General features: G+C 44.7%; 1 protein-coding gene, 1 long non-coding RNA gene and 1 pseudogene across 15 annotated transcripts in view; 1 reads left to right on the forward strand and 2 right to left on the reverse strand.

The window, feature by feature from the left end:
- Window positions 1-9,314: 9,314 nt before the first annotated feature.
- Window positions 9,315-38,889, reverse strand: LOC132230891 (uncharacterized). 2 transcript variants are annotated; one of them, XR_009451952.1, is made up of 4 exons: window positions 38,786-38,889; window positions 33,162-33,329; window positions 29,558-29,664; window positions 9,315-10,678 (listed from the first exon to the last, which is right to left on the reverse strand). It is a non-coding gene; the product is annotated as an uncharacterized LOC132230891 (long non-coding RNA). The 2 variants fall into 2 exon arrangements; XR_009451953.1 differs by lacking the exon at window positions 33,162-33,329 and having other exon boundaries at window positions 38,761-38,832.
- Window positions 38,890-88,324: 49,435 nt separating this feature from the next.
- The window catches only part of SSX2IP (SSX family member 2 interacting protein), a 58,148-nt gene continuing 2,293 nt past the window's right edge, over window positions 88,325-144,179 (forward strand). Inside the window, exons 1-14 of one of the 13 annotated variants that reach the window (XM_059689025.1) lie at window positions 88,342-88,483; window positions 107,825-107,870; window positions 117,313-117,444; window positions 118,044-118,213; window positions 118,628-118,840; window positions 122,381-122,491; window positions 125,325-125,460; window positions 127,308-127,383; window positions 127,453-127,642; window positions 131,566-131,716; window positions 133,125-133,267; window positions 133,598-133,771; window positions 141,107-141,221; window positions 141,594-141,756. In XM_059689025.1, the coding sequence (XP_059545008.1) occupies window positions 117,402-117,444; window positions 118,044-118,213; window positions 118,628-118,840; window positions 122,381-122,491; window positions 125,325-125,460; window positions 127,308-127,383; window positions 127,453-127,642; window positions 131,566-131,716; window positions 133,125-133,267; window positions 133,598-133,771; window positions 141,107-141,221; window positions 141,594-141,756 (1,685 nt within the window). In that variant the 5' untranslated portion in view covers window positions 88,342-88,483; window positions 107,825-107,870; window positions 117,313-117,401. Of the gene's footprint in view, window positions 88,484-107,824; window positions 107,871-117,282; window positions 117,445-118,043; window positions 118,214-118,627; window positions 118,841-122,380; window positions 122,492-125,324; window positions 125,461-127,307; window positions 127,384-127,452; window positions 127,643-131,565; window positions 131,717-133,124; window positions 133,268-133,597; window positions 133,772-141,106; window positions 141,222-141,593; window positions 141,757-144,179 lie in introns of all 13 variants that reach the window. The other 12 variants (XM_059689033.1, XM_059689024.1, XM_059689027.1 and 9 more) reach the window with 12 other exon arrangements.
- Window positions 112,853-113,513, reverse strand: LOC132229735 (large ribosomal subunit protein eL6-like; annotated as a pseudogene).

Consider the following 144,179-nt stretch of genomic DNA (forward strand, 5'->3'; position numbering starts at 1 on the left):
GCTCCATGGCTTCCGGACACCACATTCTCTTGGTTGCCACTTCTCAGCCTCTTTTGCTGGTTTTGTTCTCCTTGGCTAGAGCGGCTGGAGGGTTCTGCCACTGGCCCAGTTCTCTCTTCCATCTACCTTCACTCTCTTGGTCACCTCATCAAGTCACATGGCTCTGAATACCATCTATCTGCTGACAACTCCAAAATTTCTACCTATGGCCAAGACATCTCTCTTGCTCTCAAACTCTAAACTCATACAGAAAATTCCCACCCTGGATGGTTGGCTCAGTGGGTAGAGCATTGGCCTGCGGACTTCAATTCTGGTCAAGGGCACATGCCCGGGTTGTGGGCTCAAGGCAGCCAATCAATGATTCTCTCTCATCATTGATGTTTCTATCCCTCTCTCCCTCTTCCTTCCTCTCTTTAATTAATACAAATATGTTTTTTTTAAAAAAGAAAATTCCCCTTGAATATCTAGTATTTATTCCTTCCCACCTCAAACCCACTCTACTCATAGCCCTGCCCATCTCAGTTGATGGTAACGCAATCCTCCAGTTTGCTTAGGTCACAGTGTTGGTGCCTTCCCTCCATGTCTTTTCCTCACACCCCACATGCAATCAGCCAACTGATTGCCTTAGCTCTTTTCAACATAAAAGCAGAATCTAACCACCAGCTTCAGCGGTGCCTCCTGGTCTGAGCTACCTTCATCTCCTGCTCGGATTCCTACATACCATTTGATTGGTCTCCCTGCTCCCACCCTTCCCCTCCTCCATCTATTCTCCACACTGTAGTCAAAGTGCGCCTTTTAAATTCAAGTCAAATCATGTCATCCCTCTGCCCTTAACCTTGCAATGCCCTTCCATCTTATAAAGTGATGCCAATGACCTCCGTGTCTACACTGTCACCTCCCTGCCTCCTTCCCTCTGTCTCCCCCTCACTCACACCACTCCAGCCACATCATCCTCTTGTTTGTCCTTGCACATGTCAGGGCCACTCCTACCTCAAGGCCTTTTCACTGTTGGTTCCTTTGCCTGAATTACTGTCTCCTCATATATCTACATATAGCTCACTCCCTCACCTCCTCGAAGTCTCCTTCTCTAAAAAAGAAGGAAATCTTACCTTGGGAGACAACCTAGATGAACCTAGAGGGTATTATGCTAAATGAAATAAGCCAATCAGAGAAAGACAAATACCATATGATTTCACTTATATGTGGAATCTAATGAATAAAATAAACAAAATAGAAAAAGACTCATAGATCCAGAAAACAGACTGACAGTTGTCAGGGTTGGGGAGGTTGGGGAACTGGATGAAATAGGTGAAGGGATTAAGCACACACACACACACACACACACACACACACACACACACACCCTCAGGCACAAGACATTCGTATGGTGATTACCAGAGGGGAGGAAGGCATGGGGGGAGGTAGAAGAAGATAAAGGGGGAATAAATGATGACAGAAGGAGACTAGATTATGGGTGGTGAACACACAATACAATATACAGTTGAAGTATTATAGGATTGTACACTTGAAACCTATTTAATTAACCAATGTAACCCCAATATATTCAGTAAAAAAATATTTAATCTTAAAAAAAGTCTCCTTATCCATTTGATCTGCCTTAACCATCCCATCTAAACTGCAACCTACCCCACTCTTGGCACTTTGGAGTAGGTTGAATGGTACCCCCCCAAAAAAATAATAATAGTAAAGATATGTCCATATCCAAATCCCTAGAACCTGTACTTGTTACCTTATTTGGAAAAAAAGATCTTTGCAAATGTAATAAAATTAGGACTTCAAGATTATCCTGTCTGGATTACTCAAGTGGGCCTAAATCCAATGACAATTGTACTTATGAGAGGCAGAAGAAGAAACACACAGAGAGGGTGATGTGTAGCTGGAGGCAGAACTTGGAGTGATGTGGCCACAAGCCAAGGAAATCCGACAGCTACCACAGCGGGAAGAGAGTAGGGAGTCTCCTCTCAAACCTTCAGAGGGGCAGGGCCCTGCTGACACCTTGATGTAGACTCCCAGCCTCCAGAACTGTGAGAGAATAAAGTTCTGTTGTTGGAAGCCAACCAGTTTTTAGTAATTTGTTACAGCAGCCCTAAGAAACCAATACAGTGGTTAAGCATCACTTAACCCCAGGCTTGTTTAGATTTAAGTTTGTGGTGTTTAAGGAAACCAACCTATTGTATATTAATATTTGTGCAAAGGAAAAGCACATATTTGGTATTTTATGGGCCTGTAATGTTTAAGACAATTTGGCCTAATATTAAAATTAACATTTGTGTTTTTAATTCTCACCTGAGGATATGTTTTTATTGATTTTTTAGAGAGAGGAAGAGAGAGAGAGAGAGAGAGAGAGAGAGAGAGAGAGAGATTGGTTGCTTCCCATACTTGTCCCAACCAGGCATCAAATTCAAAACCTAGGTATGTGTTGAGTACTCAGGAAGTTATGTTAGTTCAATCAAAACACTGAAATAATAAAAAAATAAAAAAATAAATAAAAAGAAAGAAAGAAAGAAAGAAATAGAAGACATCTACACTAATAAAAGAGAAAGATGCAAATTGACCGTACCTTCATGACACTCACCAGCCAATCAGGAGTGAGTATGCAAATTAACCCAACAAAAGCTGGTGGGTTAATTTGCATACGCAGGTGCAGAGTGGCCAGGGGCGGGGCAGGACACAGGTGTTCCACACTGCCCCAGCCACTCTGCCCCTCTGGGCAGCGTGGGAAGGTGGAAAAGTGGCTCTGGGCTGGAGCGAAGGCAGTGCCAGCAGCCAGGGGAAGGAAGGCCCATTCTTGCGCAAATCTTCATGCACCAGGCCTCTAGTCAATTTATAAAGCTTGAAATCATTAACTTAGTTAAGTTTAGAAATAGGATCACATACTAGTCAAAGGCCTTTAACATAGCTTTCAAAAGTGTACAACAGGCTGTATCTAATATACAAAGAACAATAATATTTGATGCAGAACTTAAAGCTTCAGGAAAAATAGTTTTTTTAATCTGTAACTTTAATAAATTAAATATTAATTTTTAAAGCAGCATTAAGCTCTGAATGGTTTTTACTGCCTCAAAACCACCCAAGGGCACTAAAAAGCTCACATTTAATAGAAGCAACATAAAAGAAACTTTCTAACTTCAGGCCAGGGCCAGGGGAGGCAGACAGTGTGACAGTGGCCTGTGCTGTGGTGGGCAGCAGAGGGCCATGAGCTTCGCTGGTGGGTGCCACTGCTCTGAGCCAGAGTGTTCCTTGTCACAGGAGGACCATCAGGTCCAAAGGCCTCTAGTGACTGAACAGACAGCATTTTGAGTTCCATCAAAGCTCTACTCTGACACCCCTGTCTTTCCTCCCCAAGACGTTGCCCTAAGTGTGGCATTCAGGAAAGCATTTGATGTTCTGTTTCTTTATTAGCTTAATTTGAGGCACCAACTTTGTCCCCACAGAAGAGTCATTTTGAAATGGCAGCCATTTCGGGTTTTAGTGTGTTCTTTCCCATGCATTGCTGCAGGCACCATTGGTTTCTTCATGTGTGGCTGCTGGTCCCGAAGTTTCCCTCTGCTCCCCGCGGGCCCATCGGTCAGGTCCAGGTAAGACAGCCCTGGCAGCTGCTGTCCTGACCTGGCATTACATAGCCTTGGTCTTAATGTTGCCATTATCAGGCCTCAGAAGAATCACAGCAAATGGCTTAAGGCCTGTAATGTGTGAACCATAAAGAAACAAAAATGATTTTATATGAAAGAAGAAAAACCTAAAAAGAGACTTGACAATGATTTGGAAATATAGAGGGTGGGACAAAAGTAGGTTTTCAGTTGTCTGTAAGGAAAATAATACTAATTAATTAATAATAACACAAGAGTAAAGCTTCGTGTACTCACAACTGTAAACCTACTTTTGCCCCACCCTGTGTAACCAGTTTTAAAACTGTTCTTAGTTCTGTCCACTTCCATCTCATATTCACTTCAGAGCTCCCAGGGCACTCCAGGGACTAACAGTGGGGCAGTGAGAGAAACCAGGTGGCGGGAGGAGCATGTCGCTGGCACTGTGGGATGGCGCTGTGGGATGGCGCTGTGGATGGCACTGTGGATGGCGCTGTGGATGGCACTGTGGATGGCGCTGTGGATGGCGCTGTGGATGGCACTGTAGATGGCGCTGTGGATGGCGCTGTGGGATGGCGCTGTGGATGGCGCTGTGGGATGGCGCTGTGAGATGGCGCTGTGGATGGCACTGTGGGATGGCGCTGTGGATGGCGCTGTGGATGGCACTGTGGGATGGCGCTGTGGATGGCGCTGTGGGAGGGCGCTGTGGATGGCGCTGTGGATGGCGCTGTGGGATGGTGCTGTGGATGGCGTTGTGGATGGCGCTTTGGGAGGGCGCTGTGGATGGCGCTGTGGATGGCGCTTGGGATGGCATCCATCCCTCAGCAAGCCCTGAAGAACGTGCACCCAGGGCTGGATGCCATCCCAACTCGGACTGCAGGAAGCTTAGTGCCCTTTCTCTGCTCTGGGTCCAACCTGCCAGTTCCAGAAAACTAGGAAACACCCCACTTACTGCCCCCCATGACCACATTCAGAGAACAAGGACACTGGTTTTAACTGGATTGAATCAACCGGGTGTTTTTGTTTTTATCTCCATGGAAACCAAAGCACAATAAATCAAGGTTTGTATTACATCTCATTGGAAATTGTTCCTTTTATTATATGTCGTTGGAAATTATTCCTTTTATTGCTATTATTCCTTTTATTCCTTTTATTCCTTTTATTCCTTTTATTGCTATTATATGTTGTTGGAAATTGTTCCCTAAGTCCCTTTGAGGACGTTCAGTGTCCAGTTAGAGCTGAGTGACAAGGAAGAGCATAAGGTGCCTCCTCTGTGATGCTGTCCCCACACGTCCTCCCGGCTACTCCAGGTGAGCTGGCTGCAATGTCTCCCATTTGTCTGACAAACACTTGCTAGGCACCTGCTGTGCTGGGCTATAAAAATAAGAGCTTCCGTCTCTGGTGGCTGCCAGAGGGGAGGGGAGTTGGGGGACTGGTTAAAAAGTGAAGGGATTAAGAAGTAGAGATCGGTAGTTACAGATAGTCACAGGGGTGTAAGCACGGCACAGGGAATGCAGTCAGTAGTATTGTAATAGCTGTGCAGGGTGCCAGGTGGGTACTGGAAATACAGGGTGGAGTGTATGTTTGTCTAACCCCGTGGTCGGCAAACTGCGGCTCGCGAGCCGCATGCGGCTCTTTGGCCTCTTGAGTGTGGCTCTTCCTAAGCCTTAGGAGTACCCTAATTAAGTTAATAACAATGTACCTACCTATATAGTTTAAGTTTAAAAAATTTGGCTCTCAAAAGAAATTTCAATCCTTGTACTGTTGATATTTGGCTCTGTTGACTAATGAGTTTGCTGACCACTGGTCTAACCATATGCTGTCCACCTGAATCTAATGCAAAATAACATGGAATGTAAACTGTAATTTAAGAATAAAATTAAAAACAATGCTTACAATAAATAAATGTTTTAGTCTCTGACTTCAAGGAGCTTTCAGTAGAGTGAAGAGAGGGAAAAGTAAACATAATCACAATGTATTATTTTGAACACTGGTGGAAGTGCAGGGCTGCTGGGTGTGGTTATATAAGCAAGTGGTGCACTACACAACTCCAGGTGGGGCAGGGGCCTTTCACATAGCAGTCAGGTGAATGCACAGCCACCTGTGGCAGCCTTAGTGGCTCTGGAGGCAGATGGGAGGGGGCGCTAACCTGGGCACACAAAGAAGAGCAAAGGGTGGTAGGTGGACAGGCTCTAAGCTGCTTCCCAACCTCTGTATTCACATCCTTGAGTGTGGCCAGACCTGTGACTTCATTTTGACCAATATAATATGGAAACGGTGATAGGATGTCCCTTCTAGATTGTGTTCCTTAAGACTTTAATGCCCCGCTTGTCAGGAGACCTGCTCTTTCGCCGGCTTCGGAGAAGCAGGCTGCCATTGGCTTCCCTATGGAGAGGGCAACGTGGCAAGGAATTGAGGGCAGCCGACAGCTGACAGCCAGCAAGAAACAGGCCCTCGGTCTGACAGCCCAGGAGGAACTGAATGCCGTCAACAACCACAGGAGCTTGGAAGCATCTCCTTCCCCAGTCGAGCATTCAGATGAGAACCCAGCCTTGGCTGAGACCTTGATTGTGAGAAACCTTGAAGCAGAGAATTCAGCTAAACCTGGACCCCTAATTGCACCGATACTGTGAGAAAATAAGTGTGTGTTGTTTTTGGGTGCTCGTTGGATGCTAATATTGTTGTGCAGCAGTAGCTATCTAGTATAGGTGGTAAGGGACAGCATCTCAGGTCACATATACACTATGTTCCCATGGCACTTTGGAAAATCCTCAGAACAGTGTATTGCAAATGTTCGTCTTCCCTCTTGAAGCTGTTGTCTTATTCACCTCTGAGTTTCTTCATCTGTAAAATAGGATAATACTAGTACCTGCTGCTGCAGGCTGCAAATTATGCCTGATTTAGTAAGTGCTCATTAAAAACTACTTCTAACTCTTTAGGGCTTAGCACAGTACCTGGCACATGCCTTATACATACTTATTGGATGAATGATTACCTAAATGCAAGACTTGATGGAGAAGGCCAGTGTATCAGCACCTTATGGAAAAAGAAGCCAGAAGGAACCAACGATGTATAAAACAGCGTGCAGGAGTGACTAAGCAAATCCAGGCAGAAAGCAGGCCTAGATAAGGTGGTACCTGTTAGGAAAATCCATTAGGAATCGCTGCTTCTTTGGTTTTGCCCTCTCTGGACATGAAGAAGACAATCAACAGAGTCTGGTGTGACTCTTTAATGCCTCTTTTCTAAGGATCTGGTAATAACCTTTACAATCCCTTTAGTATTTCTTTCATCCACGATGCATTCATGCATTCCACCCACAAACATTTACTGAGGACAAGTCTATGCCAGCCACTGGATTAAGCACAGGGAATAAATACAGCATGAGCTGCTCACAATCCCAGGGCTTGTTAATGGCCTATCTGGTAGGAATCTCCTCTTATGTCCTGAGCAGCCGCCACACCCCACCCCTTGCTATTAGTGCTATGCTAGAATTCCCTACTCTTGTTTTGGGGTTGTCAGTATTCTGTGCAAAGTCTTTACCCTCTTCTTATGCACTTGCTTCAAGAAGAGTCTTTAGATATCAATGAAATGTATGGAAGGCTTTTCTCCCTCCAGTAATCTCCTTCCCATGGAACTAGGCAAGTGATTTTGCAAGTAATAGCTCTTTAATCTGGGTGTTCTTTGTGATCTCTTTTCTGATGTGTTTCTTTCTGAGGAACTGGGGAGATACCAGGGCCCTTTGATAGTTAAAAAATCTTTTATGGCTTGGAACATGACCTTAAAGTGTATCTTGCATTGCATACCACCTCACACTTCCAGACACTGTAAAAGGAGGATGGTGGGATAGCCTACCTAACTGATTCCAACAGCTGCTGTTTAGTTGTGGGGTAGAAGAAGTAATCACCAACAGAAGCACAAAGAGAGCAACAAGGAGAAAGCCCCACCACAAGCAATTTGACGCATCCCCAGGTGGCCAGGGAGGAGCAGCACCTGACACCCCAGTCTTCGCCTACAGCTACTGCTAATTTCTTGGCAAAAGCTTTGGATCCACCAAGAAGAATTATAAACAATGACAGACTTGCTTTAATGTTTGTTGGTTTGTTTTTTAAATAAAACAATAAAATGAACAGCCATGCGCCTACCACCCAAATTAAGAAATAGAATGTTCTTTTAAAAAAAACTTTTAATAATTGATTTTGAAAGAGAGAGAGAGAGAAAGAGAGAGAGAGAGAGAGAGAGAGAGAGAGAAACACCAATTTGTTGTCCCACTTATGTATGCATTCACTGGTTGATTCTTGTATGTGCCCTGACTGGGACAATGCTCTAACCAACTGAGCCGCATGGCCAGGGCTGAAATAGAACGTTCTAAGTATCACCAGAACTCCCTGTGAGTAAAGTTGCCAGATTTAGCAAAAATAATAATAATAATAATAATAATAATAATAATAATAATAATAAAAATTAAAAATATATTAAGTTGTCAATCTTTTCCTTTATGGTTTATATTTTCTGGGTCTTGTTTAGAAAATACTCCTTACCCCAAATCATAAAATATTCCCTATATTGACATATACAATTTTTAAAGTTTTCCCTTTCATGTTTAAGTTTTTATTTCACCCCAACTTTATTTTCTATATAATGTGAGGAAGGAATACAATATCATTTTCCCAATATGGATAAACTCTTGTTCCCACACTATCTATTGAACAATTCATTCCTTGTCATCCCCTGTATCTCACACATGCACAACACACACACACACACACACACACACACACACACACTGCTCACTATTTTTTCCTTTGGTCTGTTTTTCCATCCCTGTTTCAATACTATATTGTCTTACATACATAGATATATCAATCTTGCTATTTGTCAGGGCAACCCCCCTCCACCCCATTACAACTCAAGAATAAGAACTATTTGTGGGCCTTTGCTCTCCCATGTAAATTTTGGAATCAGATTATTAAGGTCTATGATAAACTATTGAGATATTGGTTGAAATTGCATTGAATTTGGGGAGAGTTGACATATTTATGACATTGAGTCTTTCTACCTATGGACACAGTATATCTCTTAGTTTTAACATTTTCAATAAAGTTTCTCTCCATTTAAGATCTTGCCCTTATTTATAGTTTTTATTATAATAATATCTTTTAAAAATTATATTGCTATAATTTTTACGACTGCTGTATGAAAAGGCACTTTTCTAAATTATTTTCTTAATCCTAATAATTTGACTATAGATTCTTTTGTATATTTTCTATAAGCGATTATGTCATCTGCTAATAATGATAATTTAATTCCTTCCTTTCCAATTTGTATGTCTTTTATTTATTTACTAGAGGCCCAGTGCACAAAAATTTGTGCACACGGGGGGGTCCCTCAACCCAGCCTGTGCCTTCTCGCAGTCTGGGACCCCTCGGGGGATGACCACCTGCTGGCTTAGGCCTGCTCCCCGGGGGATTGGGCCTAAACTGGCAGTCAGACATCCCTCTGGCAGCCAAGGAGCCCTTGGGGGATGTCCACTTGCCAGCGGGGAGCAGTCCTAAGCTGCAGTCAGACATCCTTAGCGCTGCTGAGGAGGCAGGAAAGGCTCCCACCACCACCGCTGTACTGGTAGCCATCAGCCTGGCTTGTGGCTGAGCAGAGCTCTCCCCCTGTGGGAGCGCACTGACCACCAGGGGGCAGCTCCTGCATTGAGCGTCTGCCCCGTGGTGGTCAGTGTGTGTCATGGTGACCAGTCATTCCCAGTCATTCTGCTGTTAGGGTCAATTTGCATATTACCCTTTTATTATATAGGATCTTTTAAAATTTTACTAATGAGAATAATGTTGAATAGAATGATGATATTGGGCATCTTCAACTTGTTCCTGATTTTAAAGGGAATACTTGTAAGCTTTACCATTAATAATATTAGTGTCTGTCATAAGCTTTTGTTTTGGACTTTTATCCTGTTAAAGAAGTTACATTCCTAATTTTTGTTTTCAGAGTTTCTGTCACAAATGAGTTTGCTTTTCTCAAATGCTTTTTCTGCATCTATTGAGATAGCCAAATGGTCTGCCTTCTCTAATCTGTTAATGTAAGGAATTATATTAATGGCCTGTATAATGTTAAACCATTTTTTCATTCCTGGGATGAACCCAATTTAGTATGATTGATTATCTTTTTCATATTCTCCTGGATTTGGCTGATAATAGTTTGTTTTGAATAGTTTGTTTTTGCAACTTTGGTTATGAAAAAAATTTGCCTAAAACTTTCCTTCCTAGTCTTTTAAATTTAATTTTAAGACCAATGTTACACTAATCTCATAGGTTGAATTGGAAGAATTTAAGATTGGTGCAAGAAGATGTTCAATTAAGTTTCATTTGAAGCACTAAGATTTAAGAGATATGAACTTCCAAAGTGGAATGGTAGGTCAAGAGAGCCTTTTCGATGGAAATACCCAGGAATTCATTCCTGAACATTGTCAACTCCTCGTGTAATGTAATGTCTTGAGAGCAGTTGATGGAGATTTTTCAAGATTTGGGGGGAAGTGTTACTGGCTCATGTGAACTGAGCAAGATGGGATTCAGTACTTCCTCTCGGAGAGCCACGTATGTATTCTCTGCTGCTAGGCTGTCCAGTGGACTTGTGTCTGGCTCTCATCTAGCACACAGAAGGCAAGAACAGGCTGGCTGGCTCTTTAGGTGATGGAGAGAAAGAAGGGCGCTGCTGGGCTTGAATCAGCTTGCTGCCCCGAATTTGTCTGGGCAAAGAATGCAGTAGTGTTTCCTTGGCTCCTCTGCAGCCAGAAATGCACAAAAGAGCTGGCATGGGGTCATCTTAGATCGCATCCCATAGAGTCAGGTCAGTGGAGAGGTGAACAGCTTTCATTACAGGGAAGCTGGGGGTGGAGGCTGCTTTTTTTATTCTAAATGGGGGTTAATAAGCAACTTCCAGAATGCAGTGCATTCATTCAGGTCAGAGGAAGTCAGCAGCAATGGGTAGGAACATAGATTCGCACGAAAGCACTCCTGAGAGGGAGAGTCAGCTTCCACAGCCAGCAGGTCCTGAGAGAGCAAGGCACCCTAAAAATAAACAGCAGCAGTTCAGTAAGGGCTTTCTGTCTCCCTCCCTTCCCCATCCCCCAGACCTGGAGCAGAAACAACTGTGAGCGAATGGGGCTGTGCCAGCCACAAAGTTACTGTCTTTCAGCCCAAACCTGCCCTTTTATTCTCTGTCTGTGATGCTGGGCCACAACCCTGCAGGCCGCATTTCTGCTCTGCCGCCTGTTCCCGTTGGCCGCTGCTGATCAGGATGCTGAAGGGGGGCTGGGAGGCTGGAGGATCTATCAGGAGGTACTCCTCCCTGCGTCTCCCCCTGGACGGCTTGTCTGCTGGCGGTCCCTGTGAGGGCTGCTGCAGCAGCATTTCTTCACCCCGTCACTGGCAGCTCCTTCCAGAGCAGCAGCCAATCCCACGAGCAGTGTCTACAAAAACGTGCAGGCCCAGGCTCCTGGCATCCACGCCTGCATCCTGAGGCGGCACTGCCTGCCGGCCAGCACCCCCTTCCCAGAGTGTGGGTCCCACCTCCCAGGCTCAATTCTCTGAGCTCAGAGACACCAGCACCAGCCGGGCCCCCCTTCCTCCTCGGTGGCAGGATCCCTGGTCTCAGCTCTGAAGTGTTAGAAACTTAAACCTCGTTCTTTTATTCCCTCGGGCCCTGGGGGTGGTTCTTGAAATTGCTACATTGATGAAACTTTAGAATTCTCTTCCTGTCTCCTCAGTTCCCTGGTTAGTAACTTGGCATTTAGTTAATATTCTTTAAATTAAATTTGTCCTCAGGTAACTGGTGTGTCTTCTGCCTCCTGCTTGGACCCTGATTGATAGAGGGAGGGCGGGAGAAGGGTGATTGAGAAGGTGGGAGAGGAAAAGAGAAGACAGTGACCTTCTTTCCCCCCAAAGGGGTGGCCAGCTGCACAGCCCTGGTTGGGGGAAGGGAAGGTGGAGAGGTCTCAACTTTCACGTTGAAAGCCTCGCTTATCATTTTAAGTTACTAATTTGAGTCGGGGTTTATGTCTAAAAGTAAACATAGGCATTTTTATTACTCAGTAATAACCATAAAGTCAAGGGCTTGCCTGAGTTTTCATCCAGTGCCAGGGTAGGGATTACCTTTACTGAGGAGACTTAAAGGGGCAGCAGGAGACAGAAATGTAGTATATCCATGAATTCTGCTTATTTAATGCACTGGTTAGAATCTGCAGCTATAATTGAAATGTCTCAAAGCCTCGGATGTTTTTTGTGGGAAGATTGTTTTTTATGCTGATTATGTTCTATTGCTTTTTCAGTCAATTTTTGGTAATTTATATTTTTCTAGGAATATTTCCATTTAAAATGCACATTTTCAAATTTACCAACATAGGTTTTGCATCTTATAGGTCTATTATCTTTTTGTTATTTGTATATTTTTCTCCTTTGTTCTTAATACTATTTGCACCTTCTCTCTCTCTCTCTCTCTCTCTCTCTCTCTCTCTCTCTATATATATATATATATATATATATATATATATATATATATATGTGTGTGTGTGTGTGTGTGTGTGTGTTATTTACTGATTTGTTTTTAATTTTTTTGTTACTCCTCACCAAAGGATATCTCTTCCATTGATTTTTAGAGAGAGTAGAAGGGAGGGGGAGGGGAGAGAGAGGAAACATTGATGTGAGAGAGACACATCGATTGGTTGCCTCCACTACATGCCCTGATTGGGGCTGGGGAATGAGCCTGCAACCCAGGACTGTGCCCTTGACTGGGAATCAAACCCACGATGCTTCGGTGCAAGGGCTGATGCTCAACCACTGAGCCACACTGGCCAGGAAAATATATATATATATATATATATATATATATATATATATATATATATATCCTAGCTAACAAAAGAGAAACGTGCAAATTGACCATACCCCAACCGCTTCCCATTGGCTAATCAGCAGGATATGCAAATTAACTGCCAACCAAGATGGTGGCCGGAAGCCAGGCAGCTGAAGCAAACAGGAGGCTTGCTTGCTCCAGTGAAGGAGGAAGCCAAGGTTCCCCGTCTGCTGCTGCCAGCCTCTGAGCTGCAGTCTAAGCAACTATGTTGCAAATATAGAAGCTAAATAAACCCCACACTTTCAGCCAGCCAGCCCAGCTGGAGTTGCAACAGTGTTTCAATTATAGAAGCCAAATAAACTGAGGTCTCAGAGCTGGAGCCAAGCCTCAGAGCTAAAGCTGGCTCTCAGCTCTAGTGACAGCCATAGAAGGTAAATAAATCCCAGAATACAAAAGAAAAAAGAAAAAAAGGAGAGGTTGGGAGCTTCAGTCACCCGCCAGCCTGAAAACGGCCCTCAGCCCCTCACCCAGACTGGCCAGGCACCCCAGTGGAGACCCCCACCCTGAAGGGTGTGTGACCAGCTGCAAACAGCCATCATCCCCTCATCCAGGCTGGCCAGGCACCCAAGCGGGACCCCTACCCTGATCCACCCTTCAGGGCAAACCAGCTGGCCCCCACCCGTGCACCAGGCCTCTATCCTATACAGTAAAAGGGTAATATGCCTCCCAGCACTGGGATCAGCAGAGCCGTGAGGCCTCCTGGCCCCTGGAGCAGCATGACAGGGGGCAGCGCCCAAACCCTCTGATCGCCCTGCGGCTCTGTGTGTGACAGGGAGTGGGGCCACAACCTCCCTATTGGCCCTGCTCTGTTCATGACAGGGAAAGGCGCCCCAACCCCCTGATTGACTCTGCTCTGTGTGTGACAGGGTGTGGTGCCCCAACCCCCCCCCATGGGCCCTACTCTGTGTGTAACGGGGTGGAGCCACAACCTCCCCATCGGCCCTGCCCTGAATGTGACAGGAAGGAGTGCCCCAACCCCCTGATCAGCCCTCCCATGGGCCCTACTCTGTGTGTAACGGGGTGGAGCCACAACCTCCCCATCGGCCCTGCCCTGAATGTGACAGGAAGGAGTGCCCCAACCCCCTGATCAGCCCTGCTCTGTGGGTGACAGGGGGTGGCGCCCCAACCCCCTCATCGACCCTGCTCTGTGCCTGATAGGGGGGAGCTCCCCAACCCCCTGATCGACCCTGCTCTGTGTGTGACAGGGTGCAGCGCCCCAACCGCCCCCCCCATGGGCCCTGCTCTGTGGGTGATAGAGGGTGGCGCCCCAACCCCCTGATCGGCCCTGCTCTGTGCGTGACAGGGGGGAGCTCCCCAACCCTCTGATTGGCCCTGCTCTGTGCGTGACAGGGGGCAGCGCCCCAACCCCGATTGGCCCTGCTCTGTGTGTGACAGGGGGTGGCGCCGCAACCTCCCATCGACCCTGCCTTGAGTGTGACAGGTGCCCCAACCCCCCAATCGGCCCTACCCTGAGTGTGACTGGGGGTGGCATCGCAACCTCCTCATCCGCCCTGCTCTGTGCATGACAGGGAGCGGCGCCCCAACTCCCCAATCGGCCCTGCTCTGAGCCCGACCAGGGGCTGCACCTAGGGATTGGGCCTGCCCTCTGCCACCCGGGAGCGGGCCTAAGCCAGTAGGTCGTTATCTCCCGAGGGGTCCCAGACTGCGAGAGGGCACAAGTGGGGCTGAGGGACACCAACCCCCCCCCCCCGCCAGTGCACAAATTTTTGTGCACCGGGCCTCTAGTATATATATCATTTCCTTATTCAATCTTTCCAGGGATTAGTCTCTTCAAAAAAACAACTTTTAATTTTGTTGATCATCTTTATTGTATCTATTATCTGTTTCATTATTTTAAGATTATTTTCTCCTTTTTACTTTATTTGAAGATATTCTATTTTATTTCTACCTTCTTATGTTTCATGCTTGGCTTATTAGTTTTAAGCCTCCTCCCCACCCCCCCTCACCCCAAATAAACATTTAAAGCTGTACATTTACTTTCACGTGCACCTTGGACAGCTCGTCATCCTCTATCATGGCTGATATCTGAATGAATTCACTGAACATCATAAATTTTGAGTGTAGTGTCATGTAGTTCTTGTTTTTTATACTTACAGTATGACTTTTCTTGTTGACCTATGAGTTAAGTATGTGTGTGTTTTAATTTAAACTCTTTATTGAGGCATAATATAGAAAGCACATACACATGTATGATATAGAAATGTGCCTAGGTCAGTGATGGCGAACCTTTTGAGCTCGGCGTGTCAGCATTTTGAAAACCCCTAACTTAACTCTGGTGCCATGTCACATATGGAAATTTTTTGATATTTGCAACCATAGTAAAACAAAGACTTACATTTTTGATATTTATTTTATATATTTAAATGCCATTTAACAAAGAAAAATCAACCAAAAAAATGAGTTCACGTGTCACCTCTGACATGCGTGTCATAGGTTCGCCATCACTGGCCTAGGTCATAGTGTATAGCTTGAAAAAGTTTCACAAACCACATACCCACGTATCCACAGATTAGGATTTATACACAGAGATAGGAACGCCTTTTTAAATTGAGTGACGTGCACGTACACAAAGGTAAGCATATTGAAGTGTATAATTTAGTGCGCAACCACCACCTCTATCTAGTTCCAGCACATTTTCATCACCCCAAAAGGAAACCCCTGCCCCTTACGCAGTCACTCCACAGCCCTCTCTCCTCCCCGTCTCTGGCAACTACAAGCTTTCTGTCTCTGGATTTTCAAGTGACGTGCTTTTAAATTTCAGAATGTATGGAGGTTCTAACTTATCCTTTTCACTGATTTCTAACTTAATTGTATGCAGTCTTATGATACAGATTTCTGACATTTGTTGAGATGTTTATTTGCTTTGCGCCATACCTAATGTATCATCAGTTTTCATAAGTGTGATGTGATTTTTGGAAACGGTGTACACCAGTGTTTGAGTGCAGTGTTCTATGTAAGTCCTGTGCATCAAACTTGTTAATCATGTTGTTCAAAACCTTTATAACTTTGCTGAATATTATGGCTGTTTGACCTATCAATTACTAAGAAAAATGTGCTAAATCTCCCACTCTGGTGACGAATTTGTCAATTACTCCTTGAAGTCAGTTTTTGCTTTAGGGATAGACTTTTCAGGCAACACGGAGAGGCATCAACCAAAGCAGAAACCTCAAACGTGCTGTGTGTGCAAAAGTACTATTGGCTGCCTCCACCTTTTCGGTCACCCTAACCCAGTTTGGTCAAAGTCCTCCCAGGACAAGGTGGTCCTTGCTCTCGCCCTGTCTCCCACCCCTCTATTTTCTTTCCTCCCATTCCAGAAACACATGATTTTTTTTATTGATTTCAGAGAGGAAGGGAGAGGGAGAGAGAGATAGAAACATCAATGATGAGAATCATTGATCGGCTGCCTCCTGCATGCCCCGCGCTGGGGATCGAGCCTGCAACCCAGACCTGTGCTCTGACCAGGAATCGAACCGTTACCTTCTGGTTCATAGGTCGACGCCCAACCACTGAGCCACGCCGGCAGGGCAGAAAGACATATATTTAAAATAAGAAAATGAAGATGTTGAATAAAAATACTCCAGGTCCCTGGAGTTTCCTTATTTCATTTCAGCAATAGAGCCAAAAATATCTCTAAATTATCGTTTCACTAACTACCATACAACCTCGTAGTTTTCCATTTTCTGCAAGGGTCACTGAGCACCCGGGGCAGTACTGGACCCAGGGTGCACTGGGCCCTGCTGGCCTGTCACATCCGGGAGGCTCAGGGCTGTGATGAATTCTGCTCCAGTCCGTGGCGGGTGGAGGGGGCCGCTGCCATCCCCCGGCTGCTTCACGATGCGTTTCTGTGCCACCTTTGCCAGAACAGGAAGCATATGTGGGCCCAGCATCTTCATTCCTCATTACCTCCTGCATCTAATACAATTGTCACTTGAAATAATTACTGGCTTTGCCTGAGCGCGAAATTCCATTTTGCTTAGGAGACAGGTTGACGGATGTGCTTTGCAAAAGCAGCACCACGTCTTTCACGCAGCTCGGGCTCATCCCCCTCAGCAGACGGGCCCCGTGCCTTCACATCATTCTCCATCGGGGAAGTGGAGGGGAGCCAAGGTTGGAGGGACATCAAGCTCGTTCCTCTGAGTGGGACAACGCCTCGGAGGGTGAGACAGCTTCATTTTCATGCAGACATACGTGCCCTTCTCGTGCCCGCACGGACCGAGGAGCCTGGGTTTGCTCAAGTCAGCTTGTGGTGCTCCTACTAATTGGCTGTTTGAAGTGGGCCGCCCGGCTGGCAGCCGGCTGGGCTGCGGAATGGCCCTGAGGAGGCTGACTCACTCCTCTCCCCAGGACTGAATGGCCTATTATTTGGAAGGGAGAATGGAGCCAGCCCAGTGTGCCCCAACTTGCTGCGGATGTTGGCCTGGGAAGGGGGCCGCTCCTGCAGGGCCTCCCTCCACTCTGAAGAAGTCACTTGCACCTACCTCAGCGCAATAAACAGCCTGGGGAGCCTGAGCTGTGTGCCTGGTTCCCTTGAGGTCACGGTGATTAACTGGGGTGACAGGTCAGCGGGCAGCTTACAGTGTTTGGGGCTGGTTATCCTACCCCAAGACCCTCATCCTGCACATTTTCCTGAGGCGAGAAATAGGGGCAAAGAAAAGGACTGTGGAGCAGGTCATCACCTGCTGAGTGCAGTGGTGATTAATGCTTTAATATTCATTTATAAAGCATTGGATGCAGCTAGTCCGTCTAGATATATGCCTTGATCATCTAGTACAGCGGTTCTCAACCCGTGGGTCACGACCCCTTTGGCGGTCCAACCACCCTTTCACAGGGGTCGCCTATGACCATCGGAAAACACATATATAATTATATATTGTTTTTGTGATTAATCACTATGCTTTAATTATGTTCAATTTGTAACAATGAAATTGGGGGTCACCACAGCATGAGGAACTGTATTAAAGGGCTGTGGCATTAGGAAAGTTGAGAACCACTGATCTAGTACTAATACTGCCTATGGCAGTGATGGCGAACCTATGACACGCATGTCAGAGGTGACACGCGAACTCATTTTTTTTGGTTGATTTTTCTTTGTTAAATGGCATTTAAATATATAAAATAAATATCAAAAATATAAATCTTTGTTTTACTATGGTTGCAAATATCAAAAAATTTCTATATGTGACACGGCACCAGAGTGAAGTTAGGGTTTTTCAAAATGCTGACACGCCGAGCTCAAAAGGTTCGCCATCACTGGCCTATGGGCTAACCTTCATTCCCCCCAGAGGCCTAGGCCCAGCCCCCTCCTCGCACTGGGGGAGGGTGAGAATGGGAGGAGGTGGTGCCCACCTAAGTGGATCAAAGATGAAGATGGGGAAATAGGAAGGATGGAGGTGTGAGTCACAATCCAAGATGCTATGGCTCCTCGTGTGAGGACTTGTATAGCGATGGCTGTCAGGAAGCCCAGTGTGGAACGCGAAGGGACAGAGTCCCCCAAGTCCTGTGGCCTCTGTCTGCCGGCGGTCAGCGATGACAACACGAGGAGAACAGTACACCCTCCTGGAGGGCTTTCTGTCGGCGAGGCATTGTTCCAGGCCCTTTACATTTCCATCTGGCAGGACCAACTGGGAAAAAGGGTGGGTCCAGGTCTGTGCAAGGTCCTCTGAAACACGCTGACCTCGCAGAGCAGACGGATGGGCTCGGTTTCAAGCTCCTCCTCAGGGGGGGCCAAGGCAGAGCAAAGGAGAGTGTGTGTCACCCCGAGGTCAGCCTCGAAGAATTAGAGAAGCCACTGGCCTGTGCCCCGAGCCTGGCCCTGGTGGGGGACCTCCGGGGCCTCCTCTGGGCAGCCCTTCCTGCTGCACATCTCAGTGAGCTCAGGGACACCCGCCGATGCGGCCCCTGGACTCTACCTGGCAGGACCGCACTCCCTGCTGGGAGGAATATAAATATGGATGAAGCCTGGCATTGTTCAACAGGGTACGAGCAGAGCGACAACCAGATCCAAAGGGTAATATTTTGAAAAGCCACAGGGAGCCCTGCTGCTGTTGAGTTAGGATCGCTCCTCTCTCCGTGATGAAAGCAGCCTCCTGGGTGTTCCCTTCCTTAGAGGCATCCCAGCCTCTCCCCTCCCGCTGCAGCCGGAATGCTCTTCACGGTTTCCAGTGCACTGCATTCCCATTCACCACTCATTCTCCAAGGGAAAGGCGGGATGCACACATCAGCAGCCCCCTGGTCACTGCGGCCCTCGGGGAATTAATGAAGGACGATGCCGCCTGCCCTTCGCGCTCCTCCCGCTCCTGGCAACTAGAGAGGCCAGGGGCTCCTCCACGTGGGCCAGGCGTCCATCCAGCGTGTCTCAGCCACGGCACCACGTCTCCTGGGCACATGTAGGGTTGCTTTTCCAGCAGGATCCCGTTTCTCATGGCCGGGGACTGTTTTCCCGTCAGCCCAGTGGTTTCAGCTGGAAGACCCTTGAGTTTGTCTTGTTTTGTTTTGTTTTGTTTTGTTTTCCTCTTCTCTTTCATTTGTTTTTAGACACCAGTATCAAGCACCAACACTTACCTGGTCCTTTCCTTATAATAATAGCCCACACTTACACGTTGCTGTTTGTGGTGTGTGTGTGTGAGTCTGTGCACATTTACTTGTTAAATCTCACAGTAACCCTGGGGTAAGTGCTATTATTATCCAAAGGGTGAAATAAAGGTACAGAGAGGTCAATTAAGTCCCTTAAGGTAACACAGCAAGTAAGTGGCAGAGCCACAGTCTGATCTCAAAAGCATTGGCTCAACATCTATATCTTAGCCACAAATCACACCCACAGCCACCCACACATATATCTGTATTTTAGGTCATTGGGGATTTTCTAAATCCGAAATGTGTTCACTGAGATAATTTCCTCCTCATCTTGACTCAGGGTACTTTCCAGGCTGCTTCTGCCTAAAATGACACCTCCGTGACCCTGCTCTCCCCCCGGCAGACAGAGAAGAGCCCGCAGCACCCACAGCTCCTGTTTGAACACGAATAGTGACCATCTGGGGCAGGACCTGGGCTCCGGACTAGGCGCTTCATCTGTGCCCTCCCGGGGGGAAAAGGCAGACGGTCACCACTGCTGACAAGGTGGAGAGGCGTTGGCACGGTTATTCCGTTTTTCAGATGAGGACTCAGGCTCAGGGAGGATTCCTGACTTATTCGCTCAGGATCACGCAGACTTTTTTGTTGTTCTTTCCATCTGACTCTGCAAAACTGCAAACTTACGGATTCCCAATGGCTGTTCTTTCTGCCGCACCGCACTGCGTCCATGTTGTTCTGCTGGGCGAGGCATTCCCCGAGTTGGCGCTCCTTTGCGAGTCATCTCTGATCTCGTGGCCAACATATGAATGGAGAGACCCATCCACGGTGAGTCCCAGATCCTAGGTCCTTGGAAGAGCTGGGCAACGTTTTGGCACCAACAGGAAGCCCGCAATAAAGCTGAGCGCCAGAGTGGCACCCGTGGGCATCCTGGCAGCGACCACGGGGACGTCACGGCACGGTGAAGCAGCACCGACTGGGGAAGCCACCTGGGAAGCTTTGTCTGGTGGGACAGCGTTTCCAAGTAAGAAAGAGAAAACTATGTCAAAGAAAGCAATCTGCCTGGTGAGCACGCACCTCCGGGGCATCCGGCAGCCTGGACACGTCTGCCCTCCGCGCCAAGCCTGGCCTGGGCGCTCTCGGAGAGGGCAGCACGGCGCACCTGATCTTAGAATCAGGGGCTCGGCGGTTTGGAATCAGACTGGGCGCAGGCTCAGCCTCAGTGGGAACAACTGGGCCATCCTTCAGCCTCTGTTTCATCGTCTATAAAATGGGGAAATAACTGCACCTGTGTCACAGGGCTGCCGTGACAACGAAAGGAGACTCTGTGCGCGGACCACACAGTGTACGCAGCCTCCCCGCTGCATACGCAGGAAGCACTTCACAATAGCAGCTGTGCTCCGTGTCCACCGTGCTCTTGGCCGGCTTCGTCCCTCTAAGCGCCTGCTGCTCCCTCTGAACGCTCTCCCGTCAGGATCCTACTCAATGGCAGCCCATTCGAGACCTTTCCTGAACCCACCTCCCCACCCCCAACCACAGCAGCTCGGGTCCACCCACCCGCTTTACGCTGTTCATGGCACCACCGGTACCAGGTGCTATCCTATGTGTTCCTGTGCTTCTTTGTTTATCATCTGTCTCATTCCAAAGGACATTAGCCCCGTGATGACAGCAACTGTGTTGGATTTTCCGTGCCTAGAGCTTGTCTGCCCTGGGGGGGGGGGGGCGGGGGGGGGGGGGAGAGGGCACCAAGTAGCTGCCTATTGACGGCATGCGGGTACAAGGCCTCTCTGCTGAGTAGGTTATGATCCATACGGTGACACAGCCTAAAGCTGGACTTTGGGCACAGGAGCTATTGGACATCTCGGGGAAGCCTTGGGTTCCAGAGCTGCCAGCAGAGTGCCGGAGAAGGCCTGGCCCACGGAGGCCCTGCGCTGCCGTCCAGGGAGCCCTACGGCCCCGCAGTGCAAAACAACCCCTGCGCCAGGGGAGGGGATCCCACCTGCTCACTGTTTCGTTTGCTCAGAAAGTTACAGCCGGAAGCGACTCTGCAACTTTGCAGAAGCTCCCCTCCCCAGAATGAGTGTTTCCGGCCCTTAGTCCTCCCTGCCACTCTCCCTCCAGGATTGTTATTGGTTAATGAGTGCAACTTCCTTGAGAACTAAAAGCATGTCTTAAAAGTAGCCTGTGGCAATGGGGAGGCAACTGCTTTAAGCCCAGGAATTGTCTCTTAATGGCAGCCCGCAGCCAGGAGCATGGCTTTCAGTCAGTAAAAGCAAAAGGGAGGTTTGCTCCTGGCTCTACCTGGCTGCCACTCAGGTGCAGCCACCTGGGTTCCTCTTGTCATGCCCTGCAGATGGCACCTGGTGGGGTCGGCATGGGGCATCGTGGACAAAGCGCTGCCTCCTTCCGGCTGCTGCCTGGGGAAGGCCAGAGGAACCGGGGCTCGGAGCAGTAAACATGCTGGCAGCTCCTGGCTGGGGCTCCTGGGACCCCAAGAGAGGGTCAGCTGGGCACAGTAATGCGCCTGAGAGCCGTCAGCAGAGACTGACTTAGAGGCGTCTCCAATGGGCATGAAGTTTCTCCAAAGTGCAAAGCTTGTAAATTCTACGCACTGTTAGAGATGGTACGAAGAGACATGTGGCTTCCCAAAGCCTGCAGAGAGCAGAGAAATGCAGCAAGAGAAAAAGTAAATGAAACAAAATGACAAGTGGCAAAAGGGGGAGCATGCTCCTTGAACTCTAGCAATTGGCATATTTCACGTTAGAATTTGGTTTCTCTGTATCCACCCTGAGCAGTGACCTTGGAAGGTAAGGAAGGAGCTGCCTTTGGATCTTAGCGGAAAGGTATTGTCTATGATGTAGACAGCGTTTCCATGGTAATGTACATGCTACATAATGTAACCATGACTGTGATTCTACTGGATAGGGCGGTGCAATCAGTAAGAGCTATAATACCCTGAAGATGAAGATGGGTGCTGGGAGAACCCAAACTGTCATGATGATGCGGTGGGGTGGGCCGAAAGTATGCACTGGAAGTATCCTGAGCCGCCCCCCAGATATCACAAGTTTGTGGCTCACTATCCCGATTCCCTGGGCAATGTTCAGGTCTCTGGTCGTGGGTGAGATGTTGCTTCTGTTTCTTTTATTTACTTACTAGTGGTCTGGTGCACGAACTTTGTGCACGGGGTAGGGGGTGTCCCTCAGCCTGGCTTGCACCCTCTCCAATCTGGGACCCCTTGGGGAATGTCCGACTGCCAACAGGGGGATCGGGCCTAAACGGGCAGTCCGACATCCCTCTCACAATCCAGGACCACTGGCTCCTAATTGCTCACCTGCCTGCCAGCCTGATCGCCCCCAAGTGCCCCAACCCCCGCCAACCTGCTTGCCCCCAAATGCCCCCCTTGCCGGCCTGATCGCCCCTAACTGCCCCTACCCCCTGCTGGCCTGCTCACCCCCACTGCCCCCCCCACCAGCCTACTCACCCCCAACTGCCCCCCTCTGCCAGCCTGCTCACCCCCACTGCCCCCCTGCTGGCCTGCTCACCCCCAATCCCCCTCTGCCAGCCTGCTCACCCCCAACTGCCACTCCCCCCAGCCTCCACTGGCCTGCTCACCCCTAACCACCTCTGTCTCAGCCCTGCCACCATGGCTTTGTCCAGAAGGACATCCAGTCTCCCGGAAGATCTCCCGGTCTAATTAGCATATTACTCTTTTATTAGTATAGATTTTCTGCCCCAACTTGGAGTGTTTCTTAGATAAACATAACTCTTAATGAAAAAAAAACTCTGTTAGGGATTTCCTGGGCAAGGTTGTGGCCTCTCTCTGGACGGCTATACTCTCTGATGGATAAACGGAGCTCCCACTGTGGGAAATTAGGGTCCTGTTGTCCCGACCATGCCCTGGGGGCTTGGAGAACTGGATCCATGCCCCAGATGCTGGTCCCCACCAGACCGGGCAGTCAGACAGCCCGTGACCACCAGGGCTGAGACCTGGCAAGCGGATCTAAGGGCGTGTGGAGGAGCTCCGTGTTGCCACTTCTATTCCCCAAACAACTCCAGGCAGTGGGATGCACCCCTGCCTCCTTCAACGCCTCCCCTGCGGGGCGGGGGGGGGGGGGGGGGGGGGGAATAATGGTTCCTACTTTGTGCCCCTCCCCTGAACCCAATACGCCCTTCCACGTGGCACAGCCTTTTGTACTGTGTTGTGGCGGTGGGTTTGCAGGTATGAAAGCCTCTTGAGGACCCATGGGGGCCCTGAGCCTGGCACAGTGCCTGGAACAGACTGGTACTCACTACATGTTTGCTCACTGATTTGTCTAAGGATAGGGAGCAGCCTCTTCCTGTAATAAAATGCAGAGAAGTGCATGTGGATCTGAACACGAAATGGGGACAGTGGATACAGAAACCTGGAAAGATGCCTTGGGTCAGGAATGCTGACACAAATGTCCTGATCCCGTCCCCAGGGCAAGGATGGCTCAACTAGAGGGGACTCAGCTTAGCCTGAGCAATGGAGTGAGTGTTCCCTCCTCTCCTGCAGGGTGTGGTGGAACCCTTGGGGACAGGAGGGTCGTCCCAGGAGCCACGCCCCTGCGGAGGGAGGCGAGTGTGTTGGGGAAACCCCTCGTGCTCAGCCAGGCCAGGCCTACCTGGAGAGGGGTCACGGCCCACGGAGCTTGAGGAATTCCTCCCTAGCAGCGTGTCAACTGCACTCCTTTCATCAGGATTTTGGCAACGCGGATGGTTTTTTAAAGAGTAGATTTTATTTCATTGCGGACAGAAGGGCATTCAGGGTCCAGGGCCATGGGTGGGTGCCAGGTCTCCCAGCCCAAGGCCCAGGCTGCCTGCTCCACCGGCCGCGTTCTCCCTCCTGGGCCTGGGGAAGGGCGCCCTGCGCACCCTGGGCGGCTGCGCTGCCTGCAGATGAAGGAGAGGGAGACCGATGGAGGCCCGCAGGCACGCCCGCTCGGTGGGAACGCGCAGCCCAGGCATCCGCTCGGGGCAGAAGCTCCGGGGCGCCCGTGAGAAAGCCGCCAGGGCCCTGGGTGTGCAGTCAGGGGCGGCTGATGGGCCGGCACTCGCTGCCAGCCGGGGAGCGCGGAACGTTCCTTCACAGAACAGCGAGCCCACCTGGGCGGGGCCTCCACGCAGCTCTCGGCAGGTGCCTTAGCCACGCGGAAGCCCCCACTGCCCATGCAGACGCGGCCCCTGCCTCCCCTCTCGTGGGCCTCCCACCTGCAGCCTGGGGCCCTTCTGCCGCTGCTGCGGGCCAGTGGTGCAGCCATAACTATTAGAAGTCTCTCTTGGACCTGGCCGGGAGGAGAAAGGCCCCTTTTAGTGGGAACATGAGTCTTAAGAGCAGTGGTTCTCCACCTTCCTAATGCCGCGACCCTAATACAGTTCCTCATGTTGTGGTGACCCCCAATTTCACTGTCACAAATTGAACAGAATTAAAGCATAGTGATTAATCACAAAAACAATATGTAATTATATATGTGTTTTCCGATGGTCTTAGGCGACCCCTGTGAAAGGGTCATTTGACCCCCAGAGGGGTCGCGACCCACAGGTTGAGAACCGCTGGTTTAGAGCCTTCATTAAAGTCTCCCAGACAAGCTCCTGTCGAGTGTTGAGGCTTTCTGTCCCACAGGAAGCAAGAAACACATCTGTGGGGTGTGCACAGCAGAGAGCCTGGTGCCTCCGTGCCATTAATCTTATCAACGTCATCATCAGAAAGCACCTTCTAAGCACCCGATTGCCGTGACACCCAACAAGAGGAAGGCTTGGGTGGGAGGCAGCTGAGCTCGGAGGGAGGAGGCCTGGATTCCCACCTCCTCTCTGCCTGTAAGTCGCGCTGTGCCTTAAGCATGGCAGGGTTTCCCTGGCCCTCGCGAATGCTGCGCTGAGTCATAGATACCGCCCTGCCCTTCCACATGCACCCAGCCCGTGCCCACGGCAGACATGGCTCATCGATCACTCCTGTGGAGCCTTAGAACACCGTTAACACCGAGCTCCTGACAGCCAGTGCTCACTGGTTTGAAGGGCACTCAAGGTGAAAGCTACCTGTCATCATGCCCTAAAGGAATTTTAACCTGAGAATGAAGTTCTGTGCCAAAGGACCAGCCAGGTCTCTCAGAGAAAGAATAAAGAGAAAGAGAGAAAGAGAGAAAGAGAGAAAGAAAGAAAGAAAGAAAGAAAGAAAGAAAGAAAGAAAGAAAGAAAGAAAGAAAGAAAGAAAGAAAGAAAGAAAGAAAGAAAGAAAGAAAGAAAGAAAGAAAGGAGGGAGGGAGGGAGGGAAGAAAGAGAGGGAAAAGGAAGGAAGGAAGAAAGAAAGGAAAGAAAGATTAAAAACCAATAAAGTAATAAACCCACCTAAATGATCTGACTGGCCAGGTAAATGATACATAATTACTAAGCAAAGATATCCTCACTGAATCGTTTTATTTGGGTAGATCGTGGTTACCAATATTGAAACTCACAAATCAGAAATGCCCTTTCCTTACACACAAGGAGTGTTGGAAGGCAAGGAACATTTAACAGTCCCTTCCTTTCACAGACGAGGAAATGAAAGCCTCAGTGGTTGGAATTTCCTGAAGCCTCACCGTGGTGGTGGCCATTTCGCAAAAGAACCCATGCTGTCCGCTTCCCAGCCCCATGCTCTCCACCCTCTGACTCTATTGTCTTGCTTGGCACGAGAAAAAAAAAAAAGACAGCTATTTAAGGCACAGGCAATTGATAGTTTTCAATAGTGTCTGTGGTGAAAAGTAACTAACCAATGGCCCCTCACTGAGATCATAAAAAAATAAATTCTGAAACACCCCAGGGAGTGAGAAATGGGAGTCAGAACTCCTTCATTCTATTGTAACTCAGCCTCTCCCTGTTTGGATAGCTGGGGAGAGTCACCTCACCCGTTTTTGACCTTGTTTTTCGTGCCTGTACAATGGGCTCCAATAATGCTGTCTGTACTTGCCTCCCCAGGATAGAGAAAATAAAAGCAGAGTCAGGGAACTTCCCGCCCCAGGAAAACAGCAGTCATCATGAGCAGGTGATGAGCAAGCAGGTAGGGGCTGCCATTCTGGGATCAGTGGCAACACCTGGCAAATGCCAGGATGCGTAGGAAAATGTACCACGGCTCTGGGGTGACACAGGGATTCACACGGGGGTCAGGCAGGCCTCAGAAGTGGTCTTTGTTGAAATGGGAATTTCAGGGAAAGGAAAACCCAGGAGGACCGTCCAAACGATGAAGGACTGCGCCAGGGTCAGCAGGAGGCCCAAGGGGTCCCTCCTCCTCTTTCTGCTTCAGACGCCTGGAGGAGGGTCTGACAGCAGGGGAGGGCCCAGCAAGCAATGCTTAATGAGTGTTAACTGGGGAGCAGCTTAAAGCATTAAGGACCAGCAGGTAGCCAATTAGCACGCAGGGAGTAACCCAAACACACCTCCTCCTGATTGCATTCACCTGGGCACCTCACTGGGTGTACCTGACATTGGGAGCCTAGCTTTGTAGCCATATGCCCACCACACCAGGCCTTTGCCATAGCACGTGGCAGTGTGTTCACAGAAAATATCTTTCTAGGACGTGAGTGAAACATGTGCTTCTCCCAGGTCTGGCAGTTTGCCGCACTCCAGCAAAGGAAAGGCTGAACCGGCTTTGTTCTCTTGCTTCAGTGGAGCCCAGATCTGTGGGAAGTCATTCTAGGGAAGAAAGAGGCCTCTGTGTTGGCCACTAGGTGGCGAAAGAGTTCTACCAATGAGACGCCGGCTGGCCCAAGGCCCTGGTAGGGAAATTCTGAGAGGAAATGTGAAGCTTCCAAGAATTTCAAAGCAGGATAGGGTCTTAGAGGTCATCTAGTCCAAACCAATCATCTCAAGGCCAGGTAAGTGATGCTCAGAGAGAGGAAAGATGTTGCCTGGTGTAAATAACTTGTTAATGCAAAACTGGGCATGGAAACCAGGTCCCCTACCTCTGGATCCATCTCACTCAGCCCAGCCACCATGGTTTTCTCTCTCTAGTTATGTGTGTCTCCGATTCTTGGTCACTCCTGAAGCAGGAGGCAGCTTTGGTGTTGAGGATTAGACACAGAAAAACAGGAAGGGAGTGGAATTGTTAGGTCTCCTCCCCAGTGTTAGGTTTGCTGAAGGAGGAATGCAGTAGCCCAGAAGTGATAAGATGACCTATACATTTATTAGGTTACCTACACACCAGATGGGCTGGGCCCCAAAATGGTGCCAACACACAGGGATGGGGAGTCAGAGATTTTAAAGGACTCTAGGCAGGCTTTTTCGGCAGGGAATTCTCTGGGCGGGAGCCTGGACAAGTCCGGAGGGGAGAGGTAATAGTCTTAGCAAATGGAAGGTGGTCTGAGCGAAAGGGAAGGTTGGTGGTGAAGTAGACTAAAGGTCAGTTCCCAGGGAAGAGGGTATCCATTCAATTATTTGATCAGACCTAACACCCAGCAGTGTGGATTGGTCCTCACAGATGACCAAAGGTCAGAGAATACCACAAGGTACAGAGAAGTCTCCTGTGATCCTGCCCAGGCTGTGCCTCTGGGGTACGTCGTCCTACGTGGAACTGTAATTGGCCAGATCATAAGGGTCAAAGGCAGGTGGGGATCTTAATGCAAACTCTGCTCTGCTCACCACTCACCAATGTGAGCCGCTCACATCCCCAAGCCTTGGTTTCCTGGCTTACTAAAGCAACATGGCAAAGGGAGGGTCAATTTCTGCCATCAAGTTTTCCAGCCAAGACCACGGGGACCCAGAAAATGAACCTGCCATTGTTTCTATTTTTCTGTTTTTCACATTTTTTTTTTCCACATATGTTCTACCATGTTCCAGAAGGAAAGGAAAGTACAACTGAACAGTAGGGATAGTTTATTACTAGAGATAGAGATCAAGAACTATTTAATGGTAATGATGATTCATTGAACAAAATAGATCCAAAAGTATTTATTAGGTGCCAAGTTTGTTTTGATATATGAATCTATTTTATTTGACATTCTATCAACCAGAAGTCACATTTCTTTGGCATCTGCATTTTTTCTGCGAAGTAATGATTCCTATCTCTCTATATAAAAGGCCAATATGCTAAGTGTCCAACCATCCAACTGGTTGCTATGACATGCACTGACTACCAGCAGGCAGCTGCTCAATGCAGGAGCTACAGAGTTGCAGTGACTTGGCAGTGGAGGTTCTTGGGTGACACACCCAGAAATCAGAGAGGAGGGAGCCCAATTCCTAAAGGGCCACAAGATTTCACCTTCAGCCATGGGTTATATTGTTGCTGGGGCACACTTTCATTTGTGTTCCACACTCTGTACGACAGCAACTTTGCAGAGTGCCCTCTTGCACTCCGGGAGCCCTCAGGGAGTGTTGGAGAGCCCCACAAGCCAGGCCAAGGGGTCCCACCTGCCAGAGGGACCCAGCTCACTCTGCAGACCACGGGAGGTTGGCTCCAGGGCGTGTCCAGCCCTTCTTGCCCAGTCCCACCCCGCCGGCCACCTTCTAATTAATTTCCTTTCAATGTGCATGAATCCATGCACCGGGTCACTAGTTTATAATAAATGAGGCATTCACACTAGTGGAAGGTCCAGAGTGCAGGCTGTGCCCTGGTTTGAACTTTTTCTGCCACTTGTGACCTGGGTAACGTTGGGCAATCCTGTAACCTCACTAATTTCTATACTTCTCATCACTGAATTGGAATCACACTTTGATTCTCAACTATCTTACAATGACATAGAAGGCCACCTAGCATGAAGAACTTGCTTCCTAAATACCCTTCTCCAATAAGAGGGACTAGGGCCCCTTTGGAAAAGTGGATGATTATAGGATCAAAGCAAGACAAATCCAGGATCAATCTGGAGCCTTTGGTGTGTCAAAGGAGCTAACCTGAAAGGGTCCCCAATGGCCAGAGCTGGAACGATTTGAGCAGCAAAATAATGATAGTATTGAATTATAATTCAAAGAATAAAAGAAATATCCTTAAGTCAATACTGATATAAATAGTTGAATAAATAGCATTAATAGGGGAGAAGGGGCAGATATTCTTTACAGAAGAATTACAATTAATAAATGAGGGAATGAGGATAAAATTCATCTTTAGAACACCATAGCTAAGATCCACAAGTGGGCGCTAAAATTAGTGGGCAGAAGTTTGAACAGGTTATTTGAAGGAGGTTAGTGTCAATCTCTACCAAGACGCTTATCAATTGCCAAGGGGACAAATAATCACTTTACAGTGGGAAAACCCAGCAGCCACCACTCTAACAAATGATCATGGTCAACATCACCAGTGATAAGGCATACTAACATCACGTACCCCCACATATGATAGACTGAGATGGGCAGATGGCATTCTTGACATTCTTGATAAAAATGCATCATGTCAATCTAGCCATAAGAAAACATCCAACAAACCCAATCTGTGAAATATCCTACAAAAATAACTGACCAGTACTTACCGAAGTGTCAAGGTCATGAAAGACGAGGAAAGACAGGAGCTGTCACAGATTGAAGGAGACCAAAGAGACAGGACCACTAAGTGGAATGTGGGATCCTGGGCTGGAGCCTGGAACAAGAATGAGCATTAGTGTCGCTTGCCCAGGGGGCAGTGGGAGGTGTGCCGGAAGGAGACTGGCCCAGCCTCCATGCTGTACAAATATTATAACTTTTGCATGTGCCACAATGGGAAAGAGGCAGCACCGAAACTGAGGACCCGGCCGATGGTGGACCTTTCTACTACCCCTCCAGCTTCCGTACTGCAGGTTGGCAAAGGGCTAAGCTCAAGACAGAAGGCTGTATCAGTTTTAGAATGCTTTAAGTTGCAAAAATCTAATTACTCAGCTGACAGTGGCCTAAACCACAGAGTCACTGAATCACCTGACCTGAGGAATAGAGTGAAAAAATAGAATGAGGTCACAATGGTCAAGTTGCTAAATTACTTAAAAAAATGAAATAGGTTGAGGCATGAGGGGTGATTCTAATTTTTTAAAAAAATTGTTTTCAATTACAGCTGATATACAATATTATATTAGTTTCAAGTGTGTAACATAGTGATTGGACATTTATATACCTCACGAAGTGATCCCACTAATAAATCTAATACTGCCTGGCACCATACAAGGTTATTACAATTATAGAGGCCCGATGCACGAAGATTTGTGCAAGAATGGGCCTTCTTTCACCTGGCTTCTGGCACTGCCTTCGCTCCGGCTGGAGCCACCTTTCTCCCTTCGTTCAGGCTCGGAGCTGCCTTTCCACCTTCCCACACTTCCCAGAGGCCCAGAGCAGCCGGGGCGGTGTAGAACGCCTATGTCATCACCATGGTGATGACACAAGCATCCCGCTCCGCCCCACCCCCGGCTGCTCGGTGCCTGTGCATGCAAATTAACCCACCATATTTGTTTGGTTAATTTACATACTCACTTCTGATTGGCTGGTGGACATCATGAAGGTACAGTCAATTTGCATTTTCTCTTTTATTAGTGTAGTCAAGGGTGGGCAAACTTTTTGACTCGAGGGCCACAATGGGTTCTTAAACTGGACCAGAGGGCCGGAACAACAGCATGGATGGAGTGTTTGTGTGAACTAATATAAATTCAAAGTAAACATCATTACATAAAAAGGTATGGTCTTTTTTCTTTTTAGTTTTATTCATTTCAAACAGGCGGGATCCGGCCCGCAGGCCGTAGTTTGCCCACGGCTGGTGTAGGTTATTGACTATGCTGTACTTCACATCTCCATGACTACTTTTTATAACTGCTAATTTGTACTTCTTAACCCCTTTCACCTTTTTTGTACTTCTTAATTCCTTTCACCTTTTTTATCCATCCCCCTAACCCCCCCTCCATCTGACAACCATCTATTTGTTCTCTGTATCTATTAGTTTGTTCCTGTTTTATTTATTTTGTGTTTTAGATTCCACTTATAAGTGAAATGACACAGTATTTGTCTATGTCCATCTGACTTATTTCATTTAGCATAATACCCTGACTTATTTCATTTAGCAACAATTCATGTTGTCACAAATGGCAAGATTTCATTCACTTCTTTTTCTTTTAAATTAATTAATTAATTTTTAAAATTCTTTATTGTTGAAAGTATTACATATGTTTCCTTTTTTCCCCCATTGACCTCTCCTAGCCCGCCCCCACATCCCATGCCTGGCCTTCCCACCCCTGTTGTCTGTGTCCATTGGTTATGCTTATATGCATACAAATTCTTTGGTTGATCTTTTACACACACACACACACCCCCTCACACACACACACACACACACACACACACACACACACCCAACCTCCCCTGCCTTCCTTCTGGGGTTTGATGGTCTGTTTAATGCTTCTATGTCTCTGGATCTATTTTTGTTCATCAGTTTATATTGTTCATTATGTTACACAAATGAGTGAGATCATGTGATACTTATCTTTCTCTGACTGGCTTATTTCACTTAGCATCATGCTCCCCAGGTCCGTCCATGCTGTTGCAAATGGTAAGAGTTCTTTCTTTTTCATAGCAGTGTAGTATTCCACTGTATAGATGTGCCACAGTTTTTCAATCCACTCATCTGCTGATAGGCACTTAGGCCGTTTTTTAGCTATTGTAAATTGCGCTGCTATGAACATAGGTGTGCATATATTACTTCTAATTAGTGTTTCAGATTTATTGGACTATATTCCTAAAAGTGGAATCACTGGGTCAAATGGGAGTTCCATTTTTAATTTTTTAAAAAAATATATTTTATTGATTTTTTTACAGAGATGAAGGGAGAGGGATAGAAAGTTAAAAACATCAATGAGAGGAAAACATCGATCAGCTGCCTCCTGCATACCCCCTACTAGGGATGTGCCCACAACCAAGGTACATGCCCTTGACCAGAATCAAACCTGGGGCCCTTCAGTCCACAGGCCGACACTCTATCCACTGAGCCAAACCAGTTAGGGTCATTTTTAATTTTTTGAGGAAACTCCGTACTATTTTCCACAAAGGCTGCACCAGTCTGCATTCCCACCAGCAGTGCCCGAGAGTTCCCTTTTCTCCACATTTTTGCCAACACTTGTCGTTTGTTGATTTGCTGATGATAGCCATTCTGACAGGTGTGAAGTGATATCTCATTGTCGTTTTGATTTGCATCTCTCAGATGATTAGTGCCTTGAGCATTTTTTCATATGCCTTTTGGCCTTCTGTATGTCCACTTTTGAGAAGTGTCTATTTAGGTCCTTAGCCCATTTTTTGATTGGATTGTTTATCTTCCTTTTGTTAAGTTGTATGAGTTCCCTATAGATTTTGGAAATTAAATCCTTATCATAAGTAACATTGACAAATATTTTCTCCCATGCAGTGGCTTTCTTGTTGTTATGTTGATGGTTTCTTTTGCTGTACGCAAGCTTTTTATTTCGATGTATTCCCATTGTTTATTTTCTCCTTAGTTTCCATTGTGCTAGGAGATGCATTGGTAAACATATTGCTACGAGATATGTGTGATATTTTGCTGACTATGGATTTTTCTAAGATTTTTATGGTTTCCCGTCATCCATTTCTTCTGTATCTATTCATCTATCAATGGAAACTGAGACTACTTCCATATCTTGGCTATTGTAAATAACACTGCAATGAACATAGGAGTGTATATGTCTTTTCAAATTAGTATTTTGGATTTCTTCAAGATAAATACCCAGAATTGGAAAGAATTCTATTCTTGTTTTAACTAGCCTGGGAACTTAACCTTTGACTCTTCCAGGCCTGCATCAATGCCTGCATATATATCAGACCTCCAGACAACCCTCTGATTAGCCACTGAAAGACAGAGGAAAGGATGCTCATGTATTCAGACCACCAGTCATCTAGAGATGACCTCAGAACAATCCAGAAGCTACGAATGCAGGACTGATTCTTCCCAAGGATGTACTTTTTACTCCAAGAACTCTGAGCTTGTCTTTCTTCTTCAGGACACTCTGGGTATTGCCTAGATGTGTTTCCAGTTTGCAAACTCTAAGAACCTCAAATAAATCTTTATCATTGACTTCTAGCCAAGGTCTCCAGACTCTTTGAGTTCATTCGACATACCCAGCAGAGAGGCGAGCAGTCCCAGAGTTAGTTGGGCAGTCAGCAATGCAGGGTGTCAGGGAGCACCTCCACCTTCTGGCCTTCCTGTCATGGTGACATGGTTATGGCAGTCCCGAACATCGCATTCTCACATGACAACACCCAAAGCGGAGAGAGGAATCTCATCCTCTGCCTTTTCTAAAATTGATTTTTAGGGACAGTAGAAGGGAGAGAGAAAGAGAAACATTGATGTGAGAGTGGAACATGGATCGGCTGTCTCCAGCACGCCCCCTACCAGAGATCAAGCCCACAACCTGGGCATGTGCCCTGACCAAGAATCAATCAGCAACCTTTTGGTGCATGGGACTAACGAAGATCCAACCAACTGAGCCACAGCGGCCAGGGCTCCTCCCATGCCTTTTATGATCGAGGAAACTACATTCCCAACTTCCCCGGCAGACTTCATTTCTATCTGCAAAGGAGAATGGGCAAGCACATGTCTGGTAAACTCAACTTCTAGTTTCAGGCAGGCCAGGAAGATGGGGTTGGAAATGTACTATTTTTATCTCCCACTTAAAAGCAAGGAAGCTAGACATGAGGAGGTTAAAGTTATACTTGCCCAAGTCACACAGTTGGAAATGACAGAATTCAGATTAAAATTCAGGAAGGTCTGATCTTGAGCCCATATTCCACACACCTCTGGATGCTTCCCTCACCTGCTGTACAGACTGCATTAAGTTTAACAACTTGCCCATTCATTGTATTTTCTGGCTCTTCCCATTAACCTTCCATTGAGGTTCAATATTGTAAATTCTTTCCATCAGGCAAAGAGGCACGTGCAGAGTCTGCCCAGCATAGCAAGGGAACTGAAGCTACCATTGAGATAATATAATTCCTAGGGAGGAGTGGTGATGGAGGCATTTGTGTGGACTAGGCAATGCAGTGAAATGTTCAGCAGAGTAGCTGGAACGCTATCAGTCAGATAGGAACGGCTGATGAATGCTTGCTGTTCAGTAGCATTTTTGCCATGGAAATAAAGTTCAAGGGAAAGGTCAGTTCTCATTCATCCAACAGACCTGTAATGTACCTTGAGCATGGTGCAATTTCAGTGATTTGTCTCCATGATTTTAAATGCTGTTCTCATTGAAAAATGGATTTTAATTTCTGACAGGTTATGCTAGGACTCAAATGCTTCTCGTTGTCATGGTGATTCAAGGGCTTCTTAGCAAGCGAGTGAGGAAGCGTGGGTGAGGGAAATAATTTTTTAACTCTACATGTGTGGAGCCCCAGGTGGGGAGCCAAGCTTGAGGTATAACAGGGAAGAATTATGCCTCGGGGGACCTGGACTCATGGGTGTGGGCAGAGAGGGTCCAAGCTCCAGGTGAATGTGTCTACCCGGAGGGCCAGGCTGTCCCAGAGCTGCAGCTCAGGAACCAGGGAGGCAGTGAGCCAGATGGGACCAGGGGATGAAGTAGTGGAGTAAAGAAATGCTACTCAATCTAACGTAAAGAGCACTGCCAGCTCCCAGTGCCCTGGCTCAACGTCACCCTGACTCCTGAGCTGTTTGCTCCTGAGGCAGCCTGGCATTTCTGCCCTGCTGGATGCCGAGATTAGACTGTAGGGGATGTGGTAGGCAGAATGATGGCTCTCCTTAAACACCCAGTCCTAACCCCAGGAACCTGTAAATATGTTGCCTTACATGGCAAAAGGACTTGGCAGATGAGATTAAGGCTATTATTTATTTTTAAATTTTTATTTTTATTGGTTTGAGAGAGAGAAACATCAATTTGTTGTCCCACTCATTTATATATTCACTAGAGGCCTGGTGCACAAAATTTGTGCACAGGGCGGCGGGGGAGGGGGGCGGTGTCCCCTCAGCCCAGCCTGCACCCTCTCTAATCCAGGACCGCTTGGGGGATGTCCGACTGCCGGTTTAGGCCCGATCCCAGTGATCGATCCCAGGGATCGGGCCTAAACCGGCAGTCGGACATCCCTCTCACAATCCTGGACTGCTGGCTCCTAATTGCTCATCTACCTGCCTGCCTGGTCGCCCCTAACTGCCCCCCCCCACTGCCCTGGTCACCCCTTACTGCCCCTCCTGCCAGCCTGGTCGCCCCCAACTGCTCCCCTCTGCTGGCCTGATCACCCCTAACTGCCCCCCTGCTGGCCTGGTCACTCCCAACTGCCCCCTCAGCTGGCCTGTTTGTTCAGTCATTTGGTCGTTCCTCACTAACCCCTCTGCCGGCCTGGTTGTAGGCAGCCATCTTGTGAGGGTGTGAGGGTTAACTTACATATTACCTCTTTATTATATAGGATTGGTTTCTTCTTATATGTGCCCTGACCAGAAAAAAACCCACAACCAACGAAGCTACCCAGCCAGGCTGAGATTAAGGATTTTTAAATGGGGAGCTTGTCCTGGGTTACTCTGATGGGTCCAATGCAATTACCAGGGTCCTTATGGGAAAAGGCAGGGGCAGCAGGGGCAGAGACAGGTTTGAAGATGCTCTAATGCTGACTTTGAAGACGGAGGAAGGAGCATGGGCCCAGGTCTGGAGGCAGCTTTTTGCAGCTGAAACACAAGGAACTGGATTCTCCCTCGGTCTGCAGAAGGGACCCAGCCCTGACGACGCCCTGATTTTAGCCAAATAAGGCCCATTTTGGACTCATTACGTCCAGAACTGTCGGAGAATAAATGTGTTTTGTTTGAAGCCCCTCAGTCTGGGGCAGCAGCCACAGGACACTAATACACAGTGGTGGACGTGGGCGCCCAGGTGAGTGCAGACAAGGATGAGGTGGTCCAGGTGGGAGGACACAGGTGGGAGGACACGTCCAGCCGCCCGGGCTCTCTGTGCTCCCCTCCACTACAGGCTACATCTGTAAGCTATTCTCACCACCCCGGGCCCCTCCCGAAAGCCGGTGCAAGACTCCTGTTTGGAGCTCATCGCCCACCTCTAGTCTCCGTGCTAGACATACACAAAACAACTTCCTTCCGGGCAAAGGGCTGATGACTAGCCCTTGATTTCAGGGGCTGCAGCCCATTTCCTGGGCCCCAAATGGCCCCAATGTGTTTCTCTTCCCAAGTGTTGTCCTTGTTCTGTTTTAAATGACTGGGCGGTGGTACTGCTTGCTCAATCAGGCTTCCTTGGGAGTCTGGGTTCATTACATCCATTAGCACTTCCTGCTCCTTCCCGGCAGGGGACCTGCAGAAGCCTCAGTTCAAATGGCAGCCGCCTCCCTGAGGGCAGCGCTGGAGCCCTGGCTCCGTTCTCCTTCCCTCCCTGTGCCTGGCAGCAAGAGTCCCAGGCTGCCTCTGCCTTGTGAGCCGCACTTCCCTTCCAGCCAGAGATACCCTGTGCCCTTGGGCATCACAAGGATTGCATTCCTTTGCAGTGGTTCTTCCCTGATGAAAAAGGTAATCACCTTTAAAAGCTATAAAGAACTTGGAAAAAACACCCAGAGAGTATAAAACCTGCTTTTAGCAGTAACTCGGGAGGCTTCCTTGTTTTCCCCGGAGTTGACTGTGATCACAGACGCGGAGTGGACTGCCCCCTCGGGTGAGAAGCCTCATTAGGGACGGTCTGAACAAAGATGGGGGACCTGTGTGCGCTTCAGACGTCTGCAAATTTCCCCGCTGCAGGCGGGCACCGACCCATTAAGGACGGGAAGAGGTATAGTTGGTCCTCTACAAGAGCATCTGCTTCCCAAATGGCTGGATGAAAGTCAGTCTGTGCTTCACTGTGAAGCGTCCAGAACACGTTACTAATTGAATGTAGAAGGCAGCATTAGGCAGGATTAGCTGTGCAGAAAACCATCAGCATTTGAGACTCAGACACTGAGAACTAAGCTTACACATCATAATAATGCTTCAATAATTCCAAAAATCCAGCTGCATTTTTGTTTTTAAGAACTTTTTTTTCCTCATTTTCTAGCCAGAGCTATGAATAATAGGAACTTTTATACAAGTACAAGCTCGGTATGGGTCCAATGAAGTTAATTCGAAGGGCAATGGACAGCTGAAAAACTGGCTCAGAACACCAAAATATATTATTGTATTACAAAAACTCATCGACATCCAAGACTATATTACACTCACAACAATGACCGTATGTGCCCTTTGGAAGCTTCTAGTGAAACAACGGCAAAATAATATGCATGCTGCCACCCCTTCCTGTTGAGACAGGCGAGTGAGTAAGCCAGGAAAAGTGCACCAGGGAAACTGATTAAAGTCCCGGTGTTGGCAAATGGGGTCGATACGGTTGCCACTGGAGGGGCAGTCAGTGGGCTGACTGACTGAATGATGTAATGGTTATAGAACACCTAGTGCAGACCTGTTCTTGGGTCACAAACTGCTTATCTGTGTTTCCAGATGCTGCAGTTCAGGCCTGAGATGTTACCACTCACCCCTGAAAGGGTCTCTGAGAAAGCTGGGGGGGCGGGGGAAGAGGAGGAAATTGTTGTGCCCAGATTTCAAGATCCCCAAGAAAACCACACCTGGGAGCCAGCCAGTCCGATGCAAAAGAAGAGGGTCCTTTATTGAGCTAACTCTCCTCCCCCTCCTGGCCGACGCAGTGACCGGAAGCAGAGTGAAACCGCCGTGAGAGAAACAGGGTTTTAATAGGGGGTGGAGTGAGGGGAGGGGAGCTGACTGTGGGCCCTGCTGATTGGCCAGGCGCCAGTCGGGTCTTCTTACACAGGATGTGGTCATCTCTATGGCGCGCACGTCCCTTGATTGTCATTGGTTAGTTTAAAGAAATCCCGGGCGTGGCCAGCAGGGGCCTGGGCTTCCGGGAAGAAGGTACTCTCCTGAGCACATGGCGGCTGCCCCAACATGGAGGGTATGGGGCAAGATGGAGGGCATAGCCCTCGCCCTTTCAGAAATGACATGGGAGGACTGGGCTGAGGGTGGAAGGGGAAAACTATCATTTATTAATGATGTCAATGAGCCAGGCACAGTGCCAGAAACTTTGACATCTCACTTACATATCTCTCTATTTCTCTCAAACCCAACGAGGCCGGCAGTTGTCCTTCAGGTGACCTTCAGCAGTGCCGGCTGTCGGTTACACACCACTGCCAGAAATGGGTTGTAAATTGCACGCTGTGTTCATTTGTTTATCTTTGCAATATGCACACTGTTTAAGGACATAAATCATGTGCAGTAATGAATTTCCTTTATATAAAAGAAGTTAATACCATTTCCTACTTAATAGTGGGCTCATGAGAATGACATGAGGCAATGCACCTAAGACTCAGAAGTCTGCCACACAGCACCCACTCAGACTTTCCTTTTACCCTGCAATTGCTCTAACGATGATGATTGATGCTGTTTTGGTTTATTTAGAGTTACATGTTTTGTTTCCTTTTCAAAATGTAGCTAATTTTCTTCAGTTAACAGAAGTAATACATGAAAAACATAAAATACAGACCAACAATAAATAATATTTAACATATTTAATATGCTAGCTAGATTATTTTAGCTCCTTTTTGTGTACATGTGCCCATACATACAAGCACACACACACACACACACACACACACACTAAATGTGTTTCCAAAACACATTTGAAGCTATCAAAAATTTATTTAACCCAGAAAGCAGTCATTCATTTAACCACTCACTCACTTAGCAAGTAAAAGTGATGGAGAACTTGCCGTGCCTGGGAATGGATAAGACCTTGAGCAAAACCGTGCCGCCTCCCAGAGCTCTCAGGTGCTTGCACAGCTTGAAAGGAGTGAGTCTGTGAAGCATTGGGAGACACACCCCTGTCTGGCAGAAGGCAGAGCTGGCCTGTGGCTTCTTCATGGCAAATTCTTTTCTCAGGAGCCTGAGGGTAGGGATGTCCCTGCCCCTCCTCCCCGCCTACACTCCTTCCTGCATCCCTCCCCTCCCCAGCACACACATTGGCCAAGGTGGTGGGGACACCCATGGCTCCAATAACTTTCTGAGATTTGGGGGGTTTTGTGAAAACAAAGATCTTAATTTTTAATAGGGAAACACAACTGTCTCAGCTAAAACAAACAAACACTCTCATTCACTGATTAACTATGAGCAAAGCCATAGGAGTACCATGGGTGGCCACGGCCAGCACTTGAACCCAGCCGTGTTCAGGAAAAATGTGGGTGCTCCAAACTTCCACCATGACTGCCAGCAAGCTCCGCACAGTTGCCAGGAAGGAGCGGTGGGTGTGTATTATTTATGATCTCCATTCAAAACAAACTCAACGAAAGAACAAACCTTCCCTTCTGTGGGCAACGTTAGCAGCTCCCACGCAGTGCTCCAGAGCTTTCTGCGGAGGCGTGGGCTGGGCGTTCAGTGTGCTTATAGGTGCGGTCTGCAGCCATCTCTTCACTCCCAGCTGAATTCTCCCTGGGAAACGGGGTCTCAGGGAGGAGAGGGGGCATGTGCCCGTTTTGTGATGGAGGATACGTGCCCATCCAGGCTGCCACTCACTGCACCCGTGACCCAAGTCCATTCTCCAGGGGGAGTGTGAGATTGTGTGTGTGAGGAAGAAGGAAGGTGAAGGGCAGGGGTGTAAAGAGAAGGAGGAAGGCAGAGCAGGGACAGGAAGCTTGGACACACAAAGTGAGGCTACTTGTAGCTTCCTGACCATAATTTAACTCTAAAAGGAATTGTGATAGTTCTAGCTGTGGGAACTAAAATATATTAATACGTTTCCTCCCACCGTCTAAGTTCTTCCAGCTGGGCCAATAAGCAAATTAACAGAGATGGATTAACAGGAGAAAATCAGTTTAATACATGAGCCTGGGAAGTTCACATAGAGATGATAAATGCATGAAAAGTCCAAAGACAGTGAGGCAACATTGAGTATACAAGACATTTTGGACAAAGGAGAGAGTGGGGTGCAGGGTATCAGATTTCAGAGGTGAAAATGGGCGATTTACAGGGAGTCGAGGGACAGCTGAACACACTTGGTAGGAAAATCCCTGCTGGGAGACTCAGAAACAGTGGGGCATGGGGAGTGTGTAGCTACCAGGCACCTGCCTGAAGCCATCTGTGTACCACACAATTCAAATTAGGCCATTGGAGCATCCAAAGTTCTCCTTCCTCAAGCAAGTTTCTCTGCCTGAATCTCTTGGGCAGGAAAGGGGGGGGGTGGTCAAAGGTTCTTTCTGAGCCTTTTGTTTCTTAATAAACAGCTTAAAATCAATATCCCCCAAAGCAGCTTCCCAGGGCAGAACTTTGGCCCCTTCATAGGCTCTCTCACAGATGCTTATGCAAACAGCCGCAGGGAAAGCACCCGCCGTGGGCGAACACTGTGTTCTGAGGGATGCACGTGGGTCATGAAATTAATGTGTAGTAACCTGTGACATGAACATAATACAATGAAAGACATGGATTCATGATGACATACAGCGGAGCGAAGTCAGAACCGGAGCTGGTGTGTGTGTGAGAGAGAGAGACAGAAAGAGCCCTGGAAACAATTAAAAATACCTAGACTGTGTGGTTTTTAATGCCACACACAGCACGTTGTCGTGCTCAGAGTGACTTGTGCTAAGAAACGTGTAAATGCACATTTACAAAATCAAACATGACCTTGGAGATTATGAAATCCCCTGAAGACTGCTGTTCCTTGGCGCACACTCTGAGTGGTGGCATCTGCTACCTCCCGTGAAGATGGGCACTGCCAGGGTTTTCTCAGCCTTTGTTCCACCTCAGGGATGCCTCCTTACTGAGACCACCGCCTCACACCTGTGGTGGTCACAGAGGACCCCCCTCTTCCTGCCCGCAGCTGCCCGGGGACCAGAGTCTTTCCGGGGCTGCCAATCCCTCAGCAAAGGCAGGGCAGGCAGAGGTGGCATGTCTCTAAGCTAAGATTATTTCCCCCCGACTGGGAGAAAAACAATACAAAACATATTAGAGAAATGTCTATACTTTCATTTTCTTAAGGGTATTTCTCTCTTAGAAATAATGGCATAGGCAGTAAAATCTCAGACATCTCACATAGCAGAATTTTCACGAGGGCAAGGGAAACAAAGGAAAAAATTAACAAATGGGACTACATCAAACTAAAAAGCTTCTGCACAGCAAAAACAAAAATAAACCATCAACAAAATGAAAAGGGAACCTACTGTATGGGAAAACATATTCGCCAATAATACCTCTGGTAAGGGTTTAATTTCCAAAATATACAAAGAACTCATACACGTAACACCAGAAAGACAAACAATCCAATTAAAAAATGGGCAGCCTGGCCCGTGTGGCTCAGTGTTTGAACGTCGACCTATGAACCAGGAGGTCACGGGTCCATTCCCTGTCAGAGCATATACCCAGGTTGCAAGTTCAATCCCCAGTAGGAGGTTTGCAGGAGGCAGCCAATCAATAATTCTCTCTTATCACTGATGTTTCTATTTCTCTCTCCCTCTCCCTTCCACTCTGAAATCAATAAATATATATATATATATTTTAAAGGGACAAAGGATCTCAATAGACAACTCTCCAAAGAGAACATACAGATGGCCAATAAACATATGAAAAGATGCCCAATGTCACTAACCATTAGAGAAATGCAAATTAAAACCTCAATGAGATATCACCTCACACCTTGTCAGAATGGCTATCATCAAAAAAATCAACAAACAACTGCTGGTGAGGATGCGGAGAAAAAGGAACACGTGTGCACTATTGGTGGGAATGCATATTGGTGCAGCCACTGTGAAAAGCAGTATGGAGGCTCCTCAAAATATTAAAAATGGAACTGCCATTTGACCCAGCGATCCCACTTCTGGGGATATATCCTAAGAATCCCGAAACAACAATCAGAAAGAATATATGCACCCCTTTCATAGCAGCATTATTTACAACTAGAGGCCCAGTGCACAAAATTCGTGCACTAGGGTAGGGGTGTCCCTCAGCCCAGCATGCACCCTCTCCAATCTGGGACCCCTGGGGGTAGGGGGGGGGGAGTCCGACTGCCAGTTTAGGCCGGATCCCTATAGGCAGTCGGACATCCCCCTCGCAATCCAGGACTGCTGGCTACCAACCGCTTGCCTGCCTGATTGCCCCTAACTGCTTCTGCCTGCCAGCCTGATCACCCCCTAACCATTCCCCTGCCAGCCTGATCGATGCCTAACTGCTCCCCTGCCAGCACAATTGCCCCCAACAGCCTTACTCTGCCAGCCCGGTCACCCCCAACTGTGCTCCACTGACAGCCTAGTTGCCCCTAACTGCCCTCCCCTGCAGGCCTGGTCACCTTTAACTGCCCTCCCCTGCTGGTCAGGTCACCCCTAACTGTCCTCCCCTGCCAGAATAATCACCCCCAACTGCCCTTCCCTGCAGGCCTAGTCGCCCCCAACTGCCCTCCCCTGTAGGCCTAGTCATCCCCAACTGCCCTCCCCTGCAGGCCATCTTTGACCACATGGGGACAGCCATCTTGTGTGAGGTTGTGACATCAATTTGCATACTACCTCTTTATTCTATAGGACTAGAGGCCCGGTGCACAAAAATTTGTGCACTCGGGGGGGGAGAAGGGGGGCGGTCCCTCAGCCCTGCCTGTGCCCTCTCGCATTCTGGGACCCCTTGGGAGATAATGACCTGCTGGCTTAGGCCTGCTCCCGGGTGGCAGAGGGCAGGCCCAATCCCTAGGTGCAGCCCCTGGTTGGGCTCAGAGCAGGGCCGATTAGGGAGTTGGGGCACCGCCACTCTCACACTCAGGGCAGGGCCGATGGGGAGGTTATGGCTCTACCCCATCACACACACAGCAGGGCCCATGGGGGGGGGGCGGGATTGGGGCGCCGCACCCTGTCACACACAGAGCAGGGCCGATCAGGGGGTTGGGGCGCCGCCCTCTATCACCCACAGAGCAGGGCCGATCAGGGGGTTGGGGCGCCGCCACTCTCACACTCAGGGCAGGGCCGATGGGGAGGTTATGGCTCTACCCCATCACACACACAGCAGGGCCCGTGGGGCGGGGCGGGATTGGGGCGCCGCACCCTGTCACACACAGAGCAGGGCCAATCAAGGGGTTGGGGCACCGCACCCTATCACATACAGAGCCGCAGGGCTGATCAGGGGGTTGGGGCACCTTCCCCTGTCATGAACAGGGCAGGGCAGATAGGGAGGTTGTGGCCCCACGCCCTGTCACACACAGAGCTGCAGGGCGATCAGGGGGTTTGGGCGCTGCCCCCTGTCACACTGATCCCGGTGCTGGGAAGCCTCTCAGCTCCGCTGATCCCGGTGCTGGGAGGCATATTACCCTTTTACTATATAGGATAGAGGCCTTGTGCATGGGTGGGGGCCGGCTGGTTTGCCCTGAAGGGTGTCCTGGATCAGGGTGGGGGTCCCCACTGGGGTGCCTGGCCAGTCTGGGTGAGGGGCTGAGGGCTGTTTTCAGGCTGGGGGTGACTGAAGCTCCCAACTGCTCCTTTTTTTCTTTTCTTTTTTTTATTCTGGGCCAGTTTTAGCTCTGGCTCCAGCTCTGAGGCCTCCGCTGCTGAAAGCAGGTATCTGGTTTGTTTGGGTTCTATAATCGAAACACTGTATCAACTCCAGCTCTGAGATCCCGGCAGGCTGAAAGCCGGTTTCTGGGGTTTTGTTTAGCTTCTATATTTGTAACAATGTTTCAAACTGCAAGCTCAGAGGCCGGCAGCGGCAGGTGGGGAATGTTGGGGTCCTCCGTCACTGAAGCAAGCAAGCCTCATGTTAGCTTCAAGCTTCCTGGCTGCCGGCTGCCATCTTGGCTGGCAGTTAATTTGCATATCGCCCTGATTAGCCAATGGGAAGGGTAGCGGATGTATGGCTAATTACCATGTTTCTCTTTTATTAGATAGGATAGCTGAGATCTGGAAACAGCCTATCATTAGATGAGTGGGTAGTAAAGCTGTGATACATTTACACCATGGAATACTATACAGCTGTAAAAAAGAAGGGGCTCCTACCCTTTGACACAGCATGGGTGGACCTGGAGACTATTATGCTAAGCAAAATAAGCCAGTTAGAGAAAGACAAGTAGCATGAGATCTCATTTATGGAATCTAATGAACAAAATAAAGTGATGAACAAAGCAGGTCCAAAGGTATGGATAACAAATCTCAGTGTGTGTGGGGGGGGGGGGGCAGTTAGGACGAGATTAACCGAAGACCATATATGCATAACCCATGGACAGAGACTACAGCATGGGGTGGGGGTGGGAAGTGGAGGAGGGCGAAAAGGGAGAAAATGGGAGACATCTGTAATACTGTCAACAACAAAATAACATAAATAAAAGTTAAACAAGTTTAGAGAAATCTGTACCCTTTCATTTTCTTAAGGGTGTTTCTTTTCTCGGGTAAAAATAACATGGTGGTCCCTGCCCCTTGCCGCTACCACCTCCCTGGAAGGACCCCTAGGATGGTCCAGGGACTGTGGGCTTTATTTGCGGGTGCCCCAGGGAATGTCCCATTAGCACTGATGGGGGAGGAGGTCTGTGCGACTGACACACGCCCTGTTCTTGCTGTTTGCCTGGGAATGAAATCCCTAGTCGGCGCATAAAATCCGAAAGCATAAAATGTAAGCTGCAAGAAAGAGGGGAGGAGGGCTGCAGCGTTTGCATGGCCTCACAGGCATTCCCTGGAAGTCGACCCTGTTTGTTTCTGGGGACGACCTATGTCTCTGCTCCACGTGCAGCACCTTTGCTATAGCGCCTCTTGCTCCGAGGCCGAGGCCTCGTCAGGAGACCCAGACCCCGCACCTCGGAGTCGGGGAAACGACAGCCCCTGAGACCAGGAGGCGGCCCGTTTCCTGTAAAGGACCAGACCGGAGACACTTGACACTTGCGGGGGCCAGAGGTGAGATGGGCTCCCCGTTCTCCCTGCAAAGCCCATAGACCTTGGGGTTTTACCATCCACATTGACAGCTGTAAGCGCCATCCGCAGTTCTCGGCCTGGACAGAATGCGTGGCAGGTGGGCAGTCACCCTCCTTGGCAGCCGCTCCAAGGTGTCTGCTAAGACTCGTTTTAACTGCCTCTAAGCCCAGAGCACTCACCACCTCTCCACGTAGCCAAACCCATCGAGGGCAGCTCCTAGTCACATGGCCAGAAACACTGCCTTGTACTGAACCAGAATTTGCCTTTTACATTTTATTCCTGAGGAATCACTTAAGAACAGACTTAAAGTTCTAGGAACCCTTTGGGGCGCCACCTTCTCTTGGTGTGTTAGTGGTGGAAACGAGCGTGTGGGTTGTGCTGGGGTGCAGAGCAGCAGGGCGGGGCTGGAGGGGGCGGGGCTGGAGGGGGCGCAGAGCAGCGGGGCGGGGCTGGAGGGGGCGGGGCTGGAGGGGGCGCAGAGCAGCGGGGCGGGGCTGGAGGGGGCGGGGCTGGAGTTTCCGGACCCTCAGGGTCCACCGAGTCCTGCTTCTCTTGTCAGCTTTTCGGCCTGGTCTCTTCCTCCGGGGATGTCACGCCTGCCTCTCCTCACGGTGTCCGCCGCCTGCGGAGGCGCTTGGCCCCTCTTCTAATTGAAGGCGTCTGATCTTGCAGCAGCCTGAACACTAGCCCCCGGGCCTCGGGTACTTGGCTCACGTTCTTTAATCCGTGAAGTATTTAAGTATTTAAGAGGCCGTTTCTTTCTCATCTCCCTCCCAGCCACCCACCCTCCTTTATTACCAGGTCGTTGGTGTGCCAGCAAATGTAAACGTTTGCCAAAAATCATTCCCCCCATTTGTCGTTGGCGGATGGAAACTTCCTGGGGGGCAGGGACTTCCTCAGCAGCATCACCGCCTTCGGGCCCAGCCCAGGGCTCGGTGCTCAGTGAGAGGTCCCGGCAGGGCTTCCCAGTGAGAACACAGGTGGAGGGTAGCGCTGGGTGGGTTCGCTTCAACCTCGTTCCGTTTTTAGTGGGAGGTTCCACTGTCCGCTTTATGAACAGCAAGATTGGAGCCATATGTAATATGGTTTAGAAACAAACAAAAAAGTCAACCCTTAGGAATAGAATTTGATATCAAGGCAGATGATACCATGAATAACCTGGTGATTATTAACAGGAAAGGACTAAAGCAGCGGTTCTCAACCTGTGGGTCGAGACCCCTTTGGGGGTCGATGGACCCTTTTCCAGGGGTCACCTAAGACCATCGGAAAACACATATATAATTACATATTGTTTTTGTGATTAATCACTATGCTTTAACTATGTTCAATTTGTAACAATGAAAATACATCCTGCATATCAGATATTTACATTACGATTCATGACAGTAGCAAAATTACAGTTATGAAGTAGCAACAAAAATAATTTTATGGTTGGGGGTCACCACAACATGAGGAACTGTATTAAAGGGTGGTGGCATTAGGAAGGTTGAGGACCACTGGACTAAAGGGAAGAGTAGATGGTAGAGGCATGCCCTTTATACAGCTGTGCCAGAAAGCTGCAGTGTAACACTCTCGGAGTCCATTCCCCGAAGACCGATGGGGGAAAGGGCTGGTCAAAGGCAGTGTAGACGCATGCCCAGGAAGGTCTGGGTGACGTGGGAAGATGCTTACTTCCCAGTTGCGCCTGGGACCAAGCCAGTCACCAGCAAAGGCCTGACACTGCAAGCGCGGGAAGATTTGATATTTAAACTCCTGAGCAAAGGGAGTTGGATCTCTCGGCTCTCTCTCCTGCTGCTCGTGTCTCACTCCTGGCTTGCAGGTCTCGCATGCTCTGCACCCGCCATGTGGCCCAGAGCCAGGTGGGCTCCACACAGTGGACTAATGGACTTTAAGCCCTAACTGGTTTGGCTCAGTGGATAGAGCGTCGGCCTGCGGACTGAAAGGTCCCAGGTTCGATTCCAGTCAAGGGCATGTACCTTGGTTGCGGGCACATCCCCAGTAGGAGGTGTGCAGGAGGCAGCTGATCAATGCTTCTCTCTCATTGATGTTTCTAACTCTCTATCTCTCTCCCTCCCTCTCTGTAAAAAATCAATAAAATATATTTAAAAATGGACTTTAACTGGCCGATGCTTCATCTGACCCAACTCCACCACGGAATGGGAATGAAAACTCTGGTCGTGGGCTTTGCTTCTAGCTCTGCTAAAGCCCCAGCTGCATCCTTTTCAGGTCTGGGTTAAGGGAAATGGGACTTTTACCACATCGCATCTTCCCACGGGAGCCTCTGGAAATGCTTATTCCAGCGGTGCCCCAAGAACCCCACTCCCACCAGCAGCAGAGAAATTCATTTCTCCGGTAACGGAGACCGCCAGCTTCCAGCACGCTGTCTGTTTGCACGGGTCTGACACTGGCTGTCATCAAACACGTGTGTGGGATGCGTGTGCACGTGTGCAGGCAGCATGGGTCCTGCTGGGGGAGCGAGCTCCGGGCTGGCAGACAGGCTGTGTGGAAGCGCCTCTGTTTGCAGTTCCGGATGCTGGGAGGTAATTACACCTCGCATCACCCCCAGGAGGTAGGCAATGATTATAGACGTGCTTGGCTGAAGTAACTCAGAATGTCTTAATAATCACTTAATAGAATCTTATCACGAGGAGCAAATTGCATTAAACAGGCAAATGAAGTTGACTGTGAGAAGCAGAATTAGGAAATAAAATGCTATGGGGGGTTTTAAATGGGGAAAGCCCAATTAACACCTTTGTAAAAGAGTTGGTCCCATGGCTTTTATATATCCCTGGCAGTGCCTAGCACAGGGTGATGATGCCCTGAATAGCTACTTTCTCGGCCGATGTCAAATAAATTATAGGTGAAAATAAAGAATCTGAAAGGAGGTAGATTCTCCCAGCCAATAGATATCACAATTCCACTTAGCAGCAAAATGCAACATGATTTTATTGTGGAGTAACTGTGACAAGCTTTACCATAAGGACACATTTTTTCTTCTTTTATTAAAATTTTCTTAAATGTAGTATTGATTTGAGAGAGAAAGAAACACCAACTTGTTGTTCCACCCCTCCATGCATTCATTGCTGGACTCTTGCATGCGCCCTCACCAGGGATTGAACCCAAACCCCAGCGCATCAGGAGGATGCTCCAACCAATGGAGTAACCGACCAAGACTTGCTTCTGTGATGTGAGGGTTATTTTGAGGTAAAGGCAACTGAGACCTTTTGGGATCAAGAGAAATTTTTGCCTTCCCGCTCCTTATTTACCTAGAAGAATTTAAATTAGAGTCCTTGACAAGAATAGGAGATTTTTAGAGATAACCTTTTTGACATTATCTATATGGCAGGGCAAACTACAGAATACTGAATACCTGCTGTCCTAACTGTCCTGCAATCCCCTTCCCCTCCCCTGAAGCCCTAAGGCACCTACTGCCGGCAGCCAATTCCAGCCTGACAGCAGGGCTGAATCATCTGGAGATGGCTGAGGGCATTTCCCCAAACCTGAAAAGCATGCATAAAGGATTGCTTGCTGCCAGACAGCTCAGGGCATTTCAATCTACATGCTATTGCCTCCTGCTGGCCAAACACCTGAGCAGCCGTAGGCAATTCTTCCAATCTGACAATGGATTCTGTATACTAAACCCTGGCCTTTGATGTATATCTACTTTGTCTTAGGACAATTTGTGTTAATAAAAAGCAAGGGGTCCTGAGACAAAGGAGAACTTAGTCCCTTTAGCTAAGTCTTCTCTGGCCCCCAAAATGCCTTTCAGAATTATGTTTCGTCTCTGGACTCTCGATTAATTTACATACAGCGCTTCTCCAGATTCCTGAACCCTTTTAGATGCTGGATTAAGACAACCGGCATTAACCTACCTCACCCTTATCTCAGAATGGCATAGACACTTCATTTTAATTTCTGTCCCTGAACCTCTCATGTATGTGGGGTCTCTGACTCTCTTATCTATGTGGGGTTCCCATACGCATACGTAATTAAGCTTGGTTATTTCCTCTTGTTAATCTGTCTCATGTGGATTGAATTATCAGACCACCTGAAAGTACCTTGAAGGTACATTACTCCCCCACAATTTTTATTTATTTATTTAAATATATTTTATTAATTCCAGAGAGGAAGGGAGGGAAAAAGAGATAGAAGCATCAATGATGAGAATCATTGGTCAGCTGTCTCCTGCACACCCCCTACTGGGGATTGAGCCCATAACCAAAGCATGTGCCCTAATGGCCTGATGGGGAATCTAACCATGACCATACCGGCCGGGATTCCCAAGAATTCTTAAGCAAAAATGGCTATCATTATGCAAAATGCCAACCAGATAGATTTTATGTGGGATGGAAGTGCCCTCCATTGATCTGAATCTGGGAAACCCTAGGGTTGAAAGAGGCAAGCCTGATGTTAAGGCAGCAAGATAACAAGTTGGTGAAGAGACCTCGGGTGAGTGTCAGGTCCATCAGACACCCTAGGGAAGACATTGGAATTCTGTGTCACACCCAGAGACAAGGAGACAGCATGGAAGCGCTGGGCAACTCAAGCCACTGGAGCTAAAGGAGGGGTAGGTTTTACTCAGGTGAAGTGATTCTGGAAGCACGGTGGTCAGCCTGGGAGCTGGGCTTTTGAAGAAAACCCAAAGGAGGCAGAAGGGCATGAACAAAACCCAGACTACATGCCCAGGACACACAGAGCCACCCCGCAAGGAGTGGCGCCTGGTGTGTAGGGAGTCCAGCGCCAAGGGGGGAGGAGTCAGAAGACCAAGGAGGTCTGCGTATGAGACACAAACTGGACCAAAATTAAGCAACAATAAAAACTTCACTCAATAAAAAAATCCCAACAAGAGCACCGAGCTCTAAAGTTTAATTGTGTGTGTATATATATACCTAAGTGACCATTACCACTAGATGACCAGACGACCAGCCAGTAGCTATGACGCACACTGACCACCAGGGGGCAGACACTCAATGCAGGAGCTGCCCCCTGGTGGTCAGTGTGCTCCCACAGCCAACCTCTAGCAGCAGTCTCCCCACCCCCACCCCCTCTCCAGCCCCGATCAGCCCCAATTGCTGGCCAGGCCAAGGGGCCCCACCCATGCATGAATTCGTGCACCGGTGAGGTAAGTAGAAAGAGGCTAAGATAAGGGGACTTTGGGTTTTTCTCTATGTAGTTTTGTGTTATTTGACGCCACCCCCTCTTATATGGGACATGCATTCAGGTAAAACAATAACACATTTTTACCATTGAAAAATACAATAGGGAAGGGGTAGAAGCGCATATCACTTAACAGAAAGGACACCAAGGCTCTGATCTTTGTAGCAGACATTGCCTCCCATCTACATAAAGGACAAGATGGGGCCTAAAGCTGTTTGGTAATGTTGAGAGGGTGCTGGCATCTATTTTTCTCACAGTGCAAAACAGTTTTACCCTGGCCTTCCTCCTGGGAGCTCTGGTACCACTGGCAACATGAGCAGGCTTTTTGCAACCTTTCCTTAACACTTCCATGGGCCGACCGCCAGGAGGCAGTCCTGCGTTGTGCAGCCTCCCTGAATTACCCTATTCCCCACCGCCCTGAGCACCCCCCCCCCCCCCCCCAGGGCTGCCCCGCTCATTACTGCGGGTGGCCTGTTCTGCTGCTTACATTCATTTCGTATCTGAGATGGACAGACCTCAGCGGCGCATGTTAGCGTCATTCTATTTGAGCACAGAACGTTCTGGTTTCCTGTCTTGTAGGGATGGCTAATGAGAGGAAGCAAGCAGGTGTAATCAGGGTCACTCTTCTCGCATCAGGACCAGCAGCAGCAGAGAACACGGCGCAGAGGGCAGGAAGTGAAGAGATAAGGCCGGCTTTTCCAGCATCAGCCAGGCCAACGCTCACCCTGGCCACAGCGGCCAAGCAATAACACCCTAATGGGCTTTGAAAACCGTGTAAGGGGTGCTCAGATGGCAATCACTGACGCCTCCAGAATGCAGTTTTGTCTCTGCGGCAGCAGACTCCTGCTGACTCCTGGGGGGGTTTTAATAACATGTCATTTAACAAATCAGAAGGTGAGGCATATTAAATACGGTAAATCAAAGCAGAGCTTTAAAAAAAAACAGTAGAAGCAAGCAGGCCTTTTCAAAGGGTGCAGATTTGAAAATGTAAGGTTTTCAAATGATTAGTTAAAAAAAAAAAAAAAAAAAAGGAAAGGAAAAGTTACCATAGCAACTACCAAAGCCCTCTTAGCTAGCTGGCCTCCACAGGCCTTCAAATATCCTGCTCTGTGGAGGGGGAGAAGTGTGAGAGGTTTGAGGGCAATTTGTAATTTTTTAAATAAAGAACGAAACAAGCTTAGTGGATTATGATTCTCTTTTAAACACCAGGAACAATATTCTAAATGCCGAGATTTCTGGAAACAGGTGCCGTGGGTAATGAGACAGACCGCTTGGTGGCGCTGTGGCACCGCTTCTGGTTCTGCAGAGGCCTTTCCCTTTCTGTTCCCGAAAGACAGCCTCCCTTTTGCGAGTAGGTGCTCTTTCTGTGAACCGCCGCAACATGCATTTGTTCAAAATATATTTACACTGTATCTACAAGGAACCGGAAACCACGTGGGTCTCTGGGGACAGGCTGCCGAACAACAGAACATTTTGTGGACCTCATAATCTAGCAAGAGAAACAAGTAGTCAAATGAAATAATACCATGCTATGACAGGTCTGTGAAGGAAAAGATCAGGCTCCTCTGAGAGGAAATAATGGTGGACAACTGCCTTTGTACGGGGTGGCCAGAGAAGACCTTCCTGATGATTTTTAAGCGGTGCACCCCACACCCTCCAGTCAACCACCACCACCAAGGGACAGAGGGAGAGTGTGCCGAGCAGAGGGACAGTGGGGACCACCTTGGCCAGGGCACAGTGGGAAAAGAGTGTGGAGGGGATGAGCCCGTAGGGGCCAGATCATGCAGAAACCTTTAGTGATGGTAAGAACCAGCGCAGGTTTATTTTTAGGGGGAAGGGAAGCCTTTGAAGAGTTTTAGCAGTCAAGTGAGGTTATTTGACTTAGTTTGTTTTTCATGTTGTGTTGTAATTCCCATTTTATCATCTTCCCTTTAGATATGTGTAAACACTTTGAAAAAACATTCAGTTAACAATTTTACATTCCTACACATATATGGGTTTTCATAATACAAACTATAGGATCTAAAGCTTAATAAAATCTTCGCTGGTGGGGCAGAGTTTACGAAGCTGGAGAGAAGCAGACAGACTATTGGTGAGACGGCACTGGATAATGATGAGTCAGGACAGTGGGTTAACTGCCCCACCTCACAGCACTTCTCATACTCTATTGTCATTGCTTCCAACCCGGTCTTCTGCACCACTAGACTCAGAGGTAAGGACTGTCTTATCCATCTTAGTAACCACAAGCATTAGCTCAGGAACACAGAGGACTCTCAGAAAGTGTTGGATGGATGGACAGAGGGGTGAATGAATGATGGATGGGTGGAGGAATGGATGGATGAATGAATGAATGAATGAATGAATGGGTGAATGGATAAAATGAATGGATGGGTGCTAGATAAGTGAGTCTTCGGCAGAATTGTAATGCACTTTCTCAAATATATATCATTGTTAACCTGCAGATATAAGAAAAGCATTTCCCTGGCATCCTCGTGTTTGTACCAAATATCAGTTGAACACCTACTATGTGCGAGGCACTGTGCTCAATCAGGGACACAAAATGAGTAAGATATTGTAACAGTCCTCAAGCTACTTACAGCTGGTAAAGGAGATAAGACCTAATCATAACCAATCCACAGTGTAGAAAGTGTTATGTACACAGAGTGAGGTGGGGGTTAAGGGCTGTGCGTGTTGAGAAGAGGGAAAGAGGACTTTCACCTGTACTAGTTAAAGGAAGCTTTCATGAACATGCCACCTGCGTTTACTCTCAGAGGAGGAGAGGTGTCCTTCTGGGGTGACAGAGCTCTGTGGGCCTCTGCTAGGAGCAAGGAGTGGTGGCTTGTTCCTGAACACGCTGTGCGGAAGGAGGAAGGATATACAGCCTGCCCTATCCGTACCTCCCCCCACCCCCGCCCCAAGCACAGGGTGCTGCTGCCCAGTGCACACAGACAGCCTTGTGCCCAGACCAGCAGCCACTGCTGACGAGTATGTTCTGAGGATGGCTGTTCTGGGCCACAACTTTCCCGAGCAGTCTTTGTGGCTGCCAGTTGGAGTCTTTAGTTTGGGGACACTCTTGATCTATCTACTGCAGTACTTTTCCCACTGAACATCACAGTTCATTAGTGAGTCAGGTAATCAATAGAGTGGATGTGGCCAGCATTTTAAAAACTGGAGTAGAATAGAATGGGAATCATGCAGGTGCATTGCACGGGAAGGGAAACGTCGCTTTGTGATCCCTTTTCACGGTTCAGCATGAGGCGGGGCTGCTGCCAGCCCTGGTAGGTGCTTCTTCCTCAGAGGCTCCAGGGGGCGGATGTGCCTGCCTATAGGCACCCACCTGCATGGCAACTCCAACCTTTCTCAGAACTGAGAAGAGCGCGCTCGATTTAAACGTAGATCTCCTCCAGGGGCCGTGAATATGTGCGTTCATGCCGTCACTTTAGTGGAAGCAGAATACATTTTTGTGCTAACGGTAAACATTTTTTGAAAAAATATGTCTTTCTGGAGGGCCACTGAATAGTCCCAGTTCTCCATCTGTGTGTGCACGTGTGCACATGGCCTCCCACGACTGGCCAAAGAAACTTTTTCCCCCTTTTATTGAGGTAACGCTTGTTTATGACACTGTATAAGTTTCAGGTGTGCAACGCTCTAATTCAACGTCTGTATATAGTCCATTGCGCTCTGTCAACACCAAGCAATGGGCCTCATCAGGCAGGAAAACGCAAGGCAAAATGCCAGGAAATGTTTGAGCCGGGGAGTCAGCCAGAGCCCCACAGAGCCACGGAGCCTCTTAAAGCACTTCCGTTTTGTTAGGAGTTTGCAGATATGCGGTTTCTGCCACTAATAGGTTTAGTCAGATTCCATAAACTACCATTGTCGACTTCAGTGATGTCTCATAGAAGCCTTTAAACATGGGCTGTGAAACCTTCGAAGCACAATTAAATTTGGATAGAACCAAGTAACGTATAGCTTGGCATTAGCTGATTAATTCTTTGATTCAATTAACACCTTCAAGGGCCCAGGAAGAGCAAAGCATTTTGGAGATCCATTGAGGGACCAGCATGGTCTCTGCCCTCAGCGGTTGCAAGTCGCACTGAGAATTCAGCAAGTCCCAGCGGTGACACCTTTCCTCCTCGGGATGGAATCGTGGAGAAGAATCCATTTGGGACAAAACAGAACCGAATCCCTTCCTCAACAAATGAAGGCGTTTTGGAGTCTGTCTCAGCACCATCAGTGCAGGTAATACACGGGGGCATTTAAAAGGGGTTGCCCTCCTTATTTATGTAAGACCCAAGCCAACCTGAAGAACTGACCAGCAAAAAGTGCATGACATGCTGTGTGAAGCATGACAGAGGAATTTGGAGTGCAGGTGAGCCTTGGGCAAGTGTGTATGAAAATGGCTTCAAATCCCTCTTTTCCTGCAGTTCTTACATTGTTCCCACAAATTGCAGACAGCCTGCACCCAGTGCGATCCCAGAGGGAACACGTCAGGTTTGCCTGCACTGTCCGTGTCGGCTGTCCGGGAGAGCACCTAACCAGCCGGTCAAGCGCCTTCAGACGAACAATGGTCATGGCTTCACGCTTTCAGGTTTCCTAGACACTGTATTGATCCGAGATATCCCAGCAGGAATCTTTGATGCTGTAGCTCCTACTCTAGGCTGCCCTGGAGAAGGGGAAGGGTGTGACCTGGTGACCCTGCAGGCACAGGGACCACAGGACTGGGTTGGGACCACGCACTGTGGGCCATGTGCAGGGTTAGAGGGCTGGGAAAAGCTACAGAAGCCTGGCTGGGTCAACCCATCTTGGAGACCGCGACCCCACCGTCAGTCAGGGCCACCTCTGTTCCAAGGCTCCTGAGTCCTTCTGTGGGAGATTCAAAGAACAGCGTAGTCCCAACCCTGGGATCTCATCAAACTCGGGCAGCACTGAGCTTGATCCTAGAGGACCCGATGGCTGTCAGCTCGCCATCCCCAGAGCGCTCAGGAGCAGAGCTGACCTGGAGATGGGCCACTCTGTGTCACTGCCCCCAGTCTCCACCTGGGCCATCCAGATACGTATGCGGGGGAGGGCGGGGGGAGAGGCCCACTGGTCTCAGCAGATGAGCGGCCTGACTCATTCATTCTGTGCCATCTTGCAGCCAACCACGAAACAGGCTGGGAAGAGTGAGTGTGAGCACCGGGGAGATTTGTGTCTTCCTGCCTTACGTCAGACAATGTTTGCTTGTCCCTGATGAGTAAGATGGCCTCTATAAATATTCCGAAATGAAGCCATAGAAAACTGAGCAGCAGCCTTGACCCTGACTGTGACTAATGCACACCCTTCCAATGTACTTACGTCAGTAAACTCAGAACATCTTTGTTACAAACTTTAGGCTGAGTGAATAAAAATTGGATGAGCAGAAGCTGGAAGAATCTAAAACAACTGGATGTAGGTGGCATGGAGTGGGAGTTCGTGGGTGGATTTTCATTGAACTCCTCTTTGCCATTTATCATTAAAATGTATGGTGTTATTACGTTATGGCAGGGCATGGTAACACGGGAAAGAAGGAATTCATCAAGGCCCGACTCACTTTTGTCATGTGGTGGGAAAGGAGGGTGTGTTGTGTATGAATATACATGAACATACACTCACATTTTCTTCTGTCCTTCATGTTGCCATCATGGTACAGACACATCGGTGCTTACGCACGACTGCAGCCTTTCTCTTAGGGACCGGAGCCAAGAGTCCCTGCCCAGTGTTTGCTTCTTGGAACAATGTCCTGGCCTCGGCGGTGGGCGGGGCTGGCGGGCTGCAGGTGCAGCTACCGACAGTATCTTCTCCCCTGCCCCCTCCCCACAGCCGGCTGCAGCTGCATCAGACTGGTGAGAGAGCATTAAACCAGCAGATTCCCAGGTTCACCCAGACCTGCTGACCCGTGGGAGCCCTCACAGGTAATTCTTATTCCAGCTGAAATCTGAGGATCATTACACCCTGGCTGCACATGAGAATCGTCGGGGAGCTTCGAAAAACACTGGCTCCCAGGTCCTACCGCACTAATTGATCAGAGTTCCACAGGAGGGTGTTGCGAGCGCTCCAGGTGACCCAGAGCCGAGCAACTCATGAAAACAAACAGTAACCGTTCTCCGGGTACCTTAGGGGAGTGAGCCTGCGTGACACCTGAAGTCCCTGTCCTGCTTCCTCTCCTGTGCCCTGAGCTGGCACGGGACAGGCCCTGGGCTCCCTTTGACCCTAAGCGGGGCCAAGCCAGGGGTTGCAGGACAAAACCACAGGATCCCTTCTGGGGCGTCTGGATTCCTCCACGTGGTCCAGGTAGGGCATTCTCGCGTGTGGAGGAAACGGGGCAAGGCCCCTACCTTCTTCACATGGCTGTCGAGCAGGGACCAGTGAGAACCAAGTTCCTGGCAAGATGCGTAAACTCCACTTTAAATAACAGCATCAGGATACAGAATGTAGGTGACCTGGAATGAGACCCTTAACCTCTCTGTACGGCGAGCCATGCTCCGTCCATGTTTTCATTTTATTATTTTAGATACAAATCTCTTGTTCAAATGAAATCTGAAGTGGAAGCCCAGAATATGCAGGCAAAGTGCCCCGGCGCGGTGGGGATGGTGGTCCCGGGCCTGTGCAGTTGCCCCCTCTCAGTGCAGGCCGGAGGCAGCCCTGGGCATCCTTGCAGAGTGCGCTCTGAGAGGTCCCTCGGCGCTCTCCTGGCCTTCGCTTCTGACGTTCTGCCCATGGCATCTTCATTCTGGAATCGATCCGTGTCTCTCCAATGGCCCAAGGTCATGTCTAAACTCATTAACTGACCTTTCTGACCGAATCCTATTACACTCCTCACAGCAGCCCTCCTGTCTAATGGCTGTCCCTAAATCATCCCTACATTTTCCTGTCTTTGCACTCAACCCTTCTCTCTGATATACTGGATTAATTTTCTATTGCTGGCTTAATAAACTACCATAAACTTAGTTGCTTAAAAATATAAATTTATTATCTTACAGTTCTGGAGGCCAGAATCTGACATAGTTCTCCCAGGGCTAAAATGTAAGCATTGACAAGGGTTACCTCCTCCGGGAGGCTGCAAGGGAGTGTCTGTTTCCTGGCTTTTCCCAGATCTTAAGGCCGGTCCCCTTCCTCCATGTTCAAAGCAGCAATGTCACAAACCTCTGTGTCTTTCTTCCGCAGTCACATCCCCTCTCCTCCTCCGCCTCCCTCTTCCACTCTCAAGGAAACTCACCCAGATAACGCAGGCTCATCTCCCCACCTCAGGATCCTCAGCTTAATCACATCTGCAGGAGCATCTAACATAATCACAGGTCCTGGGAATTAGGACGAGTTTGGGGGCCATTATTCTGCCCACCACTTAGCCCATTCCTCATTCACACATGCCACGTGTATGAGCAGCAGACTTTACCGAGGCTGGAGAGGACTGCTTTATTGCAGCCACGCAAGCTACTTCACATGGACTCGCAGAAATCATTCTTTTGGCCATTCCCCCAATGAGGTCAGTTCCCTGGCCATTTCATTCCACATGGCTTCCTGGCCTCTCACTCCTCCCTCCTTTGACTCTCTTTTCCTCCTGCCCTCCTCCCCCATGGATTGGCCCTGAGGACCCCCAGTTCTCCTTTGTGGTCACATGACAGCACGTGGACGTGCCCACGGACAAGGTGCTGCCGCCCAAGCCAGAGCCAGGTTTGTGCATCGGCTCTCCTTTAGATGGAGGCACCTCAGGGAAAACGTCTCAGGAGTTATTCATTGTTAGCTGAACAGAAGGACAGGCATCTAAGTGGATGCTTTTCCTTCTCAAAATCTAAAAGAAGAGATTGATGCTCAGATGACTGATGAACCTGAACAAAAATGTGGCATTTTAGCAGATCAGTTAGAAGCTAGAAGTCACCTTGCTCTATGGTAGCCCAGTACTAACGCTCTCAGACTGTTAGGAACTTTATTTACTGCCATGCCCCCGCACCCCAGGACAGTCTCTGCACACCACAGATCGTTAATACATTTTGATTGATGTAATTAAAACATACAATATTCAAGTCTATTATCTGTAAATGCTTATTATAAATTTCTCCCCTCACAATGTAGTTGGTTTTTTCCCTAACTCTGAAGGGAGATTGCCCGCCTCCACTTATGATCTGGCATGTTTGAGGTGGACTGTGTTTCTTGCCGGCAGGTGAGAACTGGTGTTTAGGGAGTTGAGTAATACCACAGACAAAACCCTCCACAGGGGATGTTGGAATGGAACAATGGCGTAATGGTAGAAGTGTTTCCAAGCCACACATCAGTATCAACATGTGCAAAACAAGCTTTCACACTGTGGGCCAACAGGATTTACAGCAGACAATCAATCTTCACTCTGTTTCTGAGTGATGTTTATATTCTCAACAGTGAGTCAGTCACAGGCATGAGCTACAAAAAGCAACAATCTGCAACACCCCAAGAAGCACAGGGGAGGCCACTGAAAATTAATTCCCGCTCTTGTAATTAAGCATAACACTGTACATGTTGTTTCATAGGATTGGCAAATATCACCCTTTCCCCACAGACTCATTGTAAGCAAAATCGGAGGCTTTTCTTCCTACAGTGGTGACCACCAGGAGAGGCCTTCGAGGGGCTGTGAGGAGCTGGCGTGCTTTTTCCGGTAAGACGTGGAGCGACCAGGAGGGCCCTGCTCCTTGTGGATAGGAAGGCGGTAACTGTGTGGATGAAAAATGACAAAGCTTTCACTTTTAAGAGTGCAACTAACTTATCACTGTTTGTGCTGATAGAGAAAGGGCAAAACATGGTTAGATCTCCCAACCTCAGAAAATAAATTTGTTTCATACCTTTATCACTTGTGCCCACCCAAAGCAAAATAGAGCTTCATTCATTGGCTATTCATCCATCCATTTGGCAGATACTCATTGTGTGCAATGATGGAGAGTTATTGTCGGGGATGTGAACACACATAGGGGTGGTACTTCATCCAGCAAAGGGGAGGCATGACCTTGGGTGGTGGCTAAGAGCTGGGTTTTAAGGGAAGAGTAGAAAAGAGTTGTGGACAGTGTCTGTGGCAGGTCTGGGAGTGAAGTTGCTGGCTCATGGGGCATGCATATATTAAGCTTTGGTAGATTCATACTGTCAGAGTTTTCTAAAGGGATTTCACTAATTTCATGCTCTCGTGATCAATATATGAGACCTTCTGTACCCTCAGCCAACATTCAGAACTGGGAGACTTAAATTTTTGTCAGTCAAGTGACCATCTGTTTTTTTTCACTGTGGTTTTAATTTTTCATTTCCCAAAAGAACTGAACACTTTTTGTATGCTTATTGGCCGTTAGGATTTCCTCTCATTGTGAACTGACTAGGCAAGTTTTTTGCCCAGCTTTCTAATTACTTTGAATGAATTATTTATGTATTTTAGATATTAGTCCTTTGCTGTTTTAATGTGTTGCAAATATTTTCTCCCATTCTGTGGCTTGTTTTCTTCACTCTTTACGGTGACTTTTAATGAACAGAATTTCTTGATTTTAATGTAGTCACTTTCAGTGCTTTTTTTTTCTTGCATATGACCTTTTTGTTATTCAGATATCCAATCTCAGCAAATTATGAAACTCTTCGGAGCCCTAGTTTCTTGGTCTTTTTTTAAAAATCTATCTTTATTGTTGAAAGTATTACAGATGTCCCCCTTCCCCCCATTGACCCTCACCCTCTCACACCCACTCTAACCCCCAGGCCTTCCCTGCACTATTGTCTGTATCCATGGGTTATGCATATGTGCATATAAATTCTTTGGTTAATCTCTCCCCCCCACTCCCCCCTGGGATTCCTCAGTCTGTTCCATGCTTCCATGTCACTGGATCTATTTTGTTTGTCAGTTTATTTTGTTCATTAGATTCCACATGTAAGTTCACTGATATGATGTGATATTGTCTTTCTCTGACTGGCTTATTGAGGGACCTGGAGAGTTTCCGTGCATCTTAAATTATCTATGGCAAACACATCTTTTGTCAGCAGTTTATTTGTTTGTTTTTAATTGCCAATCAATCATAGACTGATAATTCTGCAAAATACAATAAAAATCAATTAATATAAAAATTAAGTAGTAAAGAAAGATGTTAAATATTTATTTACAAAATGAATAAATATTCACTTCAAAGAGGAAAAAAAAGAAATAAGGGATGCAAATATTCCAAAACCAAGTGAGTGGTTTTGAGCTCCCTCATAATTACCTTTGTCGACAGACAAACCCCGAGACTCACGGGCACACGCCTCCCTGACCTGGCAGCCGCAGACGTATGGCCCATGGCTGTCAGTCAGGGGGGGAGCCAGTCCGTAGGCTTTCTCACCTCCTGCCGGGTTTCCCTGTCTGCCAACCTCTCCCCATCCGCTCCCTCAGGCACCTATGGGTTGGACCTTGCCGTGCAGCATCGCTGAAGTCTCCCCCAAGCCTCCCCTTCATTGGGGCTGAGAGAAATCATCAAACCGTGAACCCATGACAGCTCTCAGCAGGCAGGCTGGGTGATGATCCCAGTCTTAAGCAGGACAGGGTGACAGAGCTGTAAACACACATGCTCCTAAGATCTCACTGCCCTCGAGGATCCCACCTGATACCTTTCTCCTCTTCCGTGATGGTGGGTGAGAGGGTGTATGTCTAGGGCAGTTGTACAGAGAAAATGAGAGTGTAGAGGCAATTATTGTCAAGATAAGCCAGTCCTCTCCACTCCCCTAACATGATTGAAGCAGGGCTTGGAGCTCTATAATGTATGCAGTCATTTCCCATAACCACGTTCACAGCTCAGGCAAAGGCCCAAGAGGTTTAAATCATGTCATTCAACAATAATTTTTCATAACTTTTCATTGTGAAATAAAACAAAATTACAGAAAGCCACACAAAACCAATATACAGCTTAGTGAAAGCACCACCAGATAAACACCTTTACAATCACCAATAGAAGCTTGCCTGCCCGCCAGAAACCCTTCCAAGTGCTCAGACTTAAGCAAAGTCATAACCTACATTAAAGTAACCACTCTCTTGACTTTTAACTGATAATTTTCTTATGGTTCTGTATGGCTTCTTTTCCAAGTCCATATCCTTAGACCCTATGGCTGAGTGTTGCCCATTATTAAAATGTTGATATATATCTTTTCATCTATAGTCTCTCTCCGTCCTTCCTTTTTCTTGTGCTTCTATTGTAGAACCCTGAACACTTGACCTATAGCAGTGGTTCTCAAGCATCAGCCTGAAAATGCAAGAGGGGAGAACACCTCCCAACTCATTTTATAAAGCCAGCGTCATTCAGGAAAAGATAATTACAAGCAAAGAAACTTGGACCAATATCCCACATAAGCACTGTGTGTGTGTCCACCCACGTCCCCCGTGGTTCAGGGTTCAGGATCTGGAAGAGGAGCCGCATACAAATGAAAGAGAAGAGACAAGAGATAATTTGGAAACATTGGGGGGCCAGGTGGGCAAGTCTAACTCAAGGGAAAGGACTTCCACTGGTGCCCAGTCCTCGCCAGCCTTTTATTCAACTTTGGTTACACATAAAGCCCTTAGTCAGGCAGGCAATTGTGGTAGCAGACAGACTATCTTAAAGGTCAGTAAATATTAGAAGGATTTACTCTGAGACCAGCGGTTTTCAACCTGTGGGCCGTGACCCCTTTGGGGGTCGAACGACCCTTTCACAAGGGTCGCCTAAGACCATTGGAAAACATGTATATAATTACATATTGTTTTTGTGATTAATCACTATGCTTTAATTATGTTCAATTTGTAACAATGAAATTGGGGGTCACCACAACATGAGAAACTGTATTAAAGGGTCGCGGCATTAGAAAGGTTGAGAACCACTGATTTAAAATGTCCGGTAGTTTTCTGCATCTGAGCTCTTAAGTATCCGGACGGTTGTCATTAGTGTAAACCTAAAATAAGTCTTGTCTGATCTACCCATAGAAACAGCATTGTGTGTTCTTCAAGGCCTTGACATCTTACAAAAAAATGTATGTATATGTGTATATATATATATACACTAGAGGCCCAGTGCACAAAAATTTGTGCATTCGGGGGGGAGGGGGGTCCCTCAGCCCAGCCTGTGCCCTCTCGCAGTCTGGGACCCCTCGGGAGATAACGACCTGCTGGCTGAGGCCTGCTCCCGGGTGGCAGAGGGCAGGCCCAATCCCTAGGTGCAGCCTCTGGTCGGGCTCAGAGCAGGGCCAATTGGGGAGTTGGGGTGCCGCCCCCTGTCATGCACAGAGCAGGGCGATCGGGAGGTTGTGATGCCACCCTCAGTCACGCTCAGGGTAGGGCCGATTGGGGGGTTGGGGCACCGTCCCCTGTCACACTCAAGGCAGGGTTGATGGGGAGGTTGTGGCGCCACCCCCTGTCACGCACAGAGCAGGGCCCATCAGGGGGGTTGGGGCTCTGTACCCTGTCACGCACAGAGCAGGGCCCATCAGGGGGTTGGGGCGCCGCCCTCTATCACCCACAGAGCAGGGCCGATCAGGGGGTTGGGGCGCCGCCACTCTCACACTCAGGGCAGGGCCGATGGGGAGGTTATGGCTCTACCCCGTCACACACAGAGCAAGGCCCGTGGGGGGGGGGGGTTGGGGGGTTGGGGCGCTGCCCCCTGTCACACACAGAGCAGGGCTGATCAGGGGGTTGGGATGCCTTCACCTGTCACGAACAGAGCCGCAGGGTGATCAGGGGGTTTGGGCGCTGATCCCTGTGTTGGGAGGCATATTACCCTTTTACTATATAGGGTAGAGGCCTGGTGCACGGGTGGGTGCCAGCTGGTTTGCCCTGAAGGGTGTCCTGGATCAGGGTGGGGGGCCCCACTGGGGTTCCTGGCCAGCCTGGGTGAGGGGATGATGGCTGTTTGCAGCTGGTCACACACCCTTCAGGGTGGGGGTCCCCACTGGGGTGCCTGGCCAGTCTGGGTGAGGGGCTGAGGGCTGTTTTCAGGCTGGGGGTGACTGAAGCTCCCAACCGCTCCTTTTTTTCTTTTCTTTTTTTTTTTTATTCTGGGCCAGCTTTAGCTTTGAGGCTTGGCTCCAGCTCTTAGGCCTCCGCTGCTGAAAGTAGGTTTCTGGCCTTTGCTTACAATGTTGCAATTCTGCTGGCTGAAGCCCGGGACTAAAGCAAGTTTCCGGGGTTTTGTTTAGCTTCTATATTTGTTACATAGTTGCTTAGAGTTGCAGCTCAGAGGCCTGCAGCGGCAGGCGGGGAATGTTGGAGTCCTCCGTCACTGAAGCAAGCAAGCCTCATGTTAGTTTCAAGCTGCCTGGCTACCGGCCACCATCTTGGCTGGCAGTTAATTTGCATATTGCCCTGATTAGCCAATGGGAAGGGTAGCGGTCGTATGCCAATTACCATGTTTCTCTTTTATTAGATAGTATATATATATATATATATATATATATATATATATATAATAAAAATTTTAGTAGGAGACTTAAGAGTAAGGGATAATAAAGTCAGAGGTACAATTAGCACACAAAATATTTTTATGTTTGCTAGAGATGGGCCACAAATTTGGCTCTAACACTTCTAGTGGTCAAACGAACATGAGAAATCGAATCAGTTACTGGATTCAGAATGCTCCAGACATAAAAAGAAAACGAAATAGTCCAGAGAAGAATAATTAGTCTTAATTTTGAGTCTCCTACAGTTATGAAATGTCATGGGCAATACCCTTCATAATATTTCTACTGAAATATGTACATTTATAATTTTCACATCATTGTTTATGATAGGGTATCCTAAAATACTAATTCTGAAAAAAATTCTACAATGAAGCAAAATAATCCAGTCTCAGTATGTCACTGTCTCCAGCTTAATCTAAGGGCAAAACTTGAACTCTAGAGCAGTGGTTTTGAACCATGCATCATGGATACTCTTGAATTCGATGGCTGTGCTGGTTGGGAGAGCAGGGCTGATGCTGAGGGATCCAGGATCTTCTTATCATCTTATCCTTTTAATGTATTTTTGGATTTAATTTGCTAATTCTTTTGTTAAGGAATTTTGTATCTATGCTTGTTGGAAGCTACCATTGTCTTCACTAGCCGAGACGTGCAAACAAGGATCCCGGAATGCTGGTGAACCTTGAACCCATGGCAAGGGCCAGAGTTATGCACCGATTGTCTAGTCCTGACAATGGAGGCTCAAGCTATTTCCTGATCAAATAGTCTCAGAGCAGTGGTTCTCAACCTTCCTAATGCCGCGACCCTTTAATACAGTTCCTCATGTTGTGGTGACCCCCAATTTTATTGTTACAAATTGAACATAATTAAAGCATAGTGATTAATCACAAAAATAATATGTAATTGTATATGTGTTTTCCAATGGTTAGGCGACCCCTGTGAAAGGGTCGTTCGACCCCCAAAGGGGTCACGACCCACAGGTTGAGAACCGCTGTTTTAAATGATTACTGTGGGGGGAGGGGGGGGGCGGGGGAGGATGTGTGATGTCACTGAATTCCACAGTTAGAATGTCAGGCTATGGCATAGAGTTAAATCCTGGAGCTCCCTGCTGTATCTCACAGTGGGCCCCTTACCCTTGGTTAGCAACAGATTCATGGCAAACCATGGCCACTCTGGAATGTGCCATTTGGGCAAATTTTAAGAAGGGTGAGGATTTCAATAAATGCAGGTTTTACCAGCACTTCCATATATCAGTTAACTCTTTCTTAAAGCCTGAAGTAAAATGATTACTATTAAGAGGGGGCTATGTTTTGTATCTTGTTTATATTCCTAGAGAGAGAAAAATTAAGTAACTCCAGGATTTGGCATTCCATTTATCCCAGAATCAGTTGGCTCTAAAAAATAAATACCGTAAATAACCCCTGTGATGGTTAATTTTATATGTCAAATTAGAGAATTTTACAAATATTTAATAAATTGTTTATGTGTAAATCAATAAATTTATGTATGCTAACCCCAAAATTTAGGCAATCAAGACTACATTAGCGACGTGTGGGCATGCTGAATGGGACCATCTGCACAGATCCGATGCTCTGTAAACAGCAAGAGGGGATTCTCCAGCCGCCAGCCTTGGACGAGAACTGCGCAGGCTCTCTTGGGTCTCTGCGGCCTCCTGCCAGTCCACACCGCAGAGCCGGGCCTTGCTGGCCTCCATACCTGCATGAACCAGTTTCTTATAAAAAATCATATGTATGTCCTCAATGAGACAAACCCACAAACAACAGCAAAGAGGTGGTATCTCATTGTGGTTTGATTTGCATATAGCTAGTGAAGTATGAGCGGCTTTATAAAGATCGAGCTATGAATTCTACCTTATGAAAATAAAACTTGGAGATATATGGCATATAGATCTATTTTTCAATTTCATAAAGAAGACAAGTAACAAATTCTTTCAAAATACTTGCAGATCTCGACGGAGAAACGACTCAACATGCTTTCAGAATAATCCCACAGAAAAATTACTTGAAATACCATTGCAAGGGAAACATGCTATTTTGTTTAAATAGCGCATCATATTAGAGATTCTAGTTGGTTGTAATTGAAACCTCTAAAAACAGCGGTTTAAACAAACTAGATGTTTGTTTTCCTCATAGAAAAAGTCTGGAGGTAGGGAATCTGGAGGTAGTACAAAGGATCTCGGGACACAGGCTCCTCCCACCCTCAGTGCCCTGACACCCTCAGGGTGTGACTTTCATGCTCTCAGCCATTTCCTAGAAAATGATGGTGGTTCCACTCTTACATGGCCACCACATACCAGAGACGGGTAGGGTCAAGGCCAAAAACTAAACTCACTTTCTTTTAAGAGCTTTCTGGAAGCCCTGCCCAGGAGCTTGGTTTACAATTCTAACCTAAGGCCCAAAACCATGTCCCTACATCACCCTGAGCTACATAGCAGATTGCTAGGCCCTATGCTCGCTCTATTCTTAATTTTTTGAGGCCCCTCCATACTGTTTTCCATCGTGGCTGTACCAATTTACATTCTCACCAGCAGTGTATGAGAGTTTCTTTTTCTCCACAGCCTCTCTAATACTTGTCATTACTTGCCTTGTTGATAATAGCCATGCTAAGAATGCGAGGTGGTATCTCATTGTGGTTTGATTTGCATATAGCTAGTGAAGTTGAGCATCTTCTCATATATCTCTCGACTATTTATATGTCTTCTTGGAGTATATGTTCAGGTCCTCTGCATTTTTATTTTATTTTTTAATATATTTTTATTTATTTCAGAGAGGAAGAGAGAGAGAGAAACATCAATGATGAGAGCAGCAGGTAGAGTTCTGACTGTGTTCTGACTTATTTATTGCTGAATTCCCAGTAAGTAGGCTATTGCCTTGGTAGACATTAGTGGTTTAATATTTCCAAGAATGAAAACAAGTAGAATAAGCAAATAAATGAATTGTGACCAGACAAAAATGACTAATATTTGGATTTCCTCAATTATTTGCCACCCTCTCCAGAGAATTCTGTTTTCTGCCTGTTCTTCTCTTTACCTCTCCATAGTGAATGTGTTTTCTGCCTGTGTGGCTTCTCTTACTCTCTTTCCACCCCCTGGACTTTCTGTCTTTGACTAACTTCTTCTTTGGCTTTTGTGATGGAAAATAGGGAGAGAGGTTGGAAAAAAGGGAAGGAGCTCCTAGTAAAAGTGCTCTGTCTGAAGTGCAGTTCCCTCTGCTCTTCATGGGTCTTTCTCTCTATCTCGCCCTCCAAATCCTCTGGAAGGTTCATTACTGCAGAGACCTACGGCCAAGCCCAGCTCTCTTTGGAAGTTGTTCTACATTTTCCAAATACATATTTGCATAGTACTAAATAGAAACCACTGGATTAAAGCTAAAAATGTCTACATAATGTGGTGCTAGAGGATCGAGGACTTCTGAGGGTTAGTTTGAGGAGAGAGCCACTAGAATTGAGGCAGGGTGTGTGGGAAATGGCTGGGAGAGGTGGGGATTTTACAAATGTCAATTTAATGTTCATTGAGAGACACACACCGCCCCCTGCCCCAAAAAAGCAACAACGGTAGAATTCCCTTTGACCACCCTTCTTCATAGCTAAATACGTAGACTTAAAAAATAAACTTGAGATTACAAGCATGATTTACTCCTCTGAAATATGTTCCTCTCAGTTTTCAATTTTTCTTTCTTTTAGACAGAGAAACTATTTCTTGTTCTTAAGATAATTGATGGCTAAAAATACCAAGGAAACTTGAATGGTGTTTGGAAAATCATGGGACTTTATAGGTTAAACTATATGTATGGGGGCAAAGGGAAATGTAGAACCACTTCCAGCAATGCCAATAGTTCCCGCAATATCAAGAAGGGGCAGTGCCAGGGCAGCGGTTTAGACCTTCTGCCCCTGGCCTGGTAGCTCGGCAACGGTCCCTCACCAGGTTTGGTCAGGGATGCAGGGTCTGTCCCAGACATTCTTGGCTAGGACTTTGATTCAAGGTGGGATGGAGGTGGGAGAGTGAGCACCAAATGGTAAAACTGCCCTCTAATGCTAGAGATGATTCACTGAGAAAGAGTCATCTTGACCTAGGGCTAGGCAGTCATTAGTTCCATAGTCTAGCACGGAAGAAAGGGGAGAAGGAAGGACACTTACGTAGTCACTGCTAAGGTCCCATCATCCAGGAAGAAGGCCAGAGCGGGTCCATTTGTGTCTCTGCCACCCTCCCTACCCCTAATGCCCAGGCAAGCCCATCTTGGCAAGGGCAGCCTGGACAATGCAGCCAAATGTGCCTGCTCCCTTCCTGCAACTCTTCCAGCATTTGCGATTGTTCTAAGCACAAAAGCTTAGTCCCTACTGCTCCTGTGCCCATAGAGCAGCAGTTCTCAACCTGTGGGTCGCGACCCCTTTGGGGGTTGAACGACCCTTTCACAGGGGTCGCCTAAGACCATTGGAAAACTCATATATAATTACATATTGTTTTTGTGATTAATCACTATACTTTAATTATGTTCAGTTTGTAACAATGAAATTGGGGGTCACCACAACATGAGGAACTGTACTAAAGGGCGCAGCATTAGGAAGGTTGAGAACCACTGCCATAGAGGGAAGGAAGTTTCCACTCCGCCATCCAGAAGCAAAGAACACAATCAACTTCCTTCCACCTTGCACTCCTTAGGGAAGGAGGAGGACCTACCTAATCAGTGAATTGGGTGATGAAACTGGGTGTACCTGACTCAGTCTCTCTCTCTCTTTTCTCCCGAGTTGCCAAGCCTGCAGAGTATGTCTGTTACAAGTTATAGGACGTGTTCCTGTTGCAGATGCCCTGACTACATATCTAAGCCAGTGACTTGCTAGATAAATCTTTTTTAAAAGAAAGTATTTGGGCAAGTCTGTTGCTACAAATCTAAAGCCATTTTTTGTGTCTCCTATCCTTTTATTTACTTATTTATTTTTATTGTTGAGAGTATTACGGATGTCCCCCATTTTCCTCCCTTTGGCCCCCTCCAACCAGCTCCCACCCCATCCCAGGCCTTCACCACACTATTGTCTATGTCCATGGGCTATGCATATATGCCTGTAAATTCTTTGGTTAATCTCTTCCTGTTACCCCTCCCCCGTTCCCTCTGAGATTCGTCAATCTGTTCCATGCTTCTATGTCACTGGATCTGTTTTGTTCATCAGTTTATTTTGTTCATTAAGTTCCACATATAAGTGAGATCATGTCATATTTGCCTTTCTCTGTCTGGTTTATTTCACTTAGCATAATAACCTCTATGTCCTTCCATGCTGTCTCAGGACCTTCCGGAATGGCAGGTGTGAAGAAGGAAGGAACAGTAATTATACCACCTTCAGCCTCAGGAATGGATTGGATAGGCCGTCATATCGCTTAGCCCCGTGCCATTCAAATGGACTAAAACAAAGAGACCAGGTGGCACCCTGTGGCATGCCAGCCTTTGTGGAAAATAGGGCTATCTGATTACTTCCATCTGGAAAAGGAGAAAGGAGTCTAGTTTTAACCTTCATGTGGCCAGAATTTCTAATTCCAGTCACAGAGCTTGACTTCCTGTGTATCACCCACCCGAAGGCAGCCTGAGAAAACCACGACCAGCTAATGGAGAAACTGCAGGTGAGAAGACAACCAGGTAAGACCATACTCATCATGGTAGGTGATATAAATGTGGATTTTAGTGCTCCATCAGTTCACAAAAATTTGGAAAGACAGGGGAAGATGTCCATAGTACATATGTTGGAAAATCTTTTCTATGCTAGACCTTTTCTGACCCTACGAATAGATTCAGTTAGAAAGGAGAAAGGCCTGAAGTCTCATCCTCTTCCAATAAAGGCTAAGCACACTAAGAGTGATTTTCGATTATGAATTGAAACTTGCTAAGATCACTTTCAAAAGAAGTTCATAATTAGGTGTCAAAATGTGAAGAGGATGCAGCTGAAAGCAGATTTGCTGCTTTTTCAGGGAAAGACTCGCCAACTGCCCCAAATGGAAGAAAGCCATAAATCTGGGCATTGGGCTCATTGGAAAATGGAAAACAAAATAAACTATTGCAATGTAGTCATTGGATTGAAGACCATAATGACCTCATAGTGTTATTACCAGCACTCCATGCCGAGTTGCCTAAAAATGGTGGTTGGATCTGCAGTGAGGCCCTGGACTTTGTGGCAGGGTCCCTGCCTAATTCGGAGAGGGAGGCCCACCTCCCGCTCCCCCATCAGGTGGTCCATGGTGCAGCCTGGAACAGGGATCCCTAAGTACTTGCAGACACCACAGAGAGGTATTTTGTCGCTCTTAGTCCAAGAAGCTGCTCTTCATTTATACCTTTTCTTATGTAAATTTGCATAGACATACTTTTTATCTAAAAAATGAGGCTTGAATAGACGTGTCAGTGAAATAGGGTTAAGTCATATTACAGTCTAAGTATTTGAGAAAGGATCTTTCTTCTTGCTTTTCTTTTATATATTGAATTTTCAAATTCACTAATCCCCAGAAGAAATCTCACCGGAATACCCACTTTGTTTACATTTCATGTGGACATAGCTTTGACCCCTTCACTATTTTAAAAATAACAGCATTATGCCATGGCAAAATTAAAAAAAAAAAAGTAATTTCTATAAGAGGACCTTTCTTTTTAACCAATGACCTGAGTTAACTGGCTATAAACCTCTACTTGTCACTAACTCATTGACATTAAATAAAGTTTTAATTTTTTATGTTGGTGGGGGAAATGCATGATATGCAAGGGAAAAAAAGTAACAATTTCTTTACTTTCAGTGAGTTAGGAATTCTGGGAGTGAGTGAGACTGCGACTTAAGGTGAATACATAACCTTTTGGTCCCTTAATCATTAGATTACAATTGATGCTTTTTCTCTTGCCTTTAGGGCTAAGAACTACAAGTTCAAAGAGATGTTTGTTTTGTGGAGGGAGTTTCTAATGGATCCAAAGTGTAACCAGACTGTGGGTGTGCTGGTTTAGAAAGGGCCTTGCTAATGCACTGCTTTCAGCTGTGGCAGCAGCATTTTTTTATCTTTGTTGCTCAGCGGGTTTGGGTTAGCCAGGGGTGGGCAAACTTTTTGACTCAAGGGCCACAATGGGTTCTTAAACTGGACCGGAGGGCCGGAACAAAAGCATGGATGGAGTGTTTGTGTGAACTAATATAAATTCAAACTAAACATCATTACATAAAAGGGTATGGTCTTTTTTTTTTTTTTTTTTTTTTAGTTTTATTCATTTCAAACGGGATCCGGCCTGCGGGCCGTAGTTTGCCCACGGCTGGGTTAGACTGACACTTGAACATTCATCAGACCGATAATAACGCAGTGGCATCGAACCTGATATTCACATGGCACAAGGCACCCTCATCACTGCTCTATTTGCACAGTTACACGCTAATAAAGGGCCTTTTCATTCCATTTTATGCCTGTTTAGCTAAAAGTCACTGTTAATGTTTTTTTTCTTTTTTCGTAGTAGCACATCTGCTAACTAACATTCCTTAGCCTACAATAACTAATGGTTCTGGCCAAAATCCTGGTTGAATGGTTTTTCAAATTCAGACTCATAAACTGGTCAAGTTGCATTAGGAAACAAAGCCCGACACATTCTGAAGAAGGGCAGAACAGCCCCCCTCTTAGTTGTAACTGAATTCCTAGCACAGAGCCTGCCACATGGATCCTCACAGATATTTACTGACGCACGCCTGGATAAATAAACAAAACTACCAGCGTGGCATGACCTCCAAATGCACAGCAGAATGAGGCGGCTCAGAACTAAAAGCACAAAATTCACCTTTACTAGATTCTATTTTTTAAAAAAGAAAAGAGAAGAAAAAAAGAAAAAAGGGCCTTCTTGAAATCTGAACTTCCCCCAAAGCATTGGTGAATGCTATCTGGCTACATTTCTCTTATTGTGGCCAGACCTTATTCGCTTTTCCTAGTTATAGTTCTATTGGAGTAGATTTTATGTCCTTTTTGAAACTATTAAAGGGGGCATCTTCTTTGTGCCTGCAGCCCACACTGGAGGGTGCATCTGTCCTTTGGGGGCTAGCTCGAGGGCAGACACTCAATATGATCCTCATTCTGGATGTTCTGAAACATAGCCAAGGCTGTCTTAACTAATTATGGGCATTTGGAAGGTTAAGTAACTCAGCTGTGTGCTTTTTCCATTCATGCATTGTTGGAATGGAAGGAAAAATAATTGAAATACTTATGGACATGTTTCCCCATCATTTCCTTTCCCCACTTAGTCAGCTACTCTTTCTTCACTCATTGCCTCAAAGAAGGAATATGACAAAGGAAAGCAGAGAAAAGGCACTTTTTTTTTCTCTCCCAGCAATTGAGCTTTGAAGGGGCACGGAAAATTAAGTGAGGGAATATATAGCTGAATAAGAGCAAGGGCTTCCCAGCTGCAAGAGAAGGCAGGTTTGAGGGCCCGACAGATCTGTGGGAAATCATTTTGGTGGATCTCAAAGAAAGGAAGCCCTGTGCCAGCTCCTGGGCCCAGCCTGGATGGGGGAGCAGTGCCGGGGAATGAAGCTGGGCAAACCCCAACTCGGTGTGTGAGGTGCCAAAGAAGAGATCAGTTCCTCATCTCTCAGGTAGAGCCTCGGAAAGCAGGGAAACCCCAGAGAAGAAGTGGCTTTGGAGGGTCTCACAGCGTCTCCCACTGTGGGGGGAGGGGGCTGCAGTATGAACGAGTCCCGGGGCCAGAGGTTGACCCACAAGCAGGTTAGAGACCAAGTCAACTTGAAGGTGGAGAAAAGAGAGACCTCAAAGGCGAGGGGACCATATGGAAGACGGGTGTCTCAGCAGATGGTAAGTGTGAAAAAAGGCATTGAGGATCAGATAGACTGATCTGCCCCCCACACCCCCAACTCTAATGCTTGGATCTCTAAACACCTCTGCAGTTTAGAAACAGTTACAGGTAAAACTTAGGGAGGATCTTAGAATCGCCTAATGTTTGTTCTACCGCCCTTCTAGAAAATGGGTTTAGAAAAGAGATGCTCAGATGTAGAAAAAATAAAGCTGCTTATTACACACGTGCGTTTGTAGGCTAAGATTTAGACCCACTGCATTTAAGGAAACAGGAACTGGTGAGCCTTTATTGAACACTCATCATATGTACACCCAACGTCGTTTTAAATGCTTTATGTGTATTAATTCATTTAGAAAAGAGATTCTATTTTACTTTTACAGTGCCTTTATATAAGAACATTAGAAATACTATAGTGTATATCTGACAAGAATAGTTTCTGTGTTATTATTCAGAGCCTGCTCATTATTATGGATAAATTCTAACATACAGAAAAGCAGAGAGAATAGTATAAAGAATTCTCAAGTATCAACCTCTCGATCTTAATAATTATTAACCACAAACAGTCAATCATGTTTCATATTTTGAACCACATTTTAGACATCACATCATTTTATTCATATACTAGTATATTCAGTATGTATCTCTAAAAAGCAAGGCTTCATTTCATCAAATTTCCAGTGTTCCAATATTTTCAAATGTCTCATAGATTTTTTAAAAAACATTTGTTTACTTAAATCAAGATCCAAACAATGTTGACACATTGCATTTGGTTGGTATGTCCCTTTTACTGTTCAGGTTTTCCTTTCCTCTTTTTACTGTCTTCCTTGAATTTAATTTATTGGAAAATCCATGTCTCATCTGTCCTGTAGATTTTCCCACATTCTGGGTTTTGCAGACCTTCACCGAATCATTTAGCCTGTTCCCCTGACCACTGCTGATTCCTGTGCTTACGGCTCATCTTCAGTCTCATTTTTTGTCTGTTGACTCCATCCCTTTAGCCGTACATGTACCTACATATAATAGAGCCCTGACCAAACACAAAACCACCATATAACAAAGTTTGACGAAAGGACAAAGTCATCTTTGTTGTGAATGATTCTAAAGCTCTCACCTGTGAAATTTAAATCTCACTGTTCTATTGAATGAGCATTGCCCCCTTCCACCTCCACGCTGTAGGCTAACCAGACATTTATTCGCGGAAGACTCAACCACTTGTCTCCAAAATTTGTATTTAAACAAAGGTAAGCATTACCACACATAAAGCATTAATTTGTCTTGGCTTTTGTGTCCCGTGCCTGTGTTGCTAATTTCGTTTTGTTTACCAGACAATGCCTGGCGCCCTGGGATCTGCGATATGCTAATCTGTTCCCCACTCACTGTGGGATTGAGGTCACCCTCAGGGAGCAGGCTTTCGTCTGATTAGACATATTGAATGGCTGGTTTATTTCCATTCCGGCCTCTGGAGAGAAGACAGACAGTGGACGCTCCCCTGGGAGAAGGTGGGCCTGATACTAGTCAGCATTTGATACACTCCCGGCTGAGAACTCCTGAAAACAAAGAGTGAGGGAGGGATGGAGAAGGAAGGGCGCTCTGTGGGATTCCAAGCAGGTAGTTGCAGTTTAACAATCAGAAAAACCATCCACACGCAGACATCTTGTGCATGAATGCCAAATGGTACAATTGTTATTGTAGATTTGGCCTTTTGGGTGATAGTAGTATTGACTTAAATCCACTCATTTGGCCTCAACATTCTGTCATCTCTCATGCTCTTTAAAAGCCTCTGCAAACTTGGTTATGTGAGACATGTATATGCTAGCTAACTGCATCCTTAAACTGGCGTTGTTATAAATAATTCCCAGTTCCATGTAGCTTCAAATGTATTTTATCTTTTGGGAGAGTTCTGTTATTTTTATTGCTTCTGAGTTCCAGTTTATGACAATTAATTTGCAAGCAGAAAAAAAACTTCAAGAAATGAAAACCCAGAACCATACGACTGGAGAAAGTGCATTTTGTGTTTGAATGTCAGCTTCTGAAGGAAAAATTTGATGTGCTCAGAACTACAAAATGGTGAGCATGACTGGATCCATTATTCCTCAGAAGGTTGTCACTCAGTCTAAAACCCTTGCAGAAAAAAATGAATTTGCTCAACAATGAAAAATAAGCATGCCCCATGCCTTTTAGAGGGAATGGAAAGTAGATGCTGGGGAGGGAGAGCATAATATCTAACTTTATAGTCTTGGCAATTTGTTCTATCATTTTAAGACATCCTTGCAGAGTGTGACATTATGCTCATTTCTGAGAGAAATAAATGAGATAAAGGGACTTTAAATGAGATAAATGACTTGTCCAAAATTCACGTAGTCAAAAAGTAATAGGTTGGAAAGCAGGTCTTTGCCCCTTCCCCCTTTATCCCACACCACAGGGTCTACATATTTCACAATATCAGCCTCCCCATGCCCTTCCCATTGCTTCCCAGTGAGCTCTGAGCTGCCTTTTCTGGTTCCTGTAAGGACAATAGGAAGTGGCTCTTCCTCCTCACTTCCCTTTGGTGCACAGCTTGATATCTGTGTGCTAACTAACTTACAGGGTATTCTTCAGTAGGTGGCTTCTCTTCACTGGGCTTCATTTTCTTAATCCTTAAGATTTAGACTACTACTTAAATGTTCTTTTTTTTTTTTTTTTTTTTTACTATTATATAAAACTAGTGGCCTGATGCATGAAATTTATGCACATTAAAAGGGGATTAATTAGAGGAAATATTTTAATATTGCTATTTGCCCTTTCTCTATAATAGAAGTGTCAGAGATGAAAGAAAATTAGTAAAATGTATATGCAAATCTTCCTCCTGTCAGAGTCTGGGGCACGCTGTTGTACTCAGAGTCAAGTCAAGTCCCCGCACATCCGCGTGCACTTTGAAATCGTGTGAGACCCAGATCCAGCCAGGCCCACCCGCATTGGGCAAGATCCAGACCCGGCCAACCCCACCCCTGTCAAGCCCCACCAGGCAGGGGGCCCAGCCTCAGGTCCCCCACCAAGCCCCACTGGGCAGGGGGTACAGCCTGAGGTCCCCCGTCAAGCCCCACTGGGCAGGGGGGGGGGGGGGGCCGTGGTCTGAGGTCCCCTGCCCTGGCCCAGCACCACGCAGCCTCAGGTCCCTGCTGATGGCTTGTTACAGCTCATTATGGGAACCTCGCCTCTGCTGTGGGCACAGCCATCTTGTGATGGCATGAGGGAGTGAGGGTCAATTTGCATATTACCTCTTTATTATAAAGGATTGGCAGTACTGTTAATACCACATATTTACATAGGTTAACATGGTTCTCCTAGAACATGTGTTCTGGGATTTGTGTGGAAAGCATTGAAGTTGGTACTTAATAGACATCATTAAAATCATTCTAGAGCAGCCGTGGGCAAACTACGGCCCGTGGGCCGGATCCGGCCCATTTGAAATGAATAAAACTATTGATAAAAAAAGACCGTACCCTTTTATGTAATGATGTTTACTTTGAATTTATATTAGTTCACACAAACACTCCATCCATGCTTTTGTTCCAGCCCCCCTCCGGTCCAGTTTAAGAACTCATTGTGGCCCTCGAGTCAAAAGGTTTGCCCACCCCTGTTCTAGAGTATCTCAAAGCACTGGAAAATATCCATAAGGAACAGTGTAGGTTGGCTTTGAGGGCCCAGGCAGGATCTGTAAAGGCAGTCCGCAGTGGTTGGTCTAAGTGAGAGTATAAGGAGGTGGAGAAGAGAAAGGGAGTGGACCCAGGCACTCTAACTCAGTGTTAGCTTCCCAGGGGGAGGAGTGTTGTCTCTTTCTTGGTCACTCCATTCAAAATCTCAGGAATGAATCTCATTGGGTTATATGTCTGTCCCTAAACCAATTTCTGTGGCCAGAGGGATGCATATTCTGCTTGGTCAAGGCTGGGTCTCAGACCACCTCCAAATTTAGGGTAGGAATCAACTCCATTTAACAACTTCAGAGAGAGTTGGGGAGAGGCACTTTCCTAAGGAAACCAGGATGTTATTACCAGAAGAAGTAGATGCTGAGCAAAAGCAGGACATGTCTTCTACCTTCCCCAGTTGCTAAAGGTGGAATTTCAGGCACCAAGACTGTTGGATAAGGGAGATATTTTTGAAGTGCTTTTTTTGGGTCCTCAGATAACAGCATGTTACCACCAACCTACTTAACGAGCCATCTGGTCTGGGTTTGACTGTTCTATCCATATGCTTACAGTTCTAACTGAAATCCCTTGGCTTGTAACATCAGGTAGCAGCATTTAAATATGCTGAATTCTAAAAATGTAGAGATTATAAATAGTGCATCATATTTTATAAATGCAAACAGCAATTTGAAGAACTTTAGCATCTCAAACCCTCCAGCAGGGTTTTTATGGCTTTCCCTGTTTTATTGTGTGGGTGCGTTAATTTTATAAAGTTGAAAAAAGAGCATATTTTATGATCAACAATTATTCTTACACAAGACAAATGATATAACAAAACATTTTGTACAGATAAAAACTTCAAAATGCTTGTTTTTGTTTATTTTATCGTTGACACTATTACAGATGTCCCCCATTCCTCCCCGTCATACCCACCTCCATCCAGCCCCTGCCCCTCCCCTCCCTCTCTAGCTATCCCCACACTGTTTTCTGTGTCCATGGGCTATGTTTTTGGGCTAATCTCTTCATCGTCTTTCATCGAGTCCCCCCAGACCCCTCCTCTCTTCCAAATGCTTATTTTTGTTTCTTAAGGCTATGTTTGTTTGAATATTTTAGCGTGTCTTTGTGTGCTATTTCCTGCACTAGGTTGGCAGAAAGTGTATGATATTTCAAGTGAGTTAAATTAAAGCTCTTATGAAAATGAAAAGTGAAGGGTATTAATTGTGTTGCTCTGATTTGAATATATGTCTTGTGTTGCTGATTTGCAACATTTAAATTATATTCCTTTTATATTTTCTGAAGTTTTACTTTAGAGGGCTTTGCTTAATATTATTTTTAAAAAAACATTTTATGTATTATTTTATTTTTATATTTTTTAGATGATTGAACCAGGCATTGAAATTTAGTTCATGGACTCCACGTTGGTTAGGGAATAAATTCTAATCTGAATATACTACAGTAAAGTCTGCTAGGATTTGTTTGCCACCTACTTTTCCAGGTGCCTATTCCCCCTTGGGCATTTTATGAGGGCTATCTGTTGTTATCATTTATCCTGCATCCCTTTATCTTTGGTAAGAGCACCAGTCTCTTAACTGATCCTCCTTTACTCCACGCGGTCCTGGTGGAAAGAATTGTGTCAGTGCTGCCCTTGGCAGAGGATTTGAGTTGGTAATCCGGGCTAGGCTGGGAATAAAGAGGCTGAGGAATGGAGAAGCCATGAGATCGGATGGACTGTTCATGTAGATATTGAATCACCAAGAATGATGAGAGGAGGATGGAGGAGAGAAAGACAGGAAACCTGGGACTGGCCCCGAGGACAGGGGAGAACACAGCAGGGAGGCCTGGAGGGAGGTGCCATCTGATGACAGGAGCTTCAAGGCAGCTGATGGGGGAGCAAGAAAGGGACAATGGTTTGGAAGTGGCAGCAGCGAGGAGCAAGAAGGACACCTCTGCCACCTTCTGGGCCAGGATATGTGAGCGAAACTGGCCGCCACTCATGAGGGCCGCAGGGAATTCCGTGTCCTCAGGGGAAAGCCAGGTTTCCCTCAGAACTAGAAGGTGCAGGGACTGTTCAGAGAAGAGTGTGGATAGAGGGGGTTTTTGTGAGGACAGAGCAGTATGGGGATAGGATTTGAGTGACGAAATTGACCTGGGAAGCTTGGACGTCTTGAGGTCACTGGAATACACATCGAAGACAAGGTGAGGTGCCCTGGGGGCAGCATAAAGAGAGGAGATAATTAATTCTTGGAACTTGACTTAGGCACTTCTTAGGTGAGGTGAAAACAATAATTAAACTTATCGGATCCAGTTGATCCAATAACGCTGCCCATCCTTCTTCATAACTCGTGTTGGCCCCCTTTTGAATCCCCACTGTTACTCAATTCCTCAAACTCCCTTCAATTACATGCCAAAAATCATGTGATAATCTATTATTTAAATTATTTTTGATGGTCTGCCAAGTGACAGTTTTGTTTCCAGCCATCATAGTCATTCCATTTCTCAACACTAAGACCGGCTTCTAATTTTCTGTGTGTTGTGCACCTGGGGTCAAAGCACCGTAGTAAGATGTGGGGTCTGTGAGAAGAATGTCTTTCTTTTCTAAGTGGAAAATGGCAATTGTGACAAGGAATGGAAAAGAGCCTCCGAGCATGTTCTCAGACAGAAATGCTTTAGGAAAGTGTAGAAATGAACTTGAGGATGTGAAATTGATTTTCTTAAAGTCGGCCAGATTCTGGACCACCCAGAGTCTTCATGTGCGTGGGCAGAGGGGCCTATCCCAGTTTGAAGATTTCTCTTCATCAATCAGCAGGCATTTAAACAAAAATGGTTGGAGAGCAACAGAGACAAGGGCAGTCCTGAACAGTTTGGTGATGACATGGTGGTTAAGAGAAGAGCTCTGAAATTTACTAGCTGGGTAATCTTGGGCAGATTATTTACTAGTAACTGTGCCTTCTTAATTCTTAATCAGGAAGTAAAGGTAATAATAACACCTACCACATAGGTTGTTGTGAGGACTAAATGAATTAATATGTAAAGCACTTAGAACAGTGCTTGACAAGAAGTAGTCACTCAATAAGTTTTTCTTATTAATACCAGGAAATAATTATATGTGAAATAAAGATGAAGATAACTCCTAAACAAGTTAAAGTTCCATGTATACTTTGCCATTGCTGAAGCTAATTGGTTTAATTTGTAAGTTAAATAAAAAGTACAAGTATTCACAGCAAGTAGGGGCAGAGCCAAGATTCTTATCCAGAGTTTATACGGTTAATGTCTTGCCATGCTGACTCTTGAAAAACAAATGCAACAAAAATAAATGAAAATATATGATCTGTGACTCTATCCTTTCTAGATCGATGGGTAGCCTGTGTTAGGTAAAATTTATAATATGCATATTTCAGAGCAGCAGGAAAAGTGATGTGTTCCTTCCTCATCTTCTATGATCACAGAAAGTTCCATTTAGAACACCTCCCCTCCCCCTACACATACATTTATTACTAAATATATCATCCAACTTTTGGTGCTTAGAGGTTCAGTTGCCTTGCTACTGTTACAGGGGCTGCAGGCAGATCATGTTCAACAGTTTTATCTTTGTTAAATGAAAATTAGAAGTTTTTTCAATACCATTTTATTTCTCTACTCTTTCTAATTGTCCCCAAACCACCTCATTGTAAATTTGGGTTTTATGCTTGATAGCGTATACCATAAGTTGATAATTTCAACAAAGAGCTTGAAAACCCTCATTTGAATAACATCGACTTGACTTCAGGAACAGCTGCTAAGATAAAATAAATCCAAGAGAGCTCAGCAACCAGACCCAATTGCTTTTCTTTTTAAAGGGACAGGCAGATTTATATTGGATTGTAAGTCTTAAATGATTGCTTTAAATCAATACCATATTTTAATTGATATCAAATCTGAATTTTTATATGGGTATTTTACCCAGTATATAGAAGATTCTGTTTCACTATATTTCAATTTGAACAATTATTTGATGACATCATTGATAGAGGTTTACAAAGCAGAAAATAAAATCCATCAGGAAGCAAGCCACCAGATTTCTTTTTCACTGAGAATGCAGAAACATAAACTTCACCTACCAAAATATAAATAATGAAATCAAATGGAAATTTGTAACTAAGAAAAACAGAATTGCCTGTTTCAGAATTAAAAAATTTGAACTGTTTTGTTTATTGCAACACCTCAGCCTTCTGTAGTGTGATTCATATTACAGAGAACTCAATAAAGGAGTTGCACAAAAGGCTGGGTTGCAGATAATGATACGTAAAAATCTTTTAAGGAAATCTAACATTAAAATGTAATCTTATAGGATTAATAAATGATAAATGATTATTTGTTCTATAAAGACATCATTCATCATGCAAAAAGATTATCATAATTTTCTTTTAAACATCTAGTTTCACTAGTATATTTAGGACATGATTTGATTTCTAAATATATGTTTTTACACATGACTTTTGCTAGAAAAGATCTATAATATAAAGCAAGTACTAGCAAGAAAGCAGAGTACAATGTCCTGAGAATCTCAGCATAGCAAATCATTTTGTGAAAAGATATATATATATATCAATATGCTTTAATTGTTTGGCCTGGTTTAATTTGTATGTATATATTAGATAAATGTTAATATCCTAGATATATATTTATAATTCAAAACATAGAAACAGTTGCACATTTTCCCTGCTTCTCATTTTATGTTTCCAGTCAATCAGTCCTTTGTAAATAACTCCCATATTTCACTTTTTCACAGACTTCTTCGCTCATTTGGCTATTTCCACTTGGGACACTTGAGTGTATTGTACCAATAAAATGAGATATCACACCCTCAGATCACTTTATGAGAGTTTTTTGTTTTGGTGTATTATCAGATAAGATGCGTTTAACTGCAAGTAACAAACAACCTAACTAGTTGTGACATAGGTCACAAAGCATTTATTGTTTACTAAACAGAATGCTGAGAGGAAGGAAGCCACAGGTTAGTTTGGGAGCCAATGATGTGAACATGGACCCAGGATGCTGAGCCAGTATTTCAGCCCAGGCAGTCCGACTCAAGTGCCTATGGTACAGGCCGCTTCTCAGCATTATTTATACCGTCATTATTCTGTCTTCCTGGGAGACTGTTTCTGCGGTGAGCAGGGAACTTATAGCCCTCAATGGCAATCATTGGCGCATGGTAAACATTCAGTAAATATTCATTAAACCATTGAGGAAAATTTGAAATAAGAGGGATAGAGGCTAAAACTATGTAAAATAAAAGCGTACCATGGCGCAGAATTAAATTAGAACTATTCAAGTTGATGCTAGACCTTTGTGCTCTGTGGTTTTTAAATAAATTTCAGTATAACTGAAAAAAAGAAACCATTTTGGGTCATTTATAGTCAGTCCCCTCACTTCCTTGTAGGTCTTTTGTTGGTTGATCAATACTGTGGGTTTAAATGTGCAAGTTTAGAAATGTAGACTGAGCTAAATTGCTCTGTATAAGAAAGGTTTAGAGACCACTTCAGTCTGCAAGGTGTGTGTGTGTGTGTGTGTGTGTGTGTGTGTGTGTGTACTGGAAGGGAATGGGCCTTTAGCAAAACATGGCAGTAGGAGGAGAGAGCCAAGAGGAGACATATAGGATTGGTGAGGTTTTCTTTTTTTTCTTTTTTTTTTTTTTTCTTCCCAATACTTTTTTTTAAAATATATTTTATTGATTTTTTACAGAGAGGAAGGGAGAGAGACAGAGAGCTAGAAACATCGATGAGAGAGAAACATCGATCAGCTGCCTCCTGCACATCTCCTACTGGGGATATGCCCGCAACCCAGGTACATGCCCTTGACCGGAATCGAACCTGGGACCTTTCAGTCCGCAGGCCGACGCTCTATCCACTGAGCCAAACCGGTTTCGGCAAGGATTGGTGAGGTTTTCAAAAGTGAAATGTTATGCGCTGTGTGATGAGACCCCATAAGATTTCAGTAAAAAGAAAAAGAAAAAATATACTATGATTGGATATTGAAGAAGATGAATTTGTGTCAAGGACTTTTGTTAACATGGTCTCGGTGTTAGATCAGAATTTGAGACAGTCCTCCTGAATGCTCAAAATGTTCAAAATGATTGCCTATTGTGTGTGTGTGCATGTGTGTGTGTGTGTGTGTTGTGTGTGTTCATCACAGTTATTAAAGGAGGAATTTTTTTAAAATATATATTTTATTGATTTTTTACAGAGAGGAAGGGAGAGGGATAGAGAGTTAGAAACATCGATGAGAGAGAAACATCGATCAGCTGCCTCCCGCACACTCCCCACTGCGGATGTGTCCGCAACCAAGGTACATGCCCCCGACTGGAATCGAACCTGGGACCTTAGTCCGCAGGCCGATGCTCCATCCACTGAGCCAAGCCAGTTAGGGCTAAAGGAGGAATTCTGCTTTTCTCTTGGAAATACAGGATTGGAGAAGTCCTCTGGTTGGCACCTGACCATTTTTCTACGATAAGACCTTATAAACTATTTGAGTGATTAATGCATAGTCAAGTTTTACATGGCATATTTCAAAATTAATAAATCACTTTGGGGACAAATGGAGAGTGGGACGCCAATGTGCTAGAGCTTAACAAAATTCTGTCAGGCATTCTTGCTAAAAAAAAAAAAAAAAAAAACCCTTTCAAGAGAAATAGTGGGGCAGGACACTCAGCAGACCAGACAAAAATCGAAAGTAGTACGTGCCTAGAAGATGAGCAGGCATGCCTTCTATTGTGTGAGCTTCTGTCTGGCGGGGTGAGTTAGGGCAGGGTGGGACAGGGCAGGGTGGGTAATAAGAAGGGCTAATTTTCTTTTCTGAGAATTTTCACCTGGCGGATGTGGGAGGAAAAGGCAATTGCAGTGGCCTGTTTTTCCTGCAAACCCGGCCAGCACTTTGTAAGTGGCACAGGGCTGTCATTTCAAGCTGGACTACTACTGGCCCGAAGCCAAAGGAATTGGCCAGGAATGAATCATCCTTGGAAATGCAGCATGTCGCAGAGATTCCCTCAGATGCCAGAGGAGCCAAGCCCGGCTCACTGTAAGGCTGCCTTTAGAAGTCAGGAGGCAGAGCTGGTGGCCTGGTGTTGCCAGGCTTGCAGAGTGAAGGTGCCTCGAAGCCTCACTCCGGTTCTTTCTCCCCCATGGAGTACGCCCTGACCACTTCGGCCGTGTGTGGGACTCTGAGGCCTTGCAGCTCTTGGCAGCTGTTCTATACTAGTTTGCAGTTAATTACTAACAGCCTTAAATTTATCTTGTGAGTAAAATGAGATCATGGATATGGAGTTCTCAGCACAGTATCCAGCAAGACTTTGTTTATACGTCCTGCCGCTGCTGGAAAGAAAGTGCTGGCCAGGACACAGAATGAGTGAGTGAATGTGGGGCCATTAAGGAAAGGTGACTCAGCCCATCTCCTCGTCTGTTATGGCCTACAGGCCTGAACAAGAAATGCTCTTCACTGGATCCAGAAATTGTTGCTGCTATTGGAATAATCCAGATGGTATGAATTACAGAAAGCTGTAATAAAAGCCCATTATTATCCAGATTTGAATGTACGTGTTAGTAGAAGCTGTGTGGCCTGAATGTTTGCTGGGGGATTTGAAACACTGGTTTCTGAGAAACACATAGAGCAGATTATTAACACATATTAAAGTCAGAGCCTATTTATTTCAGCAAAATTAAAATATTTTAAAATTACAATATGACACACTTACACAAATTCATATATAACAGAAGTTAATAAAATTAAAAGTGGATGCTCCTTCTTTCCTGCCCACCTCCCACTGAATTTCATGATTAACGGTCTCGTTACCAACCTCCAGTGCAGGCATAGAGGGCCTGGGGCTACAGAGGCAAAAGCAGCCAACAAAGTCCCTGCCTTCACTGGGCTTACATTCTGGTGGGAGGATACAGACCATAAGCAAGCAAACAAGCAAACAAAACCAAGCCTGGGAAGCTAGCTTTATATATGGAAGTGGGATCCATATGATGAAAAAGAATCATAGTCTTGAACCCTGTTGGGAAAAGCCTTTCGGGCCGACTGAATGGCAGGTGCAAAGGGCCAGGGGACACAAAAAGGGGCTAGCCAAGGTGGGAGTTCCAAGATGGGGACAGGAGCCAGCCAGATTAGTGTACTAGACGGGGAGAAAGGTCAGTTTCATGCAGATAAAATGAGAGGCCATTCAAGGTTCTTAAATACAGGAGGCTTGGGGAGAGGATTGAATTTTCACTTTTTAAAGACTGATGTAATGGGGGCTAAAATGGAAGTCTGCAGGCAGATTGGGAGAGATTCATTCACACATACACACACACATACAGAGTTTAAAAATATGTATATATGCTTTTTCTGAAACTTGTTACCGGTGCACATTTTTAGAATTCCTCCCTGAAATTATGTTCAGTTTACTGCCCGTCTTAAACAATCAAACACATCTTGTTTTCTGACCTTCCCCTATCCACCCAAATGCAGTAACCTAGTTAGCAAACACAGGTTTGGCATTTCAACATGGCTCCAGAATGTGTTCATCAGATTTGGCTCACAATTTCAGTGCCTACTGATGTGATATTTTTTGAGCAACATCATTGTCATAAGCATACAGTAGCCTGCCAAGGTGGTTGGTTACTCTGAAATTAAAAACAGCTATTTGGAGTTATGTTCATTTATTTACCAAATAATTATTGAGCACCAGGCACATCAGTTAATAACAAACAAAATCTCTGTCTCTGTTGGAATTACATTCTAGTAAAGGTAGATGGACCAAACAAACAAACAAACAAACAAACAAACAAAATAAGTAAATGCTACATTATGGTTGAAGATGACATTAGAGGGAGGTAAGAAATTTGGAAAGCTATAGGGTGGGGGCAGGGGGGAAAGGGCTCCAATTTTAAATAATGTTGCCGGTTGGGTCTCACAAAGAAGGTGACTTTGGGTAGACTAGAAAGGGGAGAGGTAAATAATATAGATGTTGAGAGGGAGGACATTCAAACAGAGGAAATAGCTAGTGCAAAGATCCTGAGGCACTAATATAGCTGGCAAGGTTGAGGGAAAGTGAGGAGGCTAATGGTTACTTGAGTAAGGGAGGGGTTAATAGAACACGAAATCAGAGAGGGAAGGAGGTGGAGGGCAGGTCATAAGAACCTTGTAACACATGGAAGAATTTGGGCTTCAACATTGAATGACAGGAGCCAAAGCAGAGAAATGCCACGATATAAATTATATTTTAAAATAATTATTCTGACCACTGTGATATACATGGAGTAGAGGTGGAAGTCTTGATGTGTTTTAGAAAACAAGAACACTTGATATCACATTCCCTTAATTTTGCTAAAAGAGGGGAAAGTCGCCAAAGCATTAAAAAATATTCCATGGAGCACCTTTTCCCTTTATCTTTCTTTTCCATGGCAACGTTCTATCAGAGCCCAATTCCTTTAGCTCTGTGCTTAAAGTATACTTACACTATTTTCAGGCTGATGCCCAGGTCCTTATCTTGTCCTATATATCAGTCAAGATCTTCTTGGCTGCAAGTAACTGAATACTTGACCCAAACTAGCTTAAGCAATAGGCCATTTAGTAGCTCAGATGTGAGCAGTTTGGAGGTATACAAAGCCAGAGTAGGTTAATTTAGCCACTCAGTGACATCTGGGCTGTCTTTACAGTTTTTCAGTTTTGGGTTTTTTTTTTAACCTTTTCTCTTATTGTTGTTGAGAGGGAGGACATTTAAACAGAGGGAATAATATAGATGTCAGGATATGCCACCACAACTCCAAACATGTCTTGCTCCATGGAGGATGGCCAGGGCAGGAAGTAAGGAAAAGACTTCTTATGGGCTCTCAGGGCTAAAATCTTTCCCCTGATCCTCCCCGCCTCCCCTTTGCCCATATACCTACACTTTCCATTATGTATTCACCAGAGTTAGGTCACCTGCTCAGTTCCTAAACCATTGACAAAGGGTGTCCCTAAGACCATCTCAGGAAGTCTACAAAGTCAAAACTATTGTATTATAATACTAAAATGTTACTTTTTACTCCCATTCTCTTAGGAATGTACAGTTTTCCAAAGGCTACCTGAGATAGGGCAACAGATTGAATGCAGCAGATATGAAAATCCAATTGCCTTCCATTAAGCCAGACATTGAAGATATTTGAGACATTTTATAGTAATACCACTCTTGTTTGGAAAATATAGTTATTTCCATTAGATTGTGCTATTTATGTAAAATGTAATTTTATTATTATTATTTTAATCCTTATCTGAGGATATGTTTATTGTTTTTTTGCGTTTTCTTAGAGAAAGAGGAGAGAGAGAGAGAGAGAGAGAGAGAGAGAGAGAGAGAGAGAGATACAAGGCTCAATTGCCTCCGGTAGGCACCCCTGACCAGGGATCAAAGCCACAACCTCAGTATGTGCGGTGACTGGAATCAAACCTGCGACCTTTCAGTGTCCTGGAGGACGCTCTGACCAACTGAGCCACACCCAGAGCAGGGCTTATTATTTTGGAAAAATAAATATTTTTAAATTCATCAGTCTTAATTTCTAGTATGGTAAATATCAATTGATATAACCCACAAAAACAAAAGCCCTTTGCGGGTTTTGTTTTAAGAATAAAACGTGGGCCCTAAGAGCAAAACGTTGAAAACCTTTGATTGATTGAGACAGATCGGATTCACCCTAGGGGCTAGGGGCGGGGCCGCACGTTTGGGAGTTTACTGCAGCCCGGCCCAAACCTTAAAATCTGATTCTGTAAGTGGTTAGGTCACAAACGGGTGTGCTGGACGCTGCTTGTTTAATTCATGGATCTCAAATCAACTCTCCTAGCTAATCAGAAGTGAGCTCTGGCTTTTGACTGTGAGGAGGTGAAATGGTCAAACTAAAGGCTGAAGTGTCATTTCAAAGAAAACCTGTCACTTAAAAGTGGTTCTTAAGATGGGAAGGGATGTGGGAGTTTGGGGCGGACAGTTGAAATTGCAAAACCCCTTTTTGGAGCAGAGGTACCCCCCTCCCCAACATACACACATCATCAGTACTCTGGGGTAGGGAGTAAGGTAATTATTGCTAATAATTGGTTTCTTCCTCCACACCAGCCCGCACTAACAGCGTCCTTAAAGATGGACCCTGACGGGTTATTGGCTGTCATTCACCTAAACTCAATAGCATCGGCCGGGCGTCCTGCTCGCTCAGGCCTAAGGCAACAGGAGGATGTCCGTGGATGCTGAAATTGTCGCCCAGGCGTGCTCACTTTCTCGCCTTGACCTTTCATCTAGGATTGGGGGTATGTGCGTGTAAATTGGGAGGGGGGCACTCGTCCCTCCCTTGTTCTTCATTGTTAATATTTCTTTTTCTTGTCTCATATTTTGGTATTTTAGTTTCAAAATGCTCTCAGGGGGCTCCTTAAAATACCAAACCTGTCTTTCCCCCTCTTGAGTAAAATCAATGCCTTGGCATCCACACACACACACACACACACACACACACACACACACACACACAATCCATCACAGCACGTCTTTGTGTTTATAACTCAACTCATATGCCTGCGATTCCCCATCCCACCTTTCCTTTCCCAGGCCTCTTTTCTCGCCTGGAGAATGTGACATGGAACACGGGACGGAGAGGAGCGGGCCTGACCCCGGCTACGGTGGCAGCAGGCATACATTTTCTTTGCACGTATTTTGCTGGGTGGGTGGGAGACATTTCTACATAAACTTCGCGACCATAGGTGCCATTTCTTAAGCCTTCCCGTTGTCTCCCGCCTAGGTCATTTTCTGTGCCCTAATTTTACATGTAAATTTCTCCCGGTTGGGTGGTTTGCATCCACGGTTCCCGACGCTTGAAACTCCTCTTCCCGGGGTCTGACCTAATTCTGGGTGCCGGCTGTTGTTTGGTTTATTTCTCCACTTTTACAAGCGCACGTGGCTCTTCGGGGAGCTTCACTTTTGCTCCTCATGTGGGTGTTGGGGTTCACTGGGGCCCCGAAACACGTGCTTGATTGAATGCAACCCCAACCCCCTTCCCCACGGGGCCCCGAGCCCTGCGGGCGGGAGGAGGGGCAGGGAGCAGAGCCGGGCGGGGTGAATCACAGGGCGTAACAGGTGCCGCAGCCGCAGCTGCCCGCACCCGGCTCAGCTCCGGGGATGAGGTTTTCTTTTTCTCCAGGTTTTTTTGGAGGCGGGAGGAGACGCCAGGCCCCCACCGGACCAATGCCGGCTGTGGTTGTTCGTCGCTTAGCAACGAGCGGAGCCAATAGGAGGCGGCCGAGCCGGCGGCGCGGCGGCGCGGGGGCGGGGTGGGAACCTGGCGAACCTGCCGAGGCGGGGACGCGGCCGCGAGGGGCGGAGCGGAGCCGGCGGGGACCGGGAAGGCGGGAGCCGGAGGCAGAGGCGGGGCCGCCGCGTGCCGCGCGCCTGTGCGGGCCCTCGGGGCTGCGCGGTCCTGACGAGGGCGCCGAGCGGAGTCTCCCCGCGGCTCCCGGGGACGTGACGGTGAGAGCCTAGCCCCGCGGCGGGGAGAGTGACGCCCCCGCCTGGGGAGGGGCGACGGCACCGGCAGGGTCGGGGGCCAACCGGCCGGGGTCGGCGCTGGCGGCGGGTGGCGTGGGGTGGGGGTGGCGCGGAGGTGAGCGTCGGCACCTGGCTCGGTGCCCCGTTCCCTGCGCGCAGACGGGCGCGGCGGTTGGGCCGTTGGAGCGGCGGGCTGGCGAGCGTTGACCCCCACCCCGCGGCCGCGCCCCGAAGGTGGAGGTGGGAGGTAGGTGCCAGCGCGGGCACCGCTCCCGCAGGCGGTGGCAGGGCTGTGCCCGCACCCTCTCCGGGATGGAGAGAGGGTGGAGCCCGGCGTGGAGTGATGAGCGACGCGGGGACGTGGGGGAGGAGGGGACGACCAGTTTGGGGCTGCGGTGGCGGCCCCTGCCGCGGGGCGCGCGGGGCTTCGGGATCTGCTAGCTCGGGCCCCGCGAGCTGTGGTTGGAATTGAGTTCCTGGGTGGCCCGTGGCCGCTGCAGAGGAAGAGAACCCCGGTGACGGCTCAGTGTCTCGGGGAAGCACTGACATCATAAGGGGCAGGCATATGTGGGGCTATTTCGGTGTAGAATTTTATAGTGAAGTAGAGTAAACTGCATTAGGAGCTCTCAGCCCCCTGTGGCGCCTATGCTGATCGCCCCGATATGCAAGTCATTTGGGCCCAGGAAACGGAATCTGCTAAATAATAATGTCCTCGGCACGTGTGATATGGGAATCTTGTCAGTGGTTCCCAACCTTCCTAATGCCGCGACCCTTTAATACAGTTCCTCATGTTGTGGTGACCCCCAATTTCATTGTTACAAATTGAACATAATTAAAGCATAGTGATTAATCACAAAAACAATATGTAGTTATATATGTGTTTTCCGATGGTCTTAGGCGACCCCCAAAGGGGTCGCGACCCATAGGTTGAGAACCGCTGCTTTAGATTATTACCTCACTTGGGGGCCCGTATTTATGATTGCTAAATCATCATTGCTTGCAACGCTGATACAGTTCTTGTTGAATCTGAGCGGAATTGAGATTTCCCTTGTCTGGACTCTAAAACGGGGTGAGGATTCGAAGAGGCACTCCTCCGAGGGTGGCTCAGCAGTGTAAAGGGTGGGGGGTCCTGGAATTAGAAAATGCTGGGCTTCCCTAACAATTCAGATTGGAGTCTAGGTCTAAAGTTTGATGTGAGTGATGGGTGCCTTGGGATCCTTCAGACTGAGGAGGGATTGCTTCACTGTTTAGGTAGAAGAAAATTCTGGCAGCCTTGACCCTGACCTGGAAAGGTAGGGTATGGCTTAACACATTTAAAAAGATACTGAACAAAATTTGAAAAGAATGAGAGACCTGGAGAGAGGGGGGGGGTGGGTGGGGGGAATGCCTTTACAGTTAAAATTTAGGTCACGCTATCTTGAAACTTAGACTTACGAACTTGGACTCAGTCAGCAAAACTTTATCCATCCAATCCTAGAACTATCTTAAGGTCTAGGAAGCTTAGGTTATTCGTTCAGACTAAACAAGTAAAAGCTAATACTTAATTTGACACTCTGTTCTGCCTGCTGTCAGTGAAAGTTTTTCAAAATGGCTCTTTGAAAAGAGGATGAAGGAACTGGTAGTTAAAATGAAGGCTCTTTTAAGTCACTCGCTCGGTGGGTCTTTTCAGCCAAGTCACTTTATATCCTTCCTTCCACTTCTCTTTCCCCATGTGCACTATGAAGATAATGAAGCCCAAGGGTTAAGTAACAACGTGAGTGAAGCAGCTTGAAGATAACTGTAAGGACTTAGCTATTCTAGGATGAAACGCGAAGATCTCTTCATAACACATTGCACCTTATGACCAGACTTGCTAAAGAATACCGTGTTCCAAACACACTGAGGTGATACATGAGAAAACTAAAATGTTAATTGTTCAGATGACTTGCCAAAGGCCTCAAGGCCAACACAAAATCAGATTATATTCTTGGCCTATCCAAAATCCTGACATAGCTAACTGGGAATGACACAGTTTTTGTTTTGTTTTTAATATATATTTTTTATTGATTTCAGAGAGGAAGGGAGAGGGAGAGAGGAATAGAAACATCAATGATGAGAGAGAATCATTGATCGGCTGCCTCCTGCATGCCCTCTACTGGGAATCTAGCCCGCACCCAGGCACGTGCCCTTGACCAGAATCGAGCCTGGGACTCTTCAGTCCCCAGGCTGACGCTCTATCCACTGAGGCAAACTGGCTAGGGCTGGGTATGACACAATTTTTATAAAAGGAGGCAGCTGAGTATCTTCTATGTAATATGCACTTATAGATAAAAATATGAGAAAGATACCTGCCCAGAAGTGTATAATTTTAATTCATTTCACATGCTTAAATTGGAGCAATTTCAAAGCATTTTAAGTGATTTTTTTTCCATATAATTTGCCAGTGAATATATATGCCTTATTGGTTTGACCAGGTCACAGAGAGGTTTTGGTACTCTGTGGGTCTGTTTTGTGTCTTTGGTGATGGTCACAGCTAGCTGCTAATGAAGGTACAAGTTGTCTTGAATTCATGAATCTATAGATTGAGATAAAATAGAAAAGTGCACTATTCATTATTGAAAATGGAAAACTACCTAAAATTTTACTTTTGATAGTGGGTTAGTATTATATAGTACCAGCAGATTTGCTGAATTATGCGTTAATAATGTATAATAACAAAAGCATAAAATGCTAACTAGATCAGGCAGCCAAAGGACCTTTCGGACGTCCTTCTGGACAAAGCCACGGCGACAGGGGTCAAGGCAGAGGTGGTTAGGGGTGACCAGGCAGGCAGGCTAGTAGTTAGGGGCGATCAGGCAGTCAGGCAGAGGTGGTTAGGGGTGATCAGGCAGGCAGGTGAGCAGTTAGGGGCAATCAGGCAGGCAGGTGAGTGGTTAGGAGCCAGTGGTCCTGGATTGCTAGAGGGATGTCCGACGCAGGGATCAGGCCTAAACCAGCAGTTGGACATCCTCCGAGGGGTCCCGGATTGCAAGAGGGTGCAGGCCGGGCTGAGGGACTGCCCCCCCCCCCCCCATGAATTCTGTGCAACAGTCCTCTAGTTCTTTTAATAAATATTCATTAACACTAAACCTCTTCTTGCCAGACCTGAGGATAAATATGATGAGTGTTGCCTTGTAGAAAGTTTGTTTTAGGAAATTTATAGTGTAGTAAGGGAGAGAGCAAAAACAAAGTAAAAATTGCAAATATGGGAAGGCTTTAGAAAAGGATTTCAGTTCTGTCCTGATGGAGATGGAGGAGGTGGTGTCGTAGTTCACCTGTTGAACACATAGTAGCATGTTCTGTACCCTTGAGGAAGTACAGGTGGTTTGGTAGTTAGAGCCAGGTGGGGTGGGTTAGTAATGAGGTTGGAAAATCTTATCACTAATCCACACAAAGTGCTACGGACCTTTGACCAGTAGGTGATAGGGAATCTATAAAAGGTTTTATCCAGGGGAATTATGTTTGCTTTAGAGCAGTGGTTCTCAACCTTAGCTGCACATTAGAATCACCTGGGAATCTTTTTTAAATCCTGATTTCTGGGCCTCATCCTCCGGAAATTCTGTTGCTTTGTTATGGGGTGGGGCCACAACATTAGTAACAAAGAAACAGAATTTCCGGAGGATGAGGCCCAGGAATCAGGATTTTAAAAAGATTCCCAGGTTGAGAACCACTGCTTTAGAAGTATTTGCATCAAAACCAGTAATTGGAATGATCCAAAGGTGTTCTAAACATAGACAACCTAAGTAATATTTCAGAGACAACAACCCTATATAGCAATTAAAAACTTTAAAAAAAAGTAAAAATGATTATTCATATAACCAATCATTATTTAGTACCTTTTTGTTTGTTTTTGTATTTTTTATTGACAAATAATTGATAACATTAATTTCAGGTATATAACAGTGATTCAGTATTTGTATATATGTTGTGAAGTGGCCACAGTAAGTCTAGTATTGTCTGCTTTTAAGATTGGGGGGAATAGAGATGCAAGGATAAATAAGAGACAGCCCCATTTTCAAGAAACTTGCAATTCAGTAGGAGAGGTAACACAATTATAATGCAGTGCAGAATCTGAGTGTCATAAGAGCATAAAAATGTCAGGTCCTAGCAGTGTAGGATTCTGAAATGAGAGAATGCAGACATTCAAATTAAAAATAGTTCTTAAATAGAAATTAAACTGAAGCTATTTAACAATCAGTGCAATCTTAACTAACATTTACAGTTCATATATTATCCCTTACTTCATATATCGCCCTCCCTCTTAACTCTATTGACTGAAGTTTTGGGCTTGACCAGCACACTACTACTAGCTAAGGGACCTTGGATAAGCTACTACTTGCCCTTATCTTCTTTGTGTCTTGGTTGTGTCATCTGTACATTAGGGATAATAATAACTACTTTATAGGATTGTGATGATTTAATAAGATATAGTAATATCTAGAATAGTGCTTGGGAAAATAGCTTACATTTACTGAGCACTTTATATTTCTATTTGATATAAAATGCTATAATTGAATAAGAACTTTTTGTCTCTAGTGGATCTATCCATGAGCATCTGATAAAGCCTCTACATTCAGAGAAGCCAAATACATTTTGTTACACTAAACTTCTGAACAAATGATCTTTGTTTATTGTCTCCTTATCTTATTTGCTGATCACGTCTCTGGAATCTCATTTCTATTTACACCTCAGCTTTGTCATAAAGTCACTAATCTCCAAATCCAACATATTTTTTTTTTTCTATTTAGATCTTGCCCTTTCTATGGCATTTGTTGCTTGTTCACCATTCCTTCCTTTTTAAAACTTTTTTCCCATGGCTTTTCTAAAGCCTGCCCACCTCTCTATTTTTATTTCTTACATCTAGGTCACCTTGACTCACCTGTTACATGTTGATGTTCTTTAGGTGTTCTTTCTGCTTCCCCTTTTTTCTGTATGGATGCAACTACCACATGTATGCGAATCTGCCTTGATGCCTATTGACCTTCAAGCCCTAGTTTAATCCCCATTTGAATGTCTCATGGCAGCATCTCTAAACCCAGTGAATTCTACATGGAGCTTATTATCTCTAACAATTAACCAAGTTTTATCAACCTTACTCCTTTATTCTCTTTATCTAAGTGACACTATTTTCTGTCTGGTACCAAGGACAGATTTTTACATGGAGAATAAATGCCTCCCCTTTGTTGTTTAATAGTTCAACTTCTGAAGTATTTCTTATCTGTCCTTCACTTTCTTCGTTGTTATTGGCTAAGTCAGCAAGTTGTGCCTGAACATCAGCTGCCCAGTTTGCTATAATATTTTTGTGTTGGGGCTACTGAAAATGGAGCCCATTTTGGAAACATTAAGGTGGAAGGAGACTGCTAGACGAATATTGTTTTAAAAGTTGTAGCACTACATAAAATTATGTACAGAGTTTGAGTGGCCAGAAGATAACCAAGATGGGTACCAGTCATTGCATGTACTTTTTACCTGCAAGTTAGTGGTCTGGATTACAAAGATCCCAGTCTTGGGTTAGTCAGTCTATTGCCATTGATTGTAATCTGGTTGTTGTACTTTCCTGTCTAAAAGATGGTACCTTCAGCATTACTCTTTCTAATCTGTATGCAAGTTTTCAAAATATCCTACATAGGATCTAGCATATAAAATAAATCTTCAATAAATACAAACCATCATCAGCTGTATTATTTTTTAATAAGGAGATGGGTTTGGAAAATTTATATAACTTGCTCTGGATACTTGTTGAGTGTCAAGAGGAGGCCAGGGTCTATGAGGCTTTGGAATCTTAAGTATCTAGTTTTTGTTCTTACCTTCCAGGTTAAATAGCTGGGTTTTTATACCTGCCTTCCCAGTTTGTACCCGGATGAGTTAACTAATCTCTCTGAGCGTCAGATTTTTCCATCAATAAAGTAGTGTTATATCTACATCTTACTAGGGCCATTGTAAGGATAAATGACATAGCTGATGAGCCACATCTGGTTGCCATAGAGGCTCAAGGTGGTGATTCTTCTCTCCTCTAGTTCCACATAGTTAGCTAGTACAGGAGTTCTTTGCAAATTTGTGGTTGCTTCATGAAACAAGCCCAAACTGCTTGTTTTTATACTTACAAGGAGGGAGGGTCATTGGCTCTTGGCTCATGACACAGTCTCATAATTGGTCCATTTATTTGGTTTTAATAATATAACTAGAGGCCCAATGCACGAAATTCGTGCAAGGGGCGCGGCCCTCACAGCCCCGGGTGCCTCGCGGTCCTGTGGTTGTTCCGGAAGGTTGTTCCACCATCTGGTCTAATTAGCATATTAGTTCTTTATTATATAGGAATAGAGGCCTAGTGCACGTGCACTGGAGGGGGGATCCCTCAGCCTGGCCTGCCCCCTTTCATAGTCTGGGAGCCCTCAGGGGCAGGAGGCAACCCGGTGATCAGGGTAAGGCGATGCCCCATCACACCTCTGCTGCTGCCACTGCTGGCAGCGCAAGCCTCGGCTGGCCCTGGGTGGCTGGGCAGCCGCCATCTGAGGCTTGCCTGCGCCTTGGGCTGGCTCTGGGGGGCTGGGGGGCTGAAGGGACTGGGGGTCTCTGGAAGCAGGCATGCAGAGCCTTGCCGCGTGCCTGCCGCCCTGGCAGGGCTGAGGGGACTGGGTGCCGCCATCTTGTGGCCTTGGGCACCACCATCTTTGAGAGTGTGGCAGTCAATTAGCATATTCCCTCCTTATTGGCTATGGGCACCGTCATCTTTGCGATGGCGTGTCAATTAGTATATTCCCTCTTTATTAAATAGGATAGGCACAACCTAATAAAGCTAAGACCTTGACAGTACCCTTGATATAACCAGCTGGGCCCCTTTTTCCTGCTTCCCTAACCTGAGGCAACTATTTACTGAATCCTATATTCATCATTTCCTTGGTAGCTTTTAAAATATATTTTTATTGGACCTTTAAGTTTTCTATATATGCTACACAATTAAAAGTATATGTTACATGCCCTGTCTTTTAAGATATTTTCCACTTTATAATGCTTTAATTCACTTAAAATTATATTGCTGAGGTTCATCTATATTGTATGTCACTGAAATTTTCTGATTGCTGCATGACATTCCATTTTGCAGAAATGCCACTGTCTCTCCATTTTCCTGTTGAGGGGTGTGTGGTGGCTTCCAGGGTTATGCTCTTGTGCTAGTTTGCTGTTGTGAAGAGGGCAGCTGCTTATGTTCGCACCTCCTGATGTACACATGCAAAAGGTTTTTCTTGGATTTATACCTAGAAGTTGACTTGCTAGGTTGTAGAATACGTGAATAGGATATATGAATTTCAGCTGCCATACTGTTTTCCAAAGGTTCTCCCCACTCTCCAATCTATAATAATAAAAGTGTAATATGCTAATTAGACCAGATAGCCAAATGACCGTCCGGACAACCTTCTGGACAAAGGTGGGGCTGCAAGGGCTGAGGCAAGCCCCTGTGAGGGCTGAGGCAAGCCACCACGGCTGCGAGGGCCGATTGAAGAGCCTCGGCAGGGTGGGAAGGGCCTCCCTGTGGGCGGTGATCAATGGCAGAGCCCCGGCTGGTGGACAGGGCCTCCCTGTGGGCAGTACCCAATAGTGGAGCCCCGGCTGGTGGGCAGGGCCTCCCTGTGGGCAGTGACCAATAGTGGAGCCCCAGCTGAGTGAGCAGGGCCTCCCTGTGTGTGGAGATGGATTGCGGAGCGCCCCCCCCCCCCCCCCCCCCATCGATTGCCTCCAATAGTGAGGCCCAGGCTACCCAACCGGCGCCACTGTGGTGGGTGGGTGGGGCCTCCCTCAGCGGGGCATCGATCTGGGGGCCCCGTAGTCCATCAACCCACTGAGGGAGGCCCAGGCCACTGGCCAGCGATGCTGTGGTGGGTGGGCGGGGCTGGCCAGCTATTGCCCCACAGAAGGAGGCCCAGACCAGCCAAGTGATCGTACTCCATGCCTTTTTCCTGCAGAGGGAGGCAACCAGTGGTGGAGGCGGGTGGCATTGCACAGATGGCAAGCAGTGGCAGTGACAGGGGCAGGGGCAGGGCTAGCTGCCGGCAGCCGGGGAAGGAAAGCCCCGATAGGCCCCTCCCCTGCCAGCCCCGCCCCCAATCGCCCCCCCCCCCCCCCATGCCTGACCCTGACAGGAGGGAGGAAGGGAGGTGGGAGCCCGATTCCACCCATCCCTCCCCTGGCTGGAGTTGTCAACAGAATATGTCTGAAGACCAGCAGCTATTGGCACAACGTACCTCTGAAGCCAAAAGAAGCCAGCGTGCTCGACAGAATGTATCTGTCATATAAATTTTGATGTCTGTGCATTGATTAAAAGTGTCAAATATTTATTTAAATACATCTATAAAGGGCACGATTGAGCAAATATTCAAATTTCTGAAAAAAAAATATCAGTCATGACTAAGTACAGGTCTTCATTGACTCCAGGTATGTATGTGAGCGCTCCTGAGGTTGTTTGAAGACTTTTTGCAATGTGAATGCATGACCAATCTCATGCAATCACAAGATTAGCTATTCATTTGCCAAATGAACAGAATATATATTTTCATACTGATGATTTTGCTGGAGTTATAGATAGAACTAAAAGGCATAACTCAACTTTGATGGCTTGGTCCTTATTGAATAGAGAAGATTCTGATGCACGTAATTATTGGGAGATTCCACATTATGTGTTTAATAATTCTTTGTGGAGAAAACGCCAAAAGGGTGGGAATAAAGCATTAGGTAGACTGTTCACTGTGAGCTTTAGAGAACCAGAATGATAATACCTTAGACTTTTGCTTCTGCGTGTAAAAGGTGCGATAAGTTTTGATGATCTGCAAACTGTAGGAGGTGTAATTTATGATAACATTTCATGAAGCTGCTAAACATGGACGATTATTAATCGACAACACTATCTGGAAAGATACGATTGACGATGCAATCATCCTTAATATGCCCAAACAACTGCAGCAACTTTTTGCATATATATGTGTGTTTGGCTGTCCTTCTGATGTAGACAAATTATGGGATGAGAATCTCATTTTATTGAAGATTTTTGTTGGAAATTACACTGAAGAGAAGGTCCCTGTGTGAACTGTGAAATGCATACCCTTAACAAAATTCAAGAGGTATTCACATTGCATGGAATGAAATGTTCACATTTCAAACTTCCAGACTATCCTTTATTAACGAATACAAATACATGTGATGAATCGTACAAGCGACAACAGGCAGAGGTTTTGATAAATTCTCTGAATGATGAACAGTTGGCAACTTTTCAGACTATAACTTCAGCCATTGAAGATCAAATTGTACACCCCAAATGCTTTTTCTTGGATGGTCCAGGTGGTAGTGGAAAAACATATCTTCACAAAGTTTAAATACATTATATTAAAGGTCCTCGTGGTACTGTTTACGCACAGCGTCTACAGGAATTGCTGCAAATGTACTTCTCGGTGGAAGAACTTTTCATTCCCAATATAAATTACTGATTCCATTAAATGAAACTTCAATTTCTAGACTCGATATAAAGAGTGAAGTTGCTAAAACTATTAAAAAAGCACAACTTCTCATTATTGATGAATGCACCATGGCATTCAGTCATGCTGTAAATGCCATAGATAGGTTACTAAGAGAAATTATGCATTTGAATGTTGCATTTGGTGGGAAAGTTCTTCTCGGATGGGATTTTCAACAATGTCTCAGTATTGTGCCACATGCTATGTGGTCAGCTATAATACAAATGAGTTTAAAGTACTGTATTGTTTGGGGATGTTTCAGAAAGTTGTCTCTTAAAACATATATGAGATCAGAGGATTCTGCTTATAGTGAATGGATAGTAAAACTTGGAGATGGCAAACTTGATAGCAGTTTGCATTTAGGAATGGATATTCTTGAAATCCCCTGTGAAATAATTTGTAACGGATCTATTATCTTTGGAAATACTATACCTATAGATAACATTAAAATATATCTAAGCATGGGATTCTTTGTCCAAAAAATGAGCAAATTAAAAAATTAAATGACAAAATTTTGGATATACTTGGTGGAGATTTTCACACATATTTGAGTGATGATTCCATTGATTTAACAGATGATACTGAAAAGGAAAATTTTTCCCATCGAATTTCTTAATAGTATTCACTCCTTCGGGAATGCCATGTCATAAATTAAAATTGAAAGTGGGTGCAATCATCATGCTACTGAGAAATCTTAATAGTAAATGGGGTCTTTGTAATGGTACCAGATTTATTATCAAAAGATTGCAACCTAACATTATCAAAGCTAAAGTATTAACAGGATCTGCAGAAGGAGAGGTTGTTCTGATTCCAAGAATTGATTTGTCCTCATGTGACACTGGCCTCCCATTAATATTAATTCGAAGATATTTTCCCGTGATGCTACCATTTGCAATGACTATTAATAAATCACAAGGACAAACTCTAGATAGAGTAGGAATATTCCTACCTGAACCCGTTTTCGGACATGGACAGTTATATGTTGCTTTCTCTCAAGTTTGAAGAGCGTGTGACGTTAAAGTTGTAAATACATCACAAGGGAAATTAGTCAAGCACTCTGAAGGTGTATTCACTTTTAATGTGGTATACAGGGAGATATTAGAATAAGTTTAATCAATTTGTCAGTCAATGTTTTTGTTGGTTTCATGTCATGTTTTTGTTTTTATATCATGTCTTTGTTATATCATGTTGTTATTGTTTATTAATAAATTTACATATTATTTTTATATACATTTTACTTATTTTCTTCTGACACTTCTATTATAGAGAAAGGGCAAACAGCAATATTAAAATATTTCCTCTAATTAATTCCCTTTAAGTGTGCACGAATTTGTGCACTGGGCCACTAGTCCTATATAATAGAAGCCTAATATGCTAAGTGTCTGGTTGTCTGATCACCCATTCAACCAATCAAAGTGTAATAATATGCTAATGATATAAGGCCGCACAACCACTCGCTATGACGTGCACTGACCACCAGGGGGCAGACATTTGACTGGTCGACCAGTCTCTATGACATTCACTAACCACCAGGGGACAGATGCTCAACACAAGAGCTGGCCCCTGGTGGTCAGTGTGCTCCCACAGGAGGAGTGCCGCTCAGCCAGAAGCCGGCTTATGGCTGGTGAGCAGTGGTGGTGGCAGGAGCCCCTCCCACCTCCGCGGCAGTGCTAAGGATGTCTGACTGACAGCTTAGGCCATTCACCTAGGGCTCCCAGACTGCGAGAGGGCACAGGCTGGGCTGAGGGACCCTCCTGAGTGCATGAATTTCATGCACCAGACATATATATATATATATATATATATATATATATATATATATATGTATATATATATATATATATATATATATATATATATATATGCGCCTAGGCGACTGGTAGCTATGACGCACACTGACCACCAGGGAACAGACACTCAACACACAGGATTGGGTTCCCTCCTGTCTGGATCAGGCCTGCGGGGATTTGGTTCGGGCCTGTGGGGATCGGAATGGGGTCTGCAGGCATTGGGATCAGGCCTGCAGGAATCGGGCCTGTGGAGATCGGGCTCCCTTCTGTCTGGATCAGACCTGCAGGGATCAGGCCTGTGGGGATTGGGCCTGAGGGAATCAGGCTCCCTCCTGTCTGCATCAGGCCTGCAGGGATCAGGCTGAAACCAGCTATCGACATCCCCTGAGGGGTTCCAGATTGCAAGAGGGTGCAGGCTAGGCTGAGTGACCCCACCGGTGCACAAATCCATGCACCAGGCCTCTAGTATTTAATAAGCCTTAGCCAGGTGTTCCCTAGGACTTTCATTTTCAACCTTCATTTAGTACTTTGGAATACTTAAATTATTATTGTAATCCATTCTATAGCACCCTTAGAAAAGAATACCCTTTTGGCATTCTGTAATGTAAACTGCCTAAACAGAATACTAACTTAGACTGAACCACATTCTATAGATGACAACCATGCAACCATGTTCTCAAACTTTATGCATCAGAATCACAAGAGAGTCTGTTAAAATACTGATTTTTTGGGTTCCACCCCCAAAGTTTCTGAATTTATAGGTCTGAAGTAGGACTTGGGAGTTTGCATTTTTAACAAGTTCCTAGGTGCTGTTGTTGCTCCTGGTCCTGGAACTGCAATTTGAGAACTATAACCAGTGATTGAATTTGGGCTAAACATTGGAAAAACTATTACAGAACGATGGTTAAACTGTTACCGAACAGATTAACAAATACTGTTTAAGTTTCTTTGTCATTTCCATTTCCTTTAGTAGGTTTTGTTATCTATAACTTACTTTAGGAATGAAATATCAGTAAATGGCTTTTGGTTTTTATTTTATTTGGACTTAACTGACTTTCAACTTTACAAAGTAAACTAGATTTAAAAACAGTGGGTTTTTTTTTTTTCCTTAGTAATCCTTAGTATGTAAGAGTATGCTTGCTGCTATTCTTACCTCTGCCGTGGAAGACTTTGAAATTGTTACACTGTCTGTAAAATGTCGTGCTCTTGATTCACACACTGAATTGCCTTTCTGTTCATCTAAGCTGACACCAGTCAAGATTCGAACAGTGTGGTGATAGCCAGAGGGAAAGGGGTTGGGGGTAGGTGGAGGCGGGCAAAGTGGGGTGGGAATGGGGATGGAAAGAGACTTTGCTTGAGGTGATTGGTGCACAATGCAATGTGCAGATGATGTTTTGAGTTATACACTTGAAACCTGTATGGTTTTGTGAACCAATGTCACCCTAATATATTCAATTTTTTAAAAAAGTCCTTGTAAGTTTCAGCATGGCTAAAGAGTTGCTTCTTGTTTATCATAATATTACAGTAGCATGCTTTCCACTAATATGTCATTGAACTTCATTGACATTCATTCAGCAAACTTTACTGGGTTCCTGCCATGGGTCAATAATGATATTTCTTAATAAAGCAGGGTACAAACAGTGCAATGACAGGCCTGCTGACCAGAAACTCAGTTTAGGTGAAGGGGGTTTCATGTCAGTTAGATCCATCCTGTAATAAGGTTAATGCAAAGTGTCTGGAAGCACAAAGAGAAGGGAATGGTATTTTGGGGGAAAGCCTGGCAATTTAGCTTTCTTTTAATTGCTTATTTGAATTTAATGTTTTATTTGCTTTTATACAGTTCACATTTCAGTTACTCAGTTGGAATAGTTACTGTCTGATTGTAATTTAGTCGCAAGGTGAGATGGTAGGGAAGTAAGTACCTGTGTGTGTGTTCAGTTTGAAAAAGCAGCTCACATACGGTATATTCCTCACTCTCCTACATTACAGCCAGCAGGGTGTAATCATTAAATGTGCTGACTGCTGTGGTTTGGCTTTTGGCTTTGTCACATTCTAGCTATGTCACCTTGGGCAAGAAAACTCTCTGGGTCTCAGTTTCCTCATTTGTAGGAGGCGGAAAATAACTGTTTGAGGTATTTTGAGATTGAATGAGTTACTGTATGTTTTACATGCTTTAACTTGTTCCAAGTAAATGGAACAAAGTAAATTTTGTTTTTATTGTTAAGATTAAGTAGAATCTCATTAGTTAAACATGCAGTCGGGAAGACTGTGCACATTCTGTAATAAAATGTGAAGAAGGAATTTGGATATAAATAGCTATACTTGATTCCATTTTAAGTCCCATGAGAAGTGTAGAAATCATAGATGATAAAACTGAAGATTCTTTAAAGATCATCTAGTTTGACCCCCTGATTTTACAGATGTGGAAACTGAAAACCAAAGAACTTATGACCAGCTCAAGGTTGCTCAGTAAGTGAAGGAAATGGCACTGAGAACTACAGCCCTAACACTTGGTTTGGTGCTCTTTCGGTGCCTGGGCAGCTTCCCTGAAATGACAGTGCCCTGAAAAAACTCTGTTTAATTGGAGAGCCAAGACCAACACAGATGAAAACATTACCAATAAAAAGTCAGTCTATAATGAAATTCCAGATGGTGCGACATGGACTCTAAGTACATCTACACTAATAAAAGACAAACATGCAAATTGACCAAACCTTTGCTATGCCTTAAGCCATGCCCACCAGCCAATCAGAGCGACTATATGCAAATTAATCCAACCAAGATGGCAGCTGGCAGCCATGGAGCTGGAGCAAGCAGGAGGCTTGGTTGCCCCAATGATGGAGGAAGCCAATCTTCCCGCCTGCCGCAGCCAGCTCTGAGCTCCACTCAAGGCAACAAAGTTTCAGTTATAGAAGATAAATAAACCCCAGATACCTGCTTTCAGCCGGCCACAGCCATAGAGCTGGAGCAAGCAGGAGACTTGGGTTGCCCCTGGCGATGGAGGAAGCCAAGCTTCCCTCCCTCCCACCCTGGCCAGCTCCAAGCTCCTCTCAAGGCTACAAAGTTTCAATTATAGAAGGTAAATAAATCCCAGAATAAAAGAAAAAAAGGAGAGGCTGGGAGCTTTCATCACCAGGAGGGATTGACCAGCCTGCAATAAGCCATTAGCCCCTCACCCAGACTGGCCAGGCACCCCAGTGGGGACCCCCACCATGAAGGGGATGTGACCATCCTGCAAACACCCATCAACCCCTCATCCAGGCTGGCCAGGTAACTCCAGCGGTTCCCCACCCTGATCCAGGAAACCTTTCAGGGCAAACCAGCTGGCCCCCACCCGTGAACCAGGCCTCTATCCTATATAATAAAAGGGTAATATGCAAATTGACCCTAACAGCAGAATGACTGGGAATGACTGGTCACTTTGACACACACTGACCACCAGGGGCCAGATGCTCAATGCAGGAGCTTCCCCCTGGTGGTCAGTGCGCTCTCACAAGGGGAGCTCTGCTCAGCCACAAGCCAGGCTGATGGCTGCCAGTACAGCAGTGGTGGTGGGAGCCTCTTCCGCCTCCTCAGCAGCGCTAAGGATGTCCGACTGCAGCTTAGGCCTGCTCCCCGCTGGCAAGTGGACATCCCCTGAGGGCTCCCAGGCTGCCAGAGGAATGTCTAACTGCCAGCTTAGGCCCAATGCCCCGGGGAGCAGGCCTAAGCCAGCAGGTGGTCATCCCCGAGGGGTCCCAGACTGCGAGAGGGCACAGGCCAAGCTGAGGGACCCCCCCCCCTCCCAAGTGCACAAATTTTTGTGCACCGGCCTCTAGTAGCTATATAACTCCATGAGCTCTCTTAAAGCAGAAAAATGCAGCTTATATGGAGATTCATAGATTAAGAACATTCTTTTTTGAAAAGAATCTTAATAGTTATAAATCAAAGGCAGTCTTCCCCCTTCTTTCCTCCTACTAAGTTTAAATTACTGGTAGGTTGGCCAGTACTCTGAGTCTTTGCTCTTCACTATATGGGGGAAAATCTGCCTCCCTGTTGGGCTGGATCCCGGCAGACACGCTCTGACACAGCAGGATATCTGTGTGAAGCCTGCATCATCCTTGCTCACCATCTGTGTGAATATGTGTGATAGGTGCTAGCTGTGTAATTGGTTGGTGCAAAGAGTTTATCATTTGTCAGAATTGACATTCCAGTGAAGGGCAGGGGTGCTACTCTCTGGGATTGAGGTGGGAGAACTTTCACCCACTTTATCTCATTAACTCTGCATGAACCCACTGCCTCTAAATAGTTTACAAAATATTACATGCTTCTAAAACATTCCAGCTGTGTAAAGGTGTGTTATGGAAGAAGAGAAAGCCCTGGCCCACCCCTCACTCCACCCACCTGTCCCACTCCCCAGGAATGTCATTGGTAACTAACTTTTCTAGACCTTTCTCTTAAATGTATTTAGATAGTTTGATTTAGGAAAAAAAAAAAAAGCAATCATACTACTCTTGATGTCCATAGCTTTTTACATACAGATCTACCTCACTTTAATTCTCCTAGAGTACCCCTTCTTCACTTTAGTTATCCCAGAGTACCTCTTCTGGCTGTACCATAGATACATACTGGTTTTTAACTGTTTCTCTGTTGATGGGTATTTAGATTATCTCCAGTTTCTTGCCATTACAAATATGCTATAGTCAACAATATCGAATGTCATGCTTGCTCATGTATGTGATTGAATATATGGTAAATAGATGCCTAGAAGATCAGTGGAAGGATTTACACATTTCAAATTTTTGTAGACTGTGAGATTCCCATCTAAAACTACAAACTACTGACCCCTGGTAATGTTCTGTTTCCTTTATATAATTGATTATCTGAATAATGCTGGGACATTTGTATAATTTCTAACCAGGTTTTGCCCAGCAGGGCTACTTGTGTTAAGGTACTGTAGGTTAACTGATTAATCTGGAAATAAATGTAGTCTTTATTACTCAGGCTATTCGGCCAATAGTTTTGGTGTTTGAGACTGGTGCTATTCATCCCTATTGCCTCTGCTTATCACTGTGATTTCCTTTTAAAAACATGAAAATCATATTCAGTTATAGAAAATTTGGAAGATACACAAAACGTAAAGATTGTCCATGATATTTTTTTATTGATTAAGTTATTACATATGTGTCCTTATCCCCACGTTACCCCCATTCCCCCCACTCATGCTCTCACCCCCCTGTTGTCTGTGTCTATTGGTTAAGCCTATATGCTTGCATATAAGTTCTTTGGTTGATCTCTCCCCCTTACCCCCACCCTCCCCTACCTTCCCTCTGAGGTTTGACGGTCTGATCGATGCTTCTCTGTCTCTGGATCTGATTTTGTTCATCAGTTTATGTTGTTCATTATATTCCATAAATGAGTGAGATCATGTGATATTTGTCTTTCTCTGACTGGCTTATTTCAATTAGCATAATGTTCTCCAGTTCCATCCATGCTATTGCAAACGGTAAGAACTCCTTTTTTTACCGCAGCGTAGTATTCCATTGTGTAGATGTACCACAGTTTTTTAATCCACTCACCTACTGATGGGCACTTAGGCTGTTTCCAAATATTAGCTATGGTGAATTGTGCTGCTTGTAATGGGGCGACCCTTGGAGACGACCACCAGGGGCTCAGATCAAGATTTAGGAGCCTTTATTAAGCAGGCCAGTGACTGCAGTTACAGCACCCTGCCAAAGCAAAGGCTGAACTGCAGTGCCGATTACAAGAGTTACATTTTATTATTAAATTCTGTGCAGGCCCAGAGAAAAATGTGTCTTTCAAATTCTGGGCCCCCAATATGGAGGAAACTCTCTTTATTTAAACTTTTCCCAGTCCTTTGTCTCCCAAATTTGGAATGAGACTTCCGGGCCTTCTGAGAAAGAAGGCCTGCATGCTGGGAAGGGGCCATGAGACCATATCTCAAGGCCTGGCGACTGTCTGGGTGTCAGCACTGACAATTCTGTCTGGGGCATAGTTTATGGCCTCTCTGGAATGGGAGTAGTCTTATTTTCCGTATTATTTAAGACAGAAGCCATACTATCAGGGTTAAAATTTCAAACAGCAGTTTTCATATAAGATGGATACTTCATTCCCCACTGGTTTTATGTACAAGTCAAATCATTGACTCTTTTGGGTCATTGTTGGGGAGGGAGTTATATTGACCCCTGAGGACTATAAGCTTGATAGAATTAATTCTTTGCCAAATAAAGTCAGTGGGCCTGTTTATAAGATAAGGGCCTGGAATGAGGGCCAGGAGTAATCTATAGAGGGTGCGAAGAGTCCTAGACTCTATTTTGCTTGGGCTGTCTTAAGCAGGGTGTGAGGAAGCCACATCAGGATCCCGTCGACCTTGACTGTCGTGGGAGTGGTCCTTTCCAGGTAGGAGTTAGTCCTTAGGTGGCAAATTTCTTTACCCAAACAGAGTCACCAGGTTGGAAGGGATGAACCAGATACAGGCAGAGCATCTCAGATGTGCTTCTTGTCTGCTTTTTTGGTAGACTGTAAAGCCTGAAAGAACTTGAGTGAAGATTGGTTATGGATTTCAGCTTTTCTAGATTGGGTATATTTCTGTGTAAGCTGGTGAGATGGGTAGGTCAGGGTCTGGAAGAGTCACGAGAATCTGTAGAGGCCCCACTGGTTTTAGGGCAGCCTCCCAGGCTGCTTCGTCTGTGGCCTTGTTCCCTCTTGCTTCTGGAGAGTCCCCTTGTCTTACATACATAGAGGTGGAAAGACTTAGTTACATCTGGCAGTGCCAATTGGCCCATCGTCCTTGCTCTGCTCATGTCTGTCTAACTGCCTAGTATATTACCTCAAGGATCCTGGCTCTGAATTCTTTCAGGGAAAATGGACTCTGGATTTCTTCTGTAATTACTTCCTGCTGAGGCGGGTCAGAAGTTTCTTTCAGAGCCAAGAGATCCTTGCTGTCTGTCAGAGAGACGATGAGGCCTGGGCATAGAAGTATAAATAGAGTTTCCTCCAATTGGGGGCCCAGAATTTGAAAGACACATTTTTCTCTGGGCCTGCACAGAATTTAATAATAAAATGTAACTCTTTTAATCGTCACTGCAGTTCAGCCTTTGCTTCGGCAGAGTGCTGTAACTATAGTCCCTGGCCAGCTTAATAAAGGCTCCTAAATCTTGATCTGAGTCCCTGGTGGTCGTCTCCGCGGGTCACCCCATTACATTTGGAGGCCCCCAGCGAGACCCACTCCGGCCAAGTTGCCGGTGGACGTCCTGGACCCCCAGGCCTCTAACCGCCTCTACCTCAGCCCCACCACCATGGCTTTGTCTAGAAGAATGTCTGGAAGGTCTCCTGGAAGGTCTCCCAGTCTAATTAGCATATTACCCTTTTATTAGTATAGATAGAGGCCTGGAGCACAGGTGAGGGCTGGCTGGTTTGCCCTGAAGGGTGTCCCGGATTAGGGTGGGGGTCCCGCTGGGATGCCTGGCCAGCCTGGGTGAGGGGCTGATGGCTGTTTGCAGGCTGGCCAAACCCCCCAGCGGGGACCCTCACCCCATGGAGGTGTGTGCCAGCCTGGGTGAGGGGCTGATGGCAGTTTTCAGTCTGGCCATGCCCCCCGGGGACCCAAGCTCCTAGCCTCTCCTTTTTTTCTTTCCATTTTTTTATTTCCAGCACCTCCTTGAGAGGAGGCCAGGGCGGGCTGGAAGCAGGTATCTGGGATTTATTTATCTTCTATAATTGAAACTTTGTAGCCTTGAGCGGAGCCCAGGGCCGGCCAGGGCAGGCAGGAAGCTTGGCTTCCTCCATTGCCAGGGGCAACCCAAGCCTCCTGCTTGCTCCAGCTCCTTGGCTACCACCATCTTAGTTGGGTTAATTTGCATACTCACTCCTGATTGGCTGATGGGTGTAGGGGAGTGGCGGAGTGAAGGTTAACTTGCATGTTTCTCTTTTATTACTGCAGATTTTGCAACTGACTTTATTATTTAACCACATTATTATCCTTTGAGGTAAAGACTCTTACTTTTTTTTTGCAGATGAGGAAAATGAAATCAGAGATTTCTGTTCAGGGCCACTAATCTTGTAAGTGCTGGGAATGGGCTTTGAAACCAGGTGGTCTGACTTTGGATCCTGTGCTTTTAGTCATTACAGCATACTATTTCTTTTACTGTAGTAATAACTGGTTTAAAGGTGTATATAAAGAATTTAATGTAGCTTTCTACTCCCTAAGAGGGTCACTTTCTAATGGCAAATTCTGGCTTAGAGCTTCGCTGAAATTGTATCCCTCAGTCCAAAGGGATACACGTGAATTATTTTACCATAATTTGTGTCTTCACACTATTTTGTGCAGTCTTTGTTCAGTTGGGAGATTTGATTTAATAGGTGATGGTAGGAAATACTGCTTCCTGAGCCTTGCATCCACTGAAGCCACAGCTCGTGATGGTTAAGAGAATGGGCTCTGGAGTCTGGGGTGGGGAATATCCCTGGCTCTGCCACTTGCCAGCTCTAGGACTTGGTCAAATTACCTAACCTTCTGTCCTCAATTCCTTCTCTGTAAAAAGGAAATAATGTAATATATTGGGTGGTTTTGAGGATTGAACTCCATAATATATGCAGAGCATTTTCGAACAGTCTCAAGTTTTATAACTAAACTAGAGGCCTGGTGCACAAACTCGTGCATGGGTGGGGTCCCTTGGGGTGGCCTGCGGGGATTGGGCCCCAGCTCGTGCCCCCAGCCTCACAGTACCCCTCCCTCCCTAGCACCCTGCCTTGGTCTGGAGTCATCCCCTCACCTGCTCCATCATTCTGCCTGCAGGGCGATCAGTTGGGGCTGGGCCCCCCAGCCACTGTCGCTGGTTGCCGTCTGTGGAGCGATTGGCAGGGTGATCAGGCTCCTGCTTGCACCCGCCTTGGCCTGGTGCTGCCCGCCATGTTCCACCTGTTCCGCTATCCACCATGGTCCCACTCTTGCTGGGGCCCATGGGGACTGGCAGTGCCTCCACTGCCACCTACTGCCAGCGTCACGTCGCCCACACCCGCCATGTTCTGTGCTGCCCCCTGGTGGTCAGCACACATCATAGCAAGCGGTCAAACCCCCGGTTGAGGGGACAATTTGCATATTAGGCTTTTATTATATAGGAGGATTTATAAGATAGGACTAATGTTTAAAGACTTAGTTTTAATAATTTTATTTTTTAACCCAACAATTTGGTAGCTCTAACTTTGTGAGATTTTAGCAGACTTTAGCTATTTGTGAAAAATCCTGTTTAGTACTTAGAAGCCCAGATGGTATAATGTTACCACATTCCTATATAATGAAAAACTGTTATTTTCTGACACTTGAAGTTTGTTTTAGAATTCTGATTTAGGTAGCAATTGCACCTTCTCAAGTTTGAATTCCAAGTAAACTTAAAAAGAACACCTAAAATAATGTACAATGTGAAGGAAATCTTGCAATCATGGTATTACTTTTCTGCTGAGCTCTCTTTCAGTGCATTGTTAGGAGAGATTTGGGGGATAAAGAGTAATCCTATCTAATAATAGACAAACATGGTAATTGACCGTACCTTTGCTATGCCTCCCATTGGCTAACAGCGTGATATGCAAATTAACCCAACCAAGATGGTAGCCGGCAGCCACGCAGCTGAAACAAGGAGGAGGCTTGCTTGCTCCAGTGATGGAGGAAGCCAAGGTTCCCCGCCTGCTACGGCCCAGCTCTGAGCTCCAGAAGCAACAAAGTTTCAATTATAGAAGCTAAACAAACCCCAGATACCTGCTTTCAGCAGGCCATGGCCTCAGAGCTGGAGCGAGTAGGAGCCGGCTCTCAGCTCCAGTGACAGCAACCAAGTTTGAATTATATAAGGTAAATAAATCCCAGAATAAAAAAAGAAAAAGAAAAAAAGGAGAGGCTGGGAGCTTCAGTCTCCAGCCAGCGTGAAAACAGCCCTCAGCCCCTCACCCAGACTGGCCAGGCACCCCAGTGGGGACCCCCACCCTGAAGGGGGTGTGGCCAGCTGCAAACAACCATCAGCCTCTCATCCAGGCTGGCCAGGCACCCAAGCGGGACCCCCACCCTGATCCGGGACACCCTTCAGGGCAAACCAGCCAGCCCCCACCTGTGCACCAGGCCTCTATCCTATATAGTAAAAGGGTAACATGCAAACTGACCCTAACAGCAGAATGACTGGGAATGACTAGTCACTATGACACACACTGACCACCAGGGGCCAGACGCTCAATGCAGGAGCTGCCCTCTGGTGGTTAGTGCGCTCCCACATGGGGGATATCTGCTCAGCCACAGCCAGGCTGATGGCTGCCAGTACAGCGGTGGTGGTGGGAGCCTCTCCTGCCTCCTCAGCAGTGCTAAGGATGTCCAACTGCAGCTTAGGTCTGCTCCCCGCTGGCAAGTGGACATCCCCCGAGGGTTGCTGGGCTGCTAAAGGGATGTCTGATTGCCAGCTTAGGTCCAATCCCCCAGGGAGCAGGCCTAAGCCAGCAGGTGGTCATCCCCCGAGGGGTCCCAGACTGGGAGAGGGTACAGGCCAGGCTGAGGGACACCCCCCCAGTTGAGTGCACAAATTTTTGTGCACTGGGCCTCTAGTCTCTCTATATAGAAGCCTAAGTCCGGGGTCCTCAAACTACAGCCCGCGGGCCACATCGGCCCACCGAAAACATTTATTCGGCCTGCCGGGTGTTTTTGCCTCCGCTGCCTGTCCTGCTTAGCAGCCGACTCGTCCTGGGCCCGCAGTGCACATGTGTGGAATGTCTGAGGGACAGTGAACTGGCCCCCTGTTTAAAAAGTTTGAAGACCTCTGGCCTAAGTGATCAGAACGCCGGAATGACCAGTTGCAATGATGCACACTGACCACCAGGGGGCAGATGCTCAATGCAGGAGCTGCCCTCTGGTGGGCAGTGTGCCCACAGCCAACCTCCCATGGCTGGCCAACCTCCCCTGGTCCCTCCCTGCAGCCAGCCAACCTCCCACGGTCCCTCCCCCCAGCTGGTAGGCCCCAGCTGGCAGCTGGCAGGAAGGAAGGCTCTGGCCGGCAGCCAGAAGGCCCCGATTGGCCCTGATCACTGGCCAGGTCTAGGGATCCCACCTATGCACAAATTTCATGCACCGGGCCTCTACTACTTTTTATAAAAGACTCACATCTTTTGTATCCTTTCCATTGCTCTTTTTCTTTATCTGCTTTTGCTTGCTGGAATGAACATGTTAATTTATCATCAGTTATTTACTTGAGTATTCAATTATCATTCCATCTATTAAGATGAGAGGGGAGAATACAGAAATGTGAAATGTGTGGTTCTTATAAACTACATGGTAGAGCTGGAATGACCTAGTAAATGTATGGCACACTCACTCCAGCCTGTATGCTCCTCTTCCAAACAAATGCTTCTTCAAAGCCCAGCTCACCCACCATCATCCCCTCCATGCAGCCCAGGAAACTCCATTCTCTAGGTCTTCCATCCACTGTTAGAAGCAAGTCACTACATCCACCCACACTCAAGGAGCAGAGGAGCCCAAAGGTATCGATACTGGGAGCAGGAATAATTGAGGACCATCTTAGAGGCTGCCACTTCCATAATCCTACAAGTGACTGAGGCATATAGAGAGCAGAACCCCTGAGTCTTTGGGTAGAAGGAAGAGGAAGAACCAGCCAAGGAACTTCTCTGATGGAAAAAAACAAGCGAAAAACAGATGTAATTAACCTGAACCACAAATGTTTTTACTAAAGATCTATAAAGTTACCTTTGATATTGTCTTAATATTTACTCTACTATAGAAGATGGTAAAGAGTTATTCCATCCTCATTAAACTATCTATGTGACCGATCTCATTTCTGGGAATTGTTTCTATGCCTTTTCAAAACAAAGTGTGTATAAGAGAGAGAGGCTAGTGTTTGTGGCATAGCAGAGAAGTTTATATGCGCGCCTGAATTTTAAGTAGTAGATAAGTTCCTTTAAAATTGTATGCTCAGAAATGGAATAATTAAAATAAATTGTGGGAACTCAGTCTTTTAAAGAAACTTGATGAAAATCTTTTTTATTACAGTCTACTTTGAAGATAGATAGATTGATAGATTTGAATATACCTTGTTGAAAGGTTGAATAGCGATAAAGTGAAAAGAGCACAGTTTGAAGACTGAGGTATTTGTCCGGATTTCACAACCAGTTAGAAATGTGACTTCAGGTAGTGCTGTTGACTTCCCTAAGCTCACGTTTCCTGTCTATAGGATAGATAATTACATATGAAAGAAAATTCTTTGACATGAAAAATGATAAATTTATGAAACTTAGTAACTATTTTCTTTTAGAAAAGCTACAGTTATATTAAGTTTAAATGTCTTACTGCTTCCCAATTTTCTGTCAGGATTCTAACCTAGAAAATGCTACTAGGTAATTCTTATGTTCTGCAAAATCATTTTTCCCAGAACAAAAGAGTACCCTTGCTTATTTTACAGCTGAGGTATATGGCACTGGTACTTAGGGACCCATAGCAACATAGAGGGAAGCCAGTGTAGTTCTTCAGGAATAGTAAGATAATGTGTGTTTTTTCCTGAAACGATTACAGTTTTATTGCAATTAGTGAGATTTTTCTATTATGAAGACTTACTGAAATGTACATTGAGAAATACTTGGGATGAGGAACGTTATTAGATGCCTATATACATGTTATCTACCAGTAAGGAACAAGACTATGTCTCTCTGAATAGGGGAAAGAATTCTTTTATAAAAAAGAGATCAGTTGCCCGCAGGCGTGGCTTAGTGATTGAGTGTCAGCCTATGAACCAAGAGGTCACAGTTCGATTCCTGGTCAGGGTACATGCCCAGGTTGCGGGCTCAATCCCCAGTGGTGGGGTGTGCAGGAGGCAGCCAATCAATGATTCTCTATCATCATTGATGTTTGTATCTCTCTCCCTCTCCCTCCTTCTCTTCCTCTTGTACATGGCATTTTGGGAATGCATAACTGATCAATAAAAATATATTTAAAAATGAAAAGAAATCTAACACAACACCTAAAAAAATAGATCAGTTATTTAATTGGGTTCTTCATAAGAAATCTAGAGCACCGGTTTGTGAGGGAAAAGCCCATTTGTGAGAAGAGGCAGAGGGGAGGTAGCCCTGGAGTTGAGGAACAGCTTTGATTTTGGCAGGATGTACGAGTCCACGGCTTTCTGATTAACCTTGTGCTGCTCTGTAATCTCGAATATTTTTCTTTCTCTGTTGAAGATCTCACCCTCCTGGTGTCTGGGCTTGCACAGCTTCTCCTTGAAGTAAGCATCAGGGAGATGTTTGGGGATTTTCACACCACGGATATCAATTTTGGTGGTGGTGGTGGCGATGACAGATTTCTTGTGTGCTCCACCCTCTGATTAAGGGACAGAGGTCCAGTCACAAGTAGAAGGCCCCTGCTCAGCTGCTTCGGGGGAACCACCCTCTTGCCTCAGTGGTGCCCAGTGAAGATAAGCAGGATGGTCCTGGGAGTGATGCTGGCCTGCAGCTTTCTCACATGCCCACTGAAGGGTTTCTTACCCTGGCTCAGTGGCTTTCGGGGCACATCTTGAAAGGATAATATCTAGGCATTTTTGCAAACTTTGACCACTTGGTTACCACCATTCTTCTCACCACCAACTGGTTTTGTGACAGTAGCAAGAACTTTCTTCTAATCTGGGATTTAGCTGCTAAATACTTCCTCTTGTACATGGCTTTTCGGGAATGCATAGCTGATCAGGACTACCTGCCAATCCCTCTGACCAGGACAGGGTTTCACATGCAGGGGGGCTTCCCGTTCTTAGGCATCTTGGCCTTGAGGTTGCACTTCTTAACCTTCTTAACCTTGCCACCAGCGTCAGCCTTCTTGGTTCAGGTTTCCTCTCCTTAGTACCTGTCTTCTCAGTCTTTTTCACCACCCTTGCAAGACGGGAGAGAGAGGAGAGAGAGTTCTTACTTATGGAATACTTTATAGGTTTTTATTTGCTTTAATATATTTTAAAATTGTTCCCTGACAACCTTAGATGAATGAAATGATGTTTACAAGATGTTTAAATTCATTAAGCTTCAGTTTTTGTTCATAAAATCCACTTGTGATTTTGACCTACCTTGGACTCTGAGCAGCTTTCCTAACCACTGGTATGGAGAGAGAACTGGGGATTACAGGTTGCTTGAACCCAAACAAGATTCATTATTAACATTTTGCCTTTCTTGTATAATGAAACTATAGTCACAATGCTAGCATAACCAAATTTGTTCTTATATGACTTGTCATGGGTAATCATGTCCACTGTATAATGGTTTGCTATGACTTAATATATAATAACAGGATGGAGATTTTATATATATATATGATATTAAACTTAACTCTGGGTTTAAGTCTCCTGTCTTGTAAAACCTGGTGGTTGGGTAGCTTTTATCACAAGCCTTGTAGTGTATAATTAGTTACATCATTGAGAAGAGGACATAGAAACTTCTGGATTGTGTGAAATCATATACTGTTAGTAAGTTCTTTGTTTCATAGCAGTTTAAAATGGAGTTGTACACCTGCCTATTTTACAGTTGTGGTTTTTGTTCTTAATTAATAAGACAGGCAACAATTCATTGTCTAAACCTGTGGACACTCGGAGAGCTAAATTCACAGAGAAAGAGGAAGTGACTTAAATTATAATTTTGAAGAATAGATATGCAGTAGAAACATTTTGGTGTTTGATGATCTTTCCGTATGAGGAGAAAAGACACTTAGGGCACTAGTGTGTCTTATTTTCAAACATCTTGAAAGGAAAAAAAAAGGATTTGGAAAGGTGCCATGGCTCTTTCCTTCTGATCTTGATTGGCTGCCTCCTGCACGCCCTCTGCTGGGGATCAAGCCTGCAACCTGGGCATGTGCTCTGACCAGGAATCAAACCCGATCTCCTGGCCCGGCCAGGTCAGTATCTTGATGATAACAACTGATATTAATTCCATGTGGCCCATATGCCAGAGGAAGCTATGAAGTACGAGCCATAATGCAATTAGGAAACTAGGGCTGGGAGATGTTAAATAACCGACACAAAGCAGAGCTGAGGTACAGTAGACGGGTTTGTTGCCCTTTGGACCCTGTTTTGCTTACAGCTCCTACCTCTGAAAGCCAGAAGTAAAATCATCATCTGTCTTGATATAAACTCAACCTTTATCTTGCTCATCCTGTTGTTGAAGGCACCCACTTAAGGGCAGCGGGAAGTACAAAATTAGTAGAAAAATGGTGAAAGGTCGGTGCCAGTCTGGATGACCTTATGTATATATGTGTGTGTGAGACATCGTAACATATAATACACACATAACATCATTTGCATTAGTATAAACAGTATGCTGTTATATGACATAGGAATCATCTGTGGTTCCGCTTCTGCCTGTATTTTAACCCATCTACAAGTCCTGAAGGTTCTATCTACAGACCACATTCCTAATTTATCCACCTGTCTCTGCCTCCAGTGTTAGAACTTTAGTGTAACACTGGTCTTGCCTGAACTATTGCTCACTTATAATCTCTCAGAGGGTAGAGTAGCTGGAGTGATCTTTTTTACAGCCTAAAGAGATCGTGTTGCTTTCCTGCCAAATCTGCTTCAACAGCATTTTAATTTAGAGAAAGTCCAACTGCCTACCATCTATCCTTGCTCGCTGTGCTTCAGACATACTGACTTGATGTTTTTCATACTTTCCAAGTTCATTGACATCTTGAGTCTTTGTACCTACTGTTTCCTCTACCTGGGTTGACACCTTATCATTTAGGTCTCAGTTCAAATGTCAGCATCTCAGTGCAGCCTTCCTTGACTAATCTAGATACCAGCACCCCAATACTTCCTTATGTTAGTGTTTTGTTTTCTTTATAGTTCTTATCCTTTTAGTGTGACGTTAATGGAATTGAAGTGAATCCTTTCCATCTATTTCTATCCCCACCAGAATGTGAACTTCTTGAGAGCTGTGCCTCCCCTGTGCTTAGAGTAGTGTACCTGGCATTTAGTAGCACAATTAAAATTGATTGGATGAATAAAATTTTTATCTCTCTTTAACATTGTATTGTGAATTTCCCCCCCACAGTTTATGTATTCAGAACAGGAGTTGTGAACTCTTGATCCATAGTCCAGAACTGGCCTAAAGACACATTTTATCTGGCTTATTAAAAAGTGTTGTTGTTTAAGGTACAACTTATAGCAGTCAAATGTACAAATCTTAAGTGTACAATTTGATGAATTTCATGAATGTGTATACCTACATAACCACCTTTCAATCAAGGCTTGCTCATACCCTTCCCAGCCACTCTCTCTTTCCACAGGATAACTTGCATAGTTCATCTTTTTAATTGACTTCTATCTTTAAAAATTGGGAGATTTTACAAAATATTCAGAATTCCAACATCTTAAAAAATGGAAAGCTGTAGCAGCAAAGGACCTGCTTTCTCTTTGGCCACAGTTTGTTGTAGCTGAGACGCAGCTGTCCGGTGTTGGCGTGTGCTGTCCAGTGTGCCTCCAATCGTACCTCACCTCCTGCTATCCTGACCTTGAATTCAATTTCTAGTTGCCATTTATAGTTTCATTGCATTTTTATGAGGGAGAAATATTTATTTATTCAATTACTTCTGTAAAAAATGCAAACATGAATGGTAGACTAAAAAAGGTTGTTTCTTAGTCTACTTCATTCATGTGCATTTCTTGAATTTTATGTAGTTAAGCACCCTATTTCTACTTGGTTATGTTTAATGGTTGCACAGTGTCCCACTGCATAAATGTATCATGTATATAAACAGTCTCCTGTGGAACGTATAAGTTATTTCTGTTTTTATGATATTGTAAAAACAGTAGATGAATATTTTATACAAATCATTTTATTAGGATAACATTTTAGAAATGGAATTTCTGATTAAAATATATTTTTATTTTTAAGAATTTTGATACAGATTGCCAACCAAATTGCTTGGTGGTAATATAAGTTCATATAATCTTTCTGGAGAGCAATGTATGGGAGTATTCATTTCTCTGCATCTATGTCAATATTAGGAATTGTAATGAAAAATAAAAGTTTTGCCAATATAGTTTGTAAAAACAAAAAATGGGAATGCTGGCCAAGAATTTTTTCATCTTGTCTAAGTATATATGAACATTATTTTATTTTAAAGGATATACTATAGAACAGTGGTCGCCAACCGGTGGTCCGTGAGGTCCGACCGCTGCTATAGAACTATTTACTTACTATAATGCTGTACTTAGGATTTATGTTGTGAGTGAAATCACGTACCATGTACTTTCTGTATGAGGTAATGTGAGTACGTCAGTATAACTGGAGAAGCCCTCAGCCTTATCCTTACACATGTGTCCACAGACATACAGTAATTAATACTGAGTTCTACCATGTTCTTTATGGGTGTACATGAGAATAAATAACACACAGTCTTTCCTTTTTGAAGCACATAGAACTAATTCTTACACATTGGTTTTATATTTGCTTTCCTATTTTTAATTAGCTGCTGTTACTCTGTGACTTGCTTTTTAAGGAGATGCCTACATAGAAGAGTGGCAGCAGCTGAACTGAACGTTTCACTGCTGAACTGGTTCCTCAGGTATCCTGGCTCTGGCTACTGCTATGGGAGATTGGATGACGGTTACAGATCCAGGTCTGTGTTCAGGTGACTGAGTTTAAAATAACTGTAAGCCAAAGCAGTTGTAAAAGTGATTATTTTCAATAAAGCTATAAAATAATTATCACAAATATTGAAGATGTGACTAATGAGAGACACAAATAACTGTAAAATGTCTAATTTCCATCTTCAGTAAAATTATTAAGGAGAGCCAAGAATTGTGCCATAATTTGTGGGGTTAACTGCTTTGGGTGGATGATCAATCACTTGTTACTATTTTTGAGGAAATTTTTATGCATTTGAAATAAATTCATTGGCTGCTTCAATACGTTTCTCTGATATGTTTCTTTAATTGCATAAACTTTAAATGTATAGACAAGTGATTTTTGTCTATTATTTTTAGAAATCTAAAACATGGCAAATTAAGGTAGCATATTGTAGCTTAACATGCCTAGTAAGAGCACCACTTTATAGTTGTGTCTTTTTGGGGAAAAGTATATAGTACATAGTTTTCATATACTACCAACTTTGTCTTAATTTGAAAATACTTAAGATATTTATGTAATTCAAAATCTTTGGTAATGGAGATTGCTAACTTTGCATGCATTTTAATATATTATTTACATAAGTGCCTTTTATTCTTTCAGAAAGCAAAAATTTCTCTCAATATACCTCAGAAACAAAGATGTCTCCATCAAGTCTATACTCACAGCAAGTGCTCTGTTCTTCAATACCTTTATCAAAAAATGTGCACAGTTTTTTCAGTGCCTTCTGCACAGAAGAGAATATTGAACAAAGTATTTCATATCTTGATCAGGTAATGGTGGTTTTTTTTGTAAGAAACATTGGTATAAATCAAGTTCTATAATATTGAAGTTATGAGAACACTTGTCATTACAAGTATATTGTTGTGCATTGGTCCAGGACTTGTATTAGATTTGTGGAGAACCTTGGTGATCACCTAACTAGATACAAGGAGCAGGTTGGCCTCCCATCTCCCCGGGGGCTCCTCCACTGGGAGTCTCACCCTTATTTTACTGGTGAAGAAACCTGCCTGCCTTGCTCTAAGTGACTGAAAAGATTCCAGTTCTCTCAGATTCTTTTTCTTTGGGATATTTCCTGTTTCCTTAACTGTCATAGGATAGTTTTCTCAGAAAATATTTCTATCTTTTGTTTTTTTACTAAGTTTCGTCTGGTAACCAACTTTTAGAAAAACGTTTTCTTCTACCAGGAATTGACTACTTTCGGTTTTCCTTCATTATATGAAGAATCCAAAGGTAAAGGAACAAAGAGAGAATTAAATATAGTTGCTGTTTTAAACTGTATGAATGAGCTACTTGTACGTCAGCGGAAGAACCTTCTAGCTCAGGAAAATGTGGAAACACAAAATCTGAAACTGGGAAGTGATATGGACCATCTGCAAAGCTGCTATGCAAAGCTCAAGGTGAGAATCACGACAACCTGCATTCCAGTGCCCTTGTTATGCAATTGATGCTGTACATTTTCTTTGGCTTTACCACGTTTTAGAGTTAAAATTTTTTTGTTTTAGTTTTTTTAAAAAGTAAAAGTGGACTTAAAGTGATTTTTGCAAATCCACATACTGCTTCCTAATATCCATATGGACAACATTGGTTTCATGAACTATTTAGTGACTTGCTGAGTCTGTAGAAAGTTAGCTTAGGAAATATTTATGTCTGAGGAAAATAAATAAAAGATCCCCCCAACCCCATTTAATCTTGCTTAATAAAGTAGATGCTTAATTTACAGAAGTCTTACTGTGAGAAGCTGCATCAGTTAATTCCAAGAAAAATATCCTAGAGGGCATCTGTGCCAAAGTTGCTAAAAAGCTCAGTAATGGAAGCAGGCCTTATAGCTTCTAACTCTAACAAGTGTCTGGGCTCTAGAGAAGACCACAGAAGAATGCTTTTGCAAACTTGCTTGTTTCTCTGAACAAAGGAAATATTTTCCACAGGGCCATTGACCTTCTACCTTAAAATACAGAAAATTCGTTGCCATCTTCTACTTCACTTTCATTCTTTTATTTCAGTCTTTCATTTTATAAAAAATTCTTAGTTATTCATTTATTTGAGAAGGAGAAGGAAGAAGGAGTTCAAAATCAGTATAGTGGGAACTTATATTATGATTATATATTATGAAGGATGTAATAGAATCAATCCATGGCAAAAATATTTTCTAAAGATGCTAATATTTTGGGTTTCCTTATTTATGTTTGTGTGTATGTAAGTTTTGAATCTATATACTCCCACAGGATCAGCTTCTGTTTAGTTTTTCTCTTGTTGGTCCATGCCTCTCTATTTTTCTTCCTCTATATTCCCCCTCCACCACACTCCCTTCAAGAACAGATAACAGTTTTTTAAAACTCATGCTCGGCCAGCATGGCTCCGTGGTTGAGTGTCAATTTATGAACCAAGAGGTCATGGTTCAGTTCCCAGTCAGGGCACATGCCAGGGTTGCAGGCTCAATTCCCAGTGTGGGGCCGGCAGGAAGCAGCCAATCAATGATTCTCATCATTGATGTTACCATCTCTCCTTCTCCCTTTCTCTCTGAAATCAATAAATTATGTTTTTAAAAAACCCCCACTTAATATCTTGAATCTCAAAGCTCTGTTGGAGAGTAACAGGATCTCTGCATGCAATATTTGAAAATCCTTTAGTAGGGATTGTGCAATAATGAAGTGGCCTGGAGTGGCCTATATGTGAACACTGGGCGTGTTTGGTAATTGATTTAGAGAAGCATCTTAGCTCCTCAGCAACACCTGCCCCTACCAGCCCATCAATGAATATTTTTAGTTTTTTTGTACATCCTATATGCCTCAGGGATAGAGATTATCCAACTGTGTATCTTGGCAGACTAGGGAAATGGGGGGGGGCGGTGCTGGAGGGCACAGATGGTACCCTCCAGGCTTATTAAAAGGCTGCAAGTTGTGGATACTACTTTAATCTTAATCAGGGAGACCTATAGAAGGTCTAATGAATTAGAGTGAGTCAGAATTTTAAACCCTAGACTAAGATTTAAAACTTTTATATCTGGGCACTGTTGGCCAAGTGTCTTATAAGTAGCTGTTGAATAATTGCGTAATGATATTGGTAATTTGGAGCTATTAAGCCATTTCTCTAAGAAGTAATCATTTATTAGGACTACCCAGAGCATGGAATATTTTACAGGATACCTTCTAATTTAGGATTTGACCTGGGTCAAATCAGGTATTTGGGGTCAGCTGTGGACAGAAATGTGTGTTCAGTGGGAAGAGTTGCTGATCTATCTTTGAAGAGCTTCTAGATCTAGCATATGATTCATTTAATTTCTTGAGCAAAATATATTGAGTATGTACTAGGCATTGGGTTTCAAAGATGAGTGACCCCAAGCCCTGTTTGCAAGGAGATTGTAGTCCAGGGGAAGGAGACATATGAACCACAGTTATTTGCTTTACTGATTATTGTTGGTGTGGGCAGTGAGGAAAACGCTTCAGAGAGAGGTAACCGCGCTTTATCTGAGATTTGAAGACTGCATAGAAATTTGCTAGTATTAGGAAAAGACATTTTAGGCACAGCGTATAACCTGTATAAAAGCATGGAGGCATTGGAGCACATTTTACTTTCAAGGAGTCATATAGCTCTGCAGGGACTGCAGTATATGACACAAGATGAAGAGTGGTGAGCTGGGGTCCAGGCCCCAGATGATGTGAAAGGCATTGTGCAGAACCCCGGAGGCTCTGAGGATTGTAAACCAGAGGAAGATATCGTGTAAATATCAACCGGGCAGTAGATAGAGAAATTATGGGGGGGGGGGGGGCGCGCGGATTTCTGTCTGGAATGGAAGTGGTGGGGTGCTCAGGAAGCCTGGTGGGAAGGACACTGTAGCAGGCTTAGCAGTCCCTGACTATGGAGGTTCTGGACTTGAACAAAGATAGTATCGATAGAGATAGTAAGAGTGAAATAGGAAGACAGCTTAGGAGGTAGAATGGGTAGAATTTCATGAAAAATTGAATTTTGGAAATAAGTCATGAATATAAGATACCATTCAGGTCTCTGACTTGAGTTTACCAAGGATGGTGGTATGATTCACAAGAAATGCAGGAGGGCAGTGTAAGATTGACAGGGAAGACGATGAGTTCAGATAGAGTGTTGATAATGACCGAGGGAGTTTGTCATCTGACATATGGAACATATCACCTGGCCCACAGGCTATAAGGTCAGCCATGCCAACATTTTTGACAACCTTAGAGTTATCCAAGTTTAATAGTCCTACATTTCTGGATCTCCTTGAGATCCATTGTGTGAAAGTCATTATTTGTATCAATTATGACATAACTGGAGGGGCTCTGGTATTTTATAAAGAGGATTTTTAAAAATGCTCTAGTAGTTTCATGTACAACTTGACGCAGTTTCTATAAAAACGTGCAAAATGAATTGAAAACGGGCATCTGGCTCCACACTGATTCCAGGATCGCTGCCATCTCTCTCTGGGAAATCTTCAGTTTACCGCCTGCGAGGGAGAAGTGGTGGCGCGCAGTGGTCCCGCCCCCTCTGACCTGAAGTGCTCCACTCTGCTTGCTCACCAGGCTTCCTCACACTTAGCTTTGAAGCATTTTTGGCTCTTTCTCAGAATGTGCTATAGAAGGTTAAAAAGTGTTAAAAAAGAATTTAAAAAAAATATTCAGTGGAATAAAATATTCACTGCAATAAGTGAAGAGTCTTTTAAGGGATCCATTTTAAAGCTCTTTGGAATAGGCATAAAATTTTGGTATATAAATTAAATAAAATTTGATACTTAAATTTAAATAATTCATAGGACTTTATAGTGTCGAGCTTTATAAGTGCTTTAAAAACATTTTGTGTACCTCTAAAATTCAATTGTAGTGAACAAACACTAGTATGTATTGCTTGTTTTCACTAATCTTTTAAGAATTCACTTGTTCTGAAGCTATGTTAATTGTAATCAAAATTGCACATGAATGTTGTAGGAACAACTGGAAACCTCCAGGAGAGAAATGATTGGGCTTCAGGAAAGAGACAGACAATTACAATGCAAGAACAGGAATTTGCATCAGTTGCTGAAAAATGAGAAAGATGAGGTGAGTTGTCAGTTATTATAAAGTTTAAGTGATTTTTTAAATGTAATTTGAGGTGAACATAAGAGCCACTTCACTTTAAAACAAGCAAGGATAATTTTTTCATTGTGTCAAGCTGTATGGCGGGCCTCTGTGTACAGTATTGCATCATATTTAACTGGGTCAGAAACCCTCCCCACAGTCCCCTCTGCCAAGTGGATCCATTGGCTTAAGCTTGTTAGTCGTGGCTCCTGGCAGCCAGTGTCCTCTACAACCCACCCTGGGTGCACAGGCACCGTCACTTCTTCTCGGGCACACGGTGCTCTAAATGCAGGTCATTTATTGCCTGCCACACCTGTACTTCATATCTGGCTGCTGCCTCTTGCACCCTCTTAAATATTGACTTTGTTCATCCAGTCGAGCAATTACTTAACTGAACACAAGTTATTGTTTAAAATCACAATTCACATTTAAAAATCTAATTTATGAGGCTAAAGATGTTATAATTCTAATCTCATTTCTACTTTAGTGGTTACTTAGTATTTGGACCTATAGAGTTAATGCATTTGAAATTATTTTTAAATTTATGTAAGAAGAAACCATTATGCTTTTTATTGCTGTGCACTTTGATCCTTGACCATGTGATAACTAAAAATAGAATACTTAATATAATTTCAGTGTTGTATATATTGTTTTAACTATAATTAAGGACTGTTAGGGGAGCATATTTATTTAAGGGCCTTGCAGTGATTTAGACAATTATTTTACCATATTTGATTATTTAATAGTATATATAGTAAGTGGTTAAAGAAGTATCTTAACCCTAAGGTTGCTTATATACTTACTTGAGTTCTCAGAAAATTTTGACTTGATCTATTGATTACATGTAAGTGATTTGAAAATAGTTCACCTTCAGTAAGGATTAAGTTAAGCAAGATCATCTGTAGCGGGTATTAAGGATGTCTGTGTAGCCTGGCTGGTGTAGCTCAGGGGTTGAGCGTCGACCCAGGAACCAAGAGGTCACCGGGTTCAATTCCCAGTCAGGGCACATGCCTGGGTTACGGGCTCCATCCCCTGGGGGGCTACTGGGGGGAGGTGTGCAGGAGGCAGCTGATCGATGATGTTTCTCTCTCATCAGTGTTTCTATCTCTGTTCCTCTGCCTTCCTCTCTCTCTAAAAAAGCAATAAAAACATACTGATATATAAGAAAAAAGAATGTCTGTGTAGCCCTGGCCAATTTTTCTCAGTGGTTAGTGTCAGCCCAAGGACCGAATGGTCTCAGGTTCAATTCCTGGTCAAGGGCAAGTACCTTGGTTGCAGGTTCCCCAGCCTAGTGGTCGGCAAACTGCGGCTCGCGAGCCACATGCTGCTCTTTGGCCCCTTGAGTGTGGCTCTTCCACAAAATACCACTTGCGGGCGCGCACGTACAGTGCAATTAAAACTTCGTGGCCCATGTGCAGAAGTCAGTATTTTGTGGAAGAGCCGCACTCAAGGGGCCAAAGAGCCGCATGTGGCTCGTGAGCCGCAGTTTGCCAACCACTGCGCCCAGCCCCTGTAGGGGCTCAATGCAGGAAGCAACCAATTGATGTTTCTCTCTCACATCAATGTTTCTCTCTCTCTCCCTCCTTCATCCCTTCCTCCTCTCTCCCTTCCACTCTCTCTGGAAGTCAATGGAAAAAATATCCTCAGGTGAGGATTAAAAAAAGAAAAAGGGAAAAGAATATCTATGTAGAATAGAAATTACCTTCTATTAAGGGCTGCTTGAGAAACCATAGAAGAAATTAACATTTACCACTAGTCTCTGGCATTTAATAGATACTCAGCAAATGTTTGAATCAGATTCTGCTGTTTGTACTTACTCTAATTTGAGAACTGTTTATGGTCAGAAAAAAATGAACCAGTTTACCTGCTGCCATGAACTGAACCATGGCTAATCTGCCTTGTCACAGATTAATAAGGAATAAAGTGATTCAAGTAATTCCTATAAGGAAGTCATTATAAATGACCAGGTGCATTCTACTTGTTTCAGATGAAGCTTTAATCACTAACATTTCCATAAATGATTTTCTGGCTTCTAAGTGATCAGGAGTTATATATGCAGAGTGAAAGGTGCAGAACAGCAATTTTCAACTGGTGTGCCACAAGGATTTTAAAACATGCAGTATCTGACTATTTAGTCAGGGGCACTGACCTCTTTCCTTAGATTGTCAAATAAAAAAATGTGCAAGACAATAATAGCTGCCCAATGTGAATGAATCAAAATTATACTCATTTTTTGTCAGAGCAGCCAAAAATATAATATTTTTAGTTGTGTGCTACAGAATTTTAGTAATTAGTTGATGTGTGCTATGAGATGAAAAAGGTTGAAAATCATTAGTGTAGAAGATAATTTAGAAAGTTAGCAACGATGGAAATTTCAGAATTAAAAATAAAAGTTTGATGTGATTCGTTTAAATGATATTTTATTTTAAAATATATGTTTTTTATTGATTTCAAAAAGGAAGGGAGCAAGAGAGAGAGAAACACCAGTGGTAAGAGAGAATCATTGATTGGCTGCCTCCTGGATGCTTCACACTGGAGATCAAGTCTGCAACCCAGGCATGTGCCCTGACCAGGAATTGAACCGTAACCTCCTGGTTCATAGGTTGACGCTCAACCACTGACCACACTGGCCAGGTTAGATGATATTTTAAAGAGTGATTTCCAGAGGTTATGGAGAAGCAAGAATAATCCTAGAATTTTTTAACTATTTTATGGGGAAGTGAATGCGAGGACCTTTTTTCTCTTTTGAATTTGTGAATTTTAATTGGGTTTATCAATCCTAAAGGGACACATTTGATAGAAATTCTTTTTTCAGGTACAAAAATTACAGAATATCATTGCAAGTCGAGCTACTCAATATAATCATGATATGAAGAGAAAAGAGCGTGAATATAATAAACTAAAGGAACGTCTACATCAACTTGTTATGAACAAGAAGGATAAAAAAATAGGTAAGAAGTGGCTGGCTAAGACAGAACAAGAGGAATAAATAAGCTTATACTATGATAAGAAATAAGTGTAAAAGCATTGAGCACAATAATTCCTGAAATATTTTCATGCTTAAACAATTTTTAAAGATGGTATATGTCCATATAAACTAGAAATTGAGGCAACTGGTAAGGGAAAAAAGAGGTAATTTTGCTTTGCTTATTACTTGCATATAAGAATTGCATTTCTTGTTAACATGGTAGGTGTGGATTAATCCATAGAGGAGAAATAAGCCAGAGGACACACTCTAATCTTCCATAATAAAGAACCAGTAACATTAAAAATCAGGATCAGTTGTTTAGATCAATAGAAGTATGCTTTTGAGAAAATAGTTCATCAGACTAATAATTTGTCAGTTTGAGTTCCCTTAAATTCAGTTGTACATTTTGAAACAACTATTCAAAAGGATGAACTATGAAAGTTATGCTTATATTTGTGTGGTCTAGTATTTTTTTAATTTATAATTTACTTCATGCCAATATATGAGTAATTTCAAGTAAACAGCATAGATTGAGAAGTAGATCTATACATACACAGAAGTAGAGTACACAGATAGTTTCGCTGGCCTGATGAAATTCAGGGGACAGGGAACGTGTGCGTTTATTTATTGAAGCATGGTTTCTAGTGGACAGTAGGCTGTCCTGTAATCTGTACTGTACAGGCGCACCCCTAAGCAGTCTTTCTAAACTGAACTGGGACTTGCATACAATAGCTGACGAGCAGATGTTTCCAGCTGTCACCTGGTGGGCTCTGTCTGCTACCATCCAGCGATCAGTGTTGACCGTATCACTGTCATGCTGTATAGCAGAGGTGTTGCAGTTTTTCAAAGATTTTTTTATTTTTAAAATCATTGAAAAATGAAAGTGTAATAAGCAATTAAGACAAGGATGAAAATCTCTAGGTATTCTGAGGTAATAAATCTAAAATTGCACTTGGACACTCATTGGTTTCTAAGGGTGGTTAACCGTGTGTTCATTTATGAAGGAAATAAAATTAAAGGATGAAATGCTAGAAGTATAAAACGTATTGCCCAGTTAGAGAAGTTGATTAAAAATGTTACTCTGGTGACAGAGCCCTGATTTTATGGGGGGTGGGGGGGGAGTGTGGCTGTTTCACCTTGTCCAAACCCAGTTGGAAGTGACAGGTTCATAATGATTTTATCAGTTCTAAAATGACAACTTACTCCCATCTTTCTTCTTATGTCAACTGCTTCCAACTCCGTGTGGTGCAGACAAGGCGTTAATGCTGGCACAGGGCTTCCTGATTGACTCCTTTACCGATGCTGCTGCTACAGGGCTTGCAAACTTCTTCTGTAAAGTCCAAATACTAAATATTTTTGGGTTTATGGGGTCTAACCGGTTCATCTCTGCCAATGTAGCACAAAGGTAGCTGTAGACAGTATATAAGCAAACTGTGTGGCTGTGTTCTAATAAGACTTTATTTATAAAATCAGACAGTCAGCATGTAGGCCCTGATGATAACATTAATGATAATAAGATAACATTTATTAGGTATTTACTGTGTTAAGTGCTTTAACATTTCTTTTGTTCTTCACAACTTCTCGTTGGTATATACTTTCATTATTACCTGTATCGATGAAGAAACAGGCTCAGCAGTTAAATAACTTGCCAAGATCTCAGTGCTTATAAATGATGAAACCGTAATTTAAAATCTGGGCTGATTGAGCCCCAAACAAATTTCAGTCTATATACCAGGTTGACTTACGTCCTTGATGCATTATGGAATGTATTAGGGTTTTAAACACTTAAACGTGTGTGGTGAGGATTGGTTTTGTTCTGTGTTCTTGTAGCTATGGAAGTTTTAAATTATGTGGGGAGAGCTGATGGAAAAAGAGGCTCTTGGAGGACTGGTAAAAGTGAAGCAAGGTAAGGTCCAATTTAAATTGATAAATTCAACCAGACTCTTCTTTCTATGCTGCATTTTCATACTGACAGTTTCTTTTTCAGGAATGAAGATGAAATGTATAAAATTCTCTTGAATGATTATGAATATCGTCAGAAACAAATCCTAACAGAAAATGCTGAACTTAAGAAGGTTCTTCAGCAAATGAAAAAGGAAATGATTTCTCTTCTTTCTCCGCAAAAGCAGAAACCTATAGAAAAAGCAGATGATAGCACAGGAACTGTAAGTGGCTCTTCCTTTCAGATTGCTAATTAGAACTGTTGAGCCCTTACTGGTTTGGCTCAGTGGATAGAGCATCGGCCTGCAGACTCAAGGGTCCCAGGTTCGATTCCGGTCAAGGGCATGTACCTTGGTTGTGGGCACATACCCAGTGGGGAGTGTGCAGGAGGCAGCTGATCGATGTTTCTCTCTCACCGATGTTTCTAACTCTCTATCCCGCTCCCATCCTCTGTGTAAAAAGTCAATAAAATATATTTTAAAAAAAAAAGAACTGTTGAAGCAACAAACAGGTATTCTCCATGGGGACACTGTTGATATTTTGGACAGGACACTCTGCTATGCTACCCCAGTCACCTTGACAACCGAAAAAAGGTCCGTTTCCAGACATGTCTTGGGAAATTGATGGAGATTATTTTCTGATGACATAATATGTGCCAAACACTGTAATCATTTTTATAAGCATTGTGTCATTTCATTCTTCTTATAATTTGATGCTTTTGATACTATAATTATCCCCATTGTGTAGATGAAGACACCTGAGGCACAGTGGTCAGCCCAGTGTCACACATGACCGAACCAGGATTTGCATCCAAGTCCTTCCTCCTCCAGAGTTCATGTTTTTAACCATGGTGCCATATTCTTTAAATATTTTACTTCGAGTACAGTGTGCTTAAGCAGGCTCTGCTTTTCAGAGAGTGAAACCTTTGTTAATGCTAGGTACCAAATAATCATTCATTTCGTAAATATATTGAGTGTACATTATGTTCTAGTTCCTGGGAAGAAAATTCTAAAAATATTTTTAAAAATATATTTTTATTGATTTCAGAGAGGAAGGGAAAGGGAGAGAGAGATGGAAACATCAGTGATGAGAGAATCATTGATCTGCTGCCTCCCACATGCCCCCTACTACCTCCCTGGGGATTGAGCCTGCAATGTGCCCTGACCAGGAATTGAACTGTGACCTCCTGGTTCATAGGTCAACTCTCAACCACTGAGCCATGCTGACAAAGCAAGTCTCTAAAAAGGTTTTGACTTTTCCCCAGTCTTTGTTTGGACTGCTATAACAAAGTATTGTAGACTGGTTTATAAACAACAGAGATTTATTTGTCGCAGTTCTGGAGCCTAGAAATCCAAATCCGTGCCAGCAGATTGGGTGCCTGGTGAGAGCACTTTTCTTTGCTGCAGATTGCTGACTTGCACATGGTGGAAAGAGAGTCAGAGAGCTTATGGCTCCCTTTTATAGAGGCACTCATCCCATTCATGAGGGCTCTACTCATGACCTAATCACCTCCCAAAGACCCCACCTCCTAATACCTTCCCATTGGGGGTTAGAATTTCAACATATGAATTTTGAGGGAGCACAACATTCAGTCCATTGCATCTGCAAGGTGCACTTTTTTTTTTTTTTTTTTAAAGATGCACTTTTTGAGAGAGACAAACATATAGAGAAGTTATAATTCTACTAGAGGCCCGGTGCACGAAATTCACGCACTTGACGGGGCGTCCCTCAGCCCGGCCTGTGCCCTCTAGCTGTCTGGGAGCCCTTGGGGGATGTCTGACTGACGGCTCACACTACCGCTGCTGCGCTCGCCAGCCGTGAGCCCGGCTTCTGGCTGAGCGGCGCTCTCCCCATGGGAACGCACTGACCACCAGGAGGCAGCTCCTGTGTTGAGCATCTATCCCCTGGTGGTCAGTGCATGCCATAGCGAGCGGTTGAGCGGTCTTATTAGCATATTACCCTTTGATTGGTTGAATGGCTGACCGGACGACCAGACACTTAGCATATTAGGCTTTTATTATATAGGATAGTTATTGTGGAGCTATAATAGGTTAGTGCAGTGTGTAAAACAGAACAGAGATGGCAACTAAGGAAGACATCACAAAGCAAGTGACATTTGATTTGGCTCTTAAAAAATTAGTCGGTGTTTTTGAGGTAGAAAGCATGGGAAAGCATTTGATGAAAGGAGAATAATATGTACAAAGGTCTGAAAAAGCAAGTCATAATGGTGGAAGTTCTTTTAACTCTATTTATTGCTTTATATAGAAGTTTAAATTCTGGATTCAAGATGCATGACTAAAATTTGAAACTAATAGTGTTGGTGTAAAATGTTAATTACCAGCAAGTTACCAGGACTTAATTTTGTATTTCCCCTGTTTTTAAGGCATTGGTGGTATAGTGGTGAGCACAACTGCCTTCCCCGTTTTTAAAGTTTGCATTATACCACTTCCCTTTTACGGAAAAGCTACATTAGTACGTTTTCACTAACCAAAAGAAATCCAAAGAGAATTTTCCCTTTTAAATTAATAGTCTTTGCTTCTTCACTTTACGACATTTCAGTTTATGGAAGGTTTCATAGGTGCACTCTACTTTTGGATATTGGGGGAAACTGGTGTTTACTTGTATTAGAGATTCGGCCTATGCCCATCCCACCTCTTACCTTCCTATTTATTTCTTCTTTAAAAACAGCATTATCTGAATGTTCTTTCAAACTCTACAGTTAGGGGCCTCCTTGATGCCTTATATTTAGTTAACCTTTTTCTCTCAAAGTCCCTCTCTTCAGGTCAGTTCCTAACATTCACTAATACCTCTCTAGGATTAGCAGAGTTCCCATTACTCTGTGGTTGCTTAGCTTTTGGCCCAACTTTTACTAACCTCTCATTACCAGCTTTTATTCAGCAAAAGTAGTGGTAAATAAAGATCTTTCTCATAATTAAATTCCCCTTTTCCCCAATTATTTAGCCAGCGGTAGTATCTGTATAATTCATAATTCAAATATTTAGGGTTAGAGAAACAATCTCTTAAGTATATTTTTGTTTTTAAAAGTATATTTTCTGTTTTTAAAAGTATATTTTCTGTTTTTCTACATCTTTTTTCTGTTAAAATTGATGTAATTCAGTTGGAGCATTATAGCAAGAGGAATAAGTTGTAATGTTGGAATATCTAGGTAGCATCCAAGTGTCGTTTACTTTTTATTTTGCTTACCTAATTGTAGCCAAAATTTATACTCAAAATTCACATTAAATGAATTTTTCATTTTCATTTTGTGGTTTTAGAATTTCAACTTGGAAATGTGTAGCAATTTGTTATTTTCAAATAATGGATTTGCAGTATTTTTTAAATATATAGAAGAGAAGGTTTAGCTCCTTGGAAAAGTTACTGGCAAATAGCTTTGGAAGATTGGCAATAACCAGAGTCACAGTGAGCTACACTCTGGGCATTTTCCCACTGGCTCCCTGGGAGACCTTGACCTCTGCAGCCCATCACTGACCTCAGACTATTGATGCAGTTCTTCTCACTCAGTTAGGACCGTTCTATGTAGATTCAGATTATTATGACATACTCATTTTAATATTGTTTCTGTATGTTCTTTATTCTGCTTTGATTCTATTTGATCATATGCAATAATAAAGTTTGTTACACTTTCCTATGATTTAGTGTCTTGGTAGAATTCACAAAGAAAAATAACCTCCAATTTTATTTTTTTAAATTATATGAGAAAAATAGAACTAACAGATGCTTTTACTTTGGAAATTATTTCACAGGTTTGTTTAAGCAGCGTAAGATTGGAGACCAGTTGATCTAACTTTACCTCACTTCTACTTCTTGGCTGTGTGACATTGGGCAAGTTACTCTTTCTCTAAGCCTGAGTTTGGAAGATTAATTAACATGTGAAAGCATCTAAAACATTAGACAGATAGTAACTTCCTCACCCAGCTCGAATTCAGGTTTGAAGAGACCTGATTTGGGGAATTTCTATCTTCAATATTAATCACTTTTTCTCAAAATACTTATGTTAAGTACTGGGTCATATATGCGTAAGATACAGTACAGAAATGATTTTGATAAGTAGTTGACAGACAGTCTGATTACTACTGCCTATGTGCCTAAAGCCATTTTAAGATACTGGTCTTTTTATGTCTTGTAGGGTATCTCTGATGTTGAAGAAGATCCTGGGGAACTGAGTAGAGAGAGTATATGGGACCTTTCCTGTGAAACTGTGAGAGAGCAGCTTACAAACAGCATCAGGAAACAGTGGAGAATTTTGAAAAGTCACGTAGAAAAACTTGATAACCAAGGTAACTACTGCCTAAATGCATGCAAAGTGAGTAGTGACACTCAGTAAACTTAATTTTCCTTCATATAAAAGCCAGTTTGGTGGTTTAAAAAGCAAGACTGCCTACTTCTGGTCGTGAGGTTGAATCTCACTGAGAAAATGTACTTGGCGCCCCGAGTGCATCTTTCTCTGGAAAGCGGATGCCATGATTCATGTGCTCTGAATTCACTTGGATACAGTGATCAGTCTCTTACTAATCTTGGAAATCAAGAAGTAGTAACCATCATACAGTATAAATAGGAACCTTTTGCTTATTCTAGATATGTGCATCTAAGATCCTAATAATCCACTTTTAAATTATTTTCAAAATAAATGATGTTCAATGTATTTGTGTCAGGGAGTCTGTAAAGTAGAATATCCAGGTCTCTGTTCCCTATATGTAACACTTAATAGTTTGGTGCAAATCTTTTTAGACTTTTATCTCTGCATTTGCAAAATATTTATTTAAAAATACACACACAAAAAACCAAAAATTGAATATTTTAAACATTTTTTCCTATCAATACATATAGTATAGATAGATTTACATTGATTAATATGTTTTTAATATTTTATATTTGTTAAAGTTTACATGCTTTTAAATCAAGAAAATTAACTGTCTGCTCAGTAAGTGGTTTAATTAAAAAATTATTCTAAATTGTCAAAAATGACAAACTCAGTGCCATTTGTCTTCAGGAATAAAGAGCCATCAGCAGGTGGTGGTGAGGGGATCGATGCAGGTAAAAGGGGGCCGTCTGTAGTTCTCTCAGCAATAAAGATACATTTTTAAAATAAGTAAAGAGCAATCAGCAGACTTAGGTAAGCACCAAAGTCAGTTGACAAGATTGTATTGACTTGGGTGAGTCTTCATTGTCTGTTAGTAAATAGCAAGTACGTTTGGGCTTCCCGTTTGTCGGAGTCTAAACCAGAGAGTGAGATTTGTAGCACTGCGTTGGCCTTGGAAGAAGTGTTAAAAGAACGTAGTTTATGCAGGTCAGTTATTTTTCCCTCCTGTGAATATAGGTTGTCCATTTTTAATTAGGACATAATCTTGAATAAATATGGATTACAAAGTAAATGTTGGCAATGAAGGTCCATTTGTGTGGATATCCTTTAGTCCAAAAGTGTGCCAATTTATAGTTGTCATGAACTCCTTATAGTTGCTTTGCTTTTTAAGTTTTTCAAGTGTTAAAATAATATAAATTTAATTTTAATATATAGTAGCTTATGAATTTTTAAAGAGCACAGGAAAATAGTAATCCTTCAGAAAGCCTATGGGATTCCCGAAAGAGAAAAGTTCCGAGAGCTTGATTTTTAAGTGTATGTCCAAAAGATACTGTAAGCTAAGTGGTGACTGTTAAACTAATGTCAAATTACTACTTTTATGTTAGTTTCAAAGGTCCACTTAGAAGGTTTTAACGATGAAGATGTAATTTCACGACAAGACCATGAGGAAGAAACCGAAAAACTTGAGTTAGAAATTCAGCAGTGTAAAGAAATGATTAAAACTCAACAACAGCTGTTACAGGTAAATGTGAGTTACTTTTTAAAACTATTCTTCCTTGAGAAGGACCAGAATATTACTGAATCTTACGGGATTAAGTTCCTTTATTTCATAAGATCTGTAGTATTTGACACTTGTCCGACCTAGGGTCTCTGCTTCCTAACAGGTAGATTTCATACTATTGCTTAGTTGGTCTTGGCCAGTTAGAGTAGAAGCATTTGGGGAATGGCACAGTCGACGTTCTCATTCTTCCTAATTTCTGTCCATCCGCTCAAGTTTGACTTGCCCTCCCTTGTTTCGTTTCAACTTGGGGGAGTGTTGCAGGGGCCCTCAGGAACTTACTGTTTTAAAATCTAATAGCAGCAGCTTGCTACTGCATGTGATGACGATACCACTTCACTGCTACGAGACTGTTATTTGTTGGAAGAAAAGGAGCGCCTCAAAGAAGAGTGGACCCTATTTAAAGAGCAAAAAAAGAATTTTGAGAAAGAAAGACGAAGCTTTACGGAAGCTGCCATTCGCCTAGGATTGGAGGTATTTTAACCAATTGACTTTCCTTGTAGCACTTTTGAGAATTGTAGAGAGGCCTCAGTAGAATGCATCTAAGTTCTGTGTCCATTTAAAACTATTTTACCAGTGATTTCATCAATAACTGGAAATGAAAGAGATGCTAAGCATGTGAACTATAGAAGGATATCTTTTTGCCTTTACCAGATTTGAGGATTGAAAAATTAAAAAACAACAACACAGCAACTAAGCATTCATTATCCCTTTTGGATTAGCTTTCTACTATTAAGTGTTTAGCTTCACAAGAGAGATCTCTTTTGGGCATATGTCATCTGTCCATTGTCAGTAGATAGTGTCAGAAGACAGTGCAAACAAGAGTATGTTTGTTGTTTTGTTTTTATAAAAGGAAGTGTGGTAAAAAGTGAAGTTCTTTCTCCTTTCGGGCCCTCGTCCAGGGATATGGGCCTCCCAGTTAGCGGTTAGGACTGTTATGTATGCATGTCCTCAGCTTGTTTTTTTTAACTCAGCAGTGTATTGCCTACAGATTTCCCTTTCAACAATTATAGAAGTAATGTCAGGACCTGGTTTAAAAAATAAAATCAACCCATACAAAAAGCTAAAAAGTGAGAAAATACCCTCCTTTCTCATTGCCAGTTTAATTCCTCAGAGGTAACCACTGTTACAAGTTTCTATTTGTCATTCTTCTGGGAAGTATTATACTATTTTAACTTTAATATATTTCAACTTTTTTTTCTTGATACCAGTCTATTGATTCCCCACTATGAAAGAGTAGGCATTTAAAGTCCTTATCTTGACTACCATCTATACTGTTCCTTATATCTGGCTTCTTTATAATATCGTTACTTTTTACACCACTTTTTAAAAAATTGCTTTTTCTGATTAGCCTTTTTACTTTGAGTAAACTGTTTAACGCATTTACTTCATGTTTGCTCAGCTTCGGACAGTATTAGCTCATCCTTGCAAGGCAAGAAGGCATCCTCCTAGGTACTTACTCCATTGCGCTTGCCCCTCCACTTTTGTCCAGTCTCTTCCCGCATCTCCCACACCCCTTTCCCCCCCAAGAATAGTCAGTCCATTCCCTTTCTATGTCCCTGATTCTATTATAATCACCAGTTCATTCTGTTCATCAGATTATTTATTCACTTGATTCTTAGATTCACTTGTTGATAGATGCATATTTGTTGTTCACAATTTGTATCTTTACCTTTTTCTTCCTCTTCCTCTTCTTAAAGGATACCTTCCAGCATTTCATATAATCCTGGTTTGGTGGTGATGAACTCCTTTAGCTTTTCCTTATCTGTGAAGCTCTTTATCTGACCTTCAATTCTGAATGATAGCTTTGCTGGATAAAGTAATCTTGGTTGTAGGTTCTTGCTATTCATGACTTTGAATATTTCTTGCCACTCCCTTCTGGCCTGCAAAGTTTCTGTTGAGAAATCAGCTGACAGTCGTATGGGTATTCCCTTGTAGGTAACTGAGTTTCTTTCTCTTGCTGTTTTTAAGATTCTCTCTTTATCTTTTGCTCTTGGCATTTTAATTATGATGTGTCTTGGTGTGGTCCTCTTTGGATTCCTTTTGTTTGGGGTTCTCCGCGCTTCTTGGACCTGTAAGTCCATTTCTTTCACCAGGTGGGGGAAGTTTTCTGTCATTATTTCTTCAAATAGGTTTTCAATATCTTGCTCTCTCTCATCTTCTGGCACCCCTATAATTCTGATGTTGGTACGCTTGAAGCTGTCCCAGAGGCTCCTTACACTATCCTCGCATTTTTGGATTCTTTTTTCATTTTGCTTTTCCGGTTGGGTGTTTTTTGCTTCCTCGCATTTCAAATCATTGACTTGATTCTTGCGCTCCTCTGGTCTGCTGTCGGGAGTCTGTATAATATTTGTTATTTCAGTCCATGTATGCTTAATTTCTAGTTGGTTCCCCAACATAACATCGAGGGTCTCATTAGTTTTCTTGTAGATCTCATTAAGTTTATCGGCGGCTTCTAAACAGTTCTTGAGAGACCTTAAAAGTGTGGTTCTGAACTCTATATCTTCCATTGACAATTTTGTCCTGTTTCTTTGTCTCCGCATTTTGTTATGCTTCCTTGGTGCACCCCCTAGTGGTCTTTGTTTGAAGTCTTATAGTTAAACCTTGATTGTTGTAGCTAATACCAGGGAGGGTTTGACCTCCAGGCCAAGTGGCTATGAGAATCAGCTGTGTCAGCAGTGAGAGAACTTCTGTCCTCTAGGGAGGTGCTAATCTAGCCTTTGCCTGAGGCTATCCGGCAAATGCCTCTGTGCAGGGCTTGGGTGGGGCGGGGGCGGGTCGCACAGGATCAACAGGGTGGGCCGGAGAGAGCAGTTATGGCAGCTCTCAGTCCTGTCCCCAGGGGCTCTGCCTCTCTGAGTCCCAGAACCCGCTGCAAAGCTCGGAGAGAAAGCTGCACTCGCTCTGACCGAAGCCAGACAGTCCCGCTTCTCCCGTTTGAGTCTGGGTCCCTAAAGACTCGCCTGTATCTGGAGCTCAGAGTCTGCGACTCCCTCCCGATTGAAAACGCCAACCGCGCCCTCCGCCACCAGCCCGCTCCACAGAATTTGACTTCAGCACTGCGCCTCCTCTGAGTGTCCGTATGCGTTTCTCTTTCCTCCTAGTTGTAGGACTTCCACTCAGCCAGCGTTCCTGTGGTTCTGCGTGATGTCTGTTCCGTCTTTTAGTTTCACTTTTGAAGTAGTTGTTCAAAGCAGCAAACTCCGGCGTTAACCTATGCCGCCATCTTGGTTCCCATTTTCTTCTTCTTCTCCTCCTCCTCCTCCTCCTCCTCCTCCTCCTCCTCCTCCTCCTCCTCCTCCTCCTCCTCCTCCTCCTCCTCCTCCTCCTCCTCCTCCTCCTCCTCCTCCCTCCTCCTCCTCCTCCTCCTCCTCCTCCTCCTCCTCCTCCTCCTCCTCCTCCTCCTCCTCCTCCTCCTCCTCCTCCTCCTCCTCCTCCTCCTCCTCCTCCTCCTCCTCCCTCCTCCTCCTCCTCCTCCTCCTCCTCCTCCTCCTCCTCCTCCTCCTCCTCCTCCTCCTCCTCCTCCTCCTCCTCCTCCTCCTCCTCCTCCTCCTCCTCCTCCTCCTCCTCCTCCTCCTCCTCCTCCTCCTCCTCCTCCTCCTCCTCCTCCTCCTCCTCCTCCTCCTCCTCCTCCTCCTCCTCCTCCTCCTCCTCCTCCTCCTCCTCCTCCTCCTCCTCCTCCTCCTCCTCCTCCTCCTCCTCCTCCTCCTCCTCCTCCTCCTCCTCCTCCTCCTCCTCCTCCTCCTCCTCCTCCTCCTCCTCCTCCTCCTCCTCCTCCTCCTCCTCCTCCTCCTCCTCCTCCTCCTCCTCCTCCTCCTCCTCCTCCTCCTCCTCCTCCTCCTCCTCCTCCTCCTCCTCCTCCTCCTCCTCCTCCTCCTCCTCCCCCCCCCCTCCCCCTCCCCTCCTCCTCCTCCTCCCTCTCTCTGTTAATCCTCACCCAAGGATATTTTTCCAGTGATTTTTAAGGAGAGTGAAAGAGAGAGGGAAAGACAGAGAGAAACATCGATGTGAGAGAGACACATCGATTGGTTGCCTCCTGTACGAGCCCTGACCAGGGCCTGGACCGGGGAGGAGCCTGCAAACAAGGTACGTGCCCTTGACCGGAATTGAACCCAGGACCCTTTGGTCCACAGGCCGGTCGGTGTTCTAGCCACTGAGCCAAACCGACTAGAGCAGGGGTGGGCAACCCCTGGCACGTGTGCCAAACATTGCACGCCAATAACTTTTGCTGGCACACGAAACCCTCTCTTATAATCTTCCACTTAGTTTTTTTCTTAATATTGACTTTTTTATTTTTCAGATAAATTCAGTGTAGGTGCATCTTAGATAAGTAAATAATTTGACATAACAAGTTATCTTAAAGACCATAGACATGGATTGATGAGAGAGGGGAAGAACAATTTCAGTAGTGTCGAAAACAAAGTATTGAGAACTTGGAATGCCATTCCAGAAAATTTTTTCTGTTTAAAAAACTTGGCAACAACGTTACTCTCCATGTTTTCATCCACATACGCTTGTGAATCTTTGTTCTCAGTGATGAATTTTGTTAAGTCTCGTAATAGGAGTAGCCTGACGGATGAAAGTAGTAGCTCGTGCATATCTCTGAAGGTCACGAAATATAAACCTGTGTAAAATCTCTGTCATCAGTGATGCAGCAGCAAAAGTCCCACTGATAATATCAAACGGAGTCATAAAGTTTTCTGTTGGACTATCAGTGTACATGTATACATTAAAAAAGAAATGTATTTTTCATCATCATATACTGTGTTTTTGTCGCTCGAATGAATTTTATTATTTCTTCAAGATTCTTCACATATGTACATCTTAAGAGATATCAAGTAGGCGTAACATGTTCTCAAAAAATTAGGGTTGGCACGCAGAAGAATTTTGAGTCAGAGATTTTGCTGGTTTTGGCATGCACTCACAAAAAGGTTGCCCACCCCTGGACTAGAGCTCCATTTCTTCTGGTATGTGGTTTTTGCTAATGAGAAACCTGATTATAAGGTAGCCTACGTTACTCTGTAAATACCCTTTGTTTTGTTTCTTCCCCCTCTCTGGAAGCTTTTGGAATTTTATATTCTTAAAGTTCTGAAATTTTACCAGGACTTATCTCCGTGGCTCCTTTTTTTGATTTCAGAGAGGACGGGGAAGGAGGGAGGGAGAGAGAGAGATAGACACATCAATGATGAGAGATAACTGTGACCTCCTGGTTCATAGGTCAATGCTCAACCATGAGCCATGCCAGCTGGGCCCCATGGCTCTTTTTGCCTGAAGATATACTATATTTCCTTAGTTTAGGGATATTTTCTTTTATTCTGTATTTTTACCTCTTTTGACTTCTCTCATATCCTGGAACTTTTACTAGACAGATGGTTAGCCTTCTGAGTCTGTCTGTAGATTGACTTTATGTTCTGAATTTGGGGATATTCTCTCCATTTATCTTGTGCATCAGCAACCTGGTCTTCAGCAAGGTCAGTTTTATTATTCTCTTCATCCCGAGTTTTTATTTCAGAGTTTATCATTTAAGTGTTTAACCTCTTTATTTTTTTGTTTTCTTTGTATAGCATTGTATTATTTTATAGGTGTTCATAAATCTGTTCGATAATTTGTATTATGGATTTTTTTGTATCAGTTTTGACACATTGCACATAATTTTTCAAGAAAATCGATTTCAAATATAATAATATTACATGTAATAAATATTAATATTTCAAGAAAAAAGATTTTAAATATAATAGAAGTAATCCTGTTATTTATAGATTTTTGATATTTCCTACAACTTTTATAGTATTACTAGGGGCCCGGTGCACAAAATTCGTGCACTGGGTGTGTGTGGGGGGGGGGGGGAGAGTGTCCCTCAGCCCAGTCTGCCCCCTCTCACATACTGGGAGCCCTCAGGTGTTGACCCCCATCACCCTCCGATCGCCTGATCGGCCCCTTGCCCAGGCCTGACGCCTCCGCCAGAGGTGTCAGGTTTGGACAGGGGACCCCCATCTCCCCCCGATCACTGGCTCTGGCCCCCGCCCAGGCCTGAGGCCTCTGGCCCAGGAATCATGCCTGGGCAGGGGACCCCCATCTCCCTCTGATCGCTTGCTCCACCCCCCGCCCAAGCCTGACGCCTCTGACCCAGGCTTCAGGCCTGGGCAAGGGGACCATCATATCCCCCAATCCCCGGCTCAGCCCCCCGCCCAGGCCTGATGCCTCGGCCAGAGGAGTTGACCCTCATCACCCTCTGATCACCAATCACCGGATCGGCCCCTTGACCAGGCCTGAGGCCTCCAGCAGAGGTGTCAGACCTGGGCAGGGGACCCCCAGCTCCCCGCGGTTGCAGGCTCCGCCCTGCCCAGGCCTAACGCCTCTGGCCTAGGTGTCCGGCCCGGGCAGCGGGGACCTGCAGTGGCAGTGGGGGGCGCCGCGATCGTGGGCTTCGCTTTAGGCCCAGGCAAGGGACCCCTAGCTCCTGGGACTGCCAGCTTCGACCGTGCTCAGCTCCCATCGCTGGCTCCACCCCTACTTCCTGCTATCACTGGCCAGGGCGGCAAAGGCGCCTGATTCTCTGATCATGGCTGGGGGGCAGGGCAAAGGCGGCCCCAGGGCCGCCTTTGCCCTGCCCCCCAGCTCTTAGCTCCCCCCTGGGTTTCTGATCACTGTCAGTGGCAGGGGGCTTCTTCCTGCTTTCCCTTTCGCCTCCCTGCATTGTGCCTACATATGCAAATTAGCCGCCATCTTGTTGGCAGTTAATTTGCATATAGCCCTGATTAGCCAATGAAAAGGGTATCTCGTACGCCAATTACCATTTTTCTCTTTTATTAGTGTAGATACTATGTTAGTACAGTTTTGGTAATATTATATTTAAAATCTGTATTACGGTTTTTAAAAGATATTTTTTTCTGTCTTGAACTATATGTTACCCATGATCATTTCTATTGGCCTTTTTTCTCTTATGCTGTTAGTTTTCTTCAAATGTTTAGTGATGCATTATTCTGTATTAATGAGTGAAAAACTACATATGTCGGTCATTTTAAATAGCAATTTGCAAATTGTGAAAGTTGATTTCATCCATAGCTGTCCTTCTCAGGAAACAAGAACAATTGGCACTAGCATTTTCTCTGTTTTATAGGATCACCTCTGTTTCTGAGCCCATATTACCCCCCCTCCCCCCCCCAGATGCTCTTGCTGCTTTGTATGCCACTCCCAGCTCTCTGCTTGGGAATCCCTTTGCCTCTGGTCACTGGAGGATGGCAGGGCCAGTGAAGGATAGGAAGGAAGGAAGGACCAGAAACCTGAGTGGGCGGGAGAATGTAGTTTAGGATTCGGCAGCTGTGCAGAAGGGGGAGGTTTGACATGCGCCCCCTTGTGGTTTAGTGGTGCTGCTCATGCTGATAGATGGTTGGAGGATGACAGCAATGCTTGAGAAAGCCTTATCTCTTTTTCTCATGTGATTAATTTACAATGGATATTTTTCTGGTGTTTCTGATTTTATATTTATAATGTTCTATAGATTCAAAAGTTATGCTCATATTCTGCATGTTTAAAAGTTACACGAATATGCTATTTTTGTATTGTCCACTTGAACTTACCCAAAATTGATGTTAAAAAATAGTGATTAGTCGGTTTATTGTATGAAAGGGATGGCTTTTTATTTTTTAAACAATTTTCTTAAGTGAAATGTTTTCTTAATTCATTTGACTTAATTATATATATGGCAGCCAGAAGGCAAATACAGATAGCTAGAGAAATCATGTGAAATGGCAACTACATGAGCATTGGGATACTGATCATATTTCTTTGGTTTGCTTGTTATGACAGAGAAAGGCATTTGAAGAAGAAAGAGCCAGCTGGTTAAAGCAACAGTTCTTAAATATGACTACTTTTGACCACCAGAATTCAGAAAATGTGAGACTTTTCAGTGCCTTCTCAGGAAGTGAGTATTTCATAAGCTCTTTAATCTGAAAATGCATGTAAAAAGTACTGTAAATTATTAATATAAAACTTTGGAGAGCACCAGTAAGAGCTTCCTAACTAAAACTAAGAAATCAACTTTAATATTTTATTTACTGAGTCAAATGGGAATGACAGGAGTGCTGTGCATTCCAAAGACAACTTTTGTGTATAATAATGTCAAGTTTTTGAAAATTTACTACAAACAAATATTTTTAAAACAATCCTTTTAAATGTTTGTGACAAAGATTACGGGATGAGCTAGACTCTCGTTCTGTCTCACACCTTACTCAGAACTACAAATAATTCATCATAGTTAACCACCTTCACTATATTGCCTTTTTTTGCCCCACAGGTTCTGACCAGGACAATCTTACAGTGCACTCAAGACCACGACAGAAGCCCTACAGGGTGTCTAATGGGTCTCCAGTTTGTACCTCTAAACTCACAAAATCTCTTCCTGCTTCTCCTTCAACTACAGACTTTTGCCAGACGCGTTCCTGTGTATCTGAACATAGGTATTGGTCTATAGGTCATCTCCTCACATATACATAACATCGCTAGAGTTGCATTGCTGAGGAAAAGTTGGCATGTTTGTAGTGTTAGCAACAGTAGAGGCTTTGGAGAGGAATTCAGTAGATGGATTCATTCATTATGCAAATATTTATTGAGTATCCATTATCTATAGGCAACTATTAGGCAGCAGGAATACAGTTGTGAACAAGGCATATACAGTCCCTGACTTCTGGGAGCTAAATGATATACTGTGGTTCCTTTTATTTCACATCTAAAATACAATTTAAAATTTAAATACAATTTATGTACAGGAATCACAATATTTTAAGTACTTAATTTTATTAACTAGAAGGTTATTGTTTGATAGTTTTTGTAGAGCACATATTTAGAGTTCCTTTTCTATGCCCATTCCATTGGTGTTGAAGGGCAGAGCACTGCTCATCCTCATCCTGCCTGGTAAAGAGGATCAGTACCCAGGATGATGGGGTCGAACAGCTGTCCCCGTCCCAGGAAACCCACATATTGCTATTAACTGCTGCATTTTGGGATAGCCCTCTGTCTAAGGTTGTTAAATTCATTTTCTGAGCTATAATACCAATTCTTTAGCTCGCAACCTATTCCAAGATTAGCTTTCAACTAAGCAGCTAGACCATTGCTAGTGCTACAGAGGAGCAGAAAGGAGCTGCGGTCTGCGTGGGAAAGTGTGCCGGCGATCGCTGTCCTCTGGAAGGAGACAGTGCCCAGGGCCTGCCAGTCTGGCAGGCGCCTTAAGAAGCCCGCAGCACACTGGCCTGTGGTAGTGAGAGGTTTGCATGGAACAAAGTGCTGAAGAAGGCAGTAGCCCTTGAAACAAGAATGTTAAATAGATGAATTTTAAAACAAAAAAATGAAGCATTTAAAAGGACAAAACACTAACTTAAAGTCGACTTTTGAAAGGATTAGGACTCTAACTAAGTAAATATTGGGGCAAAGAAGAGCTGAGGGCCCTCCCGGCAAGTGTAGCAACCCTGAGGTGAGGACACTAGTGTGTTTGTGGATGTGAGTGTAGTTAGCAAACAAGACCAGGAGGTGGAGGGGAGGGGTCATATCCTTTAAGGCCCTGGGTGAGTAGATTGGGATTAAAATGTTACTATGTATAAGTTCAAATATATATATAAACTAATGGCCCCGTGCATTTATGCATTTAGTGGGGGCTGGAGGGGCCTTCACCCTGGCCTGCGCCCTTTCGGGCAGGGCATATGCCTGGGTTTCAGACTTGATCCCCAGTTTGGAGTGTGTAGGAGGCAGCTGATCAATGATTCTCTCTCATCACTAATGTTTCTCTCTTTCCCTCTCTCCCTTCCTCTCTGAAATCAATAAAAAAATATATTAAAAAATCGTTTAGTCTGTATTTGTAGGTCAGATATTCTAAAGGCAATGCAAAAGCATTAGAAACTTTTAAGCAGGAGAGTCAAAAGAAAATTAAGTTTTAAAAATATTATTCCATATTATGTAGGAAACATTCTCGGAGCCAGTGATAGAAGCTGGGAGACTCAGTTAGGAGGCATTAGTGGAGCAGAGGTGACAGATGATGGTAATGTGGATGAGTGTCAGAACATGAAGGTTGAAATGTTTGGATTTAGGATATATTTTGCAGTTAGAGCCAAAAGATTGAGTGATGGGTTGGATATGGGCAGTGAATGTTTATTTAATTTATAATAAAAGTAATGTAAGCTCAGAGTATTTTCTTACATAGAATGTTATTGAAACATTGGGATTTGACCAATCAGAACTATATATATAAATTTAGACATAAATTCTAGTTACCACTTACAAATAATACCTTTTGTATCTAAAAGAGAACATAGGATAGTTGCCCCAATTATTTTTACATATTTTAAATTTTTACCTTTTTATATAACTTTTTTTAGTTGTGAAATATTTGACAAAAATATTTCTTGAAGACATTGTTTTATGTTTAATAAAAGTCAAATATTTAGTACCTACATCATAGGGCAGTGATGGCGAACCTATGACACGCGTGTCAGAGGTGACACACGAACTCATTTTTTTTTTGGTTGATTTTTCTTTGTTAAATGGCATTTAAATATATAAAATAAATATCAAAAATATAAATCTTTGTTTTACTATGGTTGCAAATATCAAAAAATTTCTATATGTGACACGGCACCAGAGTTAAGTTAGGGTTTTTCAAAATGCTGACACGCCGAGCTCAAAAGGTTCGCCATCACTGTCGTAGGGTGTTGTGAAGTTAAGTGTCAATATTTGTTAAAGCACTTAAAACAGTACTTGGTCCATTGTAAACCTTTAGTAACAGGCCATAAAAATAAAAGTAAATGTAAACATAAAAAGATTATAAAAAGACTTTTCTGTTTCTTGTACTCCAAGGTTTTACACTATATGACATCAATCACATAGAAACAGA

This window comes from Myotis daubentonii, chromosome 3 (assembly GCF_963259705.1).
Source record: "Myotis daubentonii chromosome 3, mMyoDau2.1, whole genome shotgun sequence".
NCBI lineage: Eukaryota > Metazoa > Chordata > Mammalia > Chiroptera > Vespertilionidae > Myotis > Myotis daubentonii.